Consider the following 144179-nt stretch of genomic DNA (forward strand, 5'->3'; position numbering starts at 1 on the left):
CTGTTTCTTCCAAAATCTGACCATTTTTCTGAAAAAAAGATTTTGGTCCAAAATTTGACAAAAACGTCATACTATACTATGTCGTCCAAAATCAGAAATTTTTTTGAAACTGCTTTTTTTACCCCAAAATGTGACCAAAACGTCATACTATACTATATCGTCGACATCAATGTCATACGACACTATTTGTCCAAAATCTGACCATTTTTTTGAAACATATATTTTGGTCCAACATTTGGCAAAAACGTCATACTATACTATGTCGTCCAAAATTGGAAAAAAAATTGTTTACCCCAAAATGTGACAAAAACGTCATACTATACTATGTCGTCGACCTCAATGTCATACTACACTATTTCGCAAAAAATCAAACAATTTTTTTGAAAAAAGATATTTTGGTCCAACATTTGGCAAAAACGTCATACTATACTATGTCGTCCAAAATCGAAAAAAAAATTGTTTTACCCCAAAATGTGACCAAAAAGTCATACTATACTATGTCGTCAACCTCAATGTCATACTACACTATTTCTTCCAAAATCTGACCATTTTTCTGAAAAAAAGATTTTGGTCCAAAATTTGACAAAAACGTCATACTATACTATGTCGTCCAAAATCAGAAATTTTTTTGAAACTTCTTTTTTTACCCCAAAATGTGACCAAAACTTCATACTATACCATGTCGTCGACATCAATGTCATACTACACTATTTGTCCAAAATCTGACGCAAAATATCTGACCATTTTTTTGAAAAAAGATATTTTGGTCCAAAATTTGGCAAAAAGTCATACTATATACTATGTCGTCCAAAATTGGAAAAAAAATAGTTTTACCCCTAATTGTGACCAAAATGTCATAGTATACTATGTCGTCAACCTCAATGTCATACTACACTATTTCTTCCAAAATCTGACCATTTTTCTGAAAAAAAGATTTTGGTCCAAAATTTGACAAAAACGTCAAAACTATAATATGTTGTCCAAAATTGGAAAAAAAATTGTTTTACGCCTAATTGTGACCAAAGCGTCATAGTATACTATGTCGTCGACCTCAATGTCATACTACACTATTTCGTCCAAAATCTGACCATTTTTTTGAAACAAATATTTTTGTCCAACATTTGGCAAAAACGTCATACAATACTATGTCGTCCAAAATTGGAAAAATATTTTTTTTTACCCCGAAATGTGACCAAAACGTCATACTATACTATGTCGCGACCTCAATGTCAACCTACACTATTTTGCTCAAAATCTGACCATTTGTTTGAAAAAAACTATTTGGTCCAAAATTTGGCAAAAACGTCATAGTATACTATGTAGTCGACCTCAATGTCATACTACACTATTTCTTCCAAAATCTGACCATTTTTCTGAAAAAAAGATTTTGGTCCAAAATCAGATATTTTTTTGAAACTGCTTTTTTTACCCCAAAATGTGACCAAAACGTCATTCTATACTATGTCGTCGACATCAATGTCATACGACACTATTTGTCCAAAATCTGACCATTTTTTTGAAACATATATTTTGGTCCAACATTTGGCAAAAACGTCATACTATACTATGTCATCCAAAATCGGAAAAAAATTGTTTTACCCCAAAATGTGACCAAAACGTCATACTATACTATGTCGTCAACCTCAATGTCATACTACACTATTTCGTCCAAAATCTGACCATTTTTCTGAAAAAAAGATTTTGGTCCAAAATTTGACAAAAACGTCATACTATACTATGTCGTCCAAAATCAGATATTTTTTTGAAACTTCTTTTTTTACCCCAAAATGTGACCAAAACGTCATACTATACTATGTCGTCGACATCAATGTCATACGACACTATTTTTCCAAAATCTGACCATTTTTTTGAAACATATATTTTGGTCCAACATTTGGCAAAAACGTCATACTATACTATGTCGTCCAAAATTGGAAAAAAAAATTGTTTACCCCAAAATGTGACAAAAACGTCATACTATACTATGTCGTCGACCTCAATGTCATACTACACTATTTCGCAAAAAATCAAACAATTTTTTTGAAAAAATATATTTTGGTCCAACATTTGGCAAAAACGACATACTATACTATGTCGTCCAAAATCGAAAAAAAAATTGTTTTACCCCAAAATGTGACCAAAAAGTCATACTATACTATGTCGTCAACCTCAATGTCATACTACACTATTTCTTCCAAAATCTGACCATTTTTCTGAAAAAAAGATTTTGGTCCAAAATTTGACAAAAACGTCATACTATACTATGTCGTCCAAAATCAGAAATTTTTTTGAAACTTCTTTTTTTACCCCAAAATGTGACCAAAACTTCATACTATACCATGTCGTCGACATCAATGTCATACTACACTATTTGTCCAAAATCTGACAATTTTTTTGAAAGATATATTTTTGTCCAACATTTGGCAAAAACGTCATACTATACTATGTCGTCCAAAATTGGAAAAAAAAATTGTTTACCCCAAAATGTGACCAAAACGTCATACTATACTATGTCGTCAACCTCAATGTCATACTACACTATTTCGCAAAAAATCGGACCATTTTTTTGAAAAAATATATTTTGGTCCAAAATTTGGCAAAAAGTCATACTATACTATGTTGTCCAAAATTGGAAAAAAAATAGTTTTACCCCTAATTGTGACCAAAGCGTCATAGTATACTATGTCGTCGACCTCAATGTCATACTACACTATTTCTTCCAAAATCTGACCATTTTTCTGAAAAAAAGATTTTGGTCCAAAATTTGACAAAAACGTCATACTATACATGTCGTCCAAAATCAGACATTTATTTTGAAACTTCTTTTTTTACCCCAAAATGTGACCAAAACGTCACACTATACCATGTCGTCGACATCAATGTCATACTACACTATTTGTCCAAAATCTGACCATTTTTTTGAAACATATTTTGGTCCAAAATTTGGCAAAAAGTCATACTATAATATGTCGTCCAAAATTGGAAAAAAAATTGTTTTACGCCTAATTGTGACCAAAGCGTCATAGTATACTATGTCGTCGACCTCAATGTCATATTACACTATTTCGTCCAAAATCTGACCATTTTTTTGAAACAAATATTTTTGTCCAACATTTGGCAAAAACGTCATACAATACTATGTCCTCCAAAATTGGAAAAATATTTTTTTTTACCCCGAAATGTGACCAAAACGTCATACTATACTATGTCGCGACCTCAATGTCAACCTACACTATTTTGCTCAAAATCTGACCATTTGTTTGAAAAAAACTATTTGGTCCAAAATTTGGCAAAAACGTCATATTATACTATGTAGTCCAAAATCTGACAATTTTTTTGACATTTCTTTTTTAGCCCAAAATGTGACCAAAACTTAATACTATACTATGTTGTCGACCTCAATGTCATACTTCACTATTTCGTCCAAAATCGGACCATTTTTTTGTAAAAGAATATTGGTCCAAAATTTGGCAAAAACGTCATACTATACTATGTCTTCCAAAATTGGAAAAAAAAATTGTTTACCCCAAAATGTGACCAAAATGTCATACTATACTATGTCGTCGACCTCAATGTCATACTACACTATTTCGCAAAAAATCTGACCATTTCTTTGAAAAAAGATATTTTGGTCCAAAATTTGGCAAAAAGTCATACTATACTATTTTGACCAAAATTGGAAAAAAAATAGTTTTACCCCTAATCGGACCAAAGCGTCATAGTATACTATGTCGTCGACCTCAATGTCATACTACACTATTTCTTCCAAAATCTGACCATTTTTCTGAAAAAAAGATTTTGGTCCAAAATTTGACAAAAACGTCATACTATACCATGTCGTCCAAAATCAGACATTTTTTTTGAAACTTCTTTTTTTACCCCAAAATGTGACCAAAACGTCACACTACACCATGTCGTCGACATCAATGTCATACTACACTATTTGTCCAAAATCTGACCATTTTTTTGAAACATATTTTGGTCCAAAATTTGGCAAAAAGTCATACTATAATATGTCGTCCAAAATTGGAAAAAAAATTGTTTTACGCCTAATTGTGACCAAAGCGTCATAGTATACTATGTCGTCGACCTCAATGTCATACTACACTATTTCGTCCAAAATCTGACCATTTTTTTGAAACAAATATTTTTGTCCAACATTTGGCAAAAACGTCATACTATACTATGTCGTCCAAAATTGGAAAAATATTTTTTTTTACCCCGAAATGTGACCAAAACGTCATACTATACTATGTCGCGACCTCAATGTCAACCTACACTATTTTGCTCAAAATCTGACCATTTGTTTGAAAAAAACTATTTGGTCCAAAATTTGGCAAAAACGTCATATTATACTATGTAGTCCAAAATCTGACAATTTTTTTGACATTTCTTTTTTAGCCCAAAATGTGACCAAAACTTAATACTATACTATGTTGTCGACCTCAATGTCATACTTCACTATTTCGTCCAAAATCGGACCATTTTTTTGTAAAAACATATTGGTCCATATTTTGGCAAAAACGTCATACTAAACTATGTCGTCGAAAATTGGAAAAAAATTTTTTTACCCCAAAATGTGACCAAAACGTCATACTATACTATGTCGTCGACCTCAATGTCATACAACACTATTTCGCAAAAAATCAGACCATTTTTTTGAAAAAAGATATTTTGGTCCAAAATTTGGCAAAAACGTCATACTATACTGTCTTCCAAAATTGGAAAAAAAAATTGTTTACCCCAAAATGTGACCAAAACGTCATACTATACTATGTTGTCGACCTCAATGTCATACTACACTATTTCGCAAAATATCTGACCATTTTTTTGAAAAAAGATATTTTGGTCCAAAATTTCGCTAAAAGTCATACGAAACTATGTCGTCCAAAATTGGAAAAAAAATAGTTTTACCCCAAATTGTGACCCAAACGTCATAGTATACTATGTCGTCGACCTGAATGTCATACTACACTATTTCGTCCAAAATCTTACCATTTTACTGAAAAAAAGATTTTGGTCCAAAATTTGACAAAAACGTCATACTATACTATGTCGTCCAAAATCAGAAATTTTTTTGAAACTTCTTTTTTTACCCCAAAATGTGACCCAAACGTCATAGTATACTATGTCGTCGACCTGAATGTCATACTACACTATTTCGTCCAAAATCTGACCATTTTACTGAAAAAAAGATTTTGGTCCAAAATTTGACAAAAACGTCATACTATACTATGTCGTCCAAAATCAGAAATTTTTTTGAAACTTCTTTTTTTACCCCAAAATGTGACCAAAACGTCATACTATACTATGTCGTCGACATCAATGTCATATTACACTATTTGTCCAAAATCTGACAATTTTTTTGAAACATATATTTTGGTCCAACATTTGGCAAAAACGTCATACTATACTATGTCGTCCAAATTTGGAAAAAATATTTGTTTACCCCAAAATGTGACCAAAATGTCATACTATACTATGTCGTCGACTTCAATGTCATACTACACTATTTCGCAAAAAAATCGGATCATTTTTTTGAAAAAAAGATTTTGGTCCAAAATTTGACAAAAACGTCATACTATATACTATGTCGTCCAAAATCAGAAATTTTTTTGAAACTTCTTTTTTTACCCCAAAATGTGACCAAAACGTCATACTATACCATGTCGTCGACATCAATGTCATACTACACTATTTCTTCCAAAATCTGACCATTTTTCTGAAAAAAAGATTTTGGTCCAAAATTTGACAAAAACGTCATACTATACTATGTCGTCCAAAATCAGAATTTTTTTTGAAACTTCTTTTTTTACCCCAAAATGTGACCAAAACGTCATACTATACTATGTCGTCGACATCAATGTCATACTACACTATTTGTCCCAAATCTGACCATTTTTTTGAAACATATATTTTGGTCCAAAATTTGGCAAAAAGTCATACTATACTGTCGTCCAAAATTGGAAAAAAAAGTTGTTTTACCCCTGATTGTGACCAAAGCGTCATACTATACTATGTCGTCGACCTCAATGTCATACTACACTATTTCGTCCAAAATCTGACCATTTTTTTTAAACAAATATTTTTGTCCAACATTTGGCAAAAACGTCATACTATACTATGTCGTCCAAAATTGGAAAAAAAATTGTTTAACCCAAAATGTGACCAAAACGTCATACTATACTATGTCGTCAACCTCAATGTGATACTACACTATATCTTCCAAAATCTGACCATTTTTTTGAAAAAAGATATTTTGGTCCAAAATTTGGCAAAAAGTCATACTATACTATGTTGTCCAAAATTGAAAAAAAAATTGTTTTACCCCTAATTGTGACCAAAGCGTCATAGTATACTATGTCGTTGACCTCAATGTCATACTACACTATTTCTTCCAAAATCTGACCATTTTTCTGAAAAAAAGATTTTGGTCCAAAATTTGACAAAAACATCATACTATACTATGTCGTCCAAAATCAGAATTTTTTTTGAAACTTCTTTTTTTACCCAAAAATGTGACCAAAACGTCATACTATACTATGTCGTCGACATCAATGTCATACTACACTATTTGTCCAAAATCTGACCATTTTTTTGAAACATATATTTTGGTCCAACATTTGGCAAAAACGTCATACTATACTATGTTGTCCAAAATTGGAAAACAAATTTTTTACCCCAAAATGTGACCAAAACGTCATACTATACCATGTCGTCGACCTCAATGTCATACTACACTATTTCGCAAAAAATCGGACCATTTTTTTGAAAAAAGATATTTTGGTCCAAAATTTGGCAAAAACGTCATACTATACTATGTCGTCCAAAATCGGAAGCAAATTGTTTAACCCCAAAATGTGACCAAAACGTCATACTATACTATGTCGTCAACCTCAATGTCATACTACACGATTTCTTCCAAAATCTGACCATTTTTCTGAAAAAAAGATTTTGGTCCAAAATTTGACAAAAACGTCATACTATACTATGTCGTCCAAAATCTGACCATTTTTCTGAAAAAAAGATTTTGGTCCAAAATTTGACAAAAACTTCATACTATACTATGTCGTCCAAAATCAGAAATTTTTTTGAAACTTCTTTTTTTACCCCAAAATGTGACCAAAACGTCATACTATACTATGTCGTCGACCTCAATGTCATACTACACTATTTCGCAAAAAATCAGACCATTTTTTTGAAAAAAGATATTTTGGTCCAAAATTTGGCAAAAACGTCATACTATACTATGTCGTCCAAAATCAGAAATTTTTTTGAAACTTCTTTTTTTACCCCAAAATGTGACCAAAACGTCATACTATACCATGTCGTCGACATCAATGTCATACTACACTATTTCTTCCAAAATCTGACCATTTTTCTGAAAAAAAGATTTTGGTCCAAAATTTGGCAAAAACGTCATACTATACTATGTCGTCCAAAATCAGAATTTTTTTTGAAACTTCTTTTTTTACCCCAAAATGTGACCAAAACGTCATACTATACTATGTCGTCGACATCAATGTCATACTACACTATTTGTCCCAAATCTGACCATTTTTTTGAAACATATATTTTGGTCCAAAATTTGGCAAAAAGTCATACTATACTATGTCGTCCAAAATTGGAAAAAAAAGTTGTTTTACCCCTGATTGTGACCAAAGCGTCATACTATACTATGTCGTCGACCTCAATGTCATACTACACTATTTCGCAAAAAATCAGACCATTTTTTTGAAACATATATTTTGGTCCAACATTTGGCAAAAACGTCATACTATACTATGTTGTCCAAAATTGGAAAACAAATTTTTTACCCCAAAATGTGACCAAAACGTCATACTATACCATGTCGTCGACCTCAATGTCATACTACACTATTTCGCAAAAAATCGGACCATTTTTTTGAAAAAAGATATTTTGGTCCAAAATTTGGCAAAAACGTCATACTATACTATGTCGTCCAAAATCAGAAATTTTTTTGAAACTTCTTTTTTTACCCCAAAATGTGACCAAAACGTTATACTATACTATGTCGTCGACATCAATGTCATACGACACTATTTGTCCAAAATCTGACCATTTTTCTGAAACATATATTTTGGTCCAACATTTGGCAAAAACGTCATATTATACTATGTCGTCCAAAATTGAAAAAAAAATTTGTTTACCCCAAAATGTGACCAAAACGTCATACTATACTATGTCGTCGACCTCAATGTCATACTACACTATTTCGCAAAAAATAGGACCATTTTTTTGAAAAAATATATTTTGGTCCAAAATTTGGCAAAAACGTCATACTATACTATGTCGTCCAAAATCCGAAAAAAATTGTTTTACCCCAAAATGTGACCAAAACGTCATACTATACTATGTCGTCCAAAATCAGAAATTTTTTTGAAACTTCTTTTTTTACCCCAAAATGTGACCAAAACGTTATACTATACTATGTCGTCGACATCAATGTCATACGACACTATTTGTCCAAAATCTGACCATTTTTTTGAAACATATATTTTGGTCCAACATTTGGCAAAAACGTCATACTATACTATGGCTTCCAAAATTGGAAAAAAAATTTGTTTACCCCAAAATTTGACCAAAACGTCATACTATACCATGTCGTCGACATCAATGTCATACTAAACTATTTGGCAAAAAATCGGACCATTTTTTGAAAAAATATATTTTGGTCCAAAATTTGGCAAAAACGTCATACTATACTATGTCGTCCAAAATCAGAAATTTTTTTGAAACTTATTTGTTTACCCCAAAATGTGACCAAAACGTCATACTATACTATGTCGTCGACATCAATGTCATACGACACTATTTGTCCAAAATCTGACCATTTTTTTGAAACATATATTTTGGTCCAACATTTGGCAAAAACGTCATACTATACTATGTCGTCCAAAATTGGAAAAAAAATTTGTTTACCCCAAAATGTGACCAAAACGTCATACTATACTATGTCGTCGACATCAATGTCATACGACACTATTTGTCCAAAATCTGACCATTTTTTTGAAACATATATTTTCGTCCAACATTTGGCAAAAACATTTGGTCCAACATTTGGCAAAAACGTCATACGTCTATGTCGTCCAAAATTGGAAAAAAAATTTGTTTACCCCAAAATGTGACCAAAACATCATACTATACTATGTCGTCGACCTCAATGTCATACTACACTATTTCGCAAAAAATCGGACCATTTTTTTGAAAAAATATATTTTTGTCCAAAATTTGGCAAAAACGTCATACTATACTATGTCGTCCAAAATCCGAAAAAAATTGTTTTACCCCAAAATGTGACCAAAACGTCATACTATACTATGTCGTCAACCTCAATGTCATACTACACTATTTCTTCCAAAATCTGACCATTTTTCTGAAAAAAAGATTTTGGTCCAAAATTTGACAAAAAAGTCATACTATACTATGTCGTCCAAAATCAGAAATTTTTTTGAAACTTCTTTTTTTACCCCAAAATGTGACCAAAACGTCATACTATACTATGTCGTCGACATCAATGTCATACTACACTATTTGTCCAAAATCTGACCATTTTTTTGAAACATATATTTTGGTCCAACATTTGGCAAAAACATCATACTATACTATGGCTTCCAAAATTGGAAAAAAAATTTGTTTACCCCAAAATTTGACCAAAACGTCATACTATACCATGTCGTCGACCTCAATGTCATACTAAACTATTTCGCAAAAAATCGGACCATTTTTTTGAAAAAATATATTTTGGTCCAAAATTTGGCAAAAACGTCATACTATACTATGTCGTCCAAAATCGGAAGAAAATTGTTTTACCCCAAAATGTGACCAAAACGTCATACTATACTATGTCGTCAACCTCAATGTCATACTACACTATTTCTTCCAAAATCTGACCATTTTTCTGAAAAAAAGATTTTGGTCCAAAATGTGACAAAAACGTCATACTATACTATGTCGTCCAAAATCAGAATTTTTTTTGAAACTTCTTCTTTTACCCCAAAATGTGACCAAAACGTCATACTATACTATGTCGTCAACATCATTGTCATACTACACTATTTGTCCAAAATCTGACCATTTTTATGAAAGATATATTTTGGTCCAACATTTGGCAAAAACGTCATACTATACTATTTCGTCCACAATTGGAAAAAAAAAATGTTTACCCCAAAATGTGACCAAAACGTCATACTATACTATTTCGTCGACCTCAATGTCATACTACACTATTTCGCAAAAAATCAGACCATTTTTTTGAAAAAATATATTTTGGTCCAAAATTTGGCAAAAACGTCATACTATACTATGTCGTCCAAAATCCGAAAAAAAATAGTTTGACCCCAAAATGTGACCAAAACGTCATACTATACTATGTCGTCAACCTCAATGTCATACTACACTATTTCTTCCAAAATCTGACCATTTTTCTGAAAAAAAGATTTTGCTCCAAAATTTGACAAAAAAGTCATACTATACTATGTCGTCCAAAATCAGACATTTTTTTGTAACTTCTTTTTTTACCCCAAAATGTGACCAAAACCTCATACTATACTATGTCGTCGACATCAATGTCATACGACACTATTTGTCCAAAATCTGACCATTTTTTTGAAACATATATTTTGGTCCAACATTTGGCAAAAACGTCATACTATACTATGTCGTCCAAAATTGGAAAAAAAAATTGTTTACCCCAAAATGTGACAAAAACGTCATACTATACCATGTCGTCGACCTCAATGTCATACTACACTATTTCGCAAAAAATCAGACCAATTTTTTTGAAAAAATATATTTTGGTCCAAAATTTGGCAAAAACGTCATACTATACTATGTCGTCCAAAATCGGAAAAAAAATAGTTTGACCCCAAAATGTGACCAAAACGTCATACTATACTATGTCGTCAACCTCAATGTCATACTACACTATTTCTTCCAAAATCTGACCATTTTTCTGAAAAAAAGATTTTGGTCCAAAATTTGACAAAAAAGTCATACTATACTATGTCGTCCAAAATCAGAAATTTTTTTGTAACTTCTTTTTTTACCCCAAAATGTGACCAAAACGTCATACTATACTATGTCGTCGACATCAATGTCATACGACACTATTTGTCCAAAATCTGACCATTTTTTTGAAACATATATTTTGGTCCAACATTTGGCAAAAACGTCATACTATACTTTGTTGTCCAAAATTGGAAAAAAAAATTGTTTACCCCAAAATGTGACCAAAACGTCATACTATACCATGTCGTCGACCTCAATGTCATACTACACTTTTTCGCAAAAAATCAGACCATTTTTTTGAAAAAAGATATTTTGGTCCAAAATTTGGCAAAAACGTCATACTATACTATGTCGTCCAAAATCGGAAATTTTTTTTGAAACTTATTTTTTTACCCCAAAATGTGACCAAAACGTCATACTATACTATGTCATAGACATCAATGTCATACGACACTATTTGTCCAAAATCTGACCATTTTTTTGAAACATATATTTTGGTCCAACATTTGGCAAAAACGTCATACTATACTATGTCGTCCAAAATTGGAAAAAAAATTTGTTTACCCCAAAATGTGACCGAAACGTCATACTATACTATGTCGTCGACATCAATGTCATACGACACTATTTGTCCAAAATCTGACCATTTTTTTGAAACATATATTTTCGTCCAACATTTGGCAATAACGTCATACTATACTATGTCGTCGACCTCAATGTCATACTACACTATTTCGCAAAAAATCGGACCATTTTTTTGAAAAAATATATTTTGGTCCAAAATTTGGCAAAAACGTCATACTATACTATGTCGTCCAAAATCCGAAAAAAATTGTTTTACCCCAAAATGTGACCAAAACGTCATACTATACTATGTCGTCAACCTCAATGTCATACTACACTATTTCTTCCAAAATCTGACCATTTTTCTGAAAAAAAGATTTTGCTCCAAAATTTGACAAAAACGTCATACTATACTATGTCGTCCAAAATCAGAAATTTTTTTGAAACTTCTTTTTTTACCCCAAAATGTGACCAAAACGTCATACTATACTATGTCGTCGACATCAATGTCATACTACACTATTTGTCCAAAATCTGACCATTTTTTTGAAACATATATTTTGGTCCAACACTTGGCAAAAACGTCATACAATACTATGGCTTCCAAAATTGGAAAAAAAATTTGTTTACCCCAAAATTTGACCAAAACGTCAAACTATACCATGTCGTCGACATCAATGTCATACTAAACTATTTGGCAAAAAATCGGACCATTTTTTTGAAAAAATCTATTTTGGTCCAAAATTTGGCAAAAACGTCATACTATACTATGTCGTCCAAAATCAGAAATTTTTTTGAAACTTATTTTTTTACCCCAAAATGTGACCAAAACGTCATACTATACTATGTCGTCGACATCAATGTCATACGACACTATTTGTCCAAAATCTGACTATTTTTTTGAAAAAATATATTTTGGTCCAAAATTTGGCAAAAACGTCATACTATACTATGTCGTCCAAAATCTGAAAAAAATTGTTTTACCCCAAAATGTGACCAAAACGTCATACTATACTATGTCGTCAACCGCAATGTCATACTACACTATTTCTTCCAAAATCTGACCATTTTTTTGAAACATATATTTAGTCCAACATTTGGCAAAAACGTCATACTATACTATGTCGTCCAAAATTGGAAAAAAAAATTGTTTACCCCAAAATGTGACCAAAACGTCATACTATACTATGTCGTCGACATCAATGTCATACGACACTATTTGTCCAAAATCTGACCATTTTTTTGAAACAAATATTTTTGTCCAACATTTGGCAAAAACGTCATACTATACTATGTCGTCCAAAATTGGAAAAAAAATTTGTTTACCCCAAAATGTGACCAAAACGTCATACTATACTATGTCGTCGACATCAATGTCATACGACACTATTTGTCCAAAATCTGACCATTTTTTTGAAAAAATATATTTTGGTTCAAAATTTGGCAAAAACATCATACTATACTATGTCGTCCAAAATCCGAAAAAAATTGTTTTACCCCAAAATGTGACCAAAACGTCATACTATACTATGTCGTCAACCGCAATGTCATACTACACTATTTCTTCCAAAATCTGACCATTTTTTTGAAACATATATTTAGTCCAACATTTGGCAAAAACGTCATACTATACTATGTCGTCCAAAATTGGAAAAAAAAATTGTTTACCCCAAAATGTGACCAAAACGTCATACTATACTATGTCGTCGACCTCAATGTCATACTACACTATTTCGCAAAAAATCGGACCATTTTTTTGAAAAAAGATATTTTGGTCCAAAATTTGGCAAAAACTTCATACTATACTATGTCGTCCAAAATCCGAAAAAAAATAGTTTTACCCCAAAATGTGACCAAAACGTCATACTATACTATGTCGTCAACCTCAATGTCATACTATACTATTTCTTCCAAAATCTGACCATTTTTCAGAAAAAAAGATTTTGGTCCAAAATTTGACAAAAAAGTCATACTATACTATGTCGTCCAAAATCAGAAATTTTTTTGAAACTTCTTTTTTTACCCCAAAATGTGACCAAAACGTCATACTATACTATGTCGTCGACATCAATGTCATACTACACTATTTGTCCAAAATCTGACCATTTTTTTGAAACATATATTTTGGTCCAACATTTGGCAAAAACATCATACTATACTATGGCTTCCAAAATTGGAAAAAAAATTTGTTTACCCCAAAATTTGACCAAAACGTCATACTATACCATGTCGTCGACCTCAATGTCATACTAAACTATTTCGCAAAAAATCGGACCATTTTTTTGAAAAAATATATTTTGGTCCAAAATTTGGCAAAAACGTCATACTATACTATGTCGTCCAAAATCGGAAGAAAATTGTTTTACCCCAAAATGTGACCAAAACGTCATACTATACTATGTCGTCAACCTCAATGTCATACTACACTATTTCTTCCAAAATCTGACCATTTGTCTGAAAAAAAGATTTTGGTCCAAAATGTGACAAAAACGTCATACTATACTATGTCGTCCAAAATCAGAAATTTTTTTGAAACTTCTTCTTTTACCCCAAAATGTGACCAAAACGTCATACTATACTATGTCGTCAACATCATTGTCATACTACACTATTTGTCCAAAATCTGACCATTTTTATGAAAGATATATTTTGGTCCAACATTTGGCAAAAACGTCATACTATACTATGGCTTCCAAAATTGGAAAAAAAATTGTTTACCCCAAAATGTGACCAAAACGTCATACTATACTATGTCGTCGACCTCAATGTCATACTACACTATTTCGCAAAAAATCAGACCATTTTTTTGAAAAAAGATATTTTGGTCCAACATTTGGCAAAAACGTCATACTATACTGTCGTCCAAAATCGGAAAAAAAATAGTTTGACCCCAAAATGTGACCAAAACGTCATACTATACTATGTCGTCAACCTCAATGTCATACTACACTATTTCTTCCAAAATCTGACCATTTTTCAGAAAAAAAGATTTTGGTCCAAAATTTGACAAAAAAGTCATACTATACTATGTCGTCCAAAATCAGAAATTTTTTTGAAACTTCTTTTTTTACCCCAAAATGTGACCAAAACGTCATACTATACTATGTCGTCGACATCAATGTCATACTACACTATTTGTCCAAAATCTGACCATTTTTTTGAAACATATATTTTGGTCCAACATTTGGCAAAAACATCATACTATACTATGGCTTCCAAAATTGGAAAAAAAATTTGTTTACCCCAAAATTTGACCAAAACGTCATACTATACCATGTCGTCGACCTCAATGTCATACTAAACTATTTCGCAAAAAATCGGACCATTTTTTTGAAAAAATATATTTTGGTCCAAAATTTGGCAAAAACGTCATACTATACTATGTCGTCCAAAATCGGAAGAAAATTGTTTTACCCCAAAATGTGACCAAAACGTCATACTATACTATGTCGTCAACCTCAATGTCATACTACACTATTTCTTCCAAAATCTGACCATTTGTCTGAAAAAAAGATTTTGGTCCAAAATGTGACAAAAACGTCATACTATACTATGTCGTCCAAAATCAGAAATTTTTTTGAAACTTCTTTTTTTACCCCAAAATGTGACCAAAACGTCATACTATACTATGTCGTCGACATCAATGTCATACTACACTATTTGTCCAAAATCTGACCATTTTTTTGAAACATATATTTTGGTCCAACATTTGGCAAAAACATCATACTATACTATGGCTTCCAAAATTGGAAAAAAAATTTGTTTACCCCAAAATTTGACCAAAACGTCATACTATACCATGTCGTCGACCTCAATGTCATACTAAACTATTTCGCAAAAAATCGGACCATTTTTTTGAAAAAATATATTTTGGTCCAAAATTTGGCAAAAACGTCATACTATACTATGTCGTCCAAAATCGGAAGAAAATTGTTTTACCCCAAAATGTGACCAAAACGTCATACTATACTATGTCGTCAACCTCAATGTCATACTACACTATTTCTTCCAAAATCTGACCATTTGTCTGAAAAAAAGATTTTGGTCCAAAATGTGACAAAAACGTCATACTATACTATGTCGTCCAAAATCAGAAATTTTTTTGAAACTTCTTCTTTTACCCCAAAATGTGACCAAAACGTCATACTATACTATGTCGTCAACATCATTGTCATACTACACTATTTGTCCAAAATCTGACCATTTTTATGAAAGATATATTTTGGTCCAACATTTGGCAAAAACGTCATACTATACTATGGCTTCCAAAATTGGAAAAAAAAATTGTTTACCCCAAAATGTGACCAAAACGTCATACTATACTATGTCGTCGACCTCAATGTCATACTACACTATTTCGCAAAAAATCAGACCATTTTTTTGAAAAAAGATATTTTGGTCCAACATTTGGCAAAAACGTCATACTATACTGTCGTCCAAAATCGGAAAAAAAATAGTTTTACCCCAAAATGTGACCAAAACGTCATACTATACTATGTCGTCAACCTCAATGTCATACTACACTATTTCTTCCAAAATCTGACCATTTTTCTGAAAAAAAGATTTTGGTCCAAAATTTGACAAAAACGTCATACTATACTATGTCGTCCAAAATCCGAAAAAAATTGTTTTACCCCAAAATGTGACCAAAACGTCATACTATACTATGTCGTCAACCTCAATGTCATACTACACTATTTCTTCCAAAATCTGACCATTTTTCTGAAAAAAAGATTTTGCTCCAAAATTTGACAAAAACGTCATACTATACTATGTCGTCCAAAATCAGAAATTTTTTTGAAACTTCTTTTTTCACCCCAAAATGTGACCAAAACGTCATACTATACTATGTCGTCCAAAATCAGAAATTTTTTTGAAACTTCTTCTTTTACCCCAAAATGTGACCAAAACGTCATACTATACTATGTCGTCAACATCATTGTCATACTACACTATTTGTCCAAAATCTGACCATTTTTATGAAAGATATATTTTGGTCCAACATTTGGCAAAAACGTCATACTATACTATGGCTTCCAAAATTGGAAAAAAAAATTGTTTACCCCAAAATGTGACCAAAACGTCATACTATACTATGTCGTCGACCTCAATGTCATACTACACTATTTCGCAAAAAATCAGACCATTTTTTTGAAAAAAGATATTTTGGTCCAACATTTGGCAAAAACGTCATACTATACTGTCGTCCAAAATCGGAAAAAAAATAGTTTTACCCCAAAATGTGACCAAAACGTCATACTATACTATGTCGTCAACCTCAATGTCATACTACACTATTTCTTCCAAAATCTGACCATTTTTCTGAAAAAAAGATTTTGGTCCAAAATTTGACAAAAACGTCATACTATACTATGTCGTCCAAAATCCGAAAAAAATTGTTTTACCCCAAAATGTGACCAAAACGTCATACTATACTATGTCGTCAACCTCAATGTCATACTACACTATTTCTTCCAAAATCTGACCATTTTTCTGAAAAAAAGATTTTGCTCCAAAATTTGACAAAAACGTCATACTATACTATGTCGTCCAAAATCAGAAATTTTTTTGAAACTTCTTTTTTCACCCCAAAATGTGACCAAAACGTCATACTATACTATGTCGTCGACATCAATGTCATACTACACTATTTGTCCAAAATCTGACCATTTTTTTGAAACATATATTTTGGTCCAACACTTGGCAAAAACGTCATACTATACTATGGCTTCCAAAATTGGAAAAAAAATTTGTTTACCCCAAAATTTGACCAAAACGTCATACTATACCATGTCGTCGACATCAATGTCATACTAAACTATTTGGCAAAAAATCGGACCATTTTTTTGAAAAAATCTATTTTGGTCCAAAATTTGGCAAAAACGTCATACTATACTATGTCGTCCAAAATCAGAAATTTTTTTGAAACTTATTTTTTTACCCCAAAATGTGACCAAAACGTCATACTATACTATGTCGTCGACATCAATGTCATACGACACTATTTGTCCAAAATCTGACCATTTTTTTGAAACATATATTTTGGTCCAACATTTGGCAAAAACGTCATACAATACTATGTCGTCCAAAATTGGAAAAAAAAAATTTTTACCCCAAAATGTGACCAAAACGTCATACTATACTATGTCGTCGACATCAATGTCATACGACACTATTTGTCCAAAATCTGACCATTTTTTTGAAAAAATATATTTTGGTCCAAAATTTGGCAAAAACGTCATACTATACTATGTCGTCCAAAATCCGAAAAAAATTGTTTTACCCCAAAATGTGACCAAAACGTCATACTATACTATGTCGTCAACCGCAATGTCATACTACACTATTTCTTCCAAAATCTGACCATTTTTTTGAAACATATATTTAGTCCAACATTTGGCAAAAACGTCATACTATACTATGTCGTCCAAAATTGGAAAAAAAATTTGTTTACCCCAAAATGTGACCAAAACGTCATACTATACTATGTCGTCGACATCAATGTCATACGAGACTATTTGTCCAAAATCTGACCATTTTTTTGAAACATATATTTTGGTCCAACATTTGGCAAAAACATCATACTATACTATGGCTTCCAAAATTGGAAAAAAAATTTGTTTACCCCAAAATTTGACCAAAACGTCATACTATACCATGTCGTCGACCTCAATGTCATACTAAACTATTTCGCAACAAATCGGACCATTTTTTTGAAAAAATATATTTTGGTCCAAAATTTGGCAAAAACGTCATACTATACTATGTCGTCCAAAATCGGAAGAAAATTGTTTTACCCCAAAATGTGACCAAAACGTCATACTATACTATGTCGTCAACCTCAATGTCATACTACACTATTTCTTCCAAAATCTGACCATTTTACTGAAAAAAAGATTTTGGTCCAAAATGTGACAAAAACGTCATACTATACTATGTCGTCCAAAATCAGAAATTTTTTTGAAACTTCTTCTTTTACCCCAAAATGTGACCAAAACGTCATACTATACTATGTCGTCAACATCATTGTCATACTACACTATTTGTCCAAAATCTGACCATTTTTATGAAAGATATATTTTGGTCCAACATTTGGCAAAAACGTCATACTATACTATGGCTTCCAAAATTGGAAAAAAAAATTGTTTACCCCAAAATGTGACCAAAACGTCATACTATACTATGTTGTCGAACTCAATGTCATACTACACTATTTCGCAAAAAATCAGACCATTTTTTTGAAAAAAGATATTTTGGTCCAAAATTTGTCAAAAACGTCATACTATACTGTCGTCCAAAATCGGAAAAAAAATAGTTTGACCCCAAAATGTGACCAAAACGTCATACTATACTATGTCATCAACCTCAATGTCATACTACACTATTTCTTCCAAAATCTGACCATTTTTCTGAAAAAAAGATTTTGGTCCAAAATTTGACAAAAAAGTCATACTATACTATGTCGTCCAAAATCAGAAATTTTTTTGTAACTTCTTTTTTTACCCCAAAATGTGACCAAAACGTCATACTATACTATGTCGTCGACATCAATGTCATACGACGCTAATTGTCCAAAATCTGACCATTTTTTTGAAACATATATTTTGGTCCAACATTTGGCAAAAACGTCATACTATACTGTCGTCCAAAATTGGAAAAAAAAATTGTTTACCCCAAAATGTGACCAAAACGTCATACTATACTATTTCGTCGACCTCAATGTCATACTACACTATTTCGCAAAAAATCAGACCATTTTTTTGAAAAAATATATTTTGGTCCAAAATTTGGCAAAAACGTCATACTATACTATGTCGTCCAAAATCAGAAATTTTTTTGAAACTTCTTTTTTTACCCCAAAATGTGACCAAAACGTCATACTATACTATGTCGTCGACATCAATGTCATACGACACTATTTGTCCAAAATCTGACCATTTTTCTGAAACATATATTTTGGTCCAAAATTTGGCAAAAACGTCATACTATACTATGTCGTCCAAAATCGGACAAAAAAATTGTTTTACCCCAAAATGTGACCAAAACGTCATACTATACTATGTCGTCAACCTCAATGTCATACTACACTATTTCTTCCAAAATCTGACCATTTTTCTGAAAAAAAGATTTTGGTCCAAAATGTGACAAAAACGTCATACTATACTATGTCGTCCAAAATCAGAAATGTTTTTGAAACTTCTTTTTTTACCCCAAAATGTGACCAAAACGTCATACTATACTATGTCGTCGACCTCAATGTCATACTACACTATTTCGCAATAAATCTGACCATTTTTTTGAAAAAAGATATTTTGGTCCAAAATTTGGCAAAAACGTCATACTATACTATGTCGTCCAAAATCAGAAATTTTTTTGAAACTTCTTTTTTTACCCCAAAATGTGACCAAAACGTCATACTATACTATGTCGTCGACATCAATGTCATACGACACTATTTGTCCAAAATCTGACCATTTTTTTGAAACATATATTTTGGTCCAACATTTGGCAAAAACGTCATAATATACTATGGCTTCCGAAATTGGAAAAAAAATTTGTTTACCCCAAAATTTGACCAAAACGTCATACTATACTATGTCGTCGACATCAATGTCATACTAAACTATTTCGCAAAAAATCGGACCATTTTTTTGAAAAAATCTATTTTGGTCCAAAATTTGGCAAAAACGTCATACTATACTATGTCGTCCAAAATCGGAAGAAAAATTGTTTTACCCCAAAATGTGACCAAAACGTCATACTATACTATGTCGTCAACCTCAATGTCATACTACACTATTTCTTCCAAAATCTGACCATTTTTCTGAAAAAAAGATTTTGGTCCAAAATGTGACAAAAACGTCATACTATACTATGTCGTCCAAAATCGGAAATTTTTTTGAAACTTCTTTTTTTACCCCAAAATGTGACCAAAACGTCATACTATACTATGTCGTCGACATCAATGTCATACGACACTATTTGTCCAAAATCTGACCATTTTTTTGAAAAAAAGATTTTGGTCCAAAATTTGACAAAAACGTCATACTATACTATGTCGTCCAAAATCAGAAATTTTTTTGAAACTTCTTTTTTTACCCCAAAATGTGACCAAAACGTCATACTATACTATGTCGTCGACATCAATGTCATACTACACTATTTGTCCAAAATCTGACCATTTTTTTGAAAAAAAGATTTTGGTCCAAAATTTGACAAAAACGTCATACTATACTATGTCGTCCAAAATCAGAATTTTTTTTGAAACTTCTTTTTTTACCCCAAAATGTGACCAAAACGTCATACTATACTATGTCGTCAACCTCAATGTCATACTACACTATTTCTTCCAAAATCTGACCATTTTTCTGAAAAAAAGATTTTGGTCCAAAATTTGACAAAAACGTCATACTATACTATGTCGTCCAAAATCCGAAGAAAATTGTTTTACCCCAAAATGTGACCAAAACGTCATACTATACTATGTCGTCAACCTCAATGTCATACTACACTATTTCATCCAAAATCTGACCATTTTTCTGAAAAAAAGATTTTGGTCCAAAATGTGACAAAAACATCATACTATACTATGTCGTCCAAAATCAGACATTTTTTTGAAACTTATTTTTTTACCCCAAAATGTGACCAAAACGTCATACTATACTATGTCGTCGACATCAATGTCATACGACACTATTTGTCCAAAATCGGACCATTTTTATGAAAGATATATTTTGGTCCAACATTTGGCAAAAACGTCATACTATACTATGTCGTCCAAAATTGGAAAAAAAAATTGTTTACCCCAAAATGTGACCAAAACGTCATACTATACTATGTCGTCGACATCAATGTCATACGAGACTATTTGTCCAAAATCTGACCATTTTTTTGAAACATATATTTTGGTCCAACATTTGGCAAAAACGTCATACTATACTATGTCGTCCAAAATTGGAAAAAAAATTTGTTTACCCCAAAATGTGACCAAAACGTCATACTATACTATGTCGTCGACCTCAATGTCATACTACACTATTTCGCAAAAAATCGGACCATTTTTTTGAAAAAATATATTTTGGTCCAAAATTTGGCAAAAACGTCATACTATACTATGTCGTCCAAAATCGGACAAAAAATTGTTTTACCCCAAAATGTGACCAAAACGTCATACTATACTATGTCGTCGACCTCAATGTCATACTACACTATTTCTTCCAAAATCTGACCATTTTTCTGAAAAAAAGATTTTGGTCCAAAATTTGACAAAAAAGTCATACTATACTATGTCGTCCAAAATCAGAAATTTTTTTGAAACTTCTTTTTTTACCCCAAAATGTGACCAAAACGTCATACTATACTATGTCGTCGACATCATTGTCATACTACACTATTTGTCCAAAATCTGACCATTTTTATGAAAGATATATTTTGGTCCAACATTTGGCAAAAACGTCATACTATACTATGTCGTCCAAAATTGGAAAAAAAAATTGTTTACCCCAAAATGTGACCAAAACGTCATACTATACCATGTCGTCGACCTCCGTGTCATACTACACTATTTCGCAAAAAATCAGACCATTTTTTTGAAAAAAGATATTTTGGTCCAAAATTTGGCAAAAACGTCATACTATACTATGTCGTCCAAAATCAGAAATTTTTTTGAAACTTCTTTTTTTACCCCAAAATGTGACCAAAACGTCATACTATACTATGTCGTCGACATCAATGTCATACGACACTATTTGTCCAAAATCTGACAATTTTTTTGAAACATATATTTTGGTCCAACATTTGGCAAAAACGTCATACTATACTATGTCGTCCAAAATCGGAAAAAAATTGTTTTACCCCAAAATGTGACCAAAACGTCATACTATACTATGTCGTCAACCTCAATGTCATACTACACTATTTCTTCCAAAATCTGACCATTTTTCTGAAAAAAAGATTTTGGTCCAAAATTTGACAAAAAAGTCATACTATACTATGTCGTCCAAAATCAGAAATTTTTTTGAAACTTCTTTTTTTACCCCAAAATGTGACCAAAACGTCATATTATACTATGTCGTCGACATCAATGTCATACTACACTATTTGTCCAAAATCTGACCATTTTTATGAAAGACATATTTTGGTCCAACATTTGGCAAAAACGTCATACTATACTATGTCGTCCAAAATTGGAAAAAAAAATTGTTTACCCCAAAATGTGACCAAAACGTCATACTATACCATGTCGTCGACCTCAATGTCATACTACACTATTTCGCAAAAAGTCAGACCATTTTTTTGAAAAAAGATATTTAGGTCCAAAATTTGGCAAAAACGTCATACTATACTATGTCGTCGACATCAATGTCATACGACACTATTTGTCCAAAATCTGACCATTTTTTTGAAACATATATTTTGGTCCAACATTTGGCAAAAACGTCATACTATACTATGTCGTCCAAAATCGGAAAAAAAATTGTTTTACCCCAAAATGTGACCAAAACGTCATACTATACTATGTCGTCAACCTCAATGTCATACTACACTATTTCTTCCAAAATCTGACCATTTTTCTGAAAAAAAGATTTTGGTCCAAAATTTGACAAAAAAGTCATACTATACTATGTCGTCCAAAATCAGAAATTTTTTTGAAACTTCTTTTTTTACCCCAAAATGTGACCAAAACGTCATACTATACTATGTCGTCAAAATCAATGTCATACTACACTATTTGTCCAAAAATCTGACCATTTTTTTGAAACATATATTTTGGTCCAACATTTGGCAAAAACGTCATACTATACTATGGCTTCCAAAATTGGAAAAAAAAATTATTTACCCCAAAACTTGACCAAAACGTCATACTATACCATGTCGTCGACCTCAATGTCATACTAAACTATTTCGCAAAAAATCGGACCATTTTTTTGAAAAAATCTATTTTGGTCCAAAATGTGACAAAAACGTCATACTATACTATGTCGTCCAAAATCAGAAATTTTTTTGAAACTTCTTCTTTTACCCCAAAATGTGACCAAAACGTCATACTATACTATGTCGTCGACATCATTGTCATACTACACTATTTGTCCAAAATCTGACCATTTTTATGAAAGATATATTTTGGTCCAACATTTGTCAAAAACGTCATACTATACTATGTCGTCCAAAATTGGAAAAAAAAATTGTTTACCCCAAAATGTGACCAAAACGTCATACTATACCATGTCGTCGACCTCAATGTCATACTACACTATTTCGCAAAAAATCATAACATTTTTTTGATAAAAGATATTTTCGTCCAAAATTTGGCAAAAACGTCATACTATACTATGTCGTCGACATCAATGTCATACGACACTATTTGTCCAAAATCTGACCATTTTTTGAAACATATATTTTGGTCCAACATTTGGCAAAAACGTCATACTATACTATGTCGTCCAAAATTGGAAAAAAAATTTGTTTACCCCAAAATGTGACCAAAACGTCATACTATACCATGTCGTCGACCTCAATGTCACACTACACTATTTCGCAAAAAATCTGACCATTTTTTTGAAAAAATATATTTTGGTCCAAAATTTGGCAAAAACGTCATACTATACTATGTCGTCCAAAATCTGAAAATAAATTGTTTTACCCCAAAATGTGACCAAAACGTCATACTATACTATGTCGTCAACCTCAATGTCATACTACACTATTTCTTCCAAAATCTGACCATTTTTCTGAAAAAAAGATTTTGGTCCAAAATTTGACAAAAAAGTCATACTATACTATGTCGTCCAAAATCAGAAATTTTTTTGAAACTTCTTTTTTTACCCCAAAATGTGACCAAAACGTCATACTATACTATGTCGTCGACATCAATGTCATACTACACTATTTGTCCAAAATCTGACCATTTTTTTGAAACATATATTTTGGTCCAACATTTGGCAAAAACGTCATACTATACTATGGCTTCCAAAATTGGAAAAAAAATTTGTTTACCCCAAAATTTGACCAAAACGTCATACTATACCATGTTGTCGACATCAATGTCATACTAAACTATTTCGCAAAAAATCGGACCATTTTTTTGAAAAAATCTATTTTGGTCCAAAATTTGGCAAAAACGTCATATGTCGTCCAAAATCGGAAGAAAATTGTTTTACCCCAAAATGTGACCAAAACGTCATACTATACTATGTCGTCAACCTCAATGTCATAATACACTATTTCTTCCAAAATCTGACCATTTTTCTGAAAAAAAGATTTTGGTCCAAAATGTGACCAAAACGTCATACTATACTATGTCGTCAAACTCAATGTCATACTACACTATATCTTCCAAAATCTGACAATTTTTCTGAAAAAAAGATTTTGGTCCAAAATTTGACAAAAACGTCATACTATACTATGTCGTCCAAAATTGGAAAAAAAAATTGTTTACCCCAAAATGTGACCAAAACGTCATACTATACCATGTCGTCGACCTCAATGTCATACTACACTATTTCGCAAAAAATCAGACTATTTTTTTGAAAAAAGATATTTTGGTCCAAAATTTGGCAAAAACGTCATACTATACTATGTCGTCCAAAATCAGAAATTTCTTTGAAACTTATTTTTTTACCCCAAAATGTGACCAAAACGTCATACTATACTATGTCGTCGACATCAATGTCATACGACACTATTTGTCCAAAATCTGACCATTTTTTGAAACATATATTTTGGTCCAACATTTGGCAAAAACGTCATACTATACTATGTCGTCCAAAATTGGAAAAAAAAATTGTTTACCCCAAAATGTGACCAAAACGTCATACTATACTATGTCGTCGACCTCAATGTCATACTAAACTATTTCGCAAAAAATCGGACCATTTTTTTGAAAAAATATATTTTGGTCCAAAATTTGGCAAAAACGTCATACTATACTATGTCGTCCAAAATCGGAAAAAAAATAGTTTGACCCCAAAATTTGACCAAAAAGTCATACTATACTATGTCGCCAACCTCAATGTCATACTACACTATTTCTTCCAAAATCTGACCATTTTTCTGAAAAAAAGATTCTGGTCCAAAATTTGACAAAAACGTCATACTATACTATGTCGTCCAAAATCAGAAATTCCTTTGAAACTTCTTTTGTTACCCCAAAATGTGACCAAAACGTCATACTGTACTATGTTGTAGACATCAATGTCATACGACACTATTTGTCCAAAATCTGACCATTTTTTTGAAACATATATTTTGGTCCAACATTTGGCAAAAACGTCATACTATACTATGTCGTCCAAAATTGGAAAACAAATTTTTTACCCCAAAATGTGACCAAAACGTCATACTATACTATGTCGTCGACCTCAATGTCATACTACACTATTTCGCAAAAAATCAGACCATTTTTTTGAAAAAAGATATTTTGGTCCAAAATTTGGCAAAAACGTCATACTATACTATGTCGTCCAAAATTGGAAAAAAAATAGTTTTACCCCTAATTGTGACCAAAGCGTCATAGTATACTATGTCGTCGACCTCAATTTCATTCTACACTATTTCGTCCAAAATCTGACCATTTTTTTGAAACATATATTTTTGTCCAACATTTGTCAAAAACGTCATACTATACTATGTCGTACAAAATTGGAAAAAAAATTGTTTACCCCATAATGTGACCAAAACATCATGCTATACTATGTTGTCGACCTCAATGTCATACTACACTATTTCGCCAAAAATCGGACCAGTTTTTTTGAAAAAATATATATTTTTGTCCAAAATTTGGCAAAAACGTCATACTATACTATGTCGTCCAAAATCGGAAAAAAAAAATTTACGCCAAAATGTGACCAAAAAGTCATACTATACTATGTCGTCAACCTCAATGTCATACTACACTATTTCTTCCAAAATCTGACCATTTTTCTGAAAAAAAATTTTGGTCCAAAATTTGACAAAAACGTCATACTATACTGTGTCGTCCAAAATTGGAAAAAAAAATTGTTTACCCCAAAATGTGACCAAAACGTCATACTATACTATGTCGTCGACATCAATGTCATACGACACTATTTGTCCAAAATCTGACCATTTTTTTGAAACAAATATTTTTGTCCAACATTTGGCAAAAACGTCATACTATACTATGTCGTCCAAAATTGGAAAAAAAAATTGTTTACCCCAAAATGTGACCAAAACGTCATACTATACTATGTCGTCGACCTCAATGTCATGCTATACTATGTCGTCCAAAATCGGAAAAAAAATTTTTAGCCCAAAATGTGACCAAAACGTCATACTATACTATGTCGTCAACTTCAATGTCATACTACACTATTTCTTCCAAAAGCTGACCATTTTTCTGAAAAAAAGATTTTGGTCCAAAATTTGATAAAAACGTCATACCATACTATGTCATCGACCTCAATGTCATACTACACTATTTCGCAAAAAATCTGACCATTTTTTTAAAAAAAAATTTTGGTCCAAAATTTGACTCAAACGTCATACTATACTATGTCGTCCAAAATTTGACAAATTAAAAAAAAAATGTTTTTAGTCCAAAATGTGATCCAAACGTCATACTATACTATGTCGTCGACCTCAATGTCATACTACACTATTTCATCTAAAATCTGACCATTTTTTTGAAAAAAAGATTTTGGTCCAAAATTTGACAAAAAGTGACAAAGTACTGAACATGGAATGGTAGGACAGACTCAGGTTTTTACCAATAGGGTTCCGTTCCAGGTTTAAGAGAACCAGGGTCACACTAAATCAGGGTTTCTCACGCCCTGGTCCTGGGGGGCCTCGGTCCTGCATGTTATAGATGTTTCCCTGCACACACATCTGATTCAAATGCTCAGGTCATCAGTAAACTCTGCTGAAGCCTGATAACAGCCCATTTATTTGAATCAGGTGTGTTGGAGCAGGGAAACACTCTCCTGGACCAGGAGTGAGAAATCCTCCACTAAATACTTGACATTTTCACCTGTAAAAGCGTTTTTCCGCCCAAAAAAACATGTTCATTTAAGATATCATACATGTTTCTGTATTTTCTGCCTATGTTCCATTAAAGTGATTGAGAAGTAATGGCCAGTATAGCGTTTTAACTGTGTGGCTCATCAGTGAACAGTGGTTACATGGTTCTATTAAAACTTCCTGTATTCAGTCCTTGGCCTCAGTTCCAGACATCACCAGTCTGTATCAGAAGGGCCCTCCCTCGCATTAACTAACAGCTCATTTGATTTATTTTTACAGACCAGCTCTCCTCCGTCTAATACCCTAATCAGCATTCATACCTTGCCGTGATGATTCGGGACAATGCTTTTTTATTGAGGAAGTGATCTCACCCTTGAGTGCCAGAATCAGCCTTTTTTACAGCCCATCTCCTCAGGGCCTCATCCATCACCAAGGTGTCAGAGCGACACAGCCACGAGACACACACTAACTCATTTAGGGAGCGAGACATACGGGGACGAATCACTCAAGATCACTAACTCACTTAACTGGAGGCTGATGTGGTGAAAAATGCCGTGCCTCGGCGAGCTCGGTGAGTCTTAACCACAGGTAAATAAGGGGACTATTTTGCTTTTGCTGACAGATTACAAGGGTGAAGGACAAATGGGATCACGAGGATTTTGTCTTTCTGCCCATCCATCTTTATTCTTGCTATTGTTTTTTTTTATGTTGACTATTTAAACGTGATTTACATTATTATTGCAAGAGTGAAATAAATGTCACGCTCGGCGTAGCAGATGCAGTCGTGACCGATCGCCACAGAAAAGCGGTTAACACTTCCTTTATCAACTGTAAACTCAATCACGAAACCATGTAATCCAAAAACGAAATATCTGCCTCTCCGATCGCCACGCTTCACCCTGGCAATTTCTAATCACATTCTCAAATAAATGCTGTAAAATAAGGCGTTGACATTGATCAAGCTACGATAAATGTGCGGTTTATTCGTTTTAAAAAACCTCCACCAGCTTATTTGGCGGCGTAACCTTGTAGTGTTTATGAAGCTCTTGCTCTCAGTTTTGTTGTTTTTCACCAAACTTGTCTGGTGTCTTTTTTTTTTTAACAATTTAACAATGAAGTGACGTTAAGAAAAAACTGTAAAAGACATAAAAAAGATGAATGTGACTTTAATAGCCGTCTTAAATAGAAGTCTTTAAAGTCTTTCAAGCTTAAATGAAGTTTCTAACTGCGATTGTGCTGAAGTTGTTGAATCCCAAAGTGGTGAAAGTTTTCGGGAAAAAATTAAACACGCCTGTCAAAGGGAGAATTTCTCGGCTACGCGTTTGAATATTTCTGAAAGTGCAAGTGTGAGATATGGATATTATTATATTTCTAATTCATGCTGAAGGCGTCTGGGCTTGTGTTACATTTCTGTGAATGTGTAAACGTGTAAAAACACTTAAAGGGCCACTTCAGCCAAAAAATATACAGGTTTTTTTTTTGTTTATTTTTACACATTTCCAGAGATAAATGTGTTATTCGATCACCAGACGTTGGGATTGAAAAAAAACTGTATAAAATTGACATCAAAAGTAACTTCCTTCTAAGAAAATAAAAGCCCTACACTGCCCTGCAGTTTAAAGGTGCCATATGTAAGAATGTGGCCGTAAACGGTTACTACGTTCAAATTCAAAATACCGAGGTCTTTTAGGTTTCGTTTTCTGACAAAACTGGCAACCCGTGGTTGCTCGGCAGCTGAGACTCTACTGACTGAAATGATTGGTAGACGGCGGTAGGTGGCGCCACATGCCAAAACATGATTTTAAAACATAAACATGATTTGCAGTCTGCAAAATACTTTTTTAATGCAAATATTTGGCTGTACTGTTGTTGTTGGTGAGTTCAGTTTGTTATATGAACATTATTCCTGAGTCTCTGTGACATATTAGGAGGATTTTATGGCCAGTTGCTTTACATTTATTACATAATGCACCTTTAAGTTTGACTGATGGAATTGTTAAATTAAAAGTCTATGCATTAGAAACAAGATAAACAAACATATTCTCGTACAGTTTTACTTTACATCGCGTTAGTCGCTGTGTATGAAGAACACTAACTCCTCTGATACCGAATGAGTAAATGATGACTCGGCTGCATCTTTGTCATCCGATGACCAGCGCTCCCTGAAGCCACTGTTCACTTCGTTATATTACGAGCTGTTAATTATAAATCTCCATCCAGCTGAGCATTGATGGCCTTAATATGACATAATGAGCCTTAGTTGGGAACGACAGTTCCGTTGTCAGACCGTGCAGAATAGACTACGACGACTCGCCGTCTCTTTAATGAATTTGTTTCAAGCTTCCCCCTCTTGTCTCATCATTAAAAAAAAAAAAAAAAAAAAGATGACACTCGGAGATATAATGAGCTTTGCATTATGGGGAACATCTTTATTGCCCAAGAATCCACCTGAGAATGAAATAGCACGGCACAACTCATCCAAACAAAGCTTATTTTGCATCTCCGAACATCTCTGTTGGCATAGGAGGACATGATGTCTATTATATACAGCAACAAAAGTACAGAACATACATTTAACCTGCCATATCGCTGCCCTCACAAAGAAATATGGACATCACAGTACCTTGCATTAAGGAGTAAAATGAGGGGCACGGCTTTTCTGCTAAATTACTCCTTCTAAATTGAATCCCTTCATTTAATATGTGCAGAAAAGGAAAAACTCTTCACACTAAACACACTAGATTTACACAGCGTCACCCTCCCCCACTTCCCCCAAACGTTATGGCTAAAAAGCAAAAAAAAAAAAAAAAGTAGTGCACACGTTTTTTTATCCTACACACAGATTTCTAACCATAGAAAGGATACCTTAGTGCCTCCCTAATCCGGATTATACAGTATGGCAGCCATTTTACATAGTTAAAGTTATATCTACGGGGCGTACAACAACCCTACAACGTTATGGATCTTTAAATTCAAGTACAAGACTCCACTTCGTCGTCTCGAATCTCGTGATATGGTTTTTTTACGTATAGGTTATCAGTGCTGCAGCGGAGAAGCTAGTAAAAAAAAAAAAAAAATTATTATCTTACAATGATATCATTTAAAAATCTTTAGAAAAAAAAAAGTTGACTAATGCCACGTTAGGAAATAAAAACAGCAAAAGAGCAGAGACACTTTTTTGAAATAAATATCACATATGTTGTCGTACCGTCGTATCGTGACATGTTAAGTCCCTGAAATTTTCTGCTAAAATCAGGTTATTGTGTGACGAGATTCTGATTCTTTGATTATTTATATTTATATATATATATATATGTGTGTAGATAGATAAGATTTTGCGATACACGACAGAGCGCGGACGTATAGGTTAAGTGTATGTCGTAGAGGCCACGTTATAATGCTGTGGACGTTTGCTGGTATTTATTCAATCGTACGTGAGTCTTTCCTCTTTGGCAAGACTTTACTGTTCCTCTCAGGACACGTGACGTGACGTTTTTCTATACAAAAGGACAAATGAAGTCACGTTATGAAAAGGCTTCTCTAAATGCACTAGAATGCATATTAACAGGCTTCAAGATAGATGTGGGGAGGGGGGCGAGGGGGGCGGGGGGGGGAGAAATAATCCACGAGGATCTTCAAGTATCAGGTGGTCGTTTGATGAAAGAAAGCTCTACTTTTGGCATGAAACGTGTGAATATCTCTAGAAGGCGATTTCCTCTTTGTTTTAAACTGTCTGTCTTCTGCTTCCGACACAGGCCAACACGTTTAAATAAGTGTCACAAACAGCAACAGATAACAACGTCCATGGCGCCAAAGACACTAAATGCGAAATGTTCATTGGAAGTACGAGGGAGGGGGGGGGGGGGGTGCAGCTCTAAAAAGTACTCCAGCTGCTTTCTGGCGATTGCAAATTTGAAAGATTACAGTCAAATGCAAGCTGAAATGGACAAATACATGGCGTTTATAACCCCCTCCACTGTTACCCGTTATCCTTCACTTCCTCTCCCCCCCACCGACCTCTGTACCGGAGGTTCAGGAGGATTAAGAAGCTGTGTTTCAGGGGGGGTCAGGCTTTGGCCTCCAGCAGTTCGAGGAAAAGTTTGTGCATGGGCACGCGGCCGTCCTGTTTGATGCTGCAGAAGTGCTGAACGGCGCGAGCGGCTGTCTGACGCAGCAGCGGCAGGGTCATGATCAGTTTGCCCGCACGCCGCGGGTCCTCCGGGCGGTGGGTGGCCTCGTGCTCCTGGAGGGCCCCGTGAAGGACATCCTGGAGTCTCTGAACGGCCTCCAAGTCCTCAATTTGCATGGAGTCTAACGAAAGAGACGGACGTGAAGATAAAAACCATCACAAACGTGTAGGTAAACAAAGACAATAACATCTATAATCGCGAACAAGCGGCTGATACCTGAGTTTGAGAGCGCTATGGCCTTGAGGACCACAAACTCCTCCTTCTCCAGCCCCATGCTTTTGTACTTCTTGACCAGCTGCAGGATGGCGTTGTTGAGGTCGAGCAGGCCTGCCAGCTTGGACTGCTCCTCGTCCATGATGTAGTCCTCGGCGTACACCAGCTTGTCCTCCAGGGCCAGCGAGCGGAACACCACCCGCAGGATCAAGATCTCCATCCAGCCGCTCTGCAGTAGACTCATCTGGTCTGCCAGGGAGAGGGAGGGAAAGCCTGAAAAGACAGGATCAGATGGACAAGTTATAGATACTAGATACTGACACTTTTACCCATAGACCACAGAGGATTTCCACTGCTTTTTTTCCCAGTACTATGTTAAAACTTACAGTTTACAAAGGGTATAAGAATGTGCAATATAGTGTGTCTTATATCCTTTTTTTCAGCAAAACCTATAGACAACCCAGAGCCGTTTCTTGCTATATGCGGACTATGCAGCTGCATAGGGCCCCACAGCCACCAGGGGCCCCCCTATACTGCAAGTTCAGACTCATATTTTATAACATTTTTGAGAATTAAAAGTACCTGTCTTTATTTGCATGTATTGGATGCATTAATTATGCATATATTTGCAAAACATGTAAGTGTTTGTGGGGTAATCAGAAAAAGTTAGGAATAAAAAAGGGAAAAAAATTAGGGGCCCCCAAATAGTATCTCGCATAGGGCCCCCAAACAGCTAGAAACGGCCCTGAGACAACCTACAGTTCAAAGTTCACTTGACTCGTCATTATTATTACACACATAAGAAAACAAAAACAAAAACCACATTTATAAAGCCTGAATATGTGACCTATAAACACACACCACCAGGATGTCCATATAAGGAGTTGTGTATAATTCCCATGGCAATATTATAATTCGCAGCACAGTTGAATTTTAGCTTATGGATATACATTGTAATCCAAGGCTGACTTTTGTGAAAAATACTAGCGGTTAAGGGCAAAAACCTAGATTTTTACCAGTGACCTTGACCTTTGACATCCAAAAATCGAATCAATTCATTCCAAGTGAACATTTGTGACACATTTGAGGAAATCTCTTCAAGGCGTTGATAACTGAGAAGAGCTCATCTTGTGAAGTCAAAGTGACCTTGACCATCGATGTGCTGATGGATGGATGGATGGCTGGATGGATGCCTCTGACCACAGCTGTCACTGACAAGGAGGCATAAACAGGACAATAAACTCCAGGTATGAAGGTCAGTAAGCAGGTAAGAGAGCGAGGAAAGACGCGCTTTGAGGGAAATGTATAGGACACAGTCGTGTTTTGACTTTGATTAAGTCGCGATGACAACAAACGTGAGGTGTAAGCCCTGAATATCTTCGATAATGCAGCATTTATTTGTGGCAGAATGAATGATTTCACAGTGAGCCACACACTGCAAAGGGCATGACAAAGGACAGTGAATATGAGGTGAATTTAATTACACTGTGAGGGACACACACACACACACACACACACACATACACACACACCTACTTTGATTGACAATTACACCCCACAGGAGCATGATTAAAAGTGATCCCCCTCCCCACATAAACCTGCACACACTCACACACACGCGGCCTGTAATTAAACAGATGATTTTACAGAGCGAGGGGAGGAGGGAGGAGGGGGGGGGGGGGTGGATGTTTATGTTTTTGACACCATCAGTGATTGTTATCAGGAGCCACTGCTCTTTACAATCACCACAGGGATGTCAGTGGCGCCCATTTCCCCCCACTATTGCTGCCTGATTGATTGGAAATGCTGTCTGTGCACAGTTTCATTGGTCGATAGGGATCAGTATTCTGGCACCAGGCCATTGATCAGCAAGAGAGACCTGTATGAATGCTAGTGTGCGCGCCTGTATGTGTGTGTGTGTGTGTGTGTGTGTGTGATATATTTTAAGGTCAAATACAAAACCATCAATAAAGAGACGGATGGCAGCGAGGAGGGCTGTTGACATTTTGGGCAGCATCGTGTTTCTTATCAAGAAGAACACGGCACCAGACACACTACAGTCACATTTGACAGCCCAACAACAACTTCTGCAGCAGGCGCAGACTCTAAAAAGGCCAAAAGTAAAGAGGGCAGTTGGTCTTTAGCCAGCGCATCTGCCAGTCTGGCCCTCAGACTTCGTAGCGCATCACTGTCAATCTGCGTGATAAGAGCAGATGCAGAGGAGGGTGAGCGGCCAGGACAGTAGCCCCCGTCACACTCACCTCCCCCTGGGCAGAGAACTCAGATGGCCCAGGCCACTTTGCCCTGGACCCTGGTTCTCACAGCACTGGGGCCCCCGTGGCTTACCACTCATCCAGAGCTGATGTGACATGGCTATTTCGCTGCTAGGAGGAGGCAGCGTTTTTAATACAAATCCTCCCTATGTATTTGTCTGTTTCACCTATATGTTTCTTTGTCTTTGACTCTTTAACCATTTTCTTTTTATTGTTGTATTAATGTGCTTTTATTGAGGGTTTTAGGTCTTGTTTTTACAGTGTAATCAGTTTTGTCTTCTAAATTTGGTGAGTCGAGGAAAATTTTACACCTCGGTGTACAATAAAAATATATTATTTTCTACACAACTGGCCATAAAATCCTCCTACTATGTCACAGAGACTCATATAACATACTGAACTCACCAACAACAACAGTACAGCCAAAATATTCGCATTAAAAAAATATATTTTTTGCGGACTGCAAATCATGTTTTGCCATGTGGCGCCACCTACCGCCGTCTACCAATCATTGCAGTCAGTAGAGTCTCAGCTGCTGAGCAACCACGGGTTGCCAGTTACGTCTGAGCCACAATGGCGGAGAAAACTAAATCTAAAAGATCTAGGTATTTTGAATTTGAGTGTATTAACCGTTTTTGGCCACAATCTTACATATGGTGCCTTTAATGTTATCGAGTATCTTTTTTGTTTTTTTAAACATGAGCTATTTTCTGTTTCATTAAAGCTTCAAATACGACTTTATCTTGAAAGTCTTCCTTTAGTCGCTATTATTTGAAGAAACTCACCCGATGGAAGTTCACCTTTTGCTGCACTTTGTATTTGTGACATTTTAAAAGTTTGATGTGCTCGACATGTGATTTTTCCACCCCCTCGCTTCCTCTCCTCTCCCTCTCCTCTCCCCCTTAGGTGGGTTTTTGTCTTCCACCCACTGCTCCACTTTCACAGTCTAACCCTCCACTGGCAAAAGGCTACAAATACACCCATCAGTCGGACTATGTCTGTCTCATACTCAGACAGTTAAAAAAAAAAAAAACAAAGGAAAGGGACAGACAGCAACAGCCTGGAGGGGTGAGACAGCAAGACGATGACGGGGGGGTGGTGGGGGGGGGGGTTGTGCAGTTCTGCTCTTCCTTTTTTGAATAAAGCAATGGAAAAGATGATGAGTACACACCATTTTCTTTTATGTCCACTTTATAGAACGACACATGGGGACAAATATGGTAGAGTAAATGTACTGGGACACACACACACACACACACACACACACACACACACACCTACTTTGTCTGTTTTGTAAGCATCTCAGAGACAAGATATCAACAACAAAAAACGCAGGTGTTTCCCGGGTGATGTTTTGGGTGTGGACAACCATCATGGCTGATAAGGAGATCAGTTCTTCAGTGAAAAAGCAAAAACATGAAGATAACACTTTTGTTCCGGTCACTGCTCAGCTAAATTATTGTGATCAGTGTACACTATAAATTATATTTTCTTTCAGTTAATTGTTTAAACGTCTAAACCTAATCCTGCTTTCCCCATTTATTTCTCTCTTTTGAAAAAATGTAAATAGTTTAAAATATGGATTTTCATTGATTAACACTAACTTTAAAGTTCTCAAAACTCAAATATGCGATTCATAATTATATAAATTATAGAAAGATTGGAGATTGATGGGCTGATTTTTTTTTTTTTTTTTAATAAATAACAAGAAGTTTATTAATGTTGACAAAAACGTTGTTGTTTCCACTGTCGCTGTTTAAGTCCTTTAATTTAAGTGCTTTTATCAGCTTAAGAACATTCCACCCAAGGTATCTTTGTGTTTTTGGACAGTTGGTGGAATAAAATGAAGCATTTTCATCGTTTTTACATGGACTGAAAGGGAAACCTATAAAATAAATGTCAGATAAACCAGTCATGAAGTAGAGCCAATCTGTTCAGCAACATAAACACTGGTCTTTCATCTATCTTTCATTTATTAATTAATTTCAGTTCCCGAAAAAGATTTTTTTTTTTTTTTTTTTAAAGTCATGATCAAATTGCTGCTTTGAGAGAAATTAAATGTGATTCCAGAAACGACTCTGAATTTAATCTGCGAGCGTTCTCGAAGCAGACCCTCTGCGACCGCTGCCAACCGCGGTCAACATTGCTGCATAGCAGCATTTTAATCCCCCTAAGATGTCAGAATACACTTCACCTCCTCTTTCCACTCTCTCATCCAAAAGAGAGAGAGATAAAAAAAAAAAAAAAGAAGCTCTGAACATCCGCTCTGCTGTTCCTGTGTTCCAAGGAGAAACTTAAAGCGTGTTCCAAGTGTCAGAAGGATTTCTGTAATTCAGACAACACAGGGCGATGGCGGCCGCCCAGGAAATGAATTAAAAGCTCCAGGTGGCCACTGGTCATCTGGTTGATATATTAGGAGCACACTCCTTGGCAAGGACACACACACACACACACACACACACAAAGGCAGAGGATGACTGACAGATAACACCAGGCAGCACTAACATGACCTCCTCTGAGCATCCAGTGAGCATCTTGGCAAGCACTCATCGCAAAACAATCTCTTGCCTCGGATCTGATTATAGACTTAATGTCAGCTAATGTGTGCGATGGATCGCGAGAGTGAGATTTTAGTCTCCGAAATCGTACCTGGGATGTGTTTGGCCCAGCCGATGTTGACCACCAGCTCCCTGTCGGCCAGGTCACACAGCGTGGTCAGAGCCTTGATGTCGCTCTCGGGGACAGTGGGGTCCGGCATGGCGAAGATGCCCTCGGGCTCGGCCACCAGCAACAGGGACACCACCTTGTTCTCCACCATGCCACCGATACAGACTAAAGAGAGAGAGAGAGGAAGGATAATATTTAGAATACTAACTAATAACCTTTTTAAACCCTAAAAGGTCACATATTTTCCCGTACACCACCATTTTTTTTTTGCCGGGCCATGTGACCTTAACCTTTCACTTTTGGCTTCGGTGAGTTCAAGTGAAGACGTCATTTTCAAAAGGCAAATATAAAAAAAGTTATTTGACGAAGTCCTTCCATGAGTCAAGGTGTCAGATTGTTGAAAAACCAAAGCTCAGGAAGGAAGTAGAATGGAAGGAGCCATTAGCCGCCACTAAATTTGGATGGAAGTCTACAGGAAAAAGAGCTCCGACTTTTCACTTAATTTATAACATCAGTAATATTTTCTGGTTTAATGTTCTCAATCACTAGTTTCAGGTCCTTTTCAAGAGCACTTGATGTCAGTTTTGTTAATTATGTTCCCATTTTGATGAAAATAGATGACGAAGCACAGCAGATGGACACCTAGCATAGCGTCGACAGCTAGCATAGCGTCGACAGCTAGCATAGCGTCGACAGCTAGCGTCGACAGCTAGCTAGCGTCGTCCGATGCTTCAGAGCAGGAGTTTGCTTTGTATTCAGTAAACTCTTAGAAATAAGGGTCCTTCTACGAGGGCTGAGGTTCTACCTGGAACCATTTGCTTCTGAAAAACCATTTCCCGAAGAAAGGGTTTTTCAAGGGTTCTTGGTAACACTAATGTTTCCAGTAAGAACCATTTTGATCCATAGAACCCTTTAAAACCCCTTTCCTGAATAAATGGTTTTAAAAGGGTTCTTGGTGGAACCCTCAAAAAGGGTTCCAGGTAGAACTTTTATATAAAAAGTTCCACTTCAATGTCTGTGTCAAATATGACAGAATTTAGATAAAATGTATAGAACGTGAATCTACGTAGGATGAGGTATCCGCTGTCTGTCGACCTCCATTTAGCAATTTAGGTGATTTTTGAATTTTAAGCGTTCCTTTATAGGTTGGGAAAATCGCCCCACTTTCAGTGCTACACAAACCCCCACAGGATTATCCAAAAAGATGCAGTTCATCATCTACTGTAGCAAACTGTAGCCGAAAGTGGGACAGTGTTTTTTTGTTTTCACTCAAGAAGAAGAAGAAGTTGATGTGCTGGAGATACAGGTCGAACCTGCTGGGTTTTCATCGTAAGGCAATGTTGTTTTATGGGTTTATGTTTCCCCGAGTGCAAAGTAGACTAGGAGTTCATCACAGCCATTCAGTGTCCCACTTTTCACTTCAAATGTTGCAGCAGGCAGTGATTAATGCCAACTCATTAGCAAACACCAGCCATAAAAATGATTAAGTGCTCTGATGGACAACGGAACAGAAAACACTATTGAACTGTTCTGAACTCACAGGCCACAATGCAGATAAAAAAAGAGCCTGCCATAGCAACAGTAAAGTCATCTGTTAATGTAGGTGTTATGTATTATAGTCATGTGCATATTTGCCACAGTTAATAAAAGTTTATAATTTAATGATATAAAATCCCATCTCTTGTCTACACCTACATGTCTTTTTCTGGGGCAGGACATTCTGTGGGTGCAGATAAGGGCTGTTTTCAGCGTCTATTCTCCTCTTGTACTTCTGCCGGCCGCCTCGGACTCGGTCCAAGCGCACACCTATGGGAACACAAACACAAGGATGTTAATGATGCACGACCGTCGTGATGTAAATATACACAAGTTTGTGTTGTTATATAACAGGGTGACTCGCTCAATTCATATTTAATAGCACGTAAAACAGGGATCAAATGCACGGCAACAGGTTTTTAATTTCCCTTTGTAATGTTCAAGTAGACAGTGACATGAAACATATTGTACCAAAAAAAAACTAACGATTCAAATTCAACTAACTTTATAACTTCATTAGTCTAATAAGCATCACATCAACACATTTTAAAGTGATGATAACATATATAAAATACAATTTTCAGTGAGTATACACAGTGCATCATCTGTTAGAATTATTGAGTAGAGCAATAACATGTAAAGAGTATAAAAAAGTAGCTTGCTTAAAATTATTAATTATTTAAATTACTTGTTTTTAATTAAAGGCAACACTTATAAAATAATATAATATAATATAACAATATATAATAATAATGTATCAGTCAAAATGGGTCAAAGGTCACAAATGCTTTAACTTTTTACTCTAAATTACGCCAATTCAACTGTCCTCAACATTCACCTGTCCTCAACATTCACTGCAAAAGATTCCAGTGTGTGAATTTTATTGTCATTCACCTGTCGTCCTCATTCACCTGTCCTACTCATTCACTGGTCCTCATCTTTCACCTGTCCTCCTGATTCACTAGTTCTCATCTTTCACCTGTCTTCCTCATTCACCTGTCCTCCTCATTCACCTGTCCTCCTCATTCACCTGTCCTCCTCGTTCACTTGTCCTCCTCATTCACCTGTCCTACTCATTCATCAGTCCTTATCATTCACCTGTCCTCCTCATTCATCTGTCCTCATCATTCACCTGTCCTCCTCATTCACCTGTCCTCCTCATTCACCTGTCGTCCTCATTCACCTGTCCTCCTCATTCACCTGTCCTCCTCATTCACTTGTCCTCATCATTCATGTGTCCTCATCATGCACATGTCCTCCTCATTCACCTGTCGTCCTCATTCACCTGTCCTCCTCATTCACTTGTCCTCATCATTCATGTGTCCTCATCATACACATGTGCTCCTCATTCACCTGTCCTCATCATTCACCTGTCCTCATCTTTCACCTGTCCTCATCATTCACCTGTCCTTCTCATTCACCTATCCTCATCAGTCACTTGTCCTGATCATTTACCTGTCCTCATCATTCACTTGTCCTCCTCATTAAGTAAAAAATAATAATTAATAAAATGACTTTAAAAAGTACAAGTACACAAAAATACCTACTCAATTACAGTAGCGCGAGTAAATGTAATTGATTACTGTCCATCATTTCGCTTCATCTTGGATGTTCCTAAGGTCACTGAAGTAAACTGACATTGCTTCTTTTAATCAGTAAAGGCCCTGATGACAGATTTATATAAGCCGTTAGTTATTAGAAAACCACAAAGCATTGGTCACTCATCTGCCCGCACGTCTCGATGATCCCAAGGAGACTGAACAGAACATGTCTGACCGGCTGTAACAGGACGCCCAACTGATGACAACTGCTAATCTTAATAAGCATCGTGGCAACCTCATCACCAAGGCAATGGGGATTTAATTCTCTCGCTCTCACTGTGTGTGTGTGTGTGTGTGTGTGTGTGTGTGTGTGTGTGTGTGTGTGTGTGTGTGTGTGTGTGTGTGTGTGTGTGTGTGTGTGTGTGTGTGTGTGTGTGTGTGTGTGTGTGTGTGTGTGTGTGTGTGTGTGTGTGTGTGTGTGTGTGTGTGTGTCATTGCAGCTGAAAGTCACAGTCACCAAGTAAATCTCCAAAGAAAACACATGTGTCCAGTGAGTGTGAACGTGACTCAGGAAGCCTTCAGTAGTGGTGTTGGGTTACCTGATCTACACGGTGTAAATGGCCATAGTGGCCCTGAATAGATCTATAATGGCACTTGTGACTGTAAGAGACACTCTGAGAGTATTATTATTTGTCCACTTGACACCTTGCAATGATCCGCCCATTCCTTTGAGACTGCGGCCTCCTCTACTTATTCTCACTAATGCAGATATTTATGGAGAGCCTGCATCTGCTTCCACGGCATGAAATAACATAATGTCCTTTTAATCAGGCATGTTAATTGTGCTCCGGTGTCATATCAGTTTATGGGCAGGTCCTTCGTTTTTTTGCATCGTTGGTTTGTAAAGCTATTTTTCTCGTTTTTTTTATAGTTGTGCTGTTAACATTACAACAATTTCACAGAACTCCGGCTTTATTAATTTATGGTTCGTGAACAGGAATGAGAGAAAGGTAAGGTGGGTAAAAAAAAAAAAAAAAAAAAGAAGACGCCTGCTAATAACAATGTAATGATGTGAGAATGTGGCTTGTGACCTTTGCTGTAAGCCAGTGTGGTCATCCGTAAGACTACCTGTAAATGTCATGCTCAGATGTTGTGTGAGAGTGCTCTTCCGTTGCGACTCCCACTGATCCACATTTACATTTAATATAGTTTTCAAAAAGTAAAGAACGTTTTATGATTGTTGAATTTTACCACATGACAGCTGGAAAACTTCATTACTGTACTTAAGTATAAAATTCACGTATGTGTACTTTACTTTATTATTTATATTTCTAGCAACCTTTACTTTTACTCCACTACGTTTCCTCGAACTATCTTTGTTACTCGTTACTACCAAATAAAATCAGAAGAAGAAGAAGAGTTGGTAATGGTCTGTATTTATATAGAGTTTTCCTCAACTTGATGAGCTGCTGTACACTACAGTTTTTACCATTCACCCGCTGCAACATGGGGTTAAGTGTGTTGCTCAAGGACACATACAGACTAGCAGAGCCAGGAATTGAACCAACAACCTTCCAGTTGGACAACTTGCCATTTTGGATACTTAAGTACAGTAAATGTCATATACTTTAATTTTACAAAAGTAATATTATAAACAAGTGACTAAAACTTCTACCAAAGTCATTTTCTGGTAAGATACTTAAGTTTCCCTTTAAGGTACTTTATACAAGGCTGGAAAAACAACTACATCTGCTGTTAAAGAATAAAGGATGTTTGTAAGAGGACCTTGAGATGAGATATATAAGATTAAAACCACATTAGATGATCAGCCCAGGCATCATATTGTAATTAATCCAGGGAAATGTATACCTTCAAAGACAGTAAACACTGCTACTTTGTCAATGTTCCCATCAATTTTGAGCAGTCTTTTATAAAGTACACTCTTAGAAATAAGGGTTCCAAAAGGGTTCTTCTTCAAGGGCTGAGGTTCTACCTGTTTTGCAAGGGTTCTTGGTAACACTAATGTTTCCAGTAAGAACCATTTTGATCCAGAGAACCCTTTAAAACCCCTTTCCTGAATAAAGGGTTTTACAAGGGTTCTTGGTAACACTAAGGGTTCCACCTGGAACCAAAAAGGGTTCTCCTATGAGGACAAGCCAAAGAACCTTACAGTGTATGGTTCTACTTAGCACTTTTATTTCTAAGAGTGTACCTCAAAGTACGAGTAGCTTACCAGAAAATGACTTTGGTAGAAGTTGAAGTCACTTTTCATCATATTACTTAAGTCTTAAAGTATTTCACATTTATTGTACTTAAGTTTCAAAACTCATTTTCTGACATAAAATGTACATAAACTTCAGAAGTAAAGGTAATAAAAAACTGAGGAGTTAGGATTGGATGAGTTGTCTGTCAACTGGAAGGTTGTGGGTTCAATTTCTGGCTCTGCTAGTCTATGTCCTTGAGCAAGACGCTTAACCCAAGTGAGTGAATAGATCTTCTTCTGATTTTATTTGGTCGTAATGAGTAACAAAGATAGTTAGAGGAAATGTAGTGGAGTAAAAGTAAAAGTTGCTAGAAATATACGTTGTATTTTCAGTACAGTAACAAAGTATTTGTCTACCCTTCACTGCTTTAGGGCACTGAAGGGTAGAAGGGGCAATGAGTGAGTTTTGCATCTTTGGGAGTTAAGTGGGAAAACAGAAGAGTTAGCACTGGAGAACTCTGGTGTGGTACTAAGGGAGAAATTTGGCAGGTAAAACCTCCCTCACACTTTGGGTTTTCACAAGGGGCAAAGAGTCAGAGTCGATTAGCACTTGACAGGTGCCGCTCTAAGGTGTGTAATGAGGGATGAGGGACTTCTTTTTTTTTTTTATTTAACTTGCGTGTCATCAGATTTAACACCAACTGTTGGCAAACACTGGATTAAATCAAACTGTGGTTGTCAACGATTAGAGGAAGTGTGCTTTATATGGGCATATTTGTGTGCATTTGGAGCTGACATTCACACACATAAGTGTAACTCTTCACAGTGAAATGTGCTGACAACCAAAAGGCCAAGAATAGCTTTGTGCGGATAACAAAACAGACACACACACACATACCTCCGCCCTGTTCTTCAATACAGCCCATCAGAGGTCGATAAACACAGACTACTAAGATGTCGATCTATTCATCCCCCCTTTCATCATACAGCCTTCTTTTGAAGGTGTCTGGGTGATCACATGAGGAGCTTTACAGGTTCCCAAAATGCACATAGTGCAGCGGGAGGAGGAACATTGCACATCCACACGCCGATCCTGACTCATCCAGGCTACCGTGTCCAGTATCGTCCATTACTGCTGGCCGCCAACCAGCATGTGTCCACTGTAAACAATCTCACGCTTCTCAGATATTGTGACAAACGTACACATGGCTGCCAACCAGCGCTGGTGTGGCGAAACTTTCCCTACACACACACACACACACTCCCTCGGGTTAGCACATGAGAAGAGATTTGGAAAGTTGGCAGCGGAAAGAGCACATGAAAGCTTTTCTCAGAATGTAGAGAACAGTGTGATTAACGCACCGGAGCACTGAATAACGTCAGACGCGAGGATGAGACAGGACAATAGATGGGAAGAGAGGAGGTTATTAATAAAGGTATTGATTAGGTGCTGTGTATTGGCAGAGATCGGGTTATATGATGGGGGTAACTAACATAGAACGTATATATATATAAAAAAAATTGATGCAGTCTTCCAGTTTCCTCATCGAAGGCAACTCAGAATCAACAATAGATTGTACAGCCACCTGGGCCGCGACACCAACCCTTTAACACCGAGCATGTCGTCTTACGTAATTACGCAAAGGTTTGCGCTATCGGAAGAAATCCAACAGTTTCTGAAAGCTAAGAAGCTGCACGTCAAAGTCAATATGTGGCTATTATAGTGATTTTACAGACGCTGATGCAGGAAGGTGGCAAATCAGCGCCTTTGTTCCCTTCACAGCAGCAGCGAATATTGTCCAAAAACGCCTTGAAGACGGTGCTTTCCACTGAGGTTTGGTTGTCAAAGTGTTGCTTTTTTTAGATTGGAAATAATGTTTTATATACTTCAAAATGAAAATGGAAACACATCTCTTATACATGTACAATTACAGTGTTGTTGTTTTTTAAAAATAAACTTCAAATTTTCAAAACGGAACTTAAGGGACAGGAAATGACATCAGCCACAGAGGCTACTGGGAGCTAACAGCAGTTAGCATTTGGAAAAGTGATCATTTGCAGGCTCTAGCAGGCACATTGCCGTCATATATAGCATGTATCCACTGGACAGATAAATCCTCTGAGGCTGGAAGTTTGTGTAGAACTCTGTGCTGCACTGTGGAGCCAATAATAGAACGTTTCGGAGACTTTGCGGACTTCTGGTTTTCAGATACTGTTGCCCTCGCCAGCACTCTCGCGTGTTTTACAGACAAAGCAAAGCTCAGCGAGAGACAACAATTCCAGTAATTTAGCTAATTGTGACGTCCCAATGAGCACGGAAGTCAACATTGAGTGTTTAATCTCCTGTACTTAGACTGAGGAGGACCACAAAAACATGAGTGAGTCATCTTTTTTAACACTTTGGCGACTGATAGGACCTCCAGAGTCCCAAATATAAGATTTAAATGATTAAAAAGTTGATTTTGCGTAATATGGGACCTTTAAATATAACACTGTTAAGAATATTTGCATCATGTATTCGCAACACTTCAAAGAATCAATACCAAATTGAAAATTGCCATATTTTAGTGTATCTGTACTCCCTAATATTGATACCCCAAATGTTGCAAAAAGGTGACATCACAAAGCTCTATACAGTAAAGTTATATCCTTTAAAATATTGCACACCCTTTTGTTTAAACACACATTTTTACAGCCCTAAGGAGCAACAGCAACAGCAGAAATGGACACTAAACAGGGTTTAATCAAATCCTGCCCGGGGTCTACATGTCCTTTAGCCATGTATTTAATATGGCTCTGACTCTCCCCCCATTAAACCTCACATCTCCTCTGTCTCAGCCTTTACTGCCACCTCTCTCCGGGGAAGAGGGGCATTACGAGACACGATGAAGCGCGTTAGGAGGGCGCTTACGACGCGAGTTATGAGGGGCAGTTCGCATTTCACGGAGGTCTAGGAATCCAAAAAGGCATCTGGAGGAATTTACGAGGGGGGAGGGAAAGCAAAGAGGGTGTCTATGGAGGTGGGGGTGAGAGGGGGACTGGGGATGCTATTGATGCCCCTGCCCTATTAAAAGCAGCTACTTTAGAAAAAAAAAAAAAGGCAGACAAACACACGCACACTTAGGAAAACACATCGAGATAGTGTGCATAAATGTGAGCGTAGCCTCGACGTGTTTAAACATACGCATGTGCACAAAGTGACACACATGTAAAAATGCTATAACTCCATGCATGCATAACTCAACACACACACACGGCGGCAATAAACAGATGCTGCTATGTGTTTAGAAATTTGAAGGTGGCATTAAAGGATCATTCCGGGTTTATTAGAGCACAGGATTTCCATTTCTGTTGGTTATGATCCGTTTCATGAAAGTAAATGTTGAGAACACGGCAACAGCAGCAAGTCTGACAGGCCCAGACACAAGTCAACAATCGTGATTTTCAGTGTCTTTGTTCTGTATCAGTAATGCATTCTGTCAGACAACAGGAAAACCTTATAAACATTTCACTCTGTCCACGTTCTCGCAGCTTTGCGGCAACAACAAACAAACAGCATTGTAGACATGATCACATTTCAAATTTTCCTAGAATTAGGAAGGTCGATAAACTCATGGTTATTATCTTACTCAAATACCTTTTTTTGACATGGTGGGGTCTTGAACTGGCAACCCTCCATTTACAAGTCCAGTTCATTTTCCACTTGGCCATAATGGTTGCTTTTCTTGTATTTATAAATGATCTCACTACATTATGATCTAGAGGTTTTACAACTTTTTAAAGATGAGGAACTATCACAACCCAGACCCTGACAATTCTCCTGTTGGTCCTTTGGACCAAATCTCTGGGAATCACTGGTCTACACGCACGTTCTTCTAAAAGGGCTGAGGTTCTACCTGGAACCATTTGCTTTTCAAGGGTTCTTGGTAACACTGGTGGTTCCAGTAAGAACCATTTTGGATCCAAAGAACCCTTTGGAACCCCTTTCCTGAAGAAGGGGTTTTTGGTAACACTAAGAGTTCCAGGTAGAACCTAAGGGTTCTCCTATGAGGACAAGCCGAAGAACCCTATACATACACATATATATACATATATATATATGTATATATATAACCCTAACCCTTGTTAGGGTCCCACTGCGGGATGAATAAAGGACTATCTTATCTTATCTTATCTGGTTCTACTTGGCACTTTTATTTCAAAGAGTGTAGAGTTTCCCCATCCTGGTTTTCAAGGATCATGCAATACCGAAAAATCAGCTTTTAACCTTTTAACCAGCACCTTTAATGAAATATAGAGCCTAATAGAACAGAATATATGGAGCTAACTTGGGTTTTTTGTATTGATTTGAGCATAAATGACTCCAAAAAAGAGTGCATACCATCATCAATATAAGTGTCACGTTTTTGAAAATTAATCGTGCCGTCCTCTCTGAGAGCAGCGTGCTCTACCCTCTTAAAAATGATGTATGATTCTGAATTAAAAATATTAAAACTCTTCGTCTCTACATGTACTATCCTTCAGTCCCGTTTTACCCCCCCCCCCCCGGCCCTTTCTTTATTATCATCTCTTGGCCTCACACACCAGGCAGCCAGTGGCCGTTACAGTAGGAGGTGGCTAATGTTTTCCTTTTTGAGTCACTTCTAAATCTGGACGACAATATGTCAGCAGAGAGGCACACGGTCACACTGAGGGAGCACCTGACCCCTGCTGCTGACTCTCTCTGTGGCATGTATACATGCCATTGTCAAGTTAAACAATGGAGAATCTCATTTGTGTGTTTAATTCTTAGGCACCTTTGGTGTAGTCTATGTTTTTTTTTATGTATTCGTCTCTAAAATGTTCCAGACTGGGTCGGTTTGGCAGCAGAATACAAAACTTACATTTGAATATTTGTTACAATTCCCCTAGCAACAACGTCCTGGCTGCTGACGTGTTGCACACACACACACACACAGAAACACACACACACACACACTCATTGGCACATTTCCAGAAGTTATTTCAGAGGAACACTGGTGAAGCAAAGAGTTTCTCTCTCTCTCTCTCTCCTCCCTCTCAAAGACACGGTGAGGCATTGTTCCGCCGTGTTTACAACACACACACACATCACAGCTGGCATGAAGGGCCTGCAGTTTAACTGTCGCAAGGTTTAGGTTTCACTGGAGTTTACAGTACATGCCATCAGCAGCTCATCAGGTGGGACCAATCTCAGCTGGTTCTGTTACCAGGAATGAAACGGCTGTCAAACACGTTACTCTCTACACTCGCTGGCTGCTTCTTTTTCTGTTGTTGTTGTTGTTGTTGTTGTCGTCGTCTAAAGTTTCCCCCCCCACGTGATCACTCACCCAAACTCTACTTTAACTGAGGTCTAACAGTGATTTCACAGTACGGAGCTGACCTTCTCTCAACATGCCCACGGCCAGACACTTGACAAATCGACAGGCCTGGCAGGACTTCCTTCTCCTTTTGGTGATTTCACATTCGTTGGACGCGGGGCAGCTGTATTCAATGTTACCTGGAGGAGGAAAGAGAATAAAAAAAACACATATTCTGACTTTAGAGCATGGAATTTACAGAGGTACGCTATACTTGAGGGCCCTGTGAGAAGCAGTGTTTTAAATGCATCTTAACCTGTAACCCTGACATAATGTTAGCTGTGGTGTCAGGCTTATAGGGATGTCATCAGGTACATCACAAAATGTCATCACTTTCTGTTCATGAGGAAGCGTCCAACTCGAGACATTATTATTATTATTTAAACGGTTTTAACGACTCCTCAAAGCATAACAACTGAACTCCATGTGTACAATTACACAGAGGTGGAAAGAGTAAAGTAAAAGTAGCTTGTTTAAGAGTTACTCCAGAGTAAAAGTAACTTAGTAGGGGTTCTTTCTTGTGTCGTGCAAAAAGGAAATCTCACATGAATAGTTTTTTAATTAAAGGCAAACCTTTAGAAATTAAAGTGCTGACAAAATAAAATATTTAAACACATCATGTACCAGTCAAAATGGGTCAAAGGTCACAGATACTTAAACTTTCTCACTCACTCAGGGACCTTAATTGGCACGAATTCACCTGTCCTCATCATTCACCTGTCATTCACCTGTACTCCTCATTCACCTGTCCTCATCATTCACCTGTCATTCACCCGTTCTCCTCATTCACCTGTCCTCCTCATTCACCTGTCCTAACCTGTCCTCCTCATTCCCCTGTTCTCCTCATTCACCTGTCCTCATCATTCACCTGTCCTAACATGTCCTCCTCATTCACCTGTCCCCATCATTCACCTGTCATTCACCTGTTCTCCTCATTCACCTGTCCCCATCATTCACCTGTCCTAACCTGTCCCCATCATTCACCTGTCCTAACCTGTCCCCATCATTCACCTGTCCTAACCTGTCCTCATCATTCACCTGTCTTCATCTTTCACTTTCCAAGTTTCAGGTGTGTGAGTTTTTTTTTTCTTTTTTTACCCACTAACAGACTAAATTTAAACTACTGTACTCTCAAAAACATACTTAAGTAAAAGTAAAATTACAAATTTTTTAAATAAAAAAAATTTACTCAATTACAGCAACACGAGTCAATGTAATGTAATGTAATTACTTTCCAGCTCTGTTAAATGACTGCAGTGCACCTTTAAATGATATAAAACAAAAGTTTCTTTAATAACTTGTAATCATGTTTGGTTAATAAGTATATATAGTATTATTACTATGAATATATTGCTTATAATCTGTGTATTGTACAGTAAATAAAGACGTGAAGTGAATGTTAAGCTCAGTGGCGTTCAGCCAGGTGCAGGCGCTCTCAGCTGCCACCCTCCATCAGAAGCAGGAAGTATCTGAGCCAGACATTAGATTTCCCTGTTTGATCTCGTATGTAGCCGCTCATCCCTCGTTCCACCTTTGAACTCACCTACAATAGCCAACCTCTGGCAGCCTTAAGGCACCGCACTCTGCCAGGACCTTGACCCGGAACCTCGGGGGCCAAATCCACTCAAAGCACGACTTCCAGACACACACCTTCAGCAACCATATGCTATCTGAGGCTTTAAGGTCTAAACTCAAACATGTTGACTATATACACGACGCGCCGCGAGTTTAACTGCATATCAGCTGTTTGCAAACAGGTCTTTACTTAAAGCTAATCTGCGGTCTGCGCGGCAGGAGCTGTGAGCAAAACCGATCGGGAGTGTTTATACCAAAACAAACGGCTCACGGTTCTGGCTGCATCTGCTCAAAAAAACTGGTTTATACAAAACAGGAAAGCATTAGCAGTCATGTGTGAATAAAAAAAAAAAACATGCATAACGTGCCTATACATTCACATGCCACTTTATTTATTTATTAGGACACCTAATAAAGTGGCAGGAGTGGAACCCTGTGGATTTCCTGCTGCTGAAGCCCATCTGCTTCGACAGGCAATGTGTGTGTTTGTGGTTTTCTGCATACCTTATTTGTAGGCATGGCCCGATTTAAAAGTTTACATCATGATTATCCTGACGAAAATAATTGCAATTAACGGTGTTATTGAAAACACTGCAAGGATTTGTTTTAATATGATTCTTTTTTTTTAGATAATTAAACAGGTGCAGCCTTCTGTATGCTCTTACAGAGGTCAGAATACATATTTTTAGGTGAAAAATCATTTAATAAGATTATAGATGATAATGAATGAATGTATTTATTTATTTATTTATTTATTTATTTATTATTAGTGATGAGGAAAGATGTAGCTCCCCATAGGCACATTAAGAAATAGATCATAAGCACTGTATAAATGAGTGAGACAGGATTTTTACAATTACCCTCATAGAAAATTACCCTGATGAACTTATTGTAAGTGCTTTTAATCCCGATAAGTTATTTGAATAACTATTTCAAGTTACTTGACTATATTTTTTTTATAAGTGTGGCTCTTGTCCTCTGACCTTTCGCTTCAAACAAGACATTTTCACCCAGAGAACTCAACTAATCTCTGGATGTGTTCTCGTTTTTTGGACCTCTCTCTGTGAACCCATGAGATGAAAATGCACAACAATCCCAGGCGATCAGCGACAAAACTCAACAACTCAAAAAACTGCCATGTTCATAGTCATTTCAGAACTTAGAAGGTAAGTTTATGTGATATTTGTGTCTGTCTTACCCTGGATGGTTCTCTTGAAAAAGGCCTTACAGGCCTCACAGGAGGCCACACCATAGTGATAACCTGAGCCCACGTCGCCGCACACCAGACACAGCCGCTTGGCCACCGGGCCCAGCATGAACTCACACTTCACTTGGCCTTCTCCCTCACCAAACCTCCTGGACCGATATGGAAAGAAAAAAAAAACCCAGATGAAACAAACAAGAGGAGAGGAGGGGGATATGCCATTATTGTGTCAGCATTTTTCACTCCAGGACCTTAAATGGAGTGAAACGCCACACAATACGGGATGTCATGCTGTAAACACAAACCTGTTGGTCGCTCCGTTGTTGGCCACGGCGTGACCACAGAGTCCCGGAGAGTCCAGGCCGTTGCTGAGGCCGTGGCCCTTTATCAGGGCCCCGTAGCTGGAGTTTGTGTCCGAGGAGGAGCTGCCCGGGCTGGGCTGCGCCGGGCTGACGTCTCCCTGGGAGCTGGGGCTGGGACTGGAGGGCTCACACTTTATAGAAGAGGGACAGGTGGGGTCCAAGCCCCTCACTGACATCCTGCCGAGGTGACTGGAAGGAAAATGAAAAGATGTTAAGACATAATAATGTCTATAAACATATTCCTGATCGTGAGAGATGAACACTCGGGTGCTCTTTATGTAGTGAGTCTCCTTGGTATTGTCTTTACATAAATATTAATGATGTATAGTTCAGATCTGAGGGCTGTGATTAGTTTTATTAAACCAAGCATCATTTAAACAGATAGTAATCATGCGAAGTAATAAGCAGCTTGGGGAAAACACGTTATTATTATTATTAAAAAAAAAAAGATGTATTTTGAAAGCAAAAAAAACAGCTTTTCTCCTTCCATGCCTTCATCTACGCGTCCATCCATGCCAGGCTTTTCTAAACCAGCCGTTTGTGATTTCCCACCTATGCAAAGCTGCTGTCTATTACACTGCTTTGTTTTCACAGAAGGGGATTGCTTAAGCAAACCTATGGAAATAGGCAAAGCCACCAATCATCAGCAGTACTGTCGCCACTATAAACACACTTAATCTTACTTTTGTTTCTTTGTGTTTTTCAGAAACCGTTCACTCTATGTGGGGAAAATGTGACAAGGGACGCAAACGCTTAGTAATGTAAAGATTTTTAAAAAAAAGTTAGTGCTGGTTAATTTTGTGCGAGCTATACACTGGAAAAACCAATCCGAAATTCACAAATTCACACTCTGTCACACACACAGAGAGAAAACATATCTGAGACCAGCTGAGGTTTCACAGTCGGCTCCCAGGCATGTGTATCTGCCCTCACACACATACTAAAAACACACACACACACACACACACATGTTGTGGCGTCAGACACTGTGGATGTAAAAATAAATTTAAAAAAATCATAGACAGTCTCCTATACTGTCAAAGTTCCCTCCACACACACACACACACACTTATAGACACATTTTAAAGCATGTGTCTTCATAAACACCCCGATACATACTTGTAGTCGCCAGGCCAACCCTCTGCTGACACACACACACACACACACACACACACACACACATCACATATGTCTCTCCCAGTCTTATCTCGGTGTGGTGAGCGTGATGTCCATGCTGGTCTGTTTCCTGCCATGTAAATCTGCGTGCCCTCAGCCACAAGTCATTTGGTAGGCAAAGAAACTGGCTGTTTTAAACCACCCCCAGAGTAAACCATGGTCATGCGCTGCTGACCCCTCTAGAAAGCCACAATCACAGACACGCAGCGATCGACACGTTCATTTATTATTAGATCGCCTGTCAAAAACCCGTTTAAAACTAAAAATAACAAACTGTTTTTTAACACTCAAATTTGCCTGGGCTTCTCTGAGAAGTCAGGAATGAATCACCAAAAACATTCGAGCACTAAAACTAAAACGTTCTGTCCAGGAATGCAAGAAAATAACTATAATTTGACATTTTAAAACGATTTTTAGTCTAATACATTTGTTAAGCAGCGTACACACACACACACACACAGTAAAAGGACAGACCAAAAACACCAAGAGTGTCACTTTTTAGGCCGTAACCAATATCTTCACTTTATGAGGCTGTGTTTACACTCGCTGTATAAGTATCACAGTGACAAATGGTCAAAAAGTGAGTGAAAAGTTCAAATTGAATAGTCACCATCCTGCCTACATAGTGGAAATGCCCTGTTAAAAGTCATGTAAGAACATTGTAATCAGTATTCTGAAGGTGTAGGATCTCTTAAAATGTGGAGCGACAGTACGTGCTAGTATGAGTGCTACAGCTTCAGTTTTGGTGCTTTTTTTTATAGTGAGAAGAACAGCAGCAAATGAAACGATGCTCGTGAGAACCAACTTCATTAAGAATAATATGCTAAAAAAAAAAATGCTGCGTAGAGATGTTTCATTGATTTTTATTGATCGGATGCAGAAGAAAAAAAACTCCCATTCTGAAGTCTCAAGATTCACAGATTCACAGACATCACCGGCTCCTATTAGACAATTAGACAACAACCATTTTTTATGTATTTATTTCCATATTTGATCTGTTTCATCGTGTTTTTTATCCACGCTTTTATGTCCTTTGATTTATTTTTGTTTGTCGTTGAGCTTCTGTGTCTTTTATTTATTATTCTGTACGGCACTTTGGGTTCACTGTGGCTGCTTTAAAGTGGTTCGCAAATAAAGTTGGATTGGGATTGGATTGGACATACTAATGTGTTTTACTAATGAATCGCATGACAAATAGACTTCCATTCAAACGGATACGCCCCCCCCCCTCTGGTGGTTAACCGTTACTGCGTCTGTTTTTATCTACAGTTTACGAGCTGCTCGAGTTATTCTCGTCAAAATAAAGAATCATCAAGAAAGTCTCATTAGTCAACTCGTCCCCAACCTGTCCCGTCTCCATTCGCTCCAATCCACTTTGACGACCGTAAAAAACAGTACAGCAGTGAAGAGATTTCACTTTCCTTTTTAAAAGTGTCGCCGGTCGCTCTTATTGGCCATCAATCACAGGCGTCAATATCAGAGTGTCAAGTGTGACAGGCGCTGTGAGTGAGATACGCTTTGTGTTATACTGCATCACCACAGAGGAAGAGGAGAGGGGAGAGGGAAGAAGGGAGGGGCTGACGTTTTTTTGCTCTCCTAATGAAATGGCGTTAAGAGTGAGGCGATCACACATGTGTGATGGGATATTCACTCTTGACAGATTACTCATCTAACAACTGGAGATAAAAGGCCATCACAGGACAGTTGCTGCGTCTTCTAAATCATAAATCACAGTGTGTGTGTGTGTGTGTGTGTGTGTGTCAGTGGTTGTTCAAAATGATTCCTCCCTTTTGTGTCCCAGACAGTATCCAAAACAACACTTAATTGCGCCCTGGCAACAAAAGCCAAAATGCAGCGTGAAACGACAAGGAAAGAGAAGAGGAAGGAGCAAGGGCGGGAGGAAATTACAAGAGAGGCAGACAGATAGAGGGAGTGTCGTAGGGAGGGAGAGTAAGAAAGAAAGAAAGAAAGAAAGAAGCAGCCCAGCGGCTCATTAACCTGAGGGTGTTGAAGAAAACAAGCCAAGGCAACACTCACTTTCAAATGAGCAGAGTCATAATGCAGACAATGACCCACTGGGAGGGAGGCAGGGAGAGTGAGAAAAGGAAGAAAACAGCGAGGAAATAAAAGACACTGAGCGAAAGAAAAGACCTCAGGGACGTAAGGAAATGAAACACAGGGTGACAAATATCCCCTCTGCAGTGTCCTAAAAGCATTTGTGAGGTTATTCTAACAAACCCTTGGGCTCAATCTACAATCCAACCCTAAGGAGTAGTTATTCAGGTCAGTGAGGTCTCAGTGGAGTTTTTTTCTTTAAATTTTACTTCTTCCTTCTTTTTTTTTTACTACTAATGAGCTAGCAGGAGATGAGCAGGGATCAGTGGCATCTCCCCCCCCCCCCAGCCAGCAGTAAGAGTCTTAGTCAGGCTTTGGACGAAGCTGTTCGCTGGGAGATGAGGTGCCTGTGACTGGAGCTTGAACCGAGAGGCTGTGGAAACATGGATCGCGTGCCTCACGGGGGGGTGGCGGGGGGGGCTACTACTCTTTATCTGCTCGCATCTGTCAGGGGGGAATCAGCCGACACGCGTGTACGTCCAACATGTCTGCACGATCTGATCAATTCACGTCATCCTTCTCTGTTTCGGGAGTTAATTTCAACCCTAAAATGCTCAACGAGATTTGTTCTTATGCCACTTTTAAGGCATTAACTTTGCACGTCTTTTCACTGCCTTTTTCATTGTCTCTGTTGACGTGGACGCATGTCCCACACCAGGACAAACCGAGCTGGTTTTGAACCCACTTACCCGTCACTATCAACAAACAAACAAGGCTGAACAAGGACTATTGTAAAGCAAAGGATGCACACATCCACCCACACCTGGGGAAATAGCACCTTAATTAAAGAGTTTCTATTTTTAACTTTTATTTATCACGTTGCAGCAGAAGTTTTTGGGAGAAATCCATGCAGCGACGGCCTGATAATGTTAATATTCTGTAGGTTCAGCTGTTTTTGCGTGAGAAAGAGATGCTTTTCGAACTGAATATTTTTTTGGGGGGCTCATAGTTGGATAAAAGACTAATTTTTAAGACATCTTCACACTGTGGCTGACAGCAGTGGCACTGAGTGAATAATTAGATAAGACTTAAATGCCAAATAATGAAACCATAAGAGACTTGCTGTGCAATTTCCCTCCTCCACACAGATTATGATAATGATGCATTAAGAAAGACAGGAAGTTAAAAGTTGAAAAATGTCTGCCCGTGCACATTTGTGCTCTTTTCTCCACCGCACACACTCCGGATGAACCCGGATCTCACACTTCCCCCCCCACGTCTCGTGCGTGATATGATATTTATTTATAGAGAGAGTTTACACAGATATGTGATTACAATCTGTGGCAGAAGATGTTCGCGAGCAATCACGGGGCTGTTTAATGAGGCGCAGCACAAATAAATATAGACAGAGACAAAATAACTTTGTTTGTGGCAGATACAGGCACTTTGTGTGTAAAGAACACACACACACTCAAACACAATGTTCCATGAATCTCCCCCCCCCTCTCTCCCCGATGACACTGTCATTGTTTCACACATAATACAATACACTCCACAGCTGAGTGGCACTTCTTCACTTTTGAGTCATGCACCATGGGTGTCACTATTATGAGAAAGTACTTACTCTGTGTCAGAGTGGTAGGTGAAGCACTCTGGGAGGTAGAGGTCGACTAAATCCATGTGCTCTCTGCCACCATGCTCCAGGGGAAAAGAGGGAAGGAGGGGTGAAAGGTCGCCTTCTCTGTCTCCTAAAAACAGCTTTTCTGACCTCAGTCGTGTCACTTTCTCTCTGTTCTGCCTCCAAAACTTTATGTCCATCCACTGGCCTCTGCTCTGCTTTACTCTGTCACACTCTCTCCACTCCTCTCATTGTCCCACTGTCTGTCCTGTTGCCACTCACACTCCTCACCCAACAAGCCTCGGGGAACCAGCTGGCTGCCTTTGAAGTCCCTGTGACTGTTGTGACAAGGGTCTCCAAGCAAACACCCAAGCTACACACACCATTTGAATGGACCTTCCTCTCAGAGGGCTGAGCCCGACTGCCGATTGGCCGCCGCGCCGAGCCAATGAGTGGCAGGCTATCGCTGGGGCAGGTGGATATGGAGGAGTGAGGATGTGGGTTATGGAATATGTTTTATTTCTCATGCACACGAGAGAGAGAGAGAGAGAGAGAGGAGATGGTGAATTCTCTCTCATTAGCTACAGGGTTTTTTTATCCCTTTAAGTTACTACTCAACCATTTGGTTGACCACACTTTAAGTCACTATATCTCACTGGAAAAATGCACCAAGCTGAACTCACTAACACTTATGAATGTTGTACTTTATGAATTATGCAAACCAGGTTTATTATGAACAGACGTCTCAACCGTTTGGTAGAGGCCTGTATCTGAAATACTGTAGGGTTTAATTAAAAAAATAATAATATATATATATATATATATATATATGTAGATTGTCATTATTGTTATCATAAGTAAATAAAATCAAATAATGAAAAATTTCAAATAAATTATTTTTCCATTGCTTTTTTCCTGGTGCGTACCTTAAAGGTTAAGGGTTATGTGTTATGAAAAATTACTCCAGAATGACACAGTGGAAATGATTGCGTGTATAAAACATTGTTTTACGGTTAAAATGCCTCACTTAATGAATTAAAAATTATTTGACCTCACCCTGATGTTTCCTGTGTGTGTGTGCAAATGAGTGTTTGTGTGCAAAATAACGTGTGTGTGCGTGCGTGCGTGCGTGCGTGCGTGCGTGCGTGCGTGTGTGCGTGCGTGCGTGCGTGCGTGCGTGCGTGCGTGCATGAAGAGGATTTTTGACGAATCACGTGTGGATTGTCTGTCTTTTAAGTGGATTAGAGTCCGGTGAGCACAGGGTAAAGACTCGTGTAACTCTGGGCAGGTTATTGTTACTTCACTCCCAGCAGAAATGACACAACATTAGCACAGTACTAGACTGTTATTTTACTAATTGCAGATCATTTAAATTCCACGTAAAGAATAAAAACCTTATTAAAAACGTATTTTGTTCAGCACTGGCGTAGCACAAAATACAGCCAGATATATTGATATTACAGTTTTTTTTGTCATTTGCACCATAGGCACTTACTTACTATGTGGTTTCATTAGCAACAAGCAAAAAACATCACATTGGGCACAGAGGTCACACAGGTCATTAGATCAGATAAATGTAAAAAGCTGGAAGTAGTAGTGTGTACGCCTTCTTAAAAAGTGTAACGCCCTGGCCTGGATTGGATAAATTAGCTCTATAACGTCAAACATATCATATGTGATACATGAGTTTTTGAGCTCTCCACATGCACAGTGTGACTATTTTTTCCCTGAAAAACCTGATGTATGGCAAACCCGACAGAGATGCAATCACTGCTTTGTCTGAATAACTGTTTTCAAGCCTACAATCACCCAAAATAAAAAGGTTTTGAAGCGCAAAATGAGTAAAAAATAACTGAAATGTAATGTCTTCCAGACTTCTACACTGCCAGTTCCATTACTGCATTGTTTTTGTTGGATTTGTTTGTGTATTTTTTGTTCAAGAAAAAAAAAATCATCTTTGAGCTTTGTGGCCCGCTGTATCAAATATGATACAAATTAAAACTCCTATATGTAAACTGATATTTGAATTTTTCTGGTTTGTTTCTTCAGAAGGACCAATGAAGGCTCCAGCTTCAAAGAATTTGTATTTTCTGTAAATTATTGAATGGTTTGGGCTTATGTTGCAGGATTATATTCAACACAATGTTAGATACCAGGCACCAGGAATGGAGCATATTTCCCCCCTGAGCTTGGCTGTGAAATCATGTTCTTTTTTTTCAACATCATCATGGGTTTTTTGGAAAAGAAAAAAACACTGCTGTGAATGCACCCTGCAGCTTTTCAACATATGGCGATGGAAGATTTTCAGTCAAAACACCTTCCAGACGATCACAGTTTGAATTCATATATCAGTTGCACCTGTGGCAAAGGGAGTTTGATTCCCCCCCCTTTCCACCATCAGTCTCAACCTGTCGCTTCCCCACTCCACCGCCGTCGTCGTCGTCGTCGCCGTGACCCCCGCTGAACCAGTCTCCTCAGGAATGAAAGCACCTGCACTAATCTGCTGCTCAGATAAAAGCCAGACAGCAGACTGTGTGGAGTGGGGCCTTATCTCATTATGCGCCACACGAAAACGCCACCAGCCGAGAGAGAAACGCACACCAAAATTCACGCAAAAGCAGACGTGCTGCGTGTGCGAAGCAAAGCGACGACGCAAGAAGCATGTGCAGACAGAAAGGAGAAAGCACATAGATAAAAAAAAAAGAAAGTGTGATTTGCAACGGCAGATCATTTTTTATCTCATCTGTGAAACACAAAGAGCCAGACAGAGTGCTCCTATCGTATCAGATTAAACGTTAATATAACACGATATAAGAAATGATCTACACGGAGGAAATTATCTTCTATAAACCATTTAGGAAACTGAAATGTTGGTGTTAAAGTGAAGTGGCTCTTATCTTCTTTTTCTTACTTAGCCATGCTCCTATCAGTGTATTTATGATTTGCTCAAACAAATCTGAAATGGGTTTTTTTTTTTCCACATCATCATAAAGAGGGAAATGTGTGCGTGGAAATTAAAACATCAGAGATTAGTGATATTTTCCTTGGCACCAGTGGAGTGGTCCTGAGGCGTCAAAGTGAAACACTTGAAGGAAACAACGCGCCTGCACCGGTTATTTATTCTGTGTCACTCTGCAGAGTTTGATCTATAAAGTATTAAGTAACAAGCAGGAAAAAAAATTCACTTATTGAATTCCACATGGTTTATCTTTGAATAAATTAAGAATGAATATAGATTACAGATCATTTCCCTATCAGACTTTTAGCATTAATTGCTATAAAATCTGATGCAGACGTTCACAGTGATGAAGCCTGCAGACCTTAGTGATTCTCTGACTTCAACTCTAGCACCACCATGAGGTTAGCAATTATGTGGCTGTGAGGATTTCTATATGGGATTGTTCATCTGCAGGATAAATTGCAATGACTTTGGAGATTCCTTAAAAGAAAAACCAGTAAGAAATAGATAATAATAACTGTTAATCAATTAATCTACAAAGTATTTTATTGGGATTATAAACCAAACAACTATAAATCATTTATGATATAATGTGGCTCAAATAAGCTATATTGTATATATGTGTGTCAATAAATAAAAGTAATTGCAGCACATGAATTAAAAAGTGCTAATCATGTCAGGTTAAGGCAAAAGAAAGGATGGAAAGGTTACAGTCTGGTGTTAACTGCCATAAAACACCAAAGAAGGTTCACATTTCTTAAAGATCAAATCAAAACAAATAAAAGTATGGTCATCAAAGTGTTATCCAGTGGGCCGGGCCAGTAAAATAATAGCATAATAACCTTTAAACAACCAGAACTCCTGAGAAAAATAAGAGCAATTCCAAGAATATTATGCTTAATTAACCAATGTGTAAATGTGCATTACAGATCACAGTGGATTTAGTGTGAAAGGCACAAAACATTTCACAGTCACAGGTATCTGGAACTGAAAAATATAGTATTTCACATTATGATTAGCTTTTAATCATAATTCTCAAAATTTCACATATTAATCCTGTGGGCCAGATTGGACCCTCTGGTGGGCCGGTTCTGTCCCACGGCCGAATGTTTGCCACCCCTGCCTTATACAGTTCAAAAGATATTAACATCCTAAAGGCCTCAAACACAGAAAAAACAAATCCAGTAAACCCAGGACGACAACAACAGCAACAACAACACGGACCAAAGCGAAAAAAAAAAAAAGTATAAGAGAAACAAACCAAATGCATCACTTCACACAACATCAAACCTATTTTTACCCTGCAGAGGCCGTGTAAAAATGCAGAGGCTAAAATAAAGACAGGAGTTCAATAACGGCTCGCAGCTGCCAGCTATTGACCCGACACCAGATGCAACCAGTTTTCTTTGAAGAAAGGGAAAGATGCGAATGAAGGGGGACCGTCTACACACACACACACACACACACACGTGTTACTGAGGGACTGTCCAGTTTTGGTAGTCAATTCGACAGCTGTCCCTGAAGGCCCAGATTTGCTGCTTGCGAGGAGAGAACACACACACACATTAGCATCAGCCCTCAGATCTAGTGAGTGTGTAATCTGCTTAGTTTATGCCTGACTCACAGTCATCCATCAATTACTCAGACAGAGGCAAAGACTATTGACACTGTGTGCAAACACCATTGTCTCGCCGCTCTCCGACACACGACGCCTCTCACGACACACAAAAAAACCGGTTGACAGAAAAGGGCGGAGACCGAAGGGAGCGAGAGGAGAGGAAAAATCTCTCGTGCATGTTTAACACTTAAAAAGTCCCCGCATAGGCTACCGTAGATGGGACGAGACGGATGTCGTACCTTAGACAGATGAGCACGTGGAATCAGATCAGGTTCACTCTATTGATCAGTGGTGGGATCAGAGGTCAGACGCACACATCCATGCTGGAAACCTGAGAAATCCTTTGGGAGCAGCTTAAAGCAACATAACCGTAGTAATGTCACATAGAGACACTGGGGCCTCCTGCTGCTGCTGCTGCTGCAGCTATTCTCAGAGGGTCAATGGTCATCAAATGGTTTTCACTTATCTGTGGAGCCTGTACAGTCCCACTGCGGAGGAAGTGAGTCACTGCAACGGGGAAATATATACGCACAGGAAAGCGTTCAGGCAGCCAGGGTTTCATTACAACTAATTTCGAGGGGGGTTTTATATTTTATGACTATTTGAAACGCAGACAGAATAACTTGTGCAGTTGTGGGCTCCCACAGCTGGTTTGCAGACTTTTCAGAACTCGCCTGCACTGCCGCCTAGTGGAGGTGGAGGAATTTCTTTGACTTTTGATAAGAGCTGAAAAATTAAACGCACGGAGCCGAGACTGCGAGGTCTGGATGGTTTTAAGGTGGTTGGGTAATCAAGCCTCTTCCTACCAACATAAGGTGGATTACCATAGCAACAGGCACCATCAGATTATCTGGTCAGCTCTGGACAACAACATTAGCACCAGATCACAGAGCTCTCCACGCTTTGAATGGGAGAGATCCTATACCAGAATGTTAAAAAATGGAATTAAAAACATTAAGGCACATATTTATATATGTTCCACATAATCTCATTGTTTAAGGTTCACACTCGGAGCTGAAGATAATCACACAGCAAATCCCAAATAATCCAAACCATTAATCTTCTCTGGGATTTATTCCGTTGCTTTATCTCTGACCTATGGGACGAGAACCACCGACTTAATCCACCAAACTGTAAACACGGGGGGGGGGTTAAAATTAGCTCAACCTGGGCTTTGAGACAGCGGTAAATCTATCTATCTATCTATCTATCTATCTATCTATCTATCTATCTATCTATCTATCTATCTATCTATCTATCTATCTATCTATCTATCTATCTATCTATCTATCTATCTATCTATCTATCCACACCCTTAGAAATAAAAGTGCTAAGTGGAACCACATAAGGTTCTTCGGCTTGTCCTCATAGGAGAAACTTTTTTGGTTCCAGGTAAAACCTTTTATAAAAGTTCCACCTGCAAGCCTTACTGTTGCCAAGAACCCTTTTAAAAGCCTTTATTCAGGAAAGGGGTTTTAAAGGGTTCTCTGGATCAAAATGGTTCTTACTGGAACCATTAGTGTTGCCAAGAACCCTTGAAAACAAATGGTTCCAGGTAGAACCTCAGCCCTTGTAGAAGAACACCTATGGAACCCTTATTTCTAAGGCTAGTTTAAGAGTCTATCTATCTATCTATCTATCTATCTATCTATCTATCTATCTATCTATCTATCTATCTATCTATCTATCTATCTATCTATCTATCTATCTATCTATCTATCTATCTATCTGTCTAGGACCAGGTTTTGGCCTCAATTAGGACTACTGGTCCTGCCAGAAAAGGTCTTAAGAGGTAAAAAGTACACACCTATTTTTACATAAATATACAGGCCTAATGCGTTTCCTGGCCCCTCATCTTAACCTTAACCTTAACCATCATAACTACCTAAACCCAAGTAAAACCCTTACCTAAAACCACATCTTACACACACACACACACACACACACACACACACACCTGCTCCCAGACATATCTCATGTGAGGATCCGCCAGTATGAGTAAAACACACTAAAAGCTGGGAGTCAGCACCACACACACACACACACACACACCTACTGCTGATGTCAGGAACTATTTAAACCTCCAAACGCACACACACACACACACACACCATCTAAACACAGTCTATCTCATCATATTACTTTTATCTCCACAGGTGGTAAATTTATCCCTCTGGCTGATTGTCAGCATGTCTACACTAAACAAATCAACACAGACGCACACAAACAGACTAAAACAGCTCCCTTTTTTTCTTTTTTCTTTTTTTTTTTAAAGTGCGCCTCATTCAGCTTCCAGCTTTCTTTATATCTTTGCCATCTTGGCACCCCTCTAACGTGGCCTAACACATTCTGTCAGCAGCTCCACAGGTGAGCCAGTCTCATCTCACATCACCATCCCTCACCACAGAGAGAGAGACACAGCCAACACTAATACTCGTCTGTCGTCATCGCCGCTGTTTCTTTTATAAAAAAATGCTGTCATAATTTGTTCAATCTCATTTTATGGATGAAGATAAAAAAAAAAAATACCTCCATTCAACCCCACCCCAGCTCCAGGTTTGCAGGTGTCCCCCTCACAGTAACCCTCACCCTCAGCCACAGCCACAGCGATTCGTGGCCCTGCCAAGGTACACCAGTCAAAATGTAATTTTCTGCAAGATTACACATGATAATGACTCGATTTGGAGGGCGGCCACGAACGATGACGTCCGATTATGGATGCATAACTATCGATCTGTCAACAAATGATGGAGCTGAGGAGGAAAGAGAGAGAGAGCGAGCGCCGTAGAGATGTTGTTGTTGTCGTCCGGGGCAGACACACACACACTGTATTTCTCTAAAAACAACACACTAACAGTGCACTCACAAAGAGAACACGGCGGACACGATGGAATTTGCTGAACTGCTTTACAAAGTCTTGCGTGAAGGCTTTGAAAGCAAAATCCTGGTGGGAGTCAATAAAAAAAAAAAAAGCCTCACTGATGAGTTCACCTGGGAGCAGAGTAGACCTTCACCTGGTCAGGAACACACACACACACACACAGACACACACTGGACTGTTTCTAAGCAGACAAGAACAATGACACATTGGTCCATTTGCTGCAATTAAAACAAACTGTTCTTATCATGCGCTCATCTTTTCTTTCTTTTTTTTTTAAATCATTATTATTATTTTGCTTTTGCTCAGTACTCACTGTCAGTTTCCTCCACTGGCTCGTGCTGCCCGCCTGCTCTCCCCTCTCTCTCTCTCTCTCTCCGCTCTACAGCTGCAGTCAGTCAGTCAGTCAGTCTCAAGGACAAACGCTCCAGCTCTCCTCGCCTCCGGTCTCTGTGGCTCAGCGATGCAGCAGCAGCAGCAGCAGCAGCAGCAGCAGCACACATACTCACTCACACACACACACACACAAACACACACACCTTCCTCGCTCCGTTCTCTCTCCTCAGCATCTCACTCTGATCCAGTGCTGACTTCACCTACCTACCTGCCTCGCTTGCACACAGGAGGTGGAGGTAGTGGTGGTGGGTGGGGGGGTCCTGAGCGAGTGTGTCAGACAGAAAAGTGTGTCTAAGGGCTGGGGATGGTGGAGGTGTGTGTGTGTGTGTGTGTGTGTGTGTGTGTGTGTGTGTGTGTGTGTGTGTGTGTGTGTGTGTGTGTGTGTGTGTGTGTGTGTGTGTGTGTGTGTGTGTGTGTGTGTGTGGAGGACACAGCCAGCATTCCCTCACATGCACAGGGATGTGTTGAGTTGGAGAGAGAGAGAGAGAGAGAGTAGAGGACACACAGAGTGTATCCTGTATTCCTATGGATACACAGTTTTCTGTTGCAGCCTCGCAAAAGATGGGGGCGGTGTCATATTTCAGCCAGTGTTGAGTCAGCGCATGAGTGTGATGAGTGTGTTGACAAGAGTGGGAAATGTTTAAGGACGCGTTCCTGAGAGCGGTTACGACTCGGGGGGTGCCTTCGCCGTCGACGCACGTGTTGCCTCAGGAAAACACAGAGGACGAGAGAGAGAGTTTTGGGTGTTTTTTTTTTGTTTGTTTTGAGGTGATGTGCGTTAACGGACGGAGGCTGCAAATGACACTGGCTTGGCTCCCACCGGACATGAAATGAATTTCAATAAGGTTCATTTTTACAGTCTTCTGTTTCAGTGGCAGCGGACAAATCAACAGGGGCAGGGTTTTGTTCTCTAGTGTTTCGATATGGTGAGTTCATGTTAGAACTCAAGACTGGGACAAAGGTAAAACATGACTAATAAAAGTGGCCGATTTTTGAATTTTAAAAGATATTGCAGTATTTGGTTTTGGTGAAAATAATGTCAAAAAAAATATGGGTGGAAAAATCAACTGTAAAATTGAACATTATGACACTACACAATGTTCTAAAAAAAACATTAATTTAGGCGATGATGATAACATTCTTATAGAATTCTTATTTTTTATTCTCAGGTTAAAAAACTTTATTAACACTTTATATTAAGGAAGACATATTCACCATTAACGAGGCGATTACTAGCACACATACAAGTCGCATACTAGCCCTTTATTAGTAAATATGTATGTATGTATATAAGTATGTATTAAAACCTTATTTAGGAAAAATCTTAATTCATGTGGTAATAAAGGTAGAATAAGGTTATGTAGAATAAGGTGTTAATAATGACTAATAAAGGGCTAGTATGCAACTTATATATGTCAGTAAACACCTAGTTAATGGTGAATATCGTTAGCCTAATAGCATAGTTGCCTAAGTCATATTTGAACGTTTTCGGAAAACAAGAAAAAACTAATTTTTTAGCACATTGGTTAAGTTCGGCAGATATCACAATTACCAAAAAAATGACTTAGGAAATTACGCTATTAGGCTAACGATATGTTAGTAAGCACCTAGTTAATGGTGAATATCGTTAGCCTAATAGCATATCTGCCATATTTGAATGTTTTTGGAAAACGAGAAAAAACAAATTTCTTTAGCAAGCACATAGGTAAAGTTAGGCATATGTCACAATTACCCAAAAAATTACTAAGGCAATTATGCTAATAGGCTAACGATGTGTTCCTTAATATAAAGTGTTTACCAAAAACTGTTACACTTAGCTGATATAGCTGTATTTCTATTTTTATCACAAAGTAAATCAGTGTCCTTTGGTGCAATATAGTCCTTCATAATGTGACCTTATGAAACTGAGCCTGTACTTTCCCTCACAATTTCTGCTGTGTGAGAAAAGGCAAAACGATTAACAACACTTTACAAAACAAAGATGACTCAATAATGACATCACAGAGTGAAAAGTGATCAAATTAAGCAAACACCGTGTAGTACTTCTTCAGTTCCTTTAATTGTAATTACGTTTTGCACATCATTTGTGTTCATTTGCATCCGATCAGATGCCATTCACAGTCTGTTTGTGCCCACAGTCCTGACAAAAGGTCTAATAATCAAGTAAATCAAGTGAAAACACCAGTGAACTAATAATAATTATGTGTATGTGGGGCTTTTTGATGCATCTTATGACAGCAATTACACATTTTCTCAAATTCTGCACACATTTTTTTTCCCTCCCATTTGCACACCTGGAGGGAGAGGAAACCCTCTGAAGTCTGAACTACATAATCTGACAGTCGTAGCTATTTGTTACATTAGCGTGTGTACACTCACTAATACTGCAGTCTGCAGTACAAACATTGGTCGGGGATAAAATACCTAAAACAGACAACAATCGGGAAAACTGTTGGCAAAACATTCCCTCGCATATCCACGTGTGTTTTCTCCGTAAACATGAGCAGAAAACCTGCAGCAGCCGCAGCTGCACATGCTTACATAGTGGTGGGACATGAAAGGCGGGTTGGGGTTTTGATTTTTATCTCTCTTTTTTTGTTGTGTTTTGGGTAGATAAAGATTTTCTGATGACATTACTTCAACCATTAAACGAACAATAAAAATGGATGGGAAAACTAAATACCCCCCCCCAACACACATCCATACAGTGTGCCCTAATTTCATGACAATAAAAAGGAAACCTAAAATACATCTTGAGGTACATCTGAAACAAAAACAGCCTTTCAGTTCCAAAAAATTCTCGCGTCAATATTGGACACAGCCATTTATCGCGAAATCGATAACCAATACCCGCCGCCTGAAAAACAAACCGATCCGTCATCGCGACTGCGCTCACTACAGGATCAAGAAAACGTTCCGAGTCTGAAATGCTGTAACGTTGGTGTGTGAGGTAACAGGTCTGAGGCAGCATGCCAGCTTAACACACCAACAATGAGCCATCAATGTCATTCATTTCCTCCAACATGGAGTTTCTCAACAGGACGTGTTTGCAAGAAAAATTTCCTCGACCTCAGCTGCAGTCACTCACTCCCGTGTGTGTGTTTGTGTGTGTATGTGTGTGTGGATATCACAGGCTTCTTGCAGTTTCCCCAATATGGGAAGGTTTCTGTTTCAGGTCAGACTATGTTGCTAGGACGAGCCCCATTCCCCATTTCTAGTTTTGATTTTTCATCATCTAAGCAGCATTATATCTCTGTTACTCCCTGTAGCTCCGAGAGCATTTTGTTGAAGTCCGCTGTATGTTTAAGATCCAGAAGCGGGGGGGGGGCTTTCAGTTGAAACCTAAACCTGTGCCTTTGGGTCTTTGTGTGGCTCGGATGGGCTCCGTGATGCCCCTTCCCTCTGGACCCAAGCCCATCCCGGGGCTCCAGCCCATGCTCTGCAACATGCGGCTCCCCATGTTCGAGTCGGGGATGGGAGGAGCGCTCTCCCCGACCACGCCTGAAAAAACAGAAAACAGCCACAGGTTTGAAAGAATGGAGCCATATGCAGCATCAGTGCATTAAAATATCCCAAAAACTATTTTTTGGTGCTTTGAATCACAGACCTCATGTCAGCAGAAATTACATACTATACTTTAAATGCAGAAACATTTTTTTTCCACAATATTCTATTACCATAAATTGCATTATATAGTAAAGCTGCAAATTTTATCAAGTGAATATTTCAAATTTGCCGTTTGTCTTTAACGACAGTGAATGTCGAGGCTGCCATAACTCAGCATTTGAAGGAGTAAATTTAGCTCATTTATTATTTATTGATTGAGACATTATAAACATAAAATGCTTATTCACATTTCACACACTTGTGACCACGCGGCCTCAGCAAACTTGCTGCACCGACAACTTTCGTCCAGTGACCTCATCACTCACATTAAAACAGTTTAAGGTCTCCCGAAGGCAATAAATCCCTGTAATAAGTGACACCGGTGCCCGTCTCAGGGAGACAGTGGTCACTTTGTCCTCTCCCTTTGACTTTCTTTCTATTAAATTCAAGCGGCCAATTTACACACACACAAACGATGGGTCCCTGGTGAGTTGATGCCAAATTGGCACGACGTAAATCTCCCATTTGACGAGCTCGATACTGAATATGTCACTCAAGATGACGCAGTTTTTCAGGGACCAAATCGTTTGTGTTTCTGTAAGTGTTTGTTTGTGCTGACAACTTTCTCTTTTATTTGGTCTCATGTTTTCAATTTAACAAGTGATTGATTTATTTGTATGTGTCGGCGAATAAACTGAACAAGCTGAATTCTGGTGTCGGGTTGTAAATTATGATCAGCGCTGGGAGAAGAATTGACTTGGGCCTAACCGCATTAGGCTTTGCTACCTCAACCTTCCTCTTTGAAATAGCATCAACAAGCCCAGGGAAGTGGTTTAGGGGAGGGGGTGGTGATACATTAGTGTAACTGGCTAAGAGCTAATCCAGCATCTCTGCTATGACAGCTGACACATGTCCAACAAAGCTTAGCAAGGAAAGGGGGTTTGGAGCTAAAGCAGGGTTTAATAACAGGAAGGGAGGCGCATTATAAATATTTACTCTTAATTAAGCCCTTAGAAAATATGAAGTCAATCTTTCACTTCTAACCCAAGACATTTTCAGCTTATGTGTAGACCTGAAACAATTAATTGATTATTAATCAATGAATCGGTTTGAAGCTTTGTTTCATGATTAAAACAAGATTTCTGATTGTTTTAGCTTCTTAAAAGTGAATATTTTCTTCGGACAAATCAAGACATTGTCAAGACAAGACATCATTTCCAGGTTTGACAAACACCGATGAATCGAGAAAATAATCGACAGATTAATCGTTTATAAAAATAATGGTTGGCTGCAGCTCTACTTATGTGTGATGCGGTCAAAGAGCAGGAATGTAGACTGGCGAAAAATAGTGAGTTTGAACAAGAGAGGGGGGATGGGAACAAGACAAACAACTAGAGCCAAAAATACAATAAAGGGGCAGTTGGCAAAATGTGCCAGATGGTGTGTTACGTGTATCGAGGTGTTCATCCAATACCTGGGGGGGCAGTGGAACCGAGGGGGGCTGCTTTTCGCCTCCGCTTGACATCTCCTGTACATAGCGAGCCCAGGTGCCCGCTGGTCTGTCTGCAAAAGCAGCCAGGCAGGACAAAAATATGCCAGCATTAATGCGTGATCTCAGATAACACTTTGCACAGTATCCATGGCCATTTGAAACACAAACCTATAAGGAGCTGTATCAATGAGAATGCAACAGAGAATAAAAAAAAAAAAAAAAAGAAAGAAAGTAGTGACGGAAATAAATCAGAGGTGTTTTAAGTTACATGTTGTTCTCACCTGCTGGCGGTTTTCACTGAACAGCTTCTCCGATGCCCCCTGTCTGTCCGTGTGTCCCAGTGTAGCTTATGTGGAAAAGACAGGATAATGTTTAAGCTGTTGGAATTGTAACCTTAGCAATAACACTTGTACATTGTTTTTACCAATTAATATAAACACAAACAAATGGCTTACCTGTCCATGATCTCTCCTTGAGCCTGAGCTAAACCACGGCCTGCTGAAACGATAACAGTGCTATTGAGGACTAGAATTTTCATCAATACAGTATAACACTCCTCTATTCCAGTATTTACTCTATCGTTGACTAACTGTGATAACTGCCCCATTACCTCTTCCTTTCAAACAGTGTTAAGAACTCCTCTAAAACCAAAGATGGCTATAATGAGGATGAAAGCAGCTCTGTTACTGCAGGGAGTAAAGTTGGTCCTCCTGACAGAGCACTTGCAGCTCTACTGCTGTTACAGTTGCAACCCCACAATAAGCAGACTCTCTATTTGGACGCACCCTTTGATATAAATTAGATTAGGTTATGTCAACCACTTCAGAGCAGATAAAAAAAAGCTAACTAAGAGCTAAGGGAAAAAAAACAAATAAACAAGTCAGAATCAACTACTTATAGAAAGACAGGGACACACTCATGGGAGTCCTGGGTTTGTCTACCCAGACGGTCATTGAAACCCTGGCCAGAGGTGCCCTGCATTCCAACATCAGACGCCTGCTGGTTTCCATGGAGACGGCTCAATCTGGCGTGGAAACCTGACAAAAAAATAATATAGGAATATTAGGATATAATTTGTGTTTTAGGGAATAGTTCTAGAAAATAATTGTTTTTTTTTATGTTTCGAAATACAACATGTCATTTACTACAATGTTTTTCTCCCTGTATGTACAGTAAAACTACCTTAACCCTTTGTTACTAAAACTCTGATCATTGCCTTATTTGTCTCTATGTGGAGTGGTTGCCTCCTACTGGTAATGGGTGAGAGTGCAACAACATAATAACAGCCATAAATGCGTGACTCAACTTCAATGAATAATTACACTGTAAATATGAACCATAATACTTTAGCCTCCACTCTACCTCTCTGTTGTCCAGGGCTCATGAGTGGGAAGGATCCCGTGAGAATACTATTGAAGACCGGGTCAGCGAGGTCCAGCTCCTCTGACCCCGTCTCCCTCTCCCACCATGGAATCACTCCTGCTATCCCACAGGCGCCTCCGGCTGCCGTAGCTGAGCCTGGGTCACCTTCATAGAACCAGTCGCTCTGCTCGTCATCACCTAAGAGAGCCGAGAGAGACCTCTGGTTAGTTCATTGCTGTTAAGATACACCATGGTCCCCTAATTTACATATACCATTACACCAAATACAACACAAATATGAGCTGGGTTTTCAATTTACCATATAATAATTGATTTTTAATATTATCAGAACTTAAAAAGCACCTTGTCTCCCTTCATCATTGGTGTAGAGGCCGCCGTCACTGCTGTTACTGACGCTGCTAGTTTCACTGCAAAGGAAAAACAGAAATAAGAAAGAAGAACAATTATTTCTATTCCAAGGAAAACATTGGGCTGAATATTACTAAAGATACTTATTGATATTATAAGACCCAGGAGCTACCTGATAACCTGATGAACTTGATGAAAATAATAAGTAAACATGAAATTGAACTCTGATTATGATGAATCTGACCAAATCTCTAATTTCTGATATATTATTTTTGTCTCAAACAACTTCACCTGCTGTCCTACAGACTCACACACATACCTGTACATACAAATGTGGAAATAAAGGAATTGCAATATCTGTAAGCACACGTACTAAAAGAAAACAAAAGTCAAAACACTAACCACCTGTCACTCATCTCCTCATCTGAGCCCTTCTGCTCCTCCAGCTCCATTTTGTCTTTGGACCCTTCCACCGGAGAGGAGATGGGGTCCTCACTTTCCACCACCACCCCTTCATCCGCAGCCTCCATTCCCAGCCTGATGGTGGCAAGTTTCCTCTTCTTCACCCTGTTCTTCCCTCCCATGCCTCTTCCACACAGCTCCATGGCAACCCTGTCCTCATTCAAACCAAGTCTATGAGGCCTTACGCCAACACGGGCTTTGGGCACAGGTGGTGGCCCGAGCATATTGGAGGAGGAGGGCTCTGGTTCCACAGGTGGATCTACAGCCATTCGTTTGACCTTACGTCGCCTTCTGAGGCTGCGAGTTCCCTCTGCAGAACCAAGGACGCCCATGTCATCTGGCCAAAGCGGTCTCTTGTCGCGGCCCACGTCAGAAGTGAGGGGGGTACGCCTTTTGGGGCCAAGCTGTTCATCTGAGTCACTGTTGTCACGGCCATGACTGTTGGCAGCAGAAACACCTCCTGTACTTGCACGGTAGTCCTGTAACAAAGGTCAGCATTGTTATTAAACCCTGTGATACTCAATCAAGAAACTTGGATATATTTATTGTAGCGGTTCTAGTGCTGGGCACTAGGTTAACACACATAAACGCATGACACATTTCCATGAAGACTGACCGGAAAATACGCGTGTGACGTCATGTTTACGTGCCGCGATACCGGAGTCCAGGCACCGTTGACCAGTTAGCTCAGTTAGCTGCATTAGCTCCTTTAGCGCCATTAGTGCGCCTACAGTCGAACTGGAGCGGTTCATTAAACGAAAAGAGCAGTGCTACAAATAACCAGCGTACCTGTGTACTGCGTATGTGTGCCTTTGTTTTTAAAGTTTGGCGTTACTTTAGAGACTCATTTTAACAATCCGGAGTCACGTAAACATGACGTCACGTCTTTTTCTGGTCAGTCGTCATGGAAACACGTCATGCGTTAACATTGCTGTTACGCGCCCAGTGCTAAGCAGCTCATTTACTAATGTCTTACGCCACTTACACTAACCACTGGTTTGATAATGTAATTTTTCTCCTGAAGTTATGGTATTAATTGCTAGTTTTAGGTTTTCTTAAAAGTTGCATAATATCATTTTTGTGATTTATCTTCCCATTTAGAGGAAAATAAAGAATGGCACATATGCATGTGACTGACAGCTGGGTACATACAGGACAATAGCCACCAGGCAGCAGGTGATGCCTATGAACTTCATTGTGCAAAAATTCAACAGGACACTGGATAAATAGCGAATATTGAGCTTCAAAATGGGAGTCTACGTTCTTTATGGGTGACGTCATGACCAGCTGCCACTTGAATGTAAGAAATTTAATAAATAAACAGAAGAAATCAGTGTCTGTCAGCTCCACTGAGACATTAAACCATGAAAATCAATGTACCTTGAAATAAACAAAGGCACAACACCTATGTCTACCCTCATACCCGCAAATTTTCCATTTCTTGTCCTTCTCAAACTTGACTTACACTTGACATCTTGCTCGAGGACCCCTCAGAGGGTTAAAGTGAGAGGAATTATCATCATCATCACCCTGTCTCACCTTATGTTCTTCCACACTGGATTCTGAACCTTCACTGAGGTGGCCCGTCTCCCAGGGTGGATGTGGATTGTCTGAGCGTCTCTTCCTACCCCTCCTCTTCCGAGCCTGCCTCTTCAGCAGACAGCCCACTGCCAGTGCGTGGTCTCCTCCATCTCCAAATCCACCACGAGCAGCTTGCTCCGAGCTCTCCTCCAGTGCTGACACCAGGTCATGGACCAGCTCGTCCATCGTCCGGCGAAAGTGCCTGAAATGGAAGAATTAAAAGGGGGTGATGGTCAAAGCCTGGAGTATGCCCAAAAAATCTTCTGATTGTCAGAATTTAGGATGGCCATCTCTACATGTACTAGCCTAAGATTTGATAAGCATGATCAAACTTAAAAGCGTCATACAATAATTTAAGATAAACTTTTGATTTAAATGACCAAATAGCTATGTGTCCAAGATATGTGGACGTCACTGAGATTGTTCACTACAGATGGTACAAATATAAGTTGATATGAAATGTGTTAAATCCACTGGTGGAAGAAGCAACAGACAGGAGTGACATCATTATGATTCGCAGCAAGTTTACCTTCCTTAGCATTAGAAATAGCACACAGATTTACATGAACGAAAATCGGCTGTCAAACTAACCTTTACACGAGTAGTAAAACTATAACGTATTAAACATTAAGAAATTATTATCAGAGCCAAAACTAAATGAGGTCACTCCTATTTACTTACGCAAATAAATCCCTTAAGTAATCTCGACTACATTATAGTTAGCTACTTTTGTTATTAGCTTCACATGCTAACGTTTGTTCGCTAGCTAGCCAAGTCCCCTACAACAACACACGGTCAACTGTAGTGTCATAAAAGATAAACAGCTGATAAAGATACAGACAGTAGACAAGTACCGATAGTCACCGTGTTATTGTCTGTGAGTTTTGACAAGTGTCGCCGGTTAATATACAACAAAGAAACACTCTTATTTGTCAGAGTACCCTAGCTAGTAACCCGGCTAACACCGTTAGCTTCATTTCCTCAGCCGGCAGATTCACGAGAGTGGAGTGGACGTGAACAATATGTTACGTCTCCGTGATTTCAAAGACCACCTACCAGCCGGTTCCCGCTTTGCCGATGGTTTTTAAATTCGCTGCACGGAACATTAAAGCCGCAAAATGCCAAATACCCTTAGCCAGAAACAACCGACAAACAGTTAGACAACACGGGCACCATCCTGACTCAAAAGCTACAAATCAACTAGCTACTGCTGGATCAATACGCGACAAGAGGACACCGTGAAGGCAGCACGGGGTACTATGTTGCGTTCAGGAACTGTATGATTTTTTACAATCAACAGAATAATGACATAGCCAAGTATAAATAAGGTGTCATCACTACCATAAAACCTAAAGTGGAGTTGCATGTTGGTATACATTGAATTTAAGATAGACCAAACCTTCACTTGACTTAAATCAGTGCATTGGACATTTGCCAAGACCACTGAGTGAAGTCTGTTCTCTAATAAACTCAGTAAAGACTCAGTATTACCTTGTGATCAGTTAAACACAAAATAAATTTTAGACAGCACTCAGGGAGCATAAACCTAATGTCAACACAACAAGTGTTTTTACAATACTGTAATTTTTGCTGCTGCAAGTGAAGGCAACTTTTTGCCTCTAGTTTCAACTCTGCTGTATTTACCGTTTCAGAACACTAGAGGGCGGTGTAGTCTAAAATTGAATGGAGTCCATATCACAGATAGGATGACATGTACAATATTTACAAGCAATCCGCTGCCCTATCATATAAATATAAAATGTCAGCAGTTCAAACGAATCATTGACCACAGGGTTCATATTAATTACAGTGGTCGTTGGACACATCACTGGGTACCAGTGAGACTTGGACTTGACCCCATGTAACAGGTGTTTTCTGAACGTCAGTGACTGGTCACACAGTGAGAGAAATTGCACTGTGGAAACACAAGATTTGCACCAGGGTAATTCTCCATCTGATTGGCGAGTAGCTTGTGATCCCGTGTAACTGAGGAAAACTAACATTCAAGCCATAATTCTATCAGATGTCCCCTCCTCAAATACCTTAGAAGTCACGGGGTCTGGTGGTGACCTCTCCTGGACCATCTCAGGTTTCTGACCCAGAGGCCCAGGTAAATTTAGTAAGACGCTGTCCACTTGTCCACAGCAGTGAGACACTCGACATGCTTTGAGAGTGGAGACTAAACTAAACTAGAGAGGATTTTATAGAGAGAAGTCGCAAAAGTCCATTGATCTACAGCTGGGATCGAACACATTATGGAATCATGACATCAGTGGAGGATGGTGATGAATTAGAGACTGTGAATGAGACTGTTGAACATTATGGCAGTGACACCACCTGGAGTTGGGTAAAGTGGATCTTAAATCATCTGCATGCAGGAAAGAAAAACAGATGCACGTCCTTTGGTGTAAAAGAGTCAATGGGTTTAATCTGTAAAAGGTGACATTTTGAAAGATTTGGCCTGGATTACAGCATAAATAGGGTGAAATGAGTCTATATGCAAACTCATTTGCTCAAAAAAGTACAGGACTTAAGGGACAACTTTTTTTAAATGGTTAGAGATACAGATACCACAAAGTGTCCATGTGTTTCAATAATTACCCTTGCAAGACAATCTGTCTCAAGTGAAACTTGGGAAGGATAAAAACAACATGGGTGTGCTTTTACTGGAACAACACCTTTTGTCATATAAAATTACAGCTTGCAATATTAACACTTGATATACGTGTATCTCATGACGGATAACTCCATGTATTTGTAAGGCTAATGTTTATTTATCAGGGTCATTTATTTTGAAAGGTTTTGTGACAAGAAGAGCACAAGACCAGTGAGTTCTGGATTTTTCATTATGGACGGATGTTGTCGATCATGTGGCCATTTGCAGAAGTAGATTTTCTCCTTTTTATATTTTATAGCTGCAAAACCGCTGATTCTGCATATGGTTTAAACCAGTCACATATAATTTTTTATTCTCAGGCCAGAATGGTGTGAACCTATCAGATAGCCTGCGATATCAGAGGCCTTGATATCAACCCACTGTCTAAAAGAGATTATTACGCAACATTCTTCTTGAGTCAACTCACATGACGTCCATGCAGAATGTCAAGTACTTACACATCCTGTTTTTGATAGCAAATTCTGCAGAGGTAGTGAAGTTTGTCATGAAACTGGTTCCTAAACATGATTGTCAGTGTCATGTTATTGCTTTGTTCGGTACTTTTAAAGTACCCTAACTCTTTTTAACTTGGAAAAAGACAATGACGGATAATTGGTTAAATATATAACAAGTTACTGGCTGGATGAAGGGTGTGGTTGTGCACAAAAATGCATGATTCTTCTCTAAGAAGGTACATTTAAAAAAAAAAAAAAGATCTCCTACAATGTTATTAGTGCTAGAGTTCTGGACTCAAATCTGAGTAAGTGAAAAACTTATTTTCCATGCTGATAAATGCTAATGAGGTGGTTCAGTGACATATCATATATCAGATTGTTTAATGTACACTCTTAGAAAAAAAAGTGCAACCATAAAAGTAGAACCATATAAGGTTCTTCGGCTTGTCCTCATAGGAGAACCCTTTTTGGCTCCAGGTGGAACCTTTCCACCAAGAACCCTTTTAAAACCCTTTATTTAAGAAAGGGGTTTTAAAGGGTTCTCTGAATCAAAATGGTTCTTACTGGAACCATCAGTGTTACCAAGAACCCTTGAAAAAACCCCTCTCCGGGAAAGGGTTTTTCAGAAGCAAATGGTTCCAGGTAGAACCTCAGCCCTTGTAGAAGGACCCTTTTGGAACCCTTATTTCTAAGAGTGTAGTCTGACACCGCCTGTTCATGCATTCGTCATGTATGTTAAAAGTGAAATTGCCATCATGTGCTGTTTTGTGTACAGAGAACATTGGCTGAGTTTACGTCTTCCTGGCAAAACAGCGTGTCCTTAGAATCATGTCAGGAGGGCAGCTGTGTGGCTCATGTATCCGTGAAAGAATTCCGTGACGCTGAAGAGTGATATGGGGACATTGCTGTATGTGGCAATGCTAACGAGTGGGCTGACCCATGGTAGTACTTTTGAATATTATGGTATGTTTCATGCTTCGCGTTGAGTCGTTTGATGCTGCACAAGCAAGACGAACGCATTGCGTATTTGTTGACACGATTTGAGATGAGTTGTGCAATTCAAATTCCCTGGAACAAAGTTTTGTTTGACACCAGACTCCAGAAAAGTCAAATGGCAATATGAGATTTCTTGTCTGGGTAATTTTGTGGAGTCAAATGAATAACAATTTCCTCATTCATGAAAATGTCAGCTGAGGCTGCGTGCTACACCCAGCTTTACATGTGTAATGGTGAACTTAAACCAGGCAAGAGTCATCGTGTAAAGGCTTTGCACATTTATTTCCACTTGCCATCCATCCCCATCCAAATATATCCAAGCATCTCTTGGATGTTCTGTAGATGACTGCTTCTAAAACACACATTTTGAGCCAGGATTGTGTGACTACTAAATATGTTCTAGTACATCTACCTATTTATTTATCCATCTTAATCATAGCTATCATATACATCAAAGACATCAAAGATCCACAGTGCCATTTATCTAATAATATCAAATGTCCACAATACCAATTCCTTTCCCTTTAAAATGCAACTGCTAAAAGCCGTCAGTTGACATATTACACTGTAACATATAACAGTGACCAATTGATTTAACCTGCGTTAATCAATTAAACTAAATGAACACACTGGCTGATACAATAGGGTTGAGGCAGCAGCTGTCACTCACTGTACAGTGCGACTTGCTGACAGACACTTCCTGTTCCACAACATTTGGTTTGGTTTCATGAATGAAACATGCTTTTCTTGGTATCTGTCTCACACACACACACACACACACACACACACACACACACACACACACACACACACACACACACACACACACACAGAGAGAGAGAGACGCAAATGTCATTCACGATAGTGTCAACAACAGACAGAACAGCATGAGCATTTCACAGTTACACAACAATCCAGACGTGTAGCAGATCACATAGCTCAGCTTTGACAGACTGTGATGGAGGCGGGGGGAAAAAACACAACTCAAACACAGAGACTCACATTCTTTCTTTTCTGGGTTTGCACTGAAAGTCTGCCATGCAGTCTGGAAAAACAATTACCTCCTGCACACACACACACAGCAAATTGACATATCTTACATGATAAATCTATCAAATGCTTGGTCTGTTGCCAAGAGATCAACCATGAAAATATCATTTAAGTGCCAAGTTTTTTCTGGCTTCAGTTTCAAACATTAAGAACACGTGCCTTATGTCATCTGTTTTAAATGTCTGTGAATATTTGCACTACTTCTGCACAGTGCTACCTCAGGTCAAAGCAACAACAAAAAAAACACTGCATATACAGTCACCACAGTCAGGGTATTTCCTCTGCAGGTCGGCTCTCAGGCTACAACTGCTTACATCGAATGTGCCATCAGTCTGGCCTGTGATTGGCCAGAAAGATCACCTCACTGCACCAGGATGACTCCGGTGACTTCCTGCCGTCACAGTTGTGCTGTGACGTATCAGCTGATGCTGCTGCTGCTGTTTTCCTGGCTACTGTTCCTTTAAATGGGCTCTATCACTGTCGCACATATACTGTATTTGTGTTGTTTTTTTGTGCTTCATTTCGTGTCTAGTGACGTGTAGGGACATTGGGATAAAAAGCTAATATGACGAATATAAGTCGTAAAACACAACAAAAGCAACTTTTGAGTGAAGTAATGTAGAAACGTGTCGCTGAAAGCGATGTGTTTGGCAACTCACCAGCTCGACGCTGATTGGTCAGGAGGCGGGATTGTGCTGCAGGTGATGTCAGACACTTGACAAGACACACACACACACACACACACACAGAGAGAGAGAGAGAGAGAGAGAGAGAGAGGGGGGGGAAACAGAGGGAGGGACAGAGTATTGCGTTCTCTCCGCTTGTCTTTTCACATTTAACTCTTTAAGTCGTTGTTGTAGCACAGTCTCAGACGTCACCGCTAACTGGAAACACCAACAACTCGTCTACAATGCCTCGTTGTGCTGTAATACGCCACTGAACAAACGCCTGCCTCTCATTATATTCGGCTTTAAAAGGTAGGAATTACCACTGTGTTATTGTGTATTGTTTACAGCACTGTATTGTATTATGAGTTAAGGGTGCGAGTTATCTGCTGCTTATGTTAATTCTATGAGCTGCACACATATTACATGATCAATACTCATGTCCTAAAACAATATTAACCATTTACATTGAAATGTGAATGCTGTATTACTGTATGCGTCACACAGACCTTTCACTAACTTAAGTTAAAGCTTGTATGTTGATATATGGGTATGTAGAGGATTCTATTTTGTGAAGCATATAGGTTTCTGCATATAGGAGTGAAGATGTTCTGCATTCTCTTATGACCAAGACAAGTGACTCGGAGACAGATTCCATTCTGCAAGAATTTAACTAATGAACATACACTTCAGTGAAACACCTTATCCTAATGTTGGACTTTCAGTAAAATATCTATTTCTTCCAGAAACATCAGCAGGGCTCTCTGTGTTTTGAGACTTTGTTCATCTTTGTTTAATCTCATCTGTAAATCAGGTCTATTTTTGGATGCGGCTCTCCAGCACAAGCAGCAGTGTTTTACAAGTCATCTCTGCTTTGAAAGTCAACAGAGTTGTCTGGCATTTTCTGCTACTCAGTGAATACAGCCACCTAAAAGAGACAGATCAAGATTCAGACATGGTCGCGTCTTCTCGAATTCATCTGCAGCTCTAAAATTAGTGTATTCTGTTAAGGGGGGGGGGGGGGGGGCTCTTCTCAAGGGGGCTGCTGGTGTCTGTTCCCTGGTGATACATTCATTTTGGAGGGGCCCACTGCCAACTGAGTCAAGGTCAGAATCAGAACCCCTTCCTTGTTTCAGACGACAGTTGTGAAAACTGGAAACATGGGATGGATTAGACGTGGGTTGCATCACCAGGAGAGAGCTACATTGGGGACAGGATTAATAACACCTGCATGGAAAAAATAAAGAATCATATATGTGGAGTGACAATGTTTAAGATCAGGAAGAACAAACTGAACGTCTGAGCAAATAACATAAAAAACAAGGACTCAATGCCTCAACTAATCAGTAATACGGTACATTTACATGCCACAGAAACCCCTGGACAAGTATGACTGCCCTCGGGACAGTGTGGATGTGGTTTGATTAGATCTTGGTTTCAGTGACCAAACAACAACTGTCATCAGCTCCTAATTCAAGTGTTGCGTAATCCCAACCGAGGCCTTTGTTAAGCAGATGACATCACATTTTGTCCTGTTGTGTCCAACCCAACAAGGAGACACTTACAGAACTCTCTAACTTGCTATCACCCGCCCAGAAACAAGCACTGTGTCCAGTGTTTGAATAAGAGAACAATCATCATACACTAAAAACGCTGGGTTAATTTCTTGATCTCTCTTCTTTATGCTCTGTAACCATCAGCAGTCAAGCACAGACTGGTCTAACATGGTTTGTCCTTTGACCTCTGGTGTCTGGATTAGCTGACTGAAAAGCAGTTCCACAAGATTTCCAGACATGTCAGGAAGTGTAAAGGAAGGTGGGAAGGTCAAAGTGCAAATAGGTGTTGTTGTTGTTGTTTTACAGTATGTCCTAGGCCACAGACGGTTAGAGGAGAAATTACATAAGCGCTGAACAGGAACCAGCCTCCATGTCCTCTCTTTTTTAGCCATACCAGTCACATAGTGCTGCTCATTTCACCCTGCTCCACTGAAGGAAAGTTACAGATGGATTGAGGTCACAACATGTGCTGGATAATTAACACCTCCAACTTTAAAGGTCGACGAAGTTTGACATGTGGTTATGACGGCCACTGTTAAGGAGCTGAGTAAACATAGCTGGATGATTTAAAGCTTTAGTGCGTTACTTCTGGTGATTTTTGTTGTTGCTGCTTTTGTTTGGTCTCTGTGAACAGAGATGATGTAACGTGATTTGCATGCTGCATCCTTCCATCTGAAAATGTGTCACAAATCACTGTGCAGCAATGACAGGGGGTTTTGAGCAGCAGAATTCACTTCTGAACCTTTTTGTGGATGCTTCTTTTTCCCCTGCTTTACTCGAGCAATGTGGCTGTTGCCTCCTTCTGTTCTGACATAAAACGATTCACTTCCTTGTCACCAGGTTAATATAAACACAGCTACACTGAAAAACACAGAGAGTAGTGTGTGGGGCTGATGAATATAGCTTCTAGTTATAATTCTCAATAATCATTTCTCCTTTCCTTCCCTCAGACCCTTCAGACCATGAACTACGTGGGGCAGTTGGCGGGTCAGGTGTTCGTTCAGGTCAAAGAGCTGTACCGGGGCCTCAATCCTGCCACCCTCTCGGGCTGCATAGATGTCATTGTAGTGAAGCAGCCCGATGGCTCCTTGCAGTGCTCGCCCTTCCACGTCCGCTTCGGCAAAATGGGCGTCCTTCGCTCCCGAGAAAAACTGGTAGAGACAACAAACAAACAAGTGATGTGGTTTTTAGGTAAACATTAAAAGACATCAATTTATTCAACCCTGTCTCTCTTGCTCTAGGTGGACATGACGATCAATGGAGAAGCGGTGGATCTGCACATGAAGCTCGGGGACAACGGAGAGGCATTCTTTGTGCAAGAAATGGAAAATAATCAGGTATGGCAGGAATGACTTTAGGGTAGCGAGAGCTGTAATTGCATCCGCATGGCAAAACAGTGGAAGTGGGAGGAGGATGTGGGCGAGGTGATGTGGCTCAGATGTTGATCGGCATTTTTGTCGTCGTTGTTGACTGAGAAGAGAAGAAAACCGTTTTAAAATGTGTGATAATGATAATTTTTTTGAATGGCAAATGAGTCTCTACCACTAAGTCATCTTTTGGAGTGGCAACACTGGAAACTAGTCATTTGTAATTCATAGCCACAAAGGCTTGAGGTGTTTTACACAGTGAAAATTGTTTCCCTATGGGCACAATTAAGTACTACTACTACACGTGCTAATACAAAGACATTCAAATACAAACACGATTCAAATGAAAACACACATTATTCTCCACCTCCCGATGCCCAAAAACCCAGACACACCCAGTGTTTACAATCGAGAAGCCCTATCCAAACTGTCTTTCTCCTCCCACTCTGTCATAGTATTTCAAACAAGGTCATGCTGTGTGCAGAGTTGGCACGGCAGCCAGGAATTTTCTTCCTTTCCTTTTTGTCTGAACATCGGTCCTCTGTTCGTCTGCAAGTGAGAGTCCTCGTGTAGCGCTTTGACATCTAAGTCAGACAGTCTGCCCTATATTAAGTGTTGTGGGTGTTGAGGATATACGCTAAATGTATGTTAAGCTTGTGGTTTTATGAGTCAGGCTTAAAAGAAATGACATTTTCTGGAAAGCTATGTCAAACAGAGCCATTTAAATTAGGTATGAGCAGCCTGGTGTGTCCAGTGTTTTCGTTCAGTCGAGGTCTTGAGTAGCAGATTTAAACAGCCACGTCATGCGGTGCTGTTATACTGCAGGATAATGTTGTGGTTTCTTCTGCTGTTGTATGCATGTGAGGATGTGCGCGGGCAAAAAAAAGGCATAAACAAACCGGTGAACTACTCAGGCTGGGGCTCCGACAAGGGAAAGGGCTGATTTATTTTCCCCGGAGTGGTGTCAAATTATTCCCAGGCCTGGAAGAAAGAAAGGAGGGGGGGGGGGGGGGGGGGGGCGAATGCTGTGTGTTTTGAAACCTTGGCACGGATGAGAAGAAAAACGTGAGGAAGTATTCTCAGGCCAGAAATCATATATATATATACATATAGTTTTCCCTCCATGCTGCATCCGTGTTTTCTCTCTTTCCATACGTCTGTGCACACACATACAGAGAGAGAGAGAGAGAGAGAGAGATATTTATACTCCCCCCTCCCCTGCTCTGACAGCAGAAGCTTCTCCTGGAAAGCATTTTCTTTTCCTAGAAGGAGGGAAAATAAAAAAAGAACGTGTGTTGAAAGGTTTAGAGGGGTTGTTTGGGGCTCTACAGAGAGTCTTTCTGCACACTGTTGACACTGTTTGGCAGTGATTATACATATTTACCTCTTTCACAACATTAGAGCAAAACAATAAGAGTAGAGTTCGGCTTCAAGTTTCACTGCTTTGCTTAAGTTGTTTGCTAAAATAGTTAGAGAGCCAGTTAATGCCAAAGGTAACAGCACACAGCAATAATGTTTCAAGATGTTGTAGGTAGGTCAAATTGTTGAGGGCATTTTTCAAGTTTTTTCCTGTGTCTGTGTGAGTTTTATAGACACAGGCTTCCTCCCACAATCAAGATAAAGTTAATTGGAGATGCTAAATTGTTTATAGGTTAAAAATGAGATGGAATAGTTGTTTGTGTCTGTATGTTGTCCAGGCTTTACTGTTTCTAATCCAATATCCAGATGGTTTGGACTACAGCTTCCTCCCCGGATTTAGACCACGTCTATTCTTCATGTTACACTTTATGAATTACAAAAAAAACCATCAGGTTTGTTCCTTTTCTTAACAGGAAGTGGTTCCGTCCTACCTGGCCACCTCACCCATCATGTCGGACGGAGCTTCGCTCATGAGCGCCGGGCTTCGAGCCTCGAGCTCCTTGCCACAGGTACAGACTCTGTGCTCCGCCGGAGTCCACGGAGACAGCGGCAGCGGGATGATGAAGAAGAGGAGGAAGAGGAGGAGGAAGGTTCGGGCGGACAGCCTGAGGCGGGAGGAGAGCGGAGACTACTCGGGAGACGACGACATGTTCACCATAGACATCAGCTCGGACGAAGGTGCCGAGATGGAGAGCAGCAGGTGAGAAGCGGTGGTAGATAAAAGCAATAAAAGAGACATGTGAGGTGATTGTAAAGAGAAACAGTGATACACGTGACAGAGGGAAGAGAGGACAGTGAGGTCAAATGAAATGAGCCCTGAGAGCAGTTGTAATGGAGCTGGAATTTGTCATCTGGCATAAATAAACAGATCTGAAGCGAAGAGGCCTCCAGCTGTGGTGCAGGCATTTATCGTTTAACTACATGGAAAGCAGCTCTGTGATTTTCACTGGATAAGAAAGTTTTACAACAATCTTCACTCAGTGGTTTTGTGATTTGTTTTTGTTTTTTTTTACTTTTGTTGACAACCATGAAATGTGGAAACAGCTTGACATGTGCAGCCTGCAGCTCAAGGAGTCGATGTTGAATGTTTTGAAGCTCATTTATCATGATTGACGGCAGCAGCAGTTGTTAATAATTGTAAAAACTCACAGCTGACTGTTATCAGCTGATGTGATGATGACGGCTGTAAATGTTGTGTAAGCAAAGTGCTTTATCAGTAAAGACAAACAATGCTGCCTACAACATCAAACGATGTGATTTATATAAGTTACATACATTTTTTTGTTGTGTAGTGGGGATATTTATGTTATGTTTTAACAATTAACTGACTGACTAAAAATATGGCTGGCAAACATGTGCTCCTTTGGGACGAAAAAGGCTGCAGGCCACATTGTGCTGCAGACTTAACAGTGAGAAGATGACACGTTGTGTTTTCAAAGAGACAAGTTCAAGCTTGATCTCCCGAGGGTCTTTAAAAGATGCATACCAACATACAAGATCAATAGCGCACAATTGTATGACGTTTTTGAGGTTTTTGTTTTCCTTTCAGGTCTCGAGACGTCTTAAGAGATGAGGCAACCGCTTGTTCAGCCAGTGAGTCCTACAAACAGGCTGGCATCTACACCCGCTCAGATGGTGACTGGAGTCCAGTGCAGAGGTGAACAAATCGCAAGAGCAAAGATCTACTTCTACACGTCTGCACAATTTACTCCGATATAATATGGTTGTTTGTTTTCTCTTCTCTCTCAGCCCAGGAAACTCGCGTCCCACCTCCCCAAAGAGTGACTCTGAACTAATGAAGAAACCGTCCGACAACCAGGATCCAGCTATGCACTGGGCGTGGGGAGAGCTGCCACAGGCTGCCACGGTAACCAAAATGTCAACTCTGAATACATTTGTATCTGAATCTGTGCTGCTCTTATGTTTCATCACATCCTCGTTATCTTTGTCTCTTGCAGCCGTCCTTCCTCGCCATGAAACCTGACCCTCCGCCAGTCTGTCCTGTGCCCATCCCCGTGTCTGAAAGCACACATTTCCGCGTGATTACTCGTGAGACGTTGCCAGAAAAGCGCAGCCTCTCCTCTGAAATGCCACCGCTCAGACTGCTGATGTCAGGAGAGACCACAGTCATGGAGGAGACGGTCATCGCAGATGAGATGGAGTCAGAATCCACGAGGATGGAGTCACGGACAGTAACGTCACAGACGCAGGTTATGGCCGCGGAGAACGTGGCTGCTCGTATGATGGCTGACATGGAGGAGACACTGCTGCGCCCTGTTTGCAAGACTGACTCTCCGTCCAAGAGAAAAGGTGCCACGAAAGTCAAGTGCATAGAGTTTAGGGGGCTTTCAGTTGTAGTTGGTTTTAAAATCACAAAAAAATGACATTTCTGTAAATAAGAGTTTCTACTCATCGAGTCAAAAGAATGTTTTTGATTCTCCATGAACCAGCTGCAGCCAACTGCAAACCAGAGCATTATTAGTTTAGACATAAATATTGCCAACTTCCCATAAAAAGAACGTGAGAATTCCACTAACTCTCACTGGTCTCTTGCAGATAAGAGGAGCCGCCATCTTGGTTCTGATGGAGTTTACCTGGATGACATCACAGAACTGGAGCCTGAGGTGGCAGCGCTTTACTTCCCCAAGAGGTACCTGGGATGAACACAGACATAGAATCTTAACATTTTACGCAATAAAAGTGTGAAATTAACCTGCTTCTTTTCCTTCTTTTATAGTGAAGGCGGTGCAACAGTGAGGAGCATGTCAGACCTGGGCTTCCACAGCACCAGTCTGTCCCCACAGTCGCTCAGCTCTGGAGGAGACAGCGAAGTGGACAGCTCCTGTGACCCCATGTCTGACCTGCCGTCTATCGCCATCTCTCTGTGTGGGGGACTCAGTGAAAACAGGGAAATCACTAAAGGTAAGACAGGATATAAAGTGATAAAGTGCTATAAGTTGTAGCAATGGGACAACCAGCGTGACGTCTGTGTGTGTGTCTTTACAGAGCAGTTTCATGAGAAGATCATCTCCTTCCAGCAGTTCACAGAGAACCCCTCCATCATCGACGACCCCAATCTAGTTGTTAAAATGGGCTCCAAGTAAGTTGTGACAACGTGATCTGTGAAGATTCTTTTATTTTGCAGCATTTATGACTTTTCTAAAAATACATTTTATTTTATCCCTCAGGTATTATAACTGGAGCACTGCAGCTCCACTTATGCTGGCTATGCAGGCCTTCCAGAAACCTTTGCCAAAGGTAAGACATCAATACATACACTCACACACAGACCACAAGTATTTATGACTAAAGGTTGAATGAGGTACTTGAGTACCGACTCCCCCTTTTGGCTAAAAACGGTACTGCATTGTGTATGCACATACTGTACAGTGCTGTTATGTGATCTCTAGACAAGGTCAGTTCCTCGAGGCAGGAGGTGACCCAGAGATATTTTTGGGATTGACAAATAAGCATGCGGAATATTTAAGAAATATTGAATAATACATGTATAAATGATATTATGATTCATTCATCAAACACACATCTCTAGGGAATTGCTGGTAGCGTTATTTAAATAAAAATAAGGCATTGCAGAAATACCAGTAAGACTACAGCCTATCAAATACCAAAAATCCTCTGAATCTGTTCTTCTTGGGAGCTCATGTTTAACTTTTTCTTCCTCTCTGCTCCCTGTCCTCCTTATTTTATGACCCACTCCTTCCTTACTCCATTGCTACATCCATTCATCCTTTCATTAGTCCTCCTGGCTCACTTATTTTCACTCAGCCTTGGACTTTCTTCTTTGTTGTCTGACTAGCGTGCTGCACTACAGCTCAGTATGTCAGAAACAATCCTCTCGTCTCATGTTTATATCATCCCAACCTCCGACACGCTCCCTCCCCTCTCAAACACAATCAACCATGTTTTTTTTCCCTCCTTTCAATTTCTTTATTTTCTTAATTTCAGCTGCAGTTTTATTGTTGTTTCTATGTTACAGCACGTTGATTTGTGGTTGTGCTTCAGTTTTTTTAAGTGTTTTTACTGTGTTGTGTGTGGGGAATTGTGTGCGCTTCACTCCAGACTACAGTGGAAAACATCATGCAGGAGAAGATGCCCAAAAAAGGAGGGAGGTGGTGGTTCTCCTGGAGAGGCAGAAACAACAGCACCAAATCGGTATTTCCTACACTTCTGTTGATAGAGGTTGATATTAACATTATTTATGTGTGTGTTGCCTGGGAGTTAACCACAGAAAAAAACACCTGATATATTTAAGAAAGTCAATAAACACTGTTTCTTCTGTTGTAGAATTCGATGTCTGAATGTGGGGTCTGTGGCTCCGTCGAACAGGCTGTGAATATGACGAGCAGGTAAGAGGCTAAAGAACATCCCTGCCTAAAAAGAGTATCATAGCAAGGACTGGACAGCACTGGTCTATAAATATCACCCTCTCGCTCTGAAAATAGGCATAAAGAAGAGACGTCCTCGAGTGATGAAGACCACAGAGCCACCAACCAGTCCTCTCCCGCTGTCCAATCAGAGCCTGGGATCGCACAGGGAGGCGTGTCTTATAAGAAAACACTGAGACTAACATCAGAGCAACTGGTTAGTTTCAGTGTTTCCCAATAATTTTGTCCAGTCATAAAGTGTAATAGTGAACCATAACCATTTTTTTACTGTTTTCATAATTTATTTAAATACAGTATATGATTTTAGGTCATATTAATAGATCATTATAACCTTTTCTTGGCCATAGCTGCACTATGTCTGCACTGACTTTCTTCTAAACTTCTCTCAGGAATATGATTTATTTTACTTGCATGTCACGTTTGTTTCCAGTGGCACTGTTTAAATGTCATATTCACTTTACTGTCACTACTTTAGAGACAATAGTAAGTAAAGAAAGTGAAATGTGCTTGATCTTCCTGCAGTAACATACTGTTTCTCCATCATTCATCATTGCGATCAGTGCATATGATGGATAAGTGGTATTAATATTGACCAGAAGTTAGCTACTGTAAGAGTTCTCACTCTCTGTCTCTTTCACACACACACACACACATACAGATGTCACTTCAGCTGCAGGACGGCCCTAACGAGGTCGTGTTCAGTGTGACGACTCAGTACCAGGGAACGTGTCGCTGTCAGGGAACCATCTACCTCTGGAACTGGGACGACAGGATCATTATCTCGGACATCGATGGAACCATCACCAGGTGAGCGATATGTGTGCGCGATAACATCTGCTTTGACAACTCAGTTACAGATGATGCATGTTCCAATGGCCCCAGAGAGCCGGCGGCAAACTGTGAACCACTGTGGCCCAAATTACTTTTTAATGGATAAGAGGATTAAATGGAATGAATCAATCTTTTCACAGTGGGGTCATTTGTCACTTTCATTCACTGCTGATAGTGAGGATTTTCATCCAAAGATTAAATAGGCAGATTCATGCATGTCAAAATTTTTTCCAGTTTAATAAATGCTCTTAATCTAACATTTAAACACGCGTTTGTTATGATCAGAACAAAGATCTTCACATTTGTTAATAAAGTTGTTAATTATTTGTTCAAATATCACTTGTGTTTTTTTCTCTCCAGGTCAGACACTCTTGGTCATATCCTGCCCACGCTTGGGAAAGACTGGACCCACCAGGGTATTGCACACCTTTATCACAAAGTCAGCCAGTAAGCACTCATTTATTCTATATTTTTTGAGCAAATTTTAAGAGACGTTTAACATATTTTAAAGCAGACACTTGAATTCTGAACACTAAAGAAATTATTCACAACTGTACCTATAGTTAGTGCCACAGAAATGTCAATATTAATATCAATATTAATGTCTCGCTCTCTTTCTTGCTGTCAGAAACGGCTACAAGTTCCTTTACTGCTCTGCTCGAGCCATCGGCATGGCCGACATGACCAGAGGTTACCTGCACTGGGTTAATGAGAGAGGCACCATGCTTCCTATGGGCCCTGTTCTTCTGAGCCCCAGCAGCCTGTTTTCAGCTCTGCACAGGTATGACATCTACATGCACATTTTTATATGAAACTGTAGATTATTTTTTTGTAGATTAAATTATTTCACCTCTTTTTTTCCCCAATCACATAAGGGAACTATGGTGTCCTTTGCAGGACAGAAAGTTTGTTGTGCTTCATTTGTGTAGTTTAGTTATAGTTTGTTGTACGTTTTTTTTATTAAAAGCATACTTACATACTTATGGCGCTATTCTATTAAATTTCTGCCAGTAAACCCTCCTAATTGTCCTAAAAGTTACACTCTCCATTGTCGTAACATTATTGTGTTGTCTCACTCTGCGTGTGTTTGTGTGTGTATAACAGGGAGGTAATTGAAAAGAAACCAGAGAAGTTCAAGGTGGAGTGTCTCAACGATATCAAGAACCTCTTCTATCCCAACACGGAGCCTTTCTATGCAGCGTTTGGCAACAGACCAACGGTATATTACACACACACTGTCCATGTTTACTGAGCACTATATAGTTATAAAAAGATAACAGATGGATCGGATTGCTGGAAGTGAAGATCAAAAGTAAATATTTCTAACACTGCATCTTCTTCTCCAATATTTTCATAGGACGTGTACTCCTATAAACAAGCAGGAGTGCCGCTGAACAGGATTTTTACTGTTAATCCCAAAGGCGAGCTGGTGCAGGAGCACGCCAAAACCAACATCTCATCGTAAGTGTCATATATATTACATATAGTGCAATATCTATATTTGGGGAAATATGCTCACAATTTAGTTTGTTGTGATCTCCTCCTCCTCTTGTGTCCTCAGCTATGCCCGCCTTGGTGAAGTGGTCGACCACGTGTTCCCTCTGAAGATGCGAGCCTCGTCCTCAGATTTCCCCTGCTCTGACACTTACAGCCACTTCACATACTGGAGGGATCAGCTCCCCCGCGTGGATCATCAGGGAACTACACCTCCACACACACCCGGCTCCAGGAGCTGACAACCTGTGACCTGCTGAATGACTGAGTGACAGACACGAGTGTGATTTATGAATGTTTGTGACTGACAGAGCACTTTTGTAGCTCACAGTAGAGAATCACCACAGTCGGCCATTCTGCTGTGAATAGTCTTATAATGCACAATAATGGATGTAAGAGCACTTTTAATCAAAAAAGATGGCCCTGTTGTCATCCGTTTGTATATGAGAAATAATCATGAGAATATATTCAGGCAGCTTAGCACGTATATATTTTTTTTGTGTGAGAGATTGAGTGCACATTTCAGTAGCTAGACTTAAAATTTACTTAGTTTCATACGTATGTAACAGTGTAAGAGTGAGAGAACACAATCACACTGTGCAGTCTGTGCCAAATACAGAATTTATTTTCTTACTCATAACTTTAGTTATTCAAGACTGTTACAGTTATCGTCAATCTGCCCGAAAATGCAAGTGAATACATGCAAGATAGTTTAACTTTGTAGTGACATGCAGTACTGTATATATTCTGTTTGAGAGAAATTAGTCAAATCAGTATTTATTATTTAGAGTAGCAGTAAAAATGTATCGCAGATAAACGAGTATCTATGTAGTTTTGTTAGATGACATTGCGAGTTGACAGTTGTGAATGATTATTTATTGCTGAGAAAAAAAACGTCTTTTTAACGGCTATCAAATCATGTTTTCATCCGAATCGAAACCTCGTGGTGCCCTGCATTCTTATAATTTATTTATATGGAAACAAAGTGATCGTCAAATAATCGTTAAATAAAAATAAAAAAAGCATCATACAAAATACAGTAGCCTATAGTTTATATGAAGATGTGTTGTATAATTGTTATTCTTTCCATGAAAGAGATTAAACAATGTGCCATTCTTATGTCTTAACTGTTAGCACGATCAAATAATTATGCTCTTTTGCTTTCTCCTCATCTTCCGTTGACCAGTTCATTGTTAAATTATTACGAATCATTAAAAAACATACCCTGAAAGAGCAACACGTGTGTGTGTCTGTGTGTGTACTCTTATAGCATTTATGCATCGGATCAGCAGATGATTATGAAGTCACTTTAATGAATATATAAAGTATATTTAAATGTAAGGGGCAAATGTTAATTATCTTCAAAGTTGATTTATTACATATCTTGGAGCTTTAAATCAGCTCCAGTAAAATCCATCTCTACCTTGGATCTTTTTTGTCCATGTTCCACCCTAAATCCTTGAAGATGATAGCTCAATTCATGGAGCCAATCCTTTCTTAATCATGCGAATTGTACACATAAAGCCTGCAATTCGTTTGATGCCATTAGTTTTTCTTAACATTATAACATTTATAACCAATGTGGAATATAATTAATGTTTTATTCCTGCCTGTGATTGATGCAAGGTTCAAGAAGTTAATTGTCATGAGCACAGCAAGTGGTTGGGCAATGAAACAAACAGCTAAACTAAATTAAAGGAATAACTGTAACTGTAGGCATAGAAAATAAATAAAATAGAGTGAGTACTATGTACAAAATGGTAGAGTGTAGTCAGAATGTAAGGTACATACCGTCACATACTGTATGTATTGGACAGTACTATTAGTGTATACACAGCTGGTTACATTTTGTATGTATGTATAACAGGTCTTAAATGTTCTGGTTCACTCTGTGTTGTGTTCAGTGTAACGAAAACCAGGATGCAATTCTCGGGTTTTCCACAATTATAACTGTATTGTGCAGCCATTCGTCTACATTTTGTGTCCAACAATTAATCAATTAAAATAATATTACAAACATTAGCAACAATATAATGAGACAAAACATAAATAAAGTACTACAATAATAGTGCAAATAATGAATAAATAAATAAATAAAGATTTAAATAACAAATAAACTAAAATTGTATAATAAAAAGTGAAATATGAGTTCTTAACATTCTCTGTGAACTGTAACTCAACAATGAAAGTGCACGCACACACACAGTCGGCTAGCGTTAGCTGCTAGTTTTAAGCAGATAACTCGCCAAATTCACATTCCTTGTCGACCCAAACTATCTCACACGGACACAATGTTTCCGCTATCGACAAACCAAGCACAAATATGACAGTTCAATGATGTTTACAACAACATTAGACACTCAACAAAAATTAGCACACCGAGTCGCGCTGAAAACTCTTACCTCAATCGATTCTGGCTGGAGTGAGCATGCGCGCTCCCGTACCTACGCAGGTACGCGATTACGTCACGGACCTATCACGAGCACACACACGCAAATACTGCACCAGGATGGAGACTGCATTACAGGAGAATATACTAATTAAAACAACACAAATAGAGATTTTTGGTGTAATACAATGGCGGCATCCAAGAATGTCACTGTCTTTGAGTTTTAATAACACTGTGCAGTATTCTGTTTGTTATGTCATTTATTATGTATAATGTACATGAGTGTACTGCAGGCAGCTGCTCCTCATGCACCTCACGACATAAACACACCATCATGAGCACCAGTCCAGTGTGATGTGGGGGTTATTACAGGACAAAAAAAGCGGGCTGCACATTATAATATGCGGGAGGAGTTTCCAAAACGCAGCGACGCCATTGGCTCAGGCCACACACACACATATAGACACACACACACACGGGCTGGACGTGGATGGAATCGAAAGAGACCCGCATGTATGAGGCGCAGCTCCTGCACCTGACTGGAGCAGAATGACGCACACGGTAAGAGACATGTCAGCTTCTCTGTCTGTAGACCTCACTTGTTGCTTCTTTATTTAAAACCGTTGTGCGTAATGAGGCACAAACTAAAAATAAAAAAAAGTTTTCAAAGTGTCCAAACTCAGGACTTGTTGCTGATACTAAGTTGTGTTTGAGTAGAAGATGTTGCCTCACAGCAAACCGCCAAGCATGAGGCGGTCATAGTACAAAACAGACAGATAATGAATCAGTCTGGGTGGGTGTTTTTCCCTCACACAATTCTGTTCTTGCAGCAATAGCTGATATCTGATGAGGTTTTTATGCCACTTTTAGAACTTTAAAGTTACATAAAAACCTGTTAAATCATTAAAAGAAACTCTGATTATAAATAAATATAGTTTATAGAACTTATTTCAAGAGTTTAACTAATGTATCCCACTCTCCACAGTGTGTATAGTGGACTATTTGTCATGTTGGAGCCATTTTGACAGGTCACAGTAAGAAAATCACAGGTGTCCTGACACTTATTCCTATGTCAGGCTGTACCTACATGTCTCATGCTGTGATTTAAGTGTTTATGTTTTGTTTTTTTACCTGCAAATTCATGTGAAATCAGGCATGTAAAATACATTCCATATATTCCATGTTTGGTCCAGAAAATGACAGAAAATGTAGAAAAATTGTCCACGTACCAAAATGATTCAGTTTCACTGATTCCTTTGTTAACTGCGCAAAAAAACAGAAAATATCCACATTTAAAAAGTTAAAAAGTTTGTTTGAATTATTGTAAAATCACTCAGAATTGTTCTATTCCATCCCCTAGTTTTCCTTTCCATCAAAGGTGTCACTTTAACATCTGCATGATTCCTCCCTCCAGTACAGCGGTTCAGGCCGAGCAGGCCTGTATCAGGATGAGGAGTTTGTGGACATACTGGAGGAGAGGAGGAGCACCAGTGACCTTGGCCACGCCTTCAGGAGCTTTAGGCCCCTCCCCTACCTAGGAGCTCCACCCTGCTCTGCGGCCGAACTCAACCAAGCCGTGCTGGACTCCCACTTTCTACGCCATGTGGCCAAAGAGGTGGGCACTATAACAAATCTGTAAACCACGAAGTTTCCACACTTTATCGACATGGACTCAGACTTCTTGTTTGCGTCCCTCCTTAGATCGCCATGGAGACGGGGGCGTCGGTGGAGGAGGTGAGAGAGGAGGCTTGTGGGATTTTGGAGGAAATGACTCAAAATTTGCAGCTGGGGTTCATCAGGCTGATGGCCTTCGCCCTCACCAAGGCGTTAAAGAGACTCTTCACCAGCGTCTTCGTCAACATGGAAGGCCTCAGCACGGTCAGGAAACACCAGACATATAAGAAGACCGTATTCTTAAGTTGTTTTTGGTATATTTATGCATTATAAAGTTGTACAATAGTTTGAAATAAGTTATATTTTCTATATTGTTGTGTTTTCACAGCTACAGCAGACCATGCAGCAGACTCCTGTCATCTTGATGCCCAATCACAGGAGCTATGTGGACTTCCTGATTATCTCCTACATCCTGTTCACCTACGACCTCCCTCTACCTGTTATTGCTGCAGGAATTCGCAAGTATCTATTTGGATTAGAACATCATATTATTACAGATATAGACTATTCTACTTGATGTAAACGTCTTTTCTAGTTGTTTATCAATATGTTTTTTCCCCCCTCTCCTCTGTGAAGCTCTGGCAGGGATGAAGGTGGTTGGGGAGTTACTGCGTCGCTCTGGAGCGTTCTTCATCCGGCGTGCCATCGGCTCTGATAAACTGTACTGGGCAGTGCTGTCGGAATACGTGAAAACTATTGTCAGGGTGAGATAATCGATTGAACTTGTTCAGAATCGGTGTTTGGTAAAGCAGCTGTCAAGGGCACTTCCAACTGTTTGGTGTGTTTTCTCTAGAAAGAATTTGCTCCCGTGGAGTTCTACGTGGAGGGTTTGAGGAGTCGCACGCTGAAGTCCGTGACGCCAAAGTTGGGTGAGCGTACGCATGTTAACACAGACTCTGTTTGTGTGTCACAGTGTAGTTTCTTTGTTGCCTCAATCTCACTATAAGTCTTGTTATTTTAGGTAATTGAGGAGGAAACACACTGAATTTTTCACACCCCACTGGGTTAAAACACTCATATAGTTGACAGAAGCTGCATTCATGGATCGATTTATTAAATAACATGACATATAAAATGTTAAATAGTTTAAAAACACTATCGTTCTTTCATTTAGTTTCATATATCTGCATAGTTCTGATAACTCAATGGTGATTTTTGTCGTCACATAATTTGTCTGCTGTGTCCTTCAATTGAAAAACGGGCTCTTTTAAGCAAACTGACTGAGGGAGCACTTGTGTGTATACATCAGTAGAGCTGGTGTGGGTGTCGGCAAGAGGCATTTATTCTATCAAGCTGTTGAACAAGCAGGTTTTTTGAGCAGGAGAACTAACTTCTGGGACTTTTCGTGGGTGCTTCTTTGTGTTTTCAGTGTCTTGCTTTACTAGCGCAATATAGTTGTTGCCTCCATCTGTATTGACTTAAAATGAATCACTTCCTGTTTGCAGCATGGGATTGTACTGCGAAATACATAGTGTGAACTCATTTGAGAACATTTTACATCTATTTGTTCATTTTCGAAGGTTACATAATAAAGTTTTCATACAACAATTTCTACAGTATCTGTGTATTATGTCTGCAGGGATGATGCACATGGTGCTGGAGCCCTACTTTAAAAGCGAGGTCTACGACATCACACTGGTTCCGGTCAGCATCAGCTACGACCGAGTGCTGGAGGAGTCGCTGCTCGCCCACGAGTTACTGGGTGTCCCCAAGCCTAAAGAAAGCACCGCGGTAAGTCTCAGTCACATGATTTTCACTGCAGCAATAATTCATAATCAGCTCATTGTTAGAGGCCTGACCACCCTCTGGTATTCAGTTATATGTAAAGTTCTTCATACTGAAGGCAAATTGGGTTATTCCTGCTGGTTCTCAGTCTTTATTACTATTATTATTATTATTCCTTGTGATTCTGCAGGGTCTGCTGAAGGCCAGCAAACTGCTTCAGGACAATTATGGTTCCATGCACGTGAACTTTGGCCAGCCCGTGTCAGTCAGACAGCTCTGCGAGGGCAAGATAAACCGCTGCCAGTACAACCTCATCCCCAGGTCGAAAGGTTCCTCACACATCTGTCCGATCTGTTGTTTTTCTTCTTGCTCGTGCACCACACTCTATCAATCCTACATGCAGGATTAAGCATTAGAATTGCTGAGGTCATGAGGTCAAATTCCTCAGTTAGATAAAAATTTAAGTGTCAAATTAGTTCATTTTTGATCAATTTCATACAAAACTCAGTGTCTGGTAGTATTACTTGACACAGCCCATTTTCAGATGATTCAGAATAACAAAGGACTGTCCTCCTCCTCTGTAACTGTTAAAGCCTCTCTGGCTGCAGTAGAGTCTATTTGTCCCCTTCCTCCTCCTCCTCCTCCCCCCTCTCCTTCTTCTTATCTTGCCCTTTTGTTTCCATTCACAGAGATCTCCCCCAAAAGCCCACCCCAGAGGCTCAGGCCTGTGTGAGTTGGCTCGCTCACCTCATGGTGCGAATCCAAGAAGAGGGCTCTGTGATCAGCCCGTGGTCTCTGATGGCGTGCCTGCTGCTCCAGGCTCCCGTCGCGGTCTTGACAGAGGACGGGCTGCCGTGGCAACAGCTCACAGAGAGAACCCTCTGGCTCAAGAGGCTGGCGCTGGACTTCGGGGGTCGTTTGAAGTGGCCTGGTGGGTGAGAGTGACACGTGAAGTGTTGATCATTGTGCAATCCTCATATCAAAAGCGCTACTAGAACTTTATTTTTAAAATTCCTGCCCACATTTGACATATACAAGTCTAGAATAGCACTGTTGATACAACCTCTTGCACATCCATTGAATGGCCAGTAGGTGGCCTCTTCAAGTTAGGCAGACACATTTAAAAGGAGGAAAAAGGTGAGTGCTTTGCCTCAGCGTCTCACCTGGAGGCGTCTTCAGTTTGCTCCGAGGGAGATCACAACAGATTAAGTGAATGTGAGTTGGCACAAGTGTCTGGATTCACTTAGGAGATGTTCACTGGATTAATGCACTTTAAGTAACTTAACCTAAGAGGACCGCAGTGAACTGTCTCACTTTACACATCTCGAGTGTTTGCAGACAAACACACACACACATTATTCTGATCCAACCCTCAGGAATAAAAGGCAAATTAAATACTTTGTATAGTAAAAGATCCCTAACCTTAAAAACTCTTAAAAAATACCTGGACACTGGGAGCAACTATCTATAAAGCAAGTTGCGTCTGTGTGTCTGTGACAGTCATATCTCGCTGAAACGGTGTGAAACGACAAAGTCGGTGTCCATTCACCAATACATGAGCACATATTTATTTTGCATTAGCATGCTACTACTTTGCGGCTAACTTGGCGAACCTGTTTCCAAAGGTAAGCTAGCAAGGCTACAATTAGCATTAGCGTATGGCTAACATAATACAAACACTGTGCAACCTCATTAGGCACAACGCAATTTTTTACAATTTTCGATTAGCATTAGCGTAGCGAGTTGCTGTGACTGTCAGGCACAACGGTTTCTTATCATGCGTTACCATAACTGAAAAATCTTCTTCAACTCCCGCTATAGGAATACATACTTCCTACGGGCACTGCACTAGTGTTTACAAAAATACAAATACAAAACTTGTTTAGTCCATAGGAGACAATATGAGTCAGGCAGAAGTTACAAAAAATGCTAGACCTAAGGTCAAAAATATCAAAAACACAAAATTACAAGGCAGTAAAGACGATTAGGCACTGAAGGCAAGGAAAAATACATCTATATACAGTATATATTAATACACAGGGAGGGAAGAGACAACGAGACACAGGTGCACGCCATTAGCAATCACACAAGCGGAAACTGGACAGGATGTGGGGAATGAATACAGACTACCAAAATAAAACAGGAAATAACCAAAAAGACCCAAAAACTAACAGAAACAAACCATGGTTTTGTTAAGACAAGTGGAAAGCTCATGTGTAATACTTTAGTACTTTAGTTTTTTTTATTAAAATGTCTATTGTTTCATTGTCATATATAAAACAATATATATATTATATGAATGTGTATATACTAAGATTAGGGTCACTGTGTGCAGGACAAGTCCCTGACTCAGACGTGATGTCATCCAGCGCTGCCTTCCATCACTCTGTCGTCGTTCGTAAAGCCGGGCGCGTTTACCTGGTTCGGGAAGAAGATCCGGCAAGAAAACATCCCGTCAGCGCAGAGGAATCTGTGATGAGGACAGGGACATTAATGCTCATGTTGGCCTCGTACAGGAACCAGTCTCTTCATGTTTTTGTGCGTCCTGCTCTGCTCGCCACGGCCATGGACGTCACAAAGAGCGCACGCAAAGGTCAGTCTTGTATTAAGTAAAGAGGATACTTGTGTAAAAGTGCAAATATCTTCCAATTCCATCTTCCAATTCCATTGTGATCCACTCTTCTCTTCACAGACGAGCTCTTCGCCTTCTTCTCCTTCCTTCAAGACCTCTTCTCCTCCGAGTTCATCTTCATCCCTGGCAACTTGTCTCAGGTAATGTACAGTATATATAAATTACGATGTGGATGATGATGATGGCTTCTAATGATATTCTGTCCGTCTCTCAATCAATCAGGACTTTGAGGAGGCGTGTCTTCTCTTGAAGAAATGTGGTGCGGTCCACATCGACCAACAGGAAGTGACACTTTCCGATATGGGACCCGAGACGTTGTCCTTCCTGAAGGCTCTAATACAACCCTTCATAGATTCCTATCAGGTTTGTCATCTCTCGTCATTTTGGATGGTATATTGAATTTTATTATATTATATTATATTAATTCCTCTGATTGATTGTGTTTTTATGTCCAGGTGATGTTCAAGTACTTTTGTGAACAAGGCGCTCAGGTGATCACAGAGAAACAGTTCATACCTGCTGTGAGAACCCTGGCTACAAAGCTCCTCCTCTCAGGTAAAACACAAAACGACCGCTGACCTCCGCGACCTCCTCCTCCTGCATGATCACAAAAGTCATTGTTTGTTTGTCTGTTGCGCAGGTGAGCTTCACACCTATGAAGCCCTTTCGTCGGACACGCAGAAGAACGTGGTGTCGGCTCTGCAGAGACTGGAGGCTGTGACAAAGATGAGGTTGGAGTGATTGATGATGAGATTAGTTCCTGCAAAGCTGTTTGGTTTTAATCTGTGCTTGGTTCAGAAGCTGTTTCGATTTCCCCTGTTTTTCCGATCACAGGTCCATGCCGAGCGAGTACAAAGTGAACAAAGCTGCTGTGAGAAGAATTGCTGATATACTTTGTAAGTCTGTGCATTTTTATATATATTTTTAATCTACTTAGTTATGGCTTAAAAACACATGTTGTTGTTCAATGTGCATTTTCCTACTACAACAAACAGCTGCCTGAGGGATTTTTTTTTTCTCTAGCTGGGAAAATCCCTGTCCAGATGCTTCGGACTCCACCTGACGCCAGGCTTTAGTCTCCACTGGAGCGGATCCAACTTCACAATCGGACCACATTCCTGTTTACCCGTACTTGACCTTTTCCTCCGTCCCTCCGTGCATGTTCTTTCTTCCTCCTCCTCTTTACGCTGTGCCTTTATGCAACCTTTTTATAAAGGTTCCACCAAGAACCCTTTAAAAAACCTTTTGTTCAGGAAAGGGGGTTTAAAGGTTTCTCTTGATCCAAAATGGTTCTTACTGGAACCATTAGTGTTACCAAGAACCCTTGAACCCCAGAAGCAAATGGTTCCAGGTAGAACCTCAGCCCTTGTAGAAGGACCCTTTTGGAACCCGAGTGTTGTGCCGCACCTGATCTCTCCACACTGAGCTCTCAGAGAGAATACAGGACTTTATTGTCCATGCCAGACTTTCCTCTCTCACATATTCACTACTTCCAGCTCTCAGATCAGACTCCAATCATGTCAGTATATCTGAAAATTGTATATTTTTTAAAATCACAATTAGTTATTCAGGTAAGAAAGCTGATCAAACAGAGATGTGTAACTGTGCCTTCTCTGTATGGCTGAAACATTGCTGTGATTGTGTGATACTAAACTATAAATTCGTTTTAACAACTTAAGGTGACAGTTCAGGTTTTTGAAGTTTGGGTGTATATGGTTATATGGGGAGTCACATGCACGCATGCATAAAAGACTCGACCGAGACTCGACACTCACGACTTCAGACTTGAGTAACGTGACTAAAAATCACATGACATTTACTCAAATATGGAGGGGTTAACGTTACACTTTGTTTTTGAGGCGGGGGAAACCTCGGGTGTCTGCGTTTGCGGGCTTGTGTACAAACCTGGCAACCTAGCAACACCACTGTGAAATTCCATTTGTCAGCTCAAACCCTGCAAAGGAAGAAGTTCAAGACAGGAAATCAGTTCGTTGCAACTTTATACTTTATGTCAGTATTCTTTACATTTTCAGCTATGCAGTTTAGATTGTATGCGTTTCTGTTACAGATAAAACTAGCAGTTCAAATTGACTCTTTGTTAAGGCATATTTAAATGTGGAATATCTGGGAAATCATCTTCATCTTCTATATTCATACGACTACTGTAACTTGCTTGATATAAAGCAGGGACTAGACTTCACTTGCTCAATTCTTGCAAGAATGACTTTGGACTTGAGATTTACTTCCCATCTCTGGTGTATAACAACAGTGTTCTGGTTCCTCTGTCCCTAAACATCTCCACTTAAAAAACCCTAAACTATTCCTTTAACAGGTTATATTTTTAACATTAATATACTTGAGTTATTACTGATTGACTTGACTGGCCAAATAAGTGCCGTTATAATAGTAAACACTCAATAAAAACACATTGAATCTGCATTCTTTAAGAGTTTGTCACATTTGTTTATTTGTTACTTCTTAACGTCTCAATAAACGTAGTAACAAAATGCACCATAGATTTTTCAAACTTACATATCATTTCTCCTCTTATTCTCATGTCTTTATTATTCGCTCTTCAACCTCTTGTCTTCTCTGCCACACCATAGGGATGAGCCAATACATTTAATTAGAGTGCCGAATTGTGCATGTGTGGGTCCATGAGTTTCTTTTAGTTACCTTTTATCTTTTGAGCTAAACAAGAGCAACCCATCGACTGAACTGGAAAGTGTTACAGTGCCACAGGGACAATGTGGAGTTGGCACTCAAATTTAAGTAATGCTCCAACTAACCATTATTTTCAGAATCGCTTAATCTGTCAATTACTTTATCTAATTGTTTAATCGTTTGGTCCATAAAATGTCTGAAAATGTTTCACTGAAAAAACAGTGTTTGTCAAACCTGGAAATGACGATGTTCTCTCATGTCTTGTTTTTGTCCATAAACCAAAATGATTCAGTTTGAATGATTTCTTTGTTATGTGGAGCAAAGAAACAGAGAAAATGTTCACATTTAAGACGCTAAAACAACCAGAAATCTTGTTTTAATAATAAAAACAAAAGCTTCAAACTGACTCATTGATTATAAAAATAATTGACGATTAAAGGTGCCATATGTAAGAATGTGGCCAAAAAACGGTTACTACATTCAAATTCAAAATACAGAGGTCTTTTAGGTTTCTTTTTTTGACATAACTGGCAACCCGTGGTTGCTCGGCAGCTGAGACTCTACTGACTGCAACGATTGGTAGACGGCGGTAGGTGGCGCCACATGCCAAAACATGATTTCAAAACATAAACATGATTTGCAGTCTGCAAAAAAAATTTTTAATGCAAATATTTTGGCTGTACTGTTGTTGTTGGTGAGTTCAGTTTGTTATATGAACATTATTCCTGAGTCTCTGTGACAGAATAGGAGGATTTTATGACCACTTGCTTTAGATTTATCACATAATGCACCTTTAATTTAGAAAGAGACAAGGAAAGTGTGACCTGGGCCCTAAAATAGTGTAAAATATGTAAATTAGTGGACTATTATCGGTATCAGTAAGGTTTAAATATCGGTATTGGACACCAAAAATGTGCCATCCCATCCATCATCTCTCAGCCTGCTCCTGTAAACGCCTCAGCAGTAAGATGAAGGCCTCTTATGCGCCAATATAACAGGTGAATTGCTTTACACTGACGTGGAGATTATCTGTACACTGGCGGCGCGTCGACCTTGATGCGTAAAGCGCTGACTGGGTCTTGGCAAAACACAGAGATGTATTCCAACACTTTGGAGCTGAGCTTTTTCTCGCTCTCTCTGGCTCGGTGCCGCTCTCTGTCCCATCTCTCCCTCTCGCCGTTCATCTGGGAGAACAGGTTGACCTGGATGGTGCGCAGCGTCTCCGCCACGATGTAGAAATATCCCTGCAGCGCGTGGCAAAAGGCGGCGGCCACGCTCAGCACGGCGCCCGTCAGGTGGGGCACCGTCTCGCACACAACGCACATGCCCTCCAGCAGGTGCAGCAGAATGGCCCGCTTGTCCGGAGAGTGCTGACCGTGGCCGTGGGGGTGGTCGTGGGGAGCGCTTGGCTGCTGGGCATGGCTCAACAGGTACCTCGCGCTGTCGGCGAAGTGGGCGGCGGCGCGGCGCAGTGGGAGCAGAGCCAGGTACAGGTGACAAGCGGCTTTGGTCAGAGCGTGGAAGAGCAGCCGCAGCTCAAGCACGGCGTTTCCTGAGGATAAGAGGGCAACGGGGGTCAAGTGGAGTCGAATTTAACACTGCGGCTAATGCGAGCAACACTATATCAAAACAGCGTCTGCCACTGCTGGATTAAAGTCTGTGCTCCATTCACGTGGGCGGAAGTCATCATCTGACACGGTGCGTAATTACGCATCTGAATGTGCACGGCATCCACCCTCTTATTAAACAGCCATAAGGAACTTTAAATTCACCACAGAGAGAGAACTTTCATTTCTCTGGAATAGAAATCCACAAATATCAGGAGCGCACGGACACGTAGTGTTAATAAAAGCAAAGAAGAAGTTCTTTAAATGTTTGAATGTAAGACATTTAAGAGCCAAATGTAAAAGTAAAATGTTGGTCAAATATATATATAAAAAAAACAACTCCCAAAAAGTTTCACGAGTGCGTAAGCTGTGCGTAAAATAAGAACAATGTACTTTATCATGATCTAAAATGCCCAGTGCGCAATGCATTCACTGATAATAGATTGTATAACTGAACATAAACATAATTTCTGTTTGGAAACAACAACAAAAACAATTCTCTTACCGTCTATAAAGCAGAAAATCCAGAGCAGGAAAAGACTCACTGCCAACCAAGTGCACCAATCCATGTAGCCTCCCTGTGTGTGCGCGTCCTGTCCTGGACCAGGCAACCACAAGAGAGGCAGCGCTGGAAACCCTGCGCTCTGACCTGGCAAAGACTTGTCCATCTGCCTTTACGCACTTAATACCTAATAAGAGAGTCTCGTTCTCGCCTCGCAGGTGTTGCAGCCTCTGCGGAAACCACCTTGGAAGCGCGCACGGGGCGTCGACACTTGTGAGTGACCTTAAAAGCAGCAACTCACTGCACTTTGTAGAAGCAGAATTTCCAGACCAGAGGAGTAATTCATGAAAAAAGGAGCAAATGTGGAAGTAATAAAGAAAAAAGAAACTAAACTGTGTCTGTGTCCAGCTTTGGGTAAGAGAAATTGCAAGATATAACCCATAGTTTTCAAATGAGTATCATGAAATACAGTAACACTGGATTTGTTTATACATTTTGTAGGAACAAGTAAACAATGAGTATATGCCTAATAATAAACATAAAAAAGAAAAATCTAATTAAACTCCCACACAAATTCTTGTGTATCTTTTTTTCCTTCTTCCTCATTCTTGTATTTCCACAGTTGAATAATGTAAAATTGAGCATACGTATTATACGATTATTAGGTTAATTAACATAGCTTTTTATATCTCCAACATATATAACATATACATATAATATAGTAAACAGTTTCCATTTATTTTCCTTTTTAAAAAAGTCCTCTCATGGCCAAATTGCAGTACCAATACAGCTCACTAGGAGGAGCCACTGCACTCTTTGGGACTCATTAGAACATGCCTGAATGTACAGCGCTGGAATCTCTGTGATAATTTAAAAAATAAAATAAAATAAGGTTTCAGGACATTGATGGTCAACATGCTGCTGTTATCCTCACTTAAAAAAATCAATGCATGGTAAAGGATCAGGTAAGAATAAACCAACAAATCCCATGTGAGGTGCTACACGTGCAATTAATGTTTAAAGAAAAACCTAATAAATAAAAGGATGAAAAGCAAAATGTGTTGATCATGAACTATGAATTAACTGAAGCCAAGATGGTGTGACAGACGCACTGCCAACAGAGGAAGGTGAAGATGATGGTGAACAGTTCAATGATCACACCAGCGACCTGCGACTGCACTACGCCTGAGAGAGATCGAAAAGTCACAGCACATCACGGCACGGGAGCATCCTGAGAAAAAAGGCCGTGAGGCTGTCACCTCAGACAGGTGACATTTCAGAGAAACACAAGACAAAGCACACAGAGGAAGGGAGCTGACATCTTGGCAAATAAGCTCCATAATCCTCTATAAGAAATCTGTAAAATCAGAGGTTTTTTGTGACATTCTCTCACTTACATTGCATTTTAACACAACATACCTCTGTGTGTGTGTGTGTGTGTGTGTGTGTGTGTGTGTGTGTGTGTTGTCATTGAGGAGATGAGAGGTTTTGAGCCAAAGGCTGTCACAGAGCTGAGGAGGAGGAGAGAGGCAGCTGCTGCACAAGTGCTGGACAGAGTACTTAAGCCACTGCAGAGTGATCATCCTCTCAGTGGATGTCTGTGACACCTGAGGCCAGCACGTCCATGAAGGCCTCATCCAAGCTCTGGAACAGGCTGGAAAACAACACTCACTGCACTTCGAGTTTGTGACTTCTTCATTCCTTGTGTCTTTGTGCTACAGCTTCCTTGTTTGTATGTGTGACTCCACGTGTGTCTGACAGGCATTTTTTTTGTTTGTTTGTTTTACGCACTTCCTGTCATAAAATACAGAGTGCCTCCAAAAAAGAATCTGCTTACCAAACCTGGCTTCTTTTACTCAACACAACACAGTGTCCGAACCCAACAGTTACACTTACCTACGTTTAAATAAAACATTTAAAGGAGTCATATTATATCCTATTTCTCCAAGTTAAACTAGTTCCCTGGTGTCCTAATGAACATGTCTGTGACATGCTTTGGTCAAAATACCATAAGGATGAAGCACCACGGCAGTTCAATCAACCTGCCAAAACAGCCCTGTTCAGAACGCTCAGTTTAGTAGTATCTCTTTAGGTCCACTGTAAAAAAAAGTAAAACGAAACTTAAAACAGGAAATGACATCAGCCACAGAGGCTACTGGGAGCTAACAGCAGTTAGCATTTGGAAAAGTGATCATTTGCAGACTCTAGCAGGCACATCGGCGTCATATATAACATGTATCCACTGGACAGATAAATCCTCTGAAGCTTGAAGTCTGTGTAGAACTCTGTGCTGCACTGTGGAGCCAAGAATAGAGCATTTTGTGGACTTCCGGTTTTCGGATACCGTTTCCCTCACCAGCACTCTCGCGTGTTTTACGGACAAGGCGGAGCTCTGCGAGACAACAATTCCAGAAATTTTTCGCATTGTGACGTTCCAGTCAGCGCACTGTACTTAGACTGAGGAGGACCACATCTTTTTTCACAATTTGCCGACTGGTAGGACCTCCAGAGTCCCAAATATAAGGATTTAAATGATTAAAAAGTCGATTTTGCATAATATATCTTCACCTCTAATCAATTCTAACTACCTCACAGTTCACACCCAGGTACCAGACCTTCATAGGCATCCAGGAAACCAGGAAGAAAAAGTCTTACTCTATGTACATTTTATTATATTCATGCCATTTTCAGGATTTCATGGCATTTTCTTGCGTACACCATAAGGGTAACCTCTGACATTACATTGTACAGTAGTGTGCAACATTTAAAGTGTAATGAGTATACATGTGGCAGGGAGAACGCATCACAGATATTTAGATTGGATTAGAATACACGTGTGATATAAAAATATTGCAATTTTTGTATAGGAAAATGACTTGCGTTGCATTTTAAGGCTTTTAAACATTCAAGTATTGGCAATTATAATCACGCTTTTTTGCTGATTTGTTTGCAGTAAAATCCCCTTTTCCACAATAAGTTACTACTATACCTCTGAGGACATTTCACTCGTTTGCGTCGATATGTTTTTGTTTTTTTTTGGCAACGTCCCCTTTTCCCATGTCAGTTTGAGGTCATTTAAAATGAGTCTGCGTCGCTCAAGGCGAGAGCAAGGCAGTGACGGTTAAAAATCAGGAGTTTTGCATTTGCATTGCGATGCTCTCCCGGCTACAAACAGGCACTTTTGTTAGGTTGAAAATGTCTTTGGTTGATAACAATAAAAACAAACGTCTGTGCCTGAGGGAGGGAGGGGAGCGTTAATCCGTACGTTGTCCTCATTTAGTCGGCTCATACAGCTGTAGGTCTAGTTTGACCCACACTTCTCCAGTGGGGACTTCGTGCAGAAGGAGGCGTCGGTTCGCGGCACCTTTGCTCTCCATCTCTTTTTTGATGGTTGCCACAGGAACTTCGGTCCGACCAAGGAAATCTGGAGAAGGAATTAGTGATTTTTACTGTAAAATATAGATAACACTTTAAAAATGTGTGGGTGGAAGTAATTTTAGAATCGGTCCGGCAGATTCGGCTGACAGCTGTGACAGCGATGGCTACAATAATCCTCCCTCTTATTGTAGGAGTTTGACATGACTGTGGCACTAGTGCCACTCAATTCTCGCTCTGAATTCCCTCTCCCTGCAACAAGTCTCATGAGAATTCAGAGTGAGACTTGAGCTGGAGCTGAAGGGAAATCATTCTAACCATAATGTGAGCCATTCATTTGAGAAAATAAAGCACTTTTAATGGAAATAAACATTAGTAGCTGTTTTGATACTGTTCCTCAGCTGATGGGATGAGTAAAAGATTCAAAACTGTGTTTATAAACTACATACTAATGAGTATTCATGCATTATACATGATGAATTCAATATTTATTAATGCTTAACTAATGCTAATACTGTGCACTTATAACATGTTACTTAAGGAATTTTTTCAGGTCTTTCAACATCTTAAAGTCAAAAACCGCAAACGATACGATATAAAATAGAACAAATAGAACTCCACTGACCATCTGGTGAGAACTGGTCTTTCTCAAACACGGTGATGCACAGGACGTCCTGGTACAGGTCTTTGACGAAGAACTGGCAGTTGAAGTTCCATTTGGGGTTCAGCGTGTCGTTGACGGGCCGCGACGTGTAGCACTGAGCCCCCATCGTCAGCTCACAGTAGGGGTTACTCTTACCTGGTCGGAAAAACAAATTAAAGCACGTTTAAACGAACCCCTCATACATGTTTCCATACGTACTGCTTCCAGTGAACGCGACACTCACCGTTGGGTTTACAGGCCTTGAGCTCTTGAGCTTCAGTGACAGTCACCAGCAGGCGGCCGATACCGCTGCTTTTCAGAGAGCGTGCTGCAAAAAAAAAAAAAAAACACAAAAAAACAACAACACAGAGCCATTAGATACAGGAATAAAACACAAAACAGCTTTTGCCTGTTTGTGAAGATTGTGTGGGTAATATACAAACAGGTGGACAAGTGATTTGGTATGAGACAGGGACAGCAGTAGAGAACAGCCTGCTTCAACATAATCCAGTCTGCGGTACTAAAACAGATGCTCTCTGTGCACTACTGCCACTTTAAATCTGTTATGTCACTTTAGCCTGCCATCACGCTGTTATTATCTGTCATTGCCACTTTAAGCTGCTACAGTATGTGCCTTCAGATACCTTATTTATTGATTTTTTAATTTTTATATACTAAAAAATACTATATTTTCCTGAAATGCTGGTGTTGAACATTCACTGTTCAACACCAGTGTTGAACAGTGGACAGTTTATACTGCCTTATGTTTCATTTAAAGGACCTGTATGCAAGAAAACTATTGTATGAAGTCATAAAATAACCATGACATATCATCAGAGATTAATAAAACGTGTTGAAATGCTGACAGCAATGGTACAACAAGTTTATTCACAAATTAAATTTTAATTAAAGGCCTGCAAATTCTGTTAATGTTGTGATACCAGTTTCAAACTGTAGTCTGCATATCCTCCACATACAGTAGAGCTCCTTTTATTTTGAAAAGTTACCTTGATAAGCCTTCTCTCTCTTTTTCTTCTCCGTTTCTATAAAAAGCTCAGACGCTGCTTTAATCTTCTGAACCCACGTCGCCCTGTCAAAGCAAAACAAGTAAACGTGTGAATACTCGGCAAAGAATAAACACAATAATAATGTGTGTGTGTGTGTGTGTGTGTGTGTACGGACCTCTCGTTTAAGGTATCAGTTCTGAGCGTGTAGACACGATCGATGTGTGACACGTGGAAGAGCGGCTCGTCGCTGGACGGATCGGGAGGTGTTTTCACCAGAACCTCGTTCAGAAACAGTGGCTACAGAGGGAAAAAAAACCCACACACATTGATGAATATCACGACGCTCAGGAGGAGGAAAATGATTACATCTATAAAAAGGTGTCGTCTTACTGTTTTGTACATCTTCAGGTGGATGCTGGTCTTGGGGCTGAAGAGTTTGTCCGGTCCTGAGGAGGAGAAGGGCTTAGCGCTGTGCGTCAGGAGGAGGAAGTCGTTGAAGAGGAAAGCCCACAGCTCCCTGCTGCTTTTGGTCTTGTGCAGCCGACCGCTGCGCAGCAGCTTGCGAGGCCCGAGGCAGTTCGTCAGGGAGTTGAAAACCAAGTGCTGAAAGAGGGATTACAGGGGAGACGGTGAGGACATGAGGAGGAGACAGAGCAGGGCTGTTTCATGAAATAATTACACTTTTAGTTTGAATTTTGGTGGTATCATTTGTTTGTTAATGTTCCATCACATTTTGAATCCATTACATAGAGATTATTTTTGACAGGAAGGAGGATGATTCGCGATATCAGAGGGAATGATCATTTTTACATCATTATTCTCATTTTCATTCAACAAACATATTCAAAAGGATTAACGTGTTGATATTTGTGCAACTATTTGAGAAACAAAGATGTTCTTTTCAGCCTGTAAAATAAGATGCATGTAGATTGAGACAATAATTCATCTAAAATTTTGTGCTGGGCGCGTTTACTTGACTCCGGATTGATAAAATGAGTCTCTAAAGTAACGCTAAACGCAGTACACAGGTGCGCTTGTTATTTGTAGCGCTGCTCTTTTCATTTAATAAACAGACCGCTCCAGTTTGACTGTCGGCACGCTAACGGCGCTAAAATGAGCTAATGCAGCTAACGGAGATAACTGGTAAACGGTGCCTGGACTCCGGTGTCGCAGCACGTAAACATGACGTCAATCGTGTCTATTCCCGGTCAGTCGTCATGGAAACGCGTCATGCATTAACACAGTGCCCACTTTAAGAAACATTGCGCCTCCTGTGATTTGAAAATCGCAGTGAGCTGTATTGCGATTTCGATAACATTTCAATTAATTGTTCAGGCCGAGCTTGAATTAAATGAAGGAATCAGTCAAATCACGATATCTGTCAGGAAAAAGTACAATATTGATATGTTTTTATTGAAACTGAATCTGTGAGTTTGGTTTATGCAGATGCTGCAACATGGTCCAGCAGTAATAACACAGCATTAACGAACAACCTCTAAATGCTAAGATTCAACCTGTATGTCAAAAGTCAAGGTCAAACCTTATTTACATACAATGAACTATAATAATGTCAAAATGATTATGATAAAAAAAAACTAATATTTGCAGGCGTTTACCTCTATAGCGCCCTCGCACTGCACGTGGCTCTGAATCCACTCCAGCCGGTCCGAGTTTTCCTTCTCCCTGACCCCCTCGTTGACCTGGGAGCACAGCTCCTCCGCTCGCTCCAGTGCCTCTCTCAGCGGCCCGCGGTCTGCGTGGCCGTCGGGCGTGTGCTCCAGGATCTGACAAAGGTAAAAAAGGTGATTAGAGATGAGGACAAAAAAGTGGTATCAGTGGGTCAGTGGGTGAATTATTGGAATAGACGTACGTTCTTGATAATCAGGGGATAGCGTGTGATCCTCTGCATGGGCTTGAGGAGGAAGCTGGACAGTGGCATTCCTTTACAGCGGTAGTTAGTGGCGATCTTCTGCTCAAGAAGAAGGCGTGAGTTTTAAATATTTCGTTAAAGAGTTGCAGAGTGTATGTGTGAGTGTGTCCTCCGCAACTTCAAGTACCTTGAGGAAGTCTTTGAAGTCGGGCTGGTTGTTGGTTTTACTCTGCAGCAGGGCGGCAGCGTTGAGCTGACACGAGCAGAAGCGGATGTAGGGCTGCATGTGCGCCAGCTCCGATGCCAGCAGGTCTCCTATGAGCTGCACGGGCATGTTCTCTCCTCCCGTCTTCTTCCGCACGCGCAGGGCCCTGAGACACAAAAGGGAGATGAAACACCACAAAGATTTTTTTTTTTTGTTCCATCTTCAGGGGACACAGACAACACAGTGTCAGTGGACTAAACCCCAAGAGTCAAGTCTTGTAGCTCTGCTTTTTTTAGCTCATGGAGAGTTTTGTGGGTGTTTTTTCCAAACATGATCTGTGTGCACACATTTTGTTTCTCTGCAATGATATGTTGATATTATGAGGACATTTTAACCAATCCTCACAACTTAAAAGTGCCTTTAGAGCAGGGTTTCTCACTCCTGGTCCTGGGGAGCCACTGTCCTGCATGTTTTAGGTGTTTCCTGCTCACACCTGGAAAACAGTTTTGGACCAGGAGTGAGAAACCTTGCTTTGGAGGGTTAAGACTTAGGGATAGATGTAGGTTTAGGTTAAGTTGGGATAAAAACACTGGACGACCGCTCTGAGGGGCATAGGGCATAGGGCATAAATTGATTATTTCTTACGCACGCTTGTGAGGTACCTACTTAAGAAGTTTAGTATTGCACATGATCAGTTCCCGCCAGTTCACAAAGATAACAGCCATCTCTGCTTCTGTGAGACGTCCCGACTCAGACATGGGCTTGTAGAACACCTGAGATACACAAACGCACACAAATAAGTAGGAAAACAACATCAGAGTTAAACATTTTCAATATATTCTTACAGTGTCTTATTAATAATCTTATTTCATCCCTGAGCATGTGTGCGAGTCTGTACCTCGAGAACCAGCTCCAGATCCTCCACATACGTCTCCTCGGTCTGGATGAGCTCATGGATATAACCCTGTCTCTTCCTCTCCTGAGGAGTCATGGTGTCCAACGTCATCAGGTTGGCACACCCTGTAGCATGCACACACACACACACACACACACACACACACACATACACAAACACACACACACGCCCAAGCAAACACACACAGGCAGACATGCATGCGTCCATGCATGCACAAACCACACAGGCAGCATATTATGCACAGTAAAGTCACGAAGCGTACACGAAACACTGCACACATCGTCAGCATGTTAAAATCTCATTTTTATTATTATTATTATTATTATTATTATTGTCAGTTCTGTGAGATTTGTTTTATTTACATTTAATGCACAGACAAGAGTGAGGCACATTTGTAGTGGCGGTGCATGAGTTGATCGGAACGAATCAGGCAATGCTAATAATGCTAACAACAATGCTACCATGGACAGTGGATTAGAGGGAGAGAGGGATGAAGCACCTTTCATGGTGGAGTGCTCACTCCGAATGGTTGCATAGGTGTGACTAAATAAAGGAGCTAACGCTTGAGTTGACAGAGCAGTGGAAGACTTGGGCGCTGGTTCAAGTCTTTGAGGTTTAAACTTGGCAAATGTTACTAAGTAGGGCTGAACCATTTTGGATAAATGGCTAATTGCGATTTCTTTTGTGAGAGGGCATAGTAGTTTATACATAATTGTTCATAATTATTAAAGGTCCCATATTATACCTTATTTCTCCAAGTTAACCGAGTTCCCTGGTGTCCGAATGAACATGTCTGTGACATACTTTGGTAAGAAAGTAAGTAAAACTTAAGGGACAGGAAATGACATCAGCCACAGAGGCTACTGGGAGCTAACAGCAGTTAGCATTTGGAAAAGTGATCATTTGCAGGCTCTAGCAGGCACATTGCTGTCACATATAACATGTATCCACTGGACAGATAAATCCTCTGAGGCTGGAAGTTTGTGTAGAACTCTGTGCTGCACTGTGGAGCCAAGAATATAATGTTTTGCGGACTTCGCTGACATCCGTTTTTTGGATACCATTGCCCTCGCCTGTACTCTCGTGTTTTTTAGGGACAAAGTGGAGCTCCGCGAGACAACAATTCCAGGAATTTAGCGCATTGTGAAGTCCCAGTGAGCGCGGAAGTTTTCATTGTGTGTTTCGTCTCCTGTACTTAGACTGAGGAGGACCACGAAACATGAGTGAGCCATCTTTTTTCACACTTTGTCGACTGATAGGACCTCCAGAGTCCCAAATATAAGGATTTAAATGGTTAAAAAGGTGGTTTTGCATAATATGGGACCTTTAGAGTTTTCATTTGAATAACATATTTTAAAATGCTGACTGTGTGATATTTGTGCAGATCTGTGAGAAACAAATATGTTTTCTTCAGTCTGTAGAATATGACGTGTACAGGCCAGGACACTATTTCATATAAAATGGCCTAAAGATATCTTATATTGGTTTTTGGCTTTACACACGTTTGGCTTTAAAGGGATAGTTCAGATTTTTGAACATGAAGTTGTATGATGGCACTCTTGCCTTTGCAGCAAGAAGACCCGGGTTCGAGCCCCAGTCGGAACAAGGGCCTTTCTGCATGGAGTTTGCATGTTCTCCCCGTGTGTGCATGGGTTTTGACCGGGTTCTCTAGCTTCCTCTCACAGTCCAAAATCATGCAATGTGGGAATTAGGTAAATGGGTCACTCTAAATTTACCGGAGCCGTGAATGTGAGAGTGGACTGTCCAAGGTGTACCCCACCCATCGCCCTATGTCAGCTGAGATTGGAGTCCCTCATGTGGAGGATAAAGCAGTACAAAATGGATTGATGGATGGAAGTTGTATGACACAGACCTCAGGAGTATAGAGGATGCAACGTTGTTAAATCATTTAAATGAGAAAAGTAGTGTGGGACACATAACTGATGGGTTTTAAACCACAAACGATGCATGCATATGTTGATGTTAACACGTTTGAACAATAAAACTGCTGCCCATCAGTATGTCAGATCAGTTTGGCACTATTTTCTGGCCCGCAAGTCGCAGTGTTTCACCTGTTTGAGTCAGAGTGAGTGAGGGAAATTTGAACGAATGAAGATGAACGGTATAGAGAAAATCCAACAGGTTATCTTTATGAAGCAGAGCCTGGTTAAATGATTGAACAACGTTGCATCCAAACTACTCCTGGGGTCTGTGTCATTCAACTTAATCCATTCAAAAATCCGAACTATCCCTTTAAGAAATAATGTACATCATGCGTTTGCATAAAGCCATTTTGCAAATTTAAATAATAACATTTTGATGAATTGTTCAGCCCTATTACTAAGACGTAAATGTCAGCAGTGTGGTGTCAGTTCCTCTGAATCGACTCTTTGCTGGTGATGTCACAGTTCAGTACTGAGGATGAGACTTCATTTGAAATACTTTTAAAATAAATGCATTTATCAGTTGAAATGTGTGTATACGAGGAGTGACGGTAAACACAATCGGTATTAGTTCAAGCGACGTGTCGGCAAAAGCAGCACTTAAGTTTACTGGTGGTTGAAAGCGACAGTGAGTTCTCACATTGGTCCTTTTTCCCGCAAGGTTTCGTGTTGTTAGTGCAAGACTGAGCGACCCTGTTATAAAACGTCAGCGTATGGATTCAAAGCTTCAATTTAGAGCGCTAAATGACGTCGTCGTGATGTCATTTACAGTGAGGTTTCGTAATGACGTGTAACCGAACAGCATCTGATCCATGTTTCCACTCGCTGTCCATACGTATGTGTCGGAGGGACAAAAGCTTTTAAAAGTCATGTTTAGCTGCCTCTGCCTCGCTCTCCAGTTTAATTAGTTATTTTGAGAACCATCGATGGGAACACGGGCGAGGAGAGAGCGAGGGGGGAAAGGTGAGGACGTATCGGGGAAATTTAGAATTTAAAAGAACAGATAAGAGAAGTCAAAATAAATGAATTAAGAAAAGCACAGAACACCACAGTCCTAAACAAGTGTGATGAAAAGCGCAGAGCTGGGCTCTTCCCGCTGGCAGCTGGACTTCCTGTCGCGACAGGGCAATTCGGGTCGGCTCAGACAGAGGGGAGCGAGAGGAAGAGCAATAAGAGGAGGAGGAGAAGGAAGAGGAGAAAGGAAAGCCAGCATTACTGTCCTACAGAGGAAAGAAAAAACAGATGAGGTGGAGGCGCGGGAGAGGGAGGTGAGGTGAGATGAAGGAGAGATGATGAAGAGACATTAATATAGTTGGAATATTAATGCCGCACACTTACATGCAGGTGCATTAATAATGCATCTCTGGAAATGTAAATGTTATTTTGCTAGTCATATCAGCCGCAGCGTGATGGTCAATTGTTACATTTCTGTAATGAAGCGAAGGCCTTGTGTGTGTGTGTGTGTACTGGGGTGTGTATAAGTCATGTTCAAATGTTCACTGGGGTTCGTCTACGTCGGCTTTTAACAAATTCACGCTAATCACACGTCCAGTGCAACCGCAGCTGTGAGAACATGCAATGTACACCATTTTAAACACACACCTCTTTCTTTTTTAAGTGACTACACACCCAAGTGGAATTACACGCATCCCAGTGTACTGTACACACAATAATAGCACAATGTAGTGGATAAATACATCATAATCCACACAGACAATGAAGCTTTGATTTGATGTGACAGAATAAGTAGTAGTAGTTATTCATGTAGTTATTTTTGATTTTTACTGTAAATTTAAAACTGTTTGAACGTACTGTTCGCCCTAGGACTTTGGATATGGATTGAGCATGGCCCGTATGTGTGCATCCTTGATTTTCAATTTTTTTGGAGGAATTTTTAATTTCACCGATTTATCACGCTACACCAGGCAGGCAGCGGCTCATCAGCAGCAGCTGCGCTGTCTGGAGCGGGGAGGTTGGCGTGAAGAGGCTTTCCTCACGGTGGGTGAGACATTTTCACACAGTTCACTGCAGAACATGGTGTTATACTGAAACAACGAAGTCGTATAGCATGCTACTACTTTTGCGGCTAACTTTGCAAACCTGTTTCCAAAGGTAAGCTAGCGAGGCTATGACTAGCATTAGCGTAGGGCTAACATAATACAAACACCGTGCAACCTCATCAGGCAAAATGCAAATGTTTTCATTTTGGATTCGCATTACTGTAGTTAGCTGTTGTGACTCTCAGCCACAGCAGTGTTTGTATTATGTTAGCCTTTACGTTCCTTATCATGTATCACCATAACTGAAACAGCTCCCACTATAGGAATACATACTTCCTACAGGCACTGCACTAGTTTGTAAAATGAGCGATTTGTTTCCTCTCAGTTTAACCCCCATGTGTAGCCCAGAGTTGACAAATCAAACACTGGCAGCAGATAGGACTTTTCATGTTTTTATGATGCCTGAAGGCCACCATAATTCGTCTTCAGGTGGCAATAAATATATACTTGTGTGGAGTGTGAGGGAGAAAAAGGTAATCAGATGGCTGCAATATGTAATTTCCCCCCTGGATGCCATTAATTTCTGCACACTGTTCCTTTACATGGTGGCCATGGGAAAACAGCTTGGTTAGAATGGAGCATTTATTGTAAAAATTAAATTAAATACATTTTAATGTGCTATTTAGTGAGATACATTTCATTTTATACCTGTTAAAACAGAGCCAGGCTAACGCTTCCTCTGCTGCCGTGTTTTAAATAAGTTAAAATGAGATTTAAGAGCTTCATTTTTAATTTAGAGAGTGGCGTCTGTTCATCTATCTCCGCAATATCTAAAATGAAAAGTCTCACAATTCCTTGACATAAAAATGGATGATTAAAAAGGCAAAATCTATTACGTTTGCTTGGATTTGAGGACATGTTGATTTCAGTAATTATCACAATCAACACCCACTATAAAGACTTGACAGCAAATGGAAGGGATTAAGCCTTTTAAGTGCAATGTTTTTTTTTAGTTCACCAGTGACTGACAGAGACTGACACACCGTTTCAAACTTACCCTCACTCTCTCCATGCTCTGACATGGATGAGGAATCTACCAAACCTGGAGTGAGTCAAGTCAAACCAATGAGATATTCATTGATTTTCTCTCTCAACAAAAAAAAACACACAACACAAAGAATTGTCCCTCTGAGAAATCTTGTTGAGGCAGAAACAAAACCTTGATATATACTCACATTGCTGGCTGGGATCGGACTCTGTCGTCATCGTGACATAATTGGTGGGCAGCAGGCCTGTGACGCCGTTGGTTTCTCCCTTCCACCAATCGGGGTTTGTTTTGTCCAGGACGTTGATCAGCTGACCCTTGGCGAAGCTCAGCTCATCGCGACTGGCGGCGGTGTAGCCGTACATCGCAATAACTTGGCACACTGAGGAATGAGAGGCACAGAAGTGGTTGTTATTAAAGGCCCAACAGCAATAGATTTGTCAATAACAGACTGGAGTGTTTTTCTCATTTCTCAGCTGTGTGGGGGCGAGGATTTGTAGCCGTTCCCTGCACCAATCAAGCCTCTATTAACGTTTTTTTGGTCATACATATCACACTTTATACGGGAACAATTCTTACTTGAGTGAATTGATAGGATATTACAGTGTAATCAGTACTGGGTTTTCTAAAAGCGTCATTTGGTGAAAACTCCTACACTTTATATTGATTACAGTAGAAAAACTGTAACAGTAATTGGACAGTAATACCAACAGCGCTCAAGTGTGAAATCACAAAAATGCCAAATACTCCACTTTGCTATTTTGTGGATTTCGTTAATCGCTTTTTGATACATGGAATTACAGTAAATTTAACGGCAGTTGTTCCCAAGATATTTCATGAATTTACATCACAGCCACAGAGGGGTTGTCAGATGAAACAATTAATGGATTACTAAATAAATAGTTTGAAGCTTTTTTCATGATTAAAACAAGATTTCTGATTGTTTTAGCTTCTTAAATGTGAATATTTTCTTAGTTTCTTTGCTCCACATAACAAAGAAATCTTAAACTGAATCATTTTGGTTTGTGGACAAAACAAGACATTCCAGAACATCATAATTTCCAGGTTTGACAAACACTGATAAAGACTTTTTTAGCATTTTCTGACATTTTATGGACCAAACGATTAATCGTTAGTTGCAGCTCTAAATGTAACCTTGTATTATCTCTTATCAATCCACTTTAAATGATTCATGAGTCTGGTGGTTAATTACAATCGCACAGAAATCCCCTAGAAAACCTCGATGGCTGTTGCTGACTCATCACAAACATGGTGCTGTGTGCACAGAGTGTCAAGTTATTACCGGGCAGAGGGGAGGGGGAGGACTTGTTACAGGTGGGACCCAGGAGCTTGACATGAGATGAATGAAACCAGCCTCTCTGCCGCTTCTTACCCCGAGCCTGGAGGGGAGGGGAACAGCGAGTGAGAGGAAAATCAATCTCAGGAATTCTAAATCGAGAGTTGAATCGATTTTGTTTTGCGGCACAGTTGCTGAATCTCGACAATCCGGAGTAATGCAAATCATTTTGAAAGCGAGAACATTCGTGTCGACGGCCTTCATAAAGTCAGCCAAAGCTCCGAGCCAAAAGACGAAAAACTTGCGGCCTCTTCCTCTCTGATCGAGGTTCATGAAAACGTATCGCGGCAGACTCGCTGTTGTTGTTGGTCATTATGTGATGTAACGAAGCTGTGGAATCAATGAACAACGCTATTTAAATGTTAAAGGGCTGAACTCTTCACCTCTCTGCTGCTGACTGGACTCAGCCATCTCATTATTGCACATTTAGAAAAGGCAATAATTAGTGCTATAACTGCAGCTACAGCAGAACAGAGGCTCACGCTGTAGATGGATAACCCTGTTTTAACTCCTCTAACCCTCTGTATAACACTCACCAGCTCCTTATTATTGATCAGCAGATACTAATGCATGTACAGTATCAGCTGTAATTAGATGGCAATATTAACTTAAGATACACATGCTTTCTACAATATTGCACTAGGACTCCGACTACAAGTTATATTCCATTTTTGACTACTTTGGTGATTGTTTTTGTCATCAACTGATCTAGTGGAAATAATATCAGTCACAAAGGTCATGCTTTTGTTAACAAATACAACACAGTGGCTACTCTACAATAGAGTGTGTTAGTTTACCTCCTGACTCAGACGGTTGCTAGGGAAAAACCTCCCCTGTATCTACAAGTATCCCTGTTGAGTCCCTGTGTCCTCTCTGTGGACATCTCTGTCGTAGGAGGCTTTATGGCTTATGTTGTGCTGTAAAGGAGAGCTATTTGCTTTGCAATATGATGCACAGTGTGTCTGATCAGGAGGAAAAGCACAGTTTTTTCTCTGGAAGGTATGTATTTGTTTAGTGATTGATGTGCTAATACAATATCTTGTGTCCATATTTGAGGCACACAGGACAAAAATTACACAATTGTGTGTATACAAGTACTACATATTCTATCAATATTTGCTTCCTAACTTATTAATCACAAAATTCAGGACAAGATTCATCCATTAATGCAAGGACTGCGTATATTTAAATATTTCTCACTAAAAATGGGCAGTGGAATGAAGAGAACTGGTTATTTAACACTGCAAGGTGCAACTGACCTTAAACGATTCGCACAGGAGCCATTGAGTAGTCCTAGGTGTTTATATTAATGTTATTTAAACACTGCTATAATTCTGAAAAGAGACACCAAGGCCCCTGAGTTAGTGACCTGCAGTTCTCCGAGCCACCAGCCGGTGGAGTTCTTGGCCATGACCACAATCAGTTGCCCCGCGGACAGGTGAAGCTGATATACAGTAGGGTTGGGGGTGATGGTGACCGCCTGGGCAATCTCTGAGAACACAGACAGAGTCAGAGAAGAGAACAGTTTTTTTCAAGTAAAGATTAAGACAATCAGCAGAAAGCATAGGGTGTGTGATTGCGAAACATGACTCACCAGGTTTCTTGATTGAAACTCCTGCTTTTGACGCCTAAATTGGTAAAGTGGTAGATAAATCATCAACAAACCAGGGATTCACACCACATAAGTTTTACAGGTTTCCAAATTTGTGAAGTTAAATGATTATTCAATTGTTTTAAACTGAGAGTGAGAGGGTGACTGACCTCTGGCTCGACAGGCCGGACATAGTTGGAGGGGAACACCCCGGTCTGGTCACCGATGCAGCCTCGCCACCACTCTCCTTCTCTCTCCGTCACCATGACGACATCCCCTTCGACAAATGTCAGGTCCCCCACCTCCGGGCTCTCGTACGTGTACAAGGCCACATACTCTGCTTGACATTAAATATGAGAATATAAGGCACAGTCACAAACCACACCAGGTAAACAGCTTGTTATGATTAATTAAATTCATTTGTTTGGACATTAAAGATGCCATATGTAAGAATGTGGCCAAAAATGGTTACTACATTCAAATTCAAAATAACGAGGTCTTTTAGGTTTCGTTTTCTGACATAACTGGCAACCCGTGGTTGCTCGGCAGCTGAGACTCTACTGACTGAAATGAGTCTGCAAAATATTTTTTTTAATGCAAATATTTTGTCTGTACTGTTGTTGTTGGTGAGTTCAGTTTGTTATATGAACATTATTCCTGAGTCTCTGTGACATATTAGGAGAATTTTAAGGACAGTTGCTTTAGAATTATTACATAATGCACCTTTAATTATACTTACCCTCTAGTGGAATTGAGTCGCCTGCGTCAGACGCATCAACACTACAAAGGGAACAAGACACAGTCGGTTCAGCCTTACATTCAGCTATATAGATACAGTATGTGTGTGTGTCTGCTAACACGTGTGAATGCATACTCTGTAATTCCGCCCGTCTCCAAAGCGACATAGCTTTGTGGGAACCATCCCTGCGTGCCGTTGAGCTGTCCCAACCACCACTGGTCCCTCTGCTGCAGCACCGTGATGGCGTCGCCTTGCGAGAAGCTCAGCAGAGCCGTGACCGATTCACCGGAGCCGAGGCTGAGGTCGATGTCCGAGGTGGCCGACCACGAGGTGACGGCACGGGCCACAGCGCACGCCGAGGACTGAGGAGTGAAGATGGTTCTTTATTAGTCACAATATCTGCTTTTTAAACATGGCGGTGCTGCCTTGTTTGTGAGACTTTAAATCCAGCCCTATATTTGCAACATGGCCGTAACTTCACCCAAATCTTAAAAAAAAAATCCACGATAACCTACAAATGACTGACGTTATCTTTTGGGAGATGGAGATCAGTAAATGTCTGTGTGACCTGCAGAGAAAGAGAGAGAGGGGAACTCCCAAAAGAGAGAGGCTATAAATAGACGGCCATGCTGCTGCTGCTGCTGCAAGAGCATCTGTGTGTGTGTGTGTGTGCCAAGGCCAGACCTAGTTCTATGGCCACCATATACTACAAACTCAGACATGGAACCTTATTTTTTTTTTTTTTTTAACAGTATGATACTATTTCAGCGGTTATTTTGTCAGTACGATCATCCTCCACTTAAGGTCCAGACTGAAATATCTGACATAATATCTCAGAGATTGCTCAGAAAACTGGTGCCTCTGAAGATAGTTCACCTTTCTATTTTTTTTCACCTCACCAACATTAGCTCAAGTCTCCTGCGCCTGTGGCTCTTTCATTGCGCTAATTATAAAAACCATGACAACAGAAGAGTCCGACGATGCCCCTGAATAAATTATGGCCTCTTTTTTTTTTAATGAATACTAATCTCTAAAGTGACACAGCAACAAGACGATGTCTGCTTTTTTTTGTCCACTAATCTTGAAAATAATTCAAACTAAATCTACTTTTCTCTTTACCTGTAAAGCATCTAATTGGACAGGAGCAGCATTTTCGCCTGTTCTCTCACCACCGGGGATTCTGAAAAAAGGATGTAAAATAAGATAACGACATCTTAATGACTGGAAACCATTAAACGTCTTTGTCGAGTGCTGCTGCGTCTTTCCTGTGCGGTTACCTTGCGTTAAGTGGCGGAGGACAGGAGGTTTTTCCAGGTGAAGAAGGGACGGTCTCAGAAGAGGAGTGCGTGGTACATTTCTCTGCGTAACTCTGGGGGAACCAGCCCCTGTTTCCACGGTAACTCCCGCACAACCACCCAGGCTCGCCGACGGTCTGTTCGTCCACCTTGCACCGTGGAAAACACAACCGCACTCAATGATTAACACGTTTCCCTGCTAAGTCTTGATACGTTATTTAAAATCAAGTGAAATTGTCAATTTATTTTGCTGTGTATAATTATGTGGAGCAATAATTGATAATGCTAAACTGCTTCCTATGAATTTTAATTGGATGCACAGATTTAATCCGTGATGTTAATGTGCCAATGAGGCAGTGAAAACTAAATGAATCATGACATATTTATGTGACAGGAAGTGCTGTTACTGGTGTCTCTCGTACCTCTATGACACAATCCGCGTCCACACTCAGCTCATCCGCGTTGCGGGCGACGAACGAGTACAGGGCTCTGTACGCGGTCAGCTGTCCCGCCGACGCCAGCTGCTGCCCTCTTTGCTCCTCCTCCTCTTTCCTCCTCCTCCTCTCTTCTTCCTCTTTCCGTTTTCTTTCCTCCTCCTCCTCCCTTTTCCTCTTCTTCTTCTCCTCCTCCTCCCGTCTTCTCCGGCTCTCCTCTTCCCGTGCTTTGTCCTGGGCTGCTCGGAGGCAAGCCAGTGCCTCCCTCTCCTCTTCCTCCTTCCTCTGCCTGGCCCTCTGCTCCTCCAGGAGCTTCCTCTGCCGGGCCTCCTCCTCCTCCTTCTCCCGCTGCTCCTGTTCCCTTCTCTCCTGTTCCTTTCTTTCCTGTTCCCTTCTCTCCTGTTCCTTTCTTTCCTGTTCCCTTCTCTCCTGTTCCTTTCTTTCCTGTTCCCTCCTCTCCTGTTCCCTCCGCTCCTCTTCCCTCCTCTCCTGTTCCCTTCTTTCCTCTTCTCTCCTCTGCTGCTCTCTCCTCTCCTGTTCCTTCCTCTCCTGCTCCAACTTGGCCTGTCTGTGAAGTAAATTTCAGATTTCAAGAACCTTCATGACCACAATACGATGCAAATCTGCTGTGTGCACTGACAGTCAATCACTCACCTGGCCGCCTCCTCTTCCTCCTTCCTCTTCCTCTCTCTCTCCTCCTCCCTGCGCCTCTGCAGCTCCCTGAGTTTCTCCTCCTTGACTCTGTACAGGTCGTCCAGCACGGTCTGCTGCTTCACCTGCTTCTCCCTCAGCTCCTGATGCAGTCACAACATCATGTGGAGGAAAAAAACGAAATAAAAAGACACACAAGCATAGTCACAATCAGATGTAACATGTATTATGCCATTTTTGATTCACGTTACGAGCACAAAGCAGATATCTGTTGTTGACGTACAACTCTGCATTTGTAATTTCTGCTCGACCCACAGAAGGCGCTATGAAACACAATATGCATGGTTTTTGATGCAACAGAATAAATGCATTCCAAACATGCAAAACACGTGTTTAACATGCAGATACGGGTACATACGTTATGTTTTTTCTTCGTTACAGTGAGTGTCTGTGTGTTTTACCGTCAAAGAGCATCCTGTTTACACTGAAAACACACGCTAGAACAAATCCATACAACAGAAAACACACAAAAAATATGCGGGACCAAAATTTGGTGATCCATTTGCTCATGAGTCAAAACAAAAAAATGCAAGGACGTGCGAACAGATTGGATCATCGCAGGGTGAAGATGAAACAAAGAGGAAAATAACGAGAAATGAAGGAGAACGAGAGTGGTGAAAATGATTGCACAGGAGAGACAGAGGAGTAAAGGACAACCTTGATGAGAAGGAAGAGCTGGCTGAGGCAGGCCAGGAGAGACAGAAGGCCTCGCAGGACACAGTCATCCATATCCCCAAGCTATGGAAGCAACACAGAGTGATGATAGATGTGTGGAAAATGGAAAATGGGGACGACAGAGGAAAAAGCATTAAACGCAATTGATGCACACGCAGGTAAAAGGAAGGTTGTGAGAGGAGAAAGAAAAGCATCCAGTAAGTGGGAAGCAGAAGAAAAGGAGAGGAAGAAAAGGGTTAAAAGCTTAAAACAGCAGTTAAGAAAAATTAAAACAGTTTTAGAGACTGAAGAAATGGGATTATTTATGCTGAAACTGTTAGTGAGAGGGTGTGACATCATTCGTCCCCGGGGTCTAAAAAATGTGGCTCTCTGCCAGACAAGGTGTGTGCATCTGAGCGTGTGTGTGTGTGTGTGTGTGTGTGTGTGTGTGTGTGTGTGTGTGTGTGTGTGTGAGTGTGCATAATAATTATTTAGACGACATGGTTTTCATTGCCTGCAGGGTGAAACTCTAGAGTTACTGTGACCAGTTGAACAAGATCTCATCGCAGTATTTCAAAACTCCTGTTACAATGAAGCTCAGAGAGAAAAAGCCTATTTTTTCTCGTTTTTATGCCTTTACAATGAGTTTGCAAGAGAATTATAGTTTCTTTCTGACCATTTTTCATGAATACTCAATATTTTTGAGCAATTTTAAACGTCCCTTTGTTAAGTTGCAGGCAGTCTTTTCTTTCCATTTTTCTGTATGAAATGAAAATGGATGCGATTTGAACGCGACCTTGATGTTTGTGGTAATGGATTCCATAATTACGGCATGTTTTTTGACTTTCGTCATGGACGGAAATTCATGGAAACCCAATGTATTTTTCATTTGTCATATTTTCTCAATTCATTTATCGTTTCCCCTAAAGATTTATGGGGCACGTCACAGACCATAACTCTAAATCCCTCTCAAAACTGAAACGGATTCATTTATTTCCTTTCATCTTAAGTGAATTTGGTCGTTCACTGACCTTAAGCTCTTTGTTGTACTGCTCCATCTGGGACAGCTTGTCTGTCGTCTCCCTCTCCAGAGTGTCGAGCTGGTCTTTCAGCCTGCGGCAGTTCACACTTTTCTCTGTCACGCTTGTGGTCAGCGTGGTCAAAGAATCCGCTACAAACCAAAGGGGCAAAGGTCAGAGACGACTGAGTGATATCTGCGTCTGTATATGTTGGAGGGAGGGCATTTTGTTACCCACCTGGGAGTTTGTTGAGGGTGATGTTTCGCAGCTTCTCGGTCAGCCTCTGTTGTTCTGGAACCAGCTGAGAGAGCTTCCTCTGCCACTCCTGTGATGCAAACAGAAAGTATGTATGATAGAAATAACTTGAATTTTAATGTAGACATATTATACCCTATTTCTACAAGTTAACCTAGTTCTCGGTGTCCTAATAAACATGTCTCTGACATGCTTTGGTCAAGATACCTTAATGATGAAGCACCATAGAAGTTCAATCACGCTGCCAAAAACAGCCCTGTGCAGAACAGTCGTTTTTGAGTGCCTGTCTCTTTAAATGCAAATGAGACACAGGAAACTACGTTTCCTGTGTCTCAGAGGCTCACGGAAATCCTCTGAGGCTGGAAGTTTGTGTAGAACTCTGTGCTGCACTGTGCAGCCAAGAATAGAACACTTCGCCGACTTCTGCTCTTCCTGATACTATTGCCCTCGCCTGCACTCTCGCGTTTTTTAGGGACAAAGTGGAGCTCCACGAGTTCCCAGAATTCCCAGAATTTGCATAATATGACGTCACATTGCGTGCGGAATCTCCTGTACTTAGACCGAGGCGGACCACAAAAACATGAGTCATCTTTCGTCACGCTTTGCCTACTCATAGGGCCTCCAGAGTCCCAAATATAAGCGTTAAAATGATTAAAAAGTTGATTTTGCATAATATGTCTCCTTTAAGTTTGATGGGCAGAACTGCAAGAAACAAACAAAGTTTCCTTTAACCTCAAACTGTAGCTGCAGTGTGTTGATCTCCGCGATGCGCACATCCCTCTTCTGATTGATGAGGTCCACCTCTGCCTTCTGAATCCGCCTTTTGCTCTGAGCGTCGCGGAGCCTGTCTGAGATCTGCTTGTGTTTGGTGCCCTGCAGACCAGATGACACCACTCTATAGCCATACCTTCATCAACACTGGTAATCTGTGAGTGTGCACACGTGTGAGAGTCTCACCACAGCCTCCAGCTCCAACTCTAGACTTCTCTTCTTGGCCCTGAGGTGAGAGATTTCCTCCTGCTCCCCCTCTCTCCTCCTGCCCAGCTCCTCCTTTCTCCCTCGTTCCCACTCCTCCCTTCGCTGGCGCTCCAGCTCCTGCTTTGCTGCCTTGAAGTATCAAGAAAGAGAATCACAAGATAGAACTGGCATCTTAGAAGCGAGGCTACCCTCTCCCACTCACCTCCTTCCTTTCCAGCTCCCTCAGTCTCTCCTCCTCCCTCTGTCTCTCCATCTCTCTCTGCCTCTCCAACCGCCTCTCCTCCTCCAGCCTCCTACGGTTCTCCTGGTCCCTGGCCTCCCTCTCCCTCCTCTCCTGAGCGTCCCTTTCCTCCCTGTCCCTTCTCTCTCTCTCTTTCTTCTGTTGATCTTCCAGAGCCAGTCTCCGCTTCTCCAGCTCGGCGCTGCCTCGTGCAAAGTTCTCTTTCAGCTTGTCTTCAAAGGACACTAGAGAGATGTAGGAAACAGGTGAAGATGAGAAAACTCAGTTGTGGCGACACACAGCGTGTAGACCACGACATACCATTGCTCTTACCCTTTTGCAATGGTTCTGGCTCTGTTGTGTCAATTAAACAGGGAGTTATGTAGGGCCCCGTTCCATTGACAAGCTCAATGGTCTTGATTCCTCCTCTGAAACAAGAAAAGGAAATGTGTGCATGTTGTGTATGACTAATAATTTAATTATTTGTGTCAATCCTGTGTGTGTCTTACCTGAGAGAAGGAGGTACCAGGTCTTGAGGCAGCGTGAGTGGAAGAGGTCGGCCAGTTTTAGCCATGTCCACCAGGTGCATGGCCAGAATGAACTCATCGGCTCGTAGCTGACCATCTCTGTCCACATCTGCCAGGGTCCTACGATGAGTCCCATAGTGATACATTTAACTTTTAGTGTTATGTTTAAATGACTTAAATTTACTTAAAATGACACGTTCAATGTTACTTTAACACTGCAACATGTAATATGTAGAAGAAGGCAGAGAGGTATGAGACCATTATCCTGTTTGAGGTGTAACTCAAACAGTTACACCTCAGCGACAAGATGTACTGAAATTCGTGCACATAATGCATGCAAGGTATCATGGTGGGGGATAGGAATAAGGTGGATAGTAGAGATAGGCCGATATGTTTTTTTCAGGGCCGATACCAATACCGGTTATTAATGGTCAAGTAGGCCTATAACCGATATTTGGAGCCGATATTAATTTGCTGTAAAAGTGAAAATGTTGGCGTCAAAATTTTGAATAATACAAACACCAGCAATTAACTTTAACGTTTAAATTCCTTTAAGCATGTGTTTATTAAACTGCTTTTCATATTTGCAACATGTTCAAGGTAACAATAGATTTGTTTTAAAATTCTAGCAACATTTCCAGGAAGCTCCCAGGCTCAGCAACATGTCTTATAAAGTTAACTGAAATTTTAAATAAATAAATTGATCTCTTATTGGCAGTCGGATTAAAAAAAAAGGCCAATGCCGATAATCGGTCCAACCCTAGTTGGTTGTAAATTACTGCGTTTTTGGACCCCAAGAACAAGGAAAACTGATTCAACTGAAGTAAAGAAAAATAAAGCATTTGATGGAAAACAACTTTTCTCTGACAAAAATTTCAAATCATACTCACCAGATGGTGGCTAGCTGCGTCTGGGTTAGGTTTGATGCAATCAATGCATTTCTAACCTGAGGTCCTGAAAAGTAAAAAAGACATCAGAAACATGTATGAGCGAGTGTGACTGTCAAGTACCGTCAGAAAATCACAACCACACTCGAGCTGACCCTGTGATCACGCTCTGTCAAACTTCAACCAAGGAGCCCTGAGAAGCTCGTCTGTATTCAGACTAGTGTGTGGGTGTGTGTTTGAAGCACCTGATAAGTAGCCACTCATGAGCTTGTCCAGCGTGTTGAACTGCTGCCGGTACTTCAGTCTGGAGGCCTGCGGTACGGCCCAGTCACTTGCACCGGTCTTCGGAGAGCTGCTGGCCAAGGACGTGGTGGAGGAAGAATTTGAACTATGAACAAAAAAAAAAGAGAGAGAAAGAGACGCGTCAACATGCCAGTATATATCACCTACAGAGAAAGTCACGATAATACAATGTGGTCAGGGTTTTCTCCCTCGCAGTCAAAGCCTCGACTCAAAACCACTAATTGCTCCGAGACTCCCCGGTGTTATTTCCCAGCTCTTAATTAGCTGTAGAGGACGATAGTGCAAACAACCACATGACTCTCTGAAACAAGACAGCGCCGCACTCTCCGGCGAAGCTAATCAACCATTCTGTTTTTGTTATAAACAATGTGTCTGCAACAAGACGGACAGGGCTGGTTCAATCACGTTCATTTGACAAAAAAAAAATGTGTTATAGCTGGGTGGAAGCTTTGCAACCCTCCTCTGAAATAGAAGAGGCTTCAGGGAGACAATAGGAGATGGAGTGTGGGATCCTCCCTCTGCCCGGGGGCTTGTTCCCATGTGTGTCTATGCCTGAGTGCTGTATGTGTGTGTGTGCTTATGCATGTGTTTAAAAAATAAAAATAAAAATAAAAAATAGAGAAAGAACATTGTCATATATTAAAAATCTTTGTGTGTGTGGACAAAACAGGCAAGGTCAATTTGTCAAGCATGATATTGGAGGTTAAATAGGAACTAGAAGAAAATGGTGAGGCCACAGTTCTGCTGGATCGACCTGTATTTACTTTCTGGAACTATTAATGCTCGCTTCACCACCTACACCTCAGGACTTTTTTTTTGTATGAGCCATTCAAAACAACGAAATCAGACACTACTCGTACCCTTTTTCCCAAACCAAACAAAACACCACAAGGAGGATCACGGACATCAGACACTACTGTTCCACATCGCTCTCCTTACTACATGCCACCTTTAACATTTTCAGGTTGAGATGAAGAACTGGTATTTTTTTTTTTTTTTTTTTAACACAATGCGATGAATCCCACTGATCTCAGGTTATTCCTGTTCCTTTGCTTGGTGAAGACAAACAGGAAGTGCAACTGCGCTTTAAGCTACAATGCTAACATTTGGCGTAAAACAACATTCACATCAATGATAAAGTTAACATCCTGGTGTTTTATACTGACATTTACTATGTTTACTGTGTTCACTATCTTGTTTCTAGCTTGTTGCACACAGGGGATACTATCAGTTTTGCAGATTTGAGCTGCAACTAAAGATTATTTGCTAAACAAGCCAAAGCTAAAACAACCAGAATCTTGTTTTAATCATGAAAAAAGCTCCAAACAGATTAATCAATTATCAAAATAGTTGACGATTACTTTAGTAATCGATTAATAATCGATTAATTGATTAATTGTAGGGATGTGAATCTTTGGGTGGCTCACGATTCAGTTCGATTCCGATTCTTAGGGTCACGATTCGATTCATACGATCCTCGATTCAAACGATTCTCCATTCAAAAATTGATACAATGCATAGTGTGCTAAGGCAAATTATGGCATCAAAACAATAGAGTTTGTATAAGATAATGTGATAATGTGATCACACAAAGGCAAACTTAAGACAAAAGTCAACATTTATTCATTCAAAACAAATAAAAACTTACTTACTGTACAAAAATATAACTTGCATAAATAAAAGCTTAGGCTAGCTGCCTTTTTCTCCCAGACGTTACAAAAATAAACTGTACACAAATAACACAAACTGGTGATTTGTGTGGTTTTTCAAAATAGAAACTAAAAAAAAAGTTTATAAATTGATGATTAGAATCGCGATTCCTATGTGGATCGATTTTTTCCCCCGCCCCTAATTAATTGTTTCAGCACTAGTTAGAAACTAAACCAAAGTGTAGTTGAATTTATATATATATAGCTTGTAAAGCTAGATGTAAAGCCAAGATTCATCCTAATATCTGTACATCATTTCATGGCAATCACATCAAGAGCTGTTAAAACAGCCTGGACCAAAGTGGAGAATAAGTACAACGAGCTAAAATGAAAAAAACATTTCATTGATAAAATCACCCGAACAAAATGTCATTCGATTCCCGTTTTCCTCCAATATCTCACTCGAAACAAGCCGACTTCCTCCACTTGCCAACTTTCTGAGCATCTGATTTCAAAATGCCCTTCCTGTTCCCTCTGTTATCAAAGTGTTTCATCTTCCTGTGTTCTCATTCTGGGTCTTTCCCCCATGCAAAAAAAAACTCCCCAAACGAATGGGCTGTCTTGGCTGTGTGAAAATCACTGCATGATAAATGTTACATCTTTAGAAAAAAGCCTGGAACTTACTGGAAAATGACATACTCGGTTCTTAAGTTATATTTCAACCAGAGGCTTATGCGCTGACAGAGGAAATGTGGTTTTGTGAACGGCTGATGAATCCTTAAATGTGGACGCTGATCTTGGTCGTAACTCAACAGGCAATTTGGGGAACTGGGGAGTTATTTAGTGGAGAGTGGATGTATTTACGGGTTGGGCCTCACCTGCTGGATCCAAGGTCCAGGAGAGAGTTGGCTTTTGACATGCCAGTGGTTGGAGAGAAGGCCATGGGTGAAGAGAAACCAGAGAGAGGGAGCGCTGGAAAACAAATTTAAAAAGGAGGTCAGTTTCGTAGAGAGATTCCACTGTGACATAATTTCGACATAACGTGAGAAAATGCATGAATGCTTTTTGCAAAAAAACACGTTGGTTTTTCTCATACAATCAATCTTTAACACACTGCAGTGGGGGGCCGCTGCCCTTGAACGTGAGCTCATCTAATCTTATCTGCTCGCGCTTAACAGTCGCAGCACACACACAGAGCTCCGGCAGCAGCAGCAGCAACGTTATTGACATCTGGCAGAAAACAAAAGTGACAGTGATAGTCTGCAAACCCCACACTGAACAGGGATTAATCGACACAGAAATGTGGCACCGATGCTTATTATACTCATTTTCTTTAGATTGTTCATTTCACCAGTTAAAACACGGTGAGAATAAAAGAGAGCATCCACAGAGAGGACGTAGAAGGTTATAGAAATAAGCGAGTTAATTAGCAATCCAGAGAAAAATAAAGATAAAATGACTGAGAATATACTGTATGTTTTATATAATATACCCACACCTGAGGTAATATGCAATGCAATGCACTACATTTAAAGAACTTATTCATTACGTTCTTGCAAAGTTATTCAAGGTAGCTTGTTGGATATATCATGGAATCATCAAAAATGTACATATTTACTGCTCTGGAACATAAATCAACCATCTTCAGTGTAACCTAGTGTCGACTTTAAATGCACCGATGCACCAAAAGGTTCTACTGCAGAACCAACCTGCATTGTTGGGAACAAGCGGAGGGGTGAGGAGGTTAATGTTGCCGTTGGGGAGTCCGGTGTTCCCCAGGGAGGTGATGAGGGGCAGCACCAGGGGTTGCACAGGTACAGAGGAGAGCATGGAGGGGTTGGCGGACATGGGTGTTAGGATGGACATGGCTGACATGGATGACAGACCAACTGACAGGTTTGGCATTGAACCCATTCCTACAAGGAGGGAATACACAGGGTTAACACACACACACATGAATGTTTTAGACACTGAGGTGAAAGTTTGATCCATGAAATTACTCGAAATCAAGCGAGTTAAAAATGTTATTTGGTTCCCATTGCACTAAAAAGCACCAGCGAGAGAGATATGTTGTGTTTTAAAAGGAAATAAGGAAACCGTAATGCAATATATTTAACAGAAATGTTACCAAAACGTGCAGATGAAGGCATGGTAGAAACCGAATTGGAGACAGGAGACTGCTTCATGACGATCGGCAGGGAGGAGGGTAAGTTCCGCCCCTGAAGCTTGAGTTTGATTAGCTTCATAGCTATGGAGAACTCCAGTTTGTCCATCTTCCCATCACCATCCATGTCAGCAAGGCTCCTGCAGGAGAGGGAGGAAGGGAGGGAGGGAGTGAATTTCTTTGTTTTGTTTAGAGAAGAAACAATATATTTACACGAGGGACAAAGCTGTGTGGTGGGTCTGCATTTCAGTGGCGTTGTTCACACAAACACCAAAACATACACACTTTCTAATTACAATAAGCACACACACACACACAAACACACTCTCTCCCCTGTAGGCCTCTCTCTGTCACACACATAGTTTACTAGGTGGGGCAGGCTTATAAAGGAAATGAGCACTCAGTAGGAAGTTCAAAGCAGGATGAAAGCACCAAAATTAACTCTGACAGAAGGAACGATTGGGGCCATTCATTCGCTTACTCTGGACGAACAATTTTTAATATGTTCCAGTAAGTTTGTTCTCACCAGATTTCAGCCAGGACAGAAGGAGGCAGGCCAGACTGGAGGAAGAACTTCCTCGCTTGCTCTCCTGCAGAGGGATAAAAGTCGTAAGAGAGACAGACGCCTTGATGCAGCTCACAGATAACGCAACGCGACGTTACTCGTAAACAAGCAGCGTGTCTCTGTTTGTTATGACAACAGCCTTACCTGAGACATAGCCGAGGACGGGGGCGAGGGTGTCAAACTGTTTGTCGTGTTTCCCCCTCTCCTCCGGAGTGATGGCCCACATACAGGCTCCACCTGATAATACAAATACATAAGCTCATATTTTAAAGAGTTTTAAATTTGCATTTTATCAGATTTGGGAGTCTCTATTTTCCCCCTAATGATGTATATCCTGTCATTATCTTTAATTTGCAGTAACAGGATAAGGGAGCACTTAAGTCACATGCAATATTGTCACGTCTATGGTTTGAAATAGGCCTGGGAACCTTTTCTAACCTTGTGTGTCCTTGTCTCTGCCTGCATTTTTAAATAATAAAAGCACAACATGCTCAAAAAGAAAGTAGGGAGCAAGTAAAAGCAGCACACACATATAGCATTAATAATACATAATAAGAGATGGATTAGAGAATTGGGTGAAATTACAAGATAAAGCTCATTATAACTTTACATTATCATTTGTAAGTATGAAGAATAATCTAGATTAAAAAAAAAATGTCCCCACAGCAGAAAGGTTAATAATAAATTCAGTTTCGACATCACCATCCAAAATGTCGGCATAATTTCCATCTCAAATGAGGTCTCCCACTCAGATGAATCCCCTCCGAACCAACTCCCGACACTGATTAATGTATAAAAATGTCCTGTAAGCAGTTTATGCACTTTGCTCTAATCTTGCATCTCAAGGTAAATTCAGGGTTGGTAAGGAATTTAACATAAAGATAAATGTGGTGCAATGGGGTGTTTGAAACTGTATGACATTCTTAATGATGTTATAACCATATTGGGGTTTTTATAAGACATGTTAGATAGAGGCCTCTTCTGTCACGGTGTTCCCTTAACTTTAAAGCTCTGAAGTCACTTTAAGAGCATAATTGATTATATGGACATTATGCACAGATGGATCCATCTATATGACAGTAAGTAAAAGACAGAGATCTAGACTAGTTTATCAGTTGTAAAGTACATTCTTCTTCCTGCACCACCTCATTGGTCTCTCTGTGCTTGACAGCAACAGACGGGCCTCCCTGATGTCAGTGATTGTTACCATAGGAACCGCAGCAGTACAGCCCTCAAACAAAAAAAGTGTGAGCACAGACTCTTCACAACAGGGAGTAATGAGCTTGAGAATATGTCCTTCAAATCATTTATCATCCATCATCATCATAAGCCAACCATCAAAAAGAATAAAATGCGTAAAGAAACTGAATACAATCTAAAATAGATCTGTAACTTCACTGAAAGATGTTCACTGAAAATAACGAGGGTCGTTAGAGGGAGGAGTGGTTGTGTGTTTTTCACTCACTATAAATCTGAAGTAAATCAACTGTAAAGACAATTACATCTGAGCAGGAAAAGCATTATAATTCTCACTGTGGAAACGTGCATCATCGAAATTGTGTCAAAATTGATATTACAGCTATTTAAAGTGACCAAATTTAAAGGTCCCATATTATACCCTATTTCTCCAAGTTCCCTGGTGTCCTAATGAACATGTCTGTGACATGTGTTGGTCAAAATACCATAAGGATGAAGCACCACAGCAGTTCAATCACCCTGCCAAAACAGCTCTGTTCAGAACGCTCTGTTAAGTAGTATCTCTTTTAAAAAAAAGAAAAAAGAAAAAAAAAGTAAAACAAAACTTAAGGGACAGGAAATGACATCAGCCACAGAGGCTACTGGGAGCTAAAAGCAGTTAGCATTCGGAAAACTGATAATTTGCAGGATCTAGCAGGCACATTGCCGTCATATATAACGTGTATCCACTGGACAGATAAATCCTCTGAGGCTGAAAGTTTGTGTAGAACTCTGTGCTGCACTGTGGAGCCAAGAATAAAACATTTCAGGGACTTCCACTCTTCCGGACACTGTTGCCATTGCCTGAATTCTCGAGTTTTTTACGGACAAAGCGGAGCTCCGCGGGACAACAATTCCAGGAATTTTGCGCATTGTGACGTCCCAGTGAGTGCGAAAGTCAACATCGCATGTTTTATCTCCTGTAATTAGACTGAGGAGGACCACAAATACATGAGTGAGTCATCTTTTTTCACACTTTGCTGCCTGATAGGACCACCAGAGTCCCAATTAGAAGGATTTAAATGATTAAAAAGTTGATTTTGCATAATATGGGACCTTTAAAGATGTATAAATACATTATCTTTGCTAATAAATAACAGAAATGTGCGATTGCCTTTGATAATATCCTATGCACTGTTTGGGCCATAGTAAAGTCATTAAATACAAATTTTGTCTCTGCTTCTTATTCTTATATAAGATGTTAGAAACCTTTTACATCTGAATTTAAACTTTGCATCATAATTGAACTTTAATACAGCTTTCTGGAAAAAGTGAGATTCCACTTCTTTTTTATCCCTACTAGATGATAAACATCTAATAAATGGGATGAAAACTGTCTGATTTTGGTTATTATTATAAGTGGGAAAATGAATTTCTCAAGGATGTTATGGGTGTAATGTCTTATGTAAGTCAGACCAAGCACCCGTGCTGTAATTTATTCACCAGCTTCAGGAAATACCATCCTGCCCATGATGGAACTTCCTCCCCAACACTAACCCAAACATTGTTGACTGCACACACACACACACACACACTCAGAGAAATGACACAATGGAGGGTTGAGTAACAGTACAGTATGTAGTCAGACCGTGAAACTGGAGCAATTTCGGGGCGTTGAAGAGAGAAATATTAAACTTTTCTGCATACAGTACGAGTAAATTATTTTTAAAACCGACAGCTTCGCTTGGAATTGTCTGCCGTTTGACAAACGGCGCCGACTGCCTTGAGCTACTTTCAAAATCTCGACAAACTCACTCCGTCCTGAACCACAACGGCAGCACCTGTTCACACATAATATGCTTTTTCCCTGACAAAGCCACCGTTACTGCACGACCTACTTCTGGCAATGTCAGCAAAACGCAGCTGTTAAAAAAAAAAATTGAGTAATTAATCTCACACAGAGATGTGAGTATTCTTCACATTGTCTCACTGGCTTTGACAGGCCTCATTTAAACGCTATTGTGAGTGAGAGAGTGAGGCAATATTTAGCACAGTGCCTATGGGACATGTGGCTAGCATGGCCACGTCCACAGACCTGTGTTGATTCACTGAGAGTAAGTGGGTCATTGCAGAGCTTCTTATGGCCACAGAGTCCATAGAGATCTTCTGTGACTTGATGATAGCGTTGGAAACATGTGGCCGCTCTGTGATACCATTCAGAAAAGATGCCAAAAAAAGCTATAAGCCCATTATGAGGAATATTTTATGCATTTGTTTTTGTCTCAGTAACCTTTTACATTTACGTACACACGCAGGGTCTCTGCAAGTCAAATTTAAGACTTTTAAGACCATAATGAATACAATTTAAGACCCATTTCAAGTCCATACTAGCAAAAAAGTACAAAAGACACAAAGGAAAATTGGAGCCACAAATTGTTGAACTTGCACTTACTCATCTTATGCAAGCAATTTGGCTTAGCTGTGGGCTTTCATTAAGTTTTCTCCACTGCTATGCTAAGCTGTAACACACCGCGGCGTGCGCACGACACACTAGCTAGTGTGCCCGCCTTGATAAATTCTCACCGGGCAGCACAGGTGGCCTACTTTAGTTCCGTGTTGTAGTTACGTTATCGTATCCTCAAAAATAGAAACATTTCAAAGCGAGACTGACGTTTATGCTATGTTTTAAATAAACGTAACGTTGATAGATTTTTAAGACCTTTCAACATTGTATTTAAGACCTTTTATGAGATTTTAGGAGAATTTAAGACATTTTAAGGCCTTAAATTCAAATGATTGGATTTAAGACTTTTTAAGACCCCGCGGATACCCTGACACGGCACTTTCATAAAGAAATAAATAATAATCTGCTTACTGACTCCCCAGATCATGTTGTCACAGTACCAGAAATTATTTTATTGTTTTTTTTATTGATTGATTGTCTGAGCTAACCTCACTTAGCTCACTCCTCCTCTTATCTTTGGATACTCCTTTAATGTAGCTTATGTGGCAAGTTAACCAGTAGTGATGTCACTGGGGTCCACTTGTTTGTGCTGCTGTATGTGCTAACGTCTATGTTCCTCTTAACAAAAACATGTTAAAAAAAATGTACATCATGCTAATAAAGAAGACCTGAAATTAGTGATATTAACATGATATTAACTCCCAAAGAAAATATCTATTAACATTATAAAACGTTAGCAAAATTAAAAGTTAGTAAACAGTAAAAGTAAAAGTGAGAAATAGGTAACTATTCAATATAATCTTACTTCCTGGTTAGCGTCGACTTGCAAAGTGGACAAATACATCCACTATCATGATTTTATATATTAATTTTGGGGGAAATTACCGAGCTTCTTCCCTCGAAGCTAAGCTAAGCTAAGCTAAACCAAGCTAATTCCTGTGGCGTCATTTTGACTTGTATCAACTGAATTCCAAATATCTATAACTGTAGTTTTGACTAGTAAGAATAACTATATATACACAAATAGCCTCTACAATGAAATTACGACTAGTAAAAATTATGTCACAGATACCTGTTAAGGTAATTCCAGGTTTCCATACATATGTCCCTATGGGGAAGCCATGACAGACTGGGTAATGTTCTCCAGAAAATAGCAGTAATACTACTGTTAAATCACATAAAAGTACATAGAATGTTAGAATAAGTTTCCTAACATAATGACCTGCTATATTCCATTCCCTTTTATTATTGTTACCCAACCCAGGACCTGCTGTTGCCTAGCAATTGTGTTCCAAACATTTGAATGCTAAGTATACAACATCCATAACTTCCCACTTGAAGACACCATGAGAGGAACATATAAAAAAAAGCCTCCTACATGGCAACCTTCAGCAAATACACCAGAGCCCACCAGCCAATATTGAAACTGTTCAGTACAAGATAAGAAACCTATCCTAAAATCACTATTCCTGTACCAGCTGTACCACATGTCAACTCCTCAGCAGCTGCACAAAGCTTGCAAGGCTTTAGCTTGGTTTGTTAGCCTGCGGTGTGCTGTTGTCTAGGTGCTATTTAGTCCTTGCGAGATACTCGAGTCAAACCTCCAGACACAAATCGCAGGTCGTCTGGGGAAAACCCACATCCCTGCTTTCATAAGCGTTCACATCTCATTCACACTTTACTGGGGACAAGGTAAGGATTCAGAACGGCTATAAGGCTTTAACAGACACACTGCAACATTTAAGTCCTCAGGAGACACCCCCCCTTATTCTATTTCCAAGAATTACTGCATACCGTCAATCTGTTTGGGAAATTAAAATTGCTTTATAATTGACACACTGCAGATTCAGAGTATTAATGAGTGCAATAACGCAAAGACCTCACCCACCCATGCTATACATTCATATGGAGAATGTCATCACATACTAATGTTGGTGCACTATCTAATGCACGTGTCAAACTCAAGGCCCGGGGGCCAGATGTGGCCCGCCACGTCATTTGATGTGGCCCGCGAGTGATTCGTTGGCCTTAAAAATCTGTGTTAAAATAGGTCTATGCTGCTTTAATAAGGCGTGCGTGGACCATAAACTACATTTCCCACCATGCACGGCGATTGCGCTACCCGCAAAGTGACAGCACCGCCGCTAGATCGGAGTGTATCATTGTATATGCATCATGCGATCGAGTGAAACTGAATAAGTAATAAATACAGAAAGTTATTTAGCAATATGTTACAGAGTAGTTACCTTTATTTAACATTATATTTGGTGACATTTAGTTCCATTTATTCTGTAAGACAGTTACATATGGCCCTTTGAGGGTAACCATTATGCTGATGTGGCCCTCAGTCAAAATTTGTTTGACACCCCTGATCTAATGGATGCGATTTAAGTATATTTGGGTTCAATTCGGTGGCTTTGTTCCACTGCAGAATTATTCATGTGCACAAAATGCATCCAACTACACACGCACAAACACACGCTCTATAAAAACAAGTAAACAAACACTTTCTTGGAGGCATTAACACACATTATTGCTGACCAGTGCTGTCCACACCAAGGACAAAACAAACAGATCACCTTCAAGACTGAGAAGTAGCTTATATACTGCAGTTTTAATCACATATTACTACATGTTGCAGGAGATGGTATCAGAGAAAAGTCTGATCTTATACTTCAGAGCCAGATCAATACAGCTTACAGGTAGGACAAGCAATCAAATCACACACTATAACAAGTTTGAAAATCAAAATGACTAAAAAATATGGTTTCACTTGCTCGGTCAGCTCCGTCTTATTTGTCATCCGTTCCTTTTTCTTGATTTTTTTCCAAATTCAAGTTAATTTTCAGTCCGATCAATCTCCCCTGGGTGCATACCGGCTTCGAACGGACAAACGCGCGCACGTCATGAGAAACACAGAGGGACGAAATCAAAAATGTTCTTACCATTCATGGCTGCAGGCGGTGAGCACGGGCATTGAGGAAAGTCCTCTACTCAGCTGGCTCAGACATCTGCAGAGAAGGAGAGAGAAAGATGTGAGTGTAATTGTGCGTGTGTGTGTGTGTCAGAGAGCAGTGAGGAGATGTGAGGAGGGCAAGGAAGCATGTGTGACTGATAATGGGAACAAGAAAAAAATTAAATGCATGCATGCATGGGGGAAAAAAAAAAATCTCATCTTGTTAACAATGGTGGTGAGGTTTGATGGAGAGAGTGAGGGAGAGAGGGAGAGAGAGAGGAGGGGGGGAAATAAAGAGAGCAGGGGATGAGGAGAACAGAGGGAAGAGCTACAGATGCAGACAATGCAAACAGGGACATGTAGGCAGGAGGAGGACAGATAGTTGAGGGATACAGAGGAGGGAGGAAACCATGGTGGTCTGAGAGAGGAAGGCAGCGTTTTGTTTACCGTCTGCTCTTAGATCACCGACGTCGGCAGCGCGAGCCGGCAATCTTTTACAAATCGTAGAGTCTTTATGTTCCCGAGGGCGATCTGTCATCCAGGGATTTTATGTCTGTGCCGTTTGATTTAGTTCAGCTTTTGTAAGAAACAAAAATATTTGTCTGTGTCCATCTCACATAACATTTATTTCACTGACAGTAGAAATACTTGCCTTACTACTAGCAACATAATATATCTATCATGTGGTAGAAATATCCACATTTGTCTTCATAATATGCCTTATTACTCATGTGGATTACTTTTACACCTTATTTGTGACACAAATTATGTTTTCCTTGCCTAAGTAGGACTATTTGTCCTTGTTTTCTTACTCGGTATTGATAGTGTACACATTCCTCAAGGTCATTTATTGATATGGATATAAATATCTATAATATAGTACATTGTTTATTATAAACCTACAGATTGATACACATGTAAGACGAGACTCCACTTCCATGAGCTCATGCAGGTTATACTATTAAACTAGAAAAGCACTCGGAGAGCGCAGACCTCCGCCAAGGCAGCTCAGTGCCTACAAAATACAGGTGCGCCTGGGTCAGACAGCGAGTGTTGTAACCAGTGATAGCGTCTACGTATCACGCCCAAAAAGTAATCACCTGTTCCTGGTCCCAATGCGGACATTTCCTGGACATGTCATCCAAATCTGTCCGTGCGTTTTTGAGTTATGTTACTAACTATCAGACAGACATATACCTACTTGGCGGAGGTCAACTACAAAATGGCTCTATCCGAAATATGAAAATATGAACATGCTCAAAAAAATATTCAGCCCTTTCCAATGTCTGCTCCATCACTTGTCTGCTTGTTTTATCGTCTCCCTCGACTGCTGTACCGTTGTTGCTGAATCATTTTTTTCCCCCCCAAACTCCACTCATTCTCGATCATCCATATTACTCTACATCAGCTCTTTTCCCCCATTCCGACATTTTCTCAGACCAATTATTCTGATTCCTCTTCCAATCTGGTTGTTACGACATATCCTTGCATTGTCTCCTTTCATCCGTCCATCCATCTAAAATCCTATATATATATATATATATCGCTGTATAAAGGGAAGTTTCAACCCAGCTGTGATTCTCTTTGGGAATCAGAGAGCAATCTCCTCCTCGCTTTCACCAAATCATCCCTTCAGATTTTCCCCACTTCACCTTTCACTCTTCCATTTCCACTCCCCTATGTCTTATTCATCCCTCATTTGAACATGCATCCCCTCTTACGAGATTCCCACCCAGTTCCTTTTGCTCTCCTTCTGCTCTAGTTAGTCAACAGCTCCATCTCTCCCTCCTCATTTTTTCTGTGGTGGTTGGAGGATAAATCATTGTCTGCACACGCTGGCACTGCCCATTACTTAAGAGCAATGAACTGCTCAGTGTGGCACCCAGTGTGTGCATGCACTTGGAAATATCTGCTGTTGTGCACGTGTGCAAGCTCATTCGCAAACACACACCCACCCACACACACGTGAGCAAAATCAGCGATAAACAACACAGTGATGCGACGTTGATCCCTAAAGCCGTAAATCCATCCAGGAATGCAAACAAACACAAGGAGACATCTCAAAAAAATTCATCTTTGCCGATCATATGACACCCGGAGGTCGGGGTGGAGGAGAAACAAAACCGATATTGCGAAATAACGTGATATTTTGCCGATATATCGCTTTCGGGACAGGTTTCAGTCCACTAGATGGTGCCAAACGCTCACTCTCCCTATAGTTGTTGTGTCAATACGATTTCGCAAATGACTCATGATCAACATGAATTCCCATCCCAACGAGCAGCGCTTTGTGCTCAGAATCCCACAATGCAATGCTCCTTACACAAATATTAGCATTGCGTAACTCTGATACAGCTGACAGCGATGACGCAAAGTGATAATTGTGGAGTTTGTGAGGCAGAACTTGTGCAATGTAATCCATCCGTCCTACAATAAATCCCGACTTCATGACGGTCACGATTCATTGCGGTGTCTTCAGGGATACGTGTTGTTATTACTTTGTTCAACCCATGACGGTTGGCTAAAAAAAACTGCAGGAAATACTGCAAATGCGCATCGAGAACTTCGGTTAATGTTTCCACCAAATATGAGAAGAAGTTTGAAGGCGACCATTTTCAAAAATGCATTTTTGAGGAGGTGTGGAGAACATCCAGTGAGCAGCAGTTTTGCAGAAACAGGAAACTTCTCGTTGATGAAATAGTTCAAAGGAGAGCGAGTAGAGCTGACAGGAAGTCATCTCAGATATATGGATGGACAACAACAGCAGAAAACCACGTCAGACCCCGGTCTAATCATTTTTGACAAGGCCATGAATGAATTCCTGGACCAGACCTCCTTTGTATCAACAGTCTGGGAGTGTCTATTTTGCATATTTTGGGTCCCTTAAGAACATTTATTATCATTTGAATTGTGGCAGGCCACGTTCATTCGTTCATGCCCACAATTGACCACTTGCTAATGGCTACACCCAGCACGATGACACACCACGTCACAAAACCGGAATTCATCTCAAAGTCGTTCAAAGAAGTAAAACTGAGTCTGTTAAAAGAGCAACGATAAGAACTACCCAGTACTTTCATGTTCCTAATGAAATACCTGGTGAGCAACTAAATCCTCAACTGTGCTTCTGTCATGAAGCCAAGTAGGTAAGGACAATCTTCTGCACAAGGTGCATTTTCTCATTTTTAATATGTCACAAGAGCTATATGCAGACATTATTATTTAAGTAAAAGTGTGTATGTGGCACAGGTGTGTTGCCGTCATTCCTTCAGGCAAACACTTCAGCCTGATCCACCCTCATACACAAACAATTCTGTGCCTTGAGGTGTGTGTGTGTGTGGTTTCTAAATACAAGACACCGGGTCTCCTTATTGGCTTACATTAAGACGGCCTTTGTTGTTCAAATAGGACACATCCTGGATTAAAAACAACAGAGAAACCCACTCTACATCAAACACCGACTGTACCTTCAGAGGCGCTCCACTCACGGCTCCAAAATACGCCAGGAGAGCTCGACGGGGACTTGAGCACTTGAGATATTGTAAGCAGTAAGCGTGAGCAGCAAAGTGCACTTCAAGAAAAAAACCAGCGCACACTGAAATTATAAACGTCCCTCTGTACAAACAGGATGCACAGAATCACTCCTGTAATTAGAATTAAAGGTCCTGTGTGTGTGTGTTCAATGGGGGGGAAATTAAATGTTTTATGTAGTGTATAACTGCTTAAAATACAAATTGGTTGGTTTTTGTAGCCTTAGTATAAACCTTTCATATGTACTTAAAGCAAAGGTCTTGCTTGATGGAGGCTGCTATCTTGTGTCGCCATGTTTCAGCAGCCACAAACGGACAAACCACTTAAAGCATGCATTCACATTTCGAAGTGTATAAGATAAGCGGCATCCTCTTTGGTATACAAAGGTCGCCATAGTTCCCTTATGCCCGCCGCACACTCGAGGATAATTGGTCAGATAATCGTAGGTGCCTTCCGATTATTGGTGGATTTGAAGAGATTATCTGGCCAAATTATCCTGTAGTGTGAGGGAATAACAGATGCGATTTTAACATCATCGGATGCGTCAAAGTCTTCCCGATTTCAAATCGTAAATATTAAAGGTCCCAAATTATGCAAAATCAACTTTTTAATCATTTAAATCCTTATATTTGGAACTCTGGAGGTCCTAACAGTCGGCAAAGTGTGTTTTGTGGTCCTCCTCAGTCTAAGTACAGGAGATAAAACACGCAATGTTGACTTCCGCGCCCGCTGGGACATCACAATGTGCGAAATTCCTGGAATTGTTGTCTCGCAGAGCTCCGCTTTGTCCGTAAAACACGAAAAAAACACAAAAAAGTTATATTCTTGGCTCCACAGTGCAGCACAGAGTTCTACACAAACTTCCAGCCTCAGAGGATTTATCGGTCCAGTGGATACATGTTATATATGACAGCAATGTGCCTGCTAGAGCCTGCAAATGATCACTTTTCCAAATGCTAACTGCTGTTAGCTCCCAGTAGCCTCTGTGGCTGATGTCATTTCCTGTCAGTTTCGTTTTACGATGTTCATTAGTTTAACTTGGAGAAATATATACTACGAGCTCTTTAAACATGACAAATGAGAACAAGTTGACCGGGAAACGGATGTTGCGTACATTCGTTTAGAACCATAACATGTACAAGCCAAGTTGATTCGGTCTTCTTCGCCGTGACTTCATCCACAGTTTTTTTGCGCGCACACACAACAGCTATTAACTGACGTCGCCGACGGTCCACCTCCACGTATGTTTGTATTCTGAAGTCACGTTAAATCACGCGAGTTTCTGCGATATCTCAAATCCCTGGAAAATCTCCTCCCTGAAATCGTTTGAGTAAACACCAAAGTGTTGTGGTCCTGAGTCGTGACTGGATCGTCTAGTCTGTGCTTTCCCAGGATTAAAACCTTGAAAACCTGTTACAAAGTCTACGGTCTCAAGACATCACTAATCTTACATAGAGTACCTCGAATATTGACGATTGATTTTTCACATTGACACATAAAACATTGGGCATTAAAAATGTGGTTGAGGTAGAGACTGACAGAGGCAACAGCAACATTGCGCTAGTAAAGCGAGGCGGCTGCAAGCGGGTTGGAGTATGGCTGAAAACATAAAGAAGCTCCATGCTCCAAAAACAAAGCTATTTGACAGGGTAACTGCCTCTTATCCCCTCCTTCCAGTGTTGCCATTGTACACAAATGCTCCCTCATTGCTTGAGGCTGAACTACACAGCATAATAAATAATATTCCATCTTTCTGTAACAAAACTGTACACGGTGCAGCTTTATTTCAAAGTTTGTTGTTTTCCGGAACTAATCTTCCGGAGGGCATAAGAGAACAAAAGATATTATACCATCCATCCAACTCCTAATGTGGGTCGCTGTTGCAGCAGCCGAAAAACAAAGTAACCCAGACGTGGTGTGTACTGATGTGGGGAAATGCTGCACAGACTGTAGCCCATCCACAGTTTTCTTGATTTGGGGGGGGGGGGGGGGGGCAGTGTGAGTCGCTATAAGGGCCAGTGATTGCTTTGCTGACCCACCGCACCGAGCGAGAAAAACGAATCAAAGAACCTTTGACTCTGCCCTGCATGCTGATTGACACCTGTGTGCACTGCACTGGACCAGTCGGATGTGCGTATCAATGTGTCAGCCTCTGTGTGTGTGTGTGTGTGTGTGGGTCTGACACACACTCCTCACACAGAGGGGGAGCCTGTTCTGGCAGACACAGCCCAGGAAGCAGTGCCGAGGCCGAGGAAGAAAGAATCCTGTGTGTTTGTGTGTGTGTGTGTGTGTCTCCCACGTGTATGTGCTCGCTTTTCGGCGCTAAACACACACACACATACATGACGTGGACACACACACACATGGACACACATAATCTTCCTCTGTTGTGGTGCAGGTGAAAAATCAGGGTGTCTCCACTTATATTTATCCGTCTGACGCATATGTGGGTCACCTCTAACAATGAAAGCCTCTACCTCCTCTAAACTAACCCTCCCCCAGAGCCCTTAAAAAAACGCACACTCATCAGTGCATCCTACCTCAGGTTCTTACCTGAGTAACTTTGGCACAAGGGTTTTTACCCTTGACTCGCGGAGCAACACAGAACTCACCACTTAAAGGATTCGTCTGCATGGCACAATCACATCGAAGTACATGCTGAACGTCTCACACGTCCAATCAGACAATGAACGTATATGATTATGTGCGAAGGTTAACGTGCACGTGGATGCATTGCATAATGCTTTTGTTTCTTGGCAGGTTGGCAGGATATCAGCAACAGTCTCTGCGATTGTGCCGGATTGAGGCACGGGAACGACGGTTCAAATGGACTTTGCCACTTCAGCAAAGAAAGCCTCCCCTCTCTGTTTTCACTGAGAGCAGCAGAGGGCACACAAACACACACACACACACACACACACACACACACACACACACACACACACACACACACACACACACACACACACACACACACACACACACACACACACACACACACACACACACACACAGCAATCTTTATAATTAGTCTGTACTGCAGCGAATTGGACACTTAACAAGTCAACTGTGGTCTCCCATAAAGACTGTAAAAACTGCACTGACAATCCCACATTACACAACACTTACGAGGAACCAATGCACCTGACAGTGTTCAAACAAGGTAGGTGTTTAGACACGAGTTACGTTTAAAAGGATAAATCAGGTTGTTGTTTTTTAAGCAGCGTTGCATCAGGTATTTGTCAGTGTGTCACATAATATACAGTATCAGCTTTTTGTGTTCTTACATCATGGTAACCTGCTGTAAAAGGATGCCAAATATAGC

At 39.9% G+C, this 144179-nt stretch overlaps 5 protein-coding genes across 12 annotated transcripts; 2 read left to right on the plus strand and 3 right to left on the minus strand.

Moving 5' to 3' along the window:
* Window positions 1–31639: 31639 nt before the first annotated feature.
* LOC310934638 (estrogen-related receptor gamma-like) lies at window positions 31640–55626 on the minus strand (the record flags this gene model as incomplete). Of its 4 annotated transcripts, none has more annotated exons than XM_083898421.1 (8): window positions 31640–31884; window positions 31980–32249; window positions 36899–37081; window positions 38612–38722; window positions 47598–47714; window positions 50348–50505; window positions 50659–50904; window positions 55571–55626. In XM_083898421.1, the coding sequence occupies 8 exons, from the start codon at window positions 55624–55626 to the stop codon at window positions 31640–31642; spliced, it is 1386 nt and encodes a 461-aa protein (XP_083754547.1). The 4 variants fall into 4 exon arrangements, with proteins under 4 accessions (XP_083754547.1, XP_083754548.1, XP_083754546.1 ...); XM_083898422.1 differs by having other exon boundaries at window positions 38606–38722; XM_083898420.1 differs by having other exon boundaries at window positions 50653–50904.
* A 9925-nt stretch (window positions 55627–65551) lies between these two features.
* Window positions 65552–73459, minus strand: gpatch2 (G patch domain containing 2). 4 transcript variants are annotated; one of them, XM_083898440.1, is made up of 10 exons: window positions 73344–73459; window positions 72246–72489; window positions 70650–71185; window positions 70239–70303; window positions 69876–70073; window positions 69430–69550; window positions 68969–69011; window positions 68795–68859; window positions 68496–68584; window positions 65552–66916 (listed from the first exon to the last, which is right to left on the minus strand). In XM_083898440.1, the coding sequence occupies exons 1-10, from the start codon at window positions 73391–73393 to the stop codon at window positions 66747–66749; spliced, it is 1581 nt and encodes a 526-aa protein (XP_083754566.1). In that variant the 5' UTR covers window positions 73394–73459; the 3' UTR covers window positions 65552–66746. The 4 variants fall into 4 exon arrangements, with proteins under 4 accessions (XP_083754566.1, XP_083754565.1, XP_083754564.1 ...); XM_083898439.1 differs by having other exon boundaries at window positions 68969–69008; window positions 70647–71185; XM_083898438.1 differs by having other exon boundaries at window positions 70647–71185.
* Window positions 73460–74402: 943 nt separating this feature from the next.
* Window positions 74403–90404, plus strand: LOC310934995 (phosphatidate phosphatase LPIN1-like). Of its 2 annotated transcripts, none has more exons than XM_083898817.1 (20): window positions 74403–74634; window positions 80616–80819; window positions 80907–81002; window positions 82865–83151; window positions 84001–84108; window positions 84201–84318; window positions 84410–84761; window positions 85008–85101; window positions 85189–85373; window positions 85458–85551; window positions 85640–85709; window positions 86532–86624; window positions 86757–86818; window positions 86915–87053; window positions 87516–87664; window positions 88049–88135; window positions 88317–88469; window positions 88793–88907; window positions 89046–89149; window positions 89250–90404. In XM_083898817.1, the coding sequence occupies exons 1-20, from the start codon at window positions 74551–74553 to the stop codon at window positions 89422–89424; spliced, it is 2769 nt and encodes a 922-aa protein (XP_083754943.1). In that variant the 5' UTR covers window positions 74403–74550; the 3' UTR covers window positions 89425–90404. The 2 variants fall into 2 exon arrangements, with proteins under 2 accessions (XP_083754943.1, XP_083754944.1); XM_083898818.1 differs by lacking the exon at window positions 74403–74634 and adding an exon at window positions 78270–78421.
* Window positions 90405–92111: 1707 nt separating this feature from the next.
* Window positions 92112–98716, plus strand: LOC310934740 (dihydroxyacetone phosphate acyltransferase-like). Its single transcript, XM_083898535.1, has 16 exons — window positions 92112–92132; window positions 92986–93186; window positions 93273–93449; window positions 93574–93703; window positions 93822–93949; window positions 94039–94114; window positions 94825–94976; window positions 95161–95291; window positions 95660–95901; window positions 97306–97563; window positions 97663–97742; window positions 97825–97965; window positions 98058–98157; window positions 98243–98339; window positions 98437–98498; window positions 98626–98716. Exons 1-16 carry the CDS (start codon window positions 92121–92123, stop codon window positions 98676–98678), a joined length of 2040 nt encoding a protein of 679 aa, XP_083754661.1. The 5' UTR covers window positions 92112–92120; the 3' UTR covers window positions 98679–98716.
* Window positions 98717–105647: 6931 nt separating this feature from the next.
* itsn2a (intersectin 2a) lies at window positions 105648–130959 on the minus strand (the record flags this gene model as incomplete). Its single annotated transcript, XM_083898929.1, has 37 exons — window positions 130872–130959; window positions 130689–130752; window positions 130127–130302; window positions 129708–129914; window positions 128877–128970; window positions 126292–126434; window positions 126050–126113; window positions 125142–125279; window positions 124954–125060; window positions 124615–124877; window positions 124392–124541; window positions 124167–124307; window positions 123417–123504; window positions 123192–123331; window positions 122164–122244; window positions 121450–121589; window positions 120784–121204; window positions 120344–120510; window positions 120186–120246; window positions 119202–119428; window positions 119067–119107; window positions 118498–118664; window positions 118331–118364; window positions 118106–118227; window positions 116683–116779; window positions 115570–115761; window positions 110374–110495; window positions 110142–110248; window positions 109458–109641; window positions 109271–109369; window positions 109017–109184; window positions 107791–108003; window positions 107576–107697; window positions 107401–107483; window positions 106638–106721; window positions 106376–106549; window positions 105648–105799 (listed from the first exon to the last, which is right to left on the minus strand). The coding sequence occupies exons 1-37, from the start codon at window positions 130951–130953 to the stop codon at window positions 105648–105650; spliced, it is 5115 nt and encodes a 1704-aa protein (XP_083755055.1). The 5' UTR covers window positions 130954–130959.
* Between the last annotated feature and the right edge of the window lie 13220 nt (window positions 130960–144179).

The sequence above is a fragment of the Microchirus variegatus genome (assembly GCF_963457635.1).
Source record: "Microchirus variegatus genome assembly, chromosome: 12".
Classification (NCBI taxonomy): Eukaryota; Metazoa; Chordata; class Actinopteri; order Pleuronectiformes; family Soleidae; genus Microchirus; species Microchirus variegatus.

What these genes read in the sequence shown, in the direction of transcription:
- gpatch2 (XM_083898438.1), bottom strand. Translation starts at nt 73,393, where the DNA reads ATGTTCCGTGCAGCGAATTTAAAAACCATCGGCAAAGCGGGAACCGGC. An exon ending in GGCAAAGCGGGAACCGGCTG is followed by an intron (nt 72,490 to 73,343) that starts GTAGGTGGTCTT and finishes CTTCCATTTCAG; the next exon opens with GCACTTTCGCCGGACGATGG. An exon ending in CAAGGAGAGATCATGGACAG is followed by an intron (nt 68,860 to 68,968) that starts GTAAGCCATTTG and finishes TTTCCACATAAG; the next exon opens with CTACACTGGGACACACGGAC.
- LOC310934995 (XM_083898817.1), top strand. Translation starts at nt 74,551, where the DNA reads ATGACATCAGTGGAGGATGGTGATGAATTAGAGACTGTGAATGAGACT. An exon ending in GCTGTGAATATGACGAGCAG is followed by an intron (nt 86,819 to 86,914) that starts GTAAGAGGCTAA and finishes CTCTGAAAATAG; the next exon opens with GCATAAAGAAGAGACGTCCT. An exon ending in GACTAACATCAGAGCAACTG is followed by an intron (nt 87,054 to 87,515) that starts GTTAGTTTCAGT and finishes ACACACATACAG; the next exon opens with ATGTCACTTCAGCTGCAGGA.
- LOC310934740 (XM_083898535.1), top strand. An exon ending in CACAAAGAGCGCACGCAAAG is followed by an intron (nt 97,564 to 97,662) that starts GTCAGTCTTGTA and finishes TTCTCTTCACAG; the next exon opens with ACGAGCTCTTCGCCTTCTTC. An exon ending in GTGACAAAGATGAGGTTGGA is followed by an intron (nt 98,340 to 98,436) that starts GTGATTGATGAT and finishes TTCCGATCACAG; the next exon opens with GTCCATGCCGAGCGAGTACA.